We start from the raw sequence: 142,976 nt of genomic DNA on the forward strand, positions 1-142,976 counted from the left end.
GACCTCAATGCTCGTTATAAGGGTGAATAGGTGGAGTTCAACATACTGTAGGTGCTTGGGTATTAAAATTCATTCTCAAAAGTCCAGGGTAAAATCCGAGGAGTTAGTGGTTGAAAGATCCTTAAAACTTGATGCCCTAAACCTTAATTGGTTGGGAGTCATCGATGGACCCCCGTTACATGGACAATTTAGAAAAGAATACCTTTAAGCCTTGTACTCCTACGATGAAAAAAATTGTGAAACAAAATGGTGCGTTCTTAGCCTATTGAATTTGGTCAGTTTGCTAAGTGTTGAAAAATAGCTAGGTTGGGGGAAGAGATTAGTTTAGCATACTATATTCGGAAACTATCAACTAACACTTAGATTTTTGTGGAAGAGTAAGGTTTGGTCCTTGGGAAGTGGAAATGATTTTAAAGCTTCAATTTGCATAATGCATTCTCTTTATGAATTGTGATTAGCAAAGTATTTGATAATTCTTGTTGAAATTTGAGTTTATATTTCTTTAATGTTCTATGTGAAAGTTTGATCATCATGCCACTTAAAATTTTTTGAAGTGATCAGCATGATCTTGTAAAGTATATTACTATTTAGTTTTCTTTTTCTCTCCTTTATTGCTAAGGGACTAGCAATATGTCGGTTGGAGGGAGTGATTACTACTCAAAAAGTGTTATTTTGTAGCTTGTAATTAACCCTTTTAAACACTTTTGAGTAGTAGTTATTACCTTTTAACTCAATTAGCATATTAAGGACCTTTGCAATCATTTCTAATCAAATTGTGTAAGTTTTGATGCTTTTTATAGTAATTTGATTACCAAAGCAATCTAAGATTGAGGAAAGTTCTATGGAATCCATGGCAAAGCAAATGGAAGCTCATTAACATGAAGAACCTAAGCTTTGAAGCTTTATAGTCCTTTGTTATATGCAAATCATGAATGCAAGGAGGGAAAGCAAAGAGAAAAATCTAACATGAAGAATTCAAGAGGACAGCCACTGTTGGACACTTTTGGAGCACTTCCTGGAGCTCAATTGATGTATACCATATGTCGTTTCGAAGCTCGGGAAGTCAAAAATCCAATGCTTCAAACGGTGCATGATTTGGAGTTGAAACGAAGAAGTTATGGTTGTTTGAAGACAACCGCATCAAGCTGTGCGAAATTTCGCAGCTACGAAATGAGCTGCGAAAATTTGGCAGCCCAAAGCCCATTTCGCAGCTGCGAAATGAGCTGCGAAATGAAATCCACTTGCGAAATTTTGCAAGGTGTTTTGAAGCTGCGAAACCACCTCCAAGCACACGTGTGCCACTACGCAAGTTAAAACTCCATCTTCGCAACTGCGAACCACGTTGCGAAATCACCTCCAAACTGCGATTCAAGTTGCAAATCATCTCCAAGTTGTGAAATCACCTCCAAGTTGCGAAATCACAAATTCAACTTACAAAATCAAAGTTCAAACTTGCAAAATGGATAATTCAACATGTGAATCACCTTGCGAAATCCACCTGTGCAATCTCAGATATTTGCTACCGACTCAGTTAGATTTTTTCTCAAGATATTTTGTGTAAATTTCTATTTTCTCCTTGTAATCAGTCAAAGATGTTATTGGGATATTTCTTAGAAAATATCTTCTCTATATATATCTTTGAACCAATGTAAAGAAGAGGAATCCATCATATAATCGACGATAGTAAGAAATATATTTTACAGAGCACTTGCTCTGTTTTTCCTTCATATTTTTGTTTTCTCATTATTTTTATTTCTAGCAAATCAAACTCTGAGGATGTTTCTTCAAAGGATAAGTGGCTAGGTTTTTTTTCTCTTGGAGCTAAGGTAGCTGGGTAAGGTGCCGAGTGCAAAAATTGGAAGTTTTGTTGTTTTAGCTTTTAATGAAGAAAAAGTGTGACCCGTTAATGGTTTTTATGTTTTTAGTTAACTTAAAACGCCTTTAAATCACCTGGGCCAACACTTGGTAAGACAAGTGATCTCCGTCAATTGAGATGCACTAGTTTACCTCTTGCGAGCCTTTGGGAGGTGGTTCAAAGGTAGGATTTTCTAGAATAGCCAACACTTGGTAAACTTTTGGACTCCAAGGAGACATCCATTAGTTATCTCTTGCAAGCTTTTGACGGGTAATACAAGGTTAAAGATCATCTTGAATGGCCAATACTAGGTGAGAGGTATGAACCCTTGCAAGATGCATCAGTGAGAGGGATTTAGTGGTTGAACTCATTAAGGGGAAGCATCTGTACCACACCGGTTCGGGAAATAACTATATGTTAAATCCCCAATGCGAGGAAAAGAAACAAGTGACCGGAACTCTCTTTTTGTATTAGAAACCTGAGCCTAGTGATCTGAAACTCCAAGAAACGCTTTTCTTTGTAAGTAATTTCGGTTATTTTATTATTGGTTAGTTTAAAACCAAACATTTTTCACTCAAACATCTTTATGTTTTCTTTTAGAGCTAACCTTGAAATGAAAAAGCACCAATTCAGCTTTGAATTAATATCAATTGTGAAGTAAAAACTCATCTCAGTGAACGACCCTAGAGCCACTATGCTATGCTAGCTGAGGCTATTCTAATACATGGTGTAATAGGTTATAAATTTTGTTGATTACTCCCGTCTAAGGACCACAATCAAGGAATACCAGCTGGACACGAATCAAATGGCACCGTTGTCAAGGACCATTGAGAGGACATGAATCAGCTGATACACCATTTGGGAACGAATCAACTACACAACCAAAGTTTCATACGTAAGAAACATTTGGTTGTTTTCCAAGTAAAAATTGTGAAGAGGAGTATTCAATGTAACCTATAGGTTGAAAATGAACTAAAATTGCAATATGCATAATAACATATCCCTAAGTAGAAGTGGGTAATATGGTTTTCATGAACAAAAAAAGACAATTAGAGTAAAATGAGTGCATAAGGCAAAGAAGAATGCAAAAAGGGAAATAGAGAGATACAAAACAAGATTGTTAGCTAAGGGCTACAAGCAACAACAAGACATCGATTATGATGAGATATTTGTTCTTGTTACACATTTAGAAACTATAAGATTAATCATTTCTTTGGCCACTCAAAATAATTGAAAGATTTTTCAAACAGACATAAAATCTGATTTTATTTTTTATTTTATTTATTTTAGTTTTTTTTTTTATATATATATAAATGGGCATTTTGAGGAAGAAGTGTATGTGGAACAACCTATTGGTTGTTTAGTGAAAGAGCATGAAAACAAATTTCTAAAATAAAAAAGAACCTTGTATAGTCTAAAACAAGCACCAAGAATATGAAATAGTAGAATTGACAAATATTTTGAAGATAATAATTTAATTAAATGCCTTGATGAACATACTTTCTACGTAAAGGTGATATGTTACTTGTTTGCTTTTATGTGGATGATTGTATCTTCACAAAACAATCTAACCATGTTTGATGAGTTCAAATAAGTAATGGCTCAAGAGTTTGAGATGACCAACGTGGTCTCATGTCATACTATCTTGACATAGAAATGAAACAAACCAAAAATGATATTTTTATTTCTCAAGAAGGCCACACACACAAAAAAAAAGAAAGTTTGATATGAATATGTGTAATCCAATGAACACACCAATAGAATGTGGAGTTAAATTATCAAGATATAAAGAAAGAGAAAAGAGAGACCTAATACAATACAAAAGTTTAGTTGAAAGTCTATATTATTTTACTTGTATAAGGTTATATATTCTTTTTGGAGTTGAACTTATTGATTGTTGGAAACACCAATGGTGACTGACATGAAGATTATTAAGCGAATTCTTTGTTATATCAAAGATACAATTGATTATGGTTTATATTATTCACCTTCTAACAATTTTAAACTTGTTGAATATAGTGATAATGATTGAGGCAGAGATTTGAATGATCAAAAGAACACCCTTGGCTTTGTGTTTTTATGGGAGATACCGCATTCAGTTGGACCTGAAAAAACAACCTATCATGACACTCTCAACTTGTGAAGAGGAATTTGTTTCGACAACATCATGTATATCATGCAATTTGGCTTAAAATTTTGTTAAAAGAACTTAATTTGCCATAAAAGAAACCAACAAAGATTCATGTGGACAACAAATCAATGACTGCATTATAAAAAAAATCCAAATTTTCATGATTGAAGCAAGTACACCAATTTAGTATATCATTTTATTATAGAATGCATTATAAAGAAAAATGTGCAATTAACTTTTGTAAAACTTCAAGATCACACGGATATTTTCACCAAGACTCTTAGGTTTAAAGATTTTAGAAGGTTGAGGATGCTACTTAGAGTCAAAAATCAAGTTTAAGGAGACATATTAGAAAGTGAACTCAATTTAGGAACTTTCAAAAGATTACAATTACATTTAGTTTTTAAAAAGTTAAGGAGAATATTTTATTTTTGAATAGTTATTTTAATATCTATTTTTGAGTTATCAAATCCTAGACAATTTTTATATTTATTATTAGGAATTTCTATTTTATTACATGTGAGTGTATATAAATAAAAAATTATGTAATATTTGAATAAGAAAGAGTGATGAAATATAATAAAGTTTAGTTTTTCTAATTTTATTTTCTTTTTTTTTTGTAATTGTGTGTATTTTTCTTTCAACCTTATTACTCCAACAAATTAATAAAAACTTTATGTTAGCCCAAGGATTCTCCTAATTGTATTTTGATGATAATAAATTATAGTCAAGTTGTTAATCATTTCAAGTGAGTAGAGACTTGGAGGGATTGTGTAAGAGTCCATTAAAGTCGAAATCCAAGTGTAAAAGAGTTGAAAGTTTGATTGAAACTTCAAGTATAGTGGAACCCTTATTCGATTAAGAGCTTAAAAAGAAAAGACGTAGGCAAGAAATGTTGAACCAATATAAAATTTGCTTGAATTTATTATATTTAAAGAAAAAAAATTAAAACCCAATTCACCTAATGCTTAGGTGTTTTTCCTAATTAAGTTTAACCTTTATTTTCTCACTTTCGAATACTCAATAAGAAATATCCGGAAAAGATTAACACTCAATTTTCAATCCTGGAGCAATGGGCATAATTGAATCAATGCTGGCATGAGTTTTTTCGGTGCAACCATAATTATTTTTACTAGTCATAAATTCGTAGATATGTACAACCCTTAAATATGTGAAACTTCGTCTCCATTTGGGTGGTAATAGAATTTGGGAAAATATGAAGAAACAAGTATTACATGTAGCTAGGAAGCAAGTGACCATCTAACAGCTTCTGCTAAAAACTGATGTATTGGTTAGATCCTATAATTGTTTGACCATGCTATCTTATTCCGACACAAAATTTGGTATTAATTAGATTTACAAATTTTTCCTTCAGTATTTTGGGCTAGGTTATGACGATATATATGAGCGAAATATCATATATTATATTATGGAATATTAGCATGCCGACCTGGGTAAGGGATGAACCATATGTTCTTTCACACGCTTTTCATTTGATTCAAATCTCTGAAGTTGGTTTGAAAATTAGGAAAAAAAACTGTCTCAGCTAAATTCCAAAGCAAGAATAGTCCAAAAAGGCAAAGTAGAGGAAGAAAACGTTCCCCGTAAAGATGGAGAATTTAATTTCCAAACTGCAGAATAAACGCTTTAGTTGAATTCGAGATGGTGACAAATATTCGACTAAAAATTTGAATTTAGACTTGCCGCTTCAATCAAGCCGCAATGAGTTTGGATGAAGATAACAAGCATTTATAACCAATATTGTTTTTTCATGCTTGGGGTTGTGATTGGTGTGAATGGATGGATGTTGGGCGATGGTGTGAATTTGTTGATAGTCGACAAGTAGCAAAAATATTTCCATCTTCAACTCAGCAGACCTTCTGGAAAATGGCCTGTTTCATCCAAACTCAATCTTCTAGAAATGGGTCACCCCCTCCCACCCATCGCCTTCAAAGCAAAAAAATTTAGACTCTTGCTAAGAAAGATCAGCTACCCATTTTAATGGAGTCAAAATTTTAAATTTGTAGGTACAAGCAGGCCACTAGCTAAAATATTTTCAGAAACCAAGTCTGTCACAGGTGATGATCTTCCTTCATCCAAACAACCCCCAAGATATTGGAGCATGTTAGCTCTTCCATAAAAAGAATATTAAAATTAAGTAGAAGATGAAACAACAGAACCACCCAATATGGTAACAAATTAATATTGAAAGGACACCACTAAAATGCTAGGGTTATGAATCAAAACAGCACCCAAAGGGCAGAACCTTGAGTAACAAGACACATGCAGGATGCCATAATCCATATCCAACCCTCTTGGATTTCCCTGTGTCCCCTCCTTCCACAGAAAAATAAAGTCAGTCAGGTGGTTGTTCGTAAAGTTAGAAAGTAAAGAGCTGTGGTGCCATTGTGCCAGATTTTCTAGCTTCCTTCACCGACCACTTAATCCAAAGGTGCATGGCCCGGTCCCCATTTAGTTTTGCAGACCTAGTTTAGTCACTGTCACTGTGTCACCTACAATTATTATCTTTTTTTTTCTTCTCAATCTCCCCCTCCTGTGTCAATGGAACCCAAAGCCACTTTAGAGGGGAAGAGAGAGATGAAAAGAGATAATCTCTTTTTCACTGTTTTTCATATAGTGCTCTTCACGCCTGTTTCAAAGTTTTCATATTGAACGGACAGATGGAGTCATACTGCCGTTCCTTCAGAATGAGAATACAGATGAATTAGTCAACCACGTGTCGCATGTGACATGGGTAGGGCTCACCAATCGACAAGCTGCACCCATCCACATGATCCATCGATTCCAATGGCAAGTTTCATCTTGGAAGAGTACTAATAATGCTGAACTCGTCTGACCAGAAATGTTCCTACTAACCGCATCCTAATCATATTACTATATTTGTAGAAAGGGGATTTTGACAAAAAAAAAAAGAAGTTAAAAAATTAGTTGCTTCCAGAAAGATAGTATTATGTTTGCTTTAATGATGATCTTATCGGTTTAGATATGTTGTTCAAATAAAATTTTATTTCTAATAATCGCCCGTTACCAAAGTTTCAGATTTTGAATCAAATTAATATATAATTTAACATGGTATTAAAGTCTTATATTATCGTGGATCATACTTCAATTAAATTGGCATTAGGATTGTAACCTCGGTGAACATAAATAAATGTTTCTTCTCTAATTTTATTTGAGGTTCTTAATTACTACTCAACATGTTTAATCAACATATTTAAGAGGCATGTGAAAAATGAACAAAGCCTCAGTGTGCAAAAGGTAAAAATGCAAATGATTGTTATAGGAATAAAAAATAAATTTTCACATGAGAGAGAAAAAATGGAAATCAACAGCAGCCGACTAAAAATTTTGTCAGATTTTGAGGAGAAAGGCAATTCTAAATAATGTGTGTGAACCAATTTTCTTGAGTTCCCATATCAGACACAATATGAAATGGCTGCATTTATTAAAGTTCAGGAAAAAATGAGGCTGAAGTTCTCCCCCCCATCACCCATCTAAATCTGAATCTGGACCAGTCAAAGATTTCGCCATACTTCAATTAAGACCATAATAATTCGTGGACAATAAGCATTGATTAAACCATGTTTATGACACTAATAATTAAATTTTAAACTTAATTAGGTTATTGAAGCCGAAATTTGAACAGTTTTTCTTATTCAGTACAAACAAGTCAAAAAGGGTCCATGCAACCCCACAATGGATAGCTCAGCGGCCCCACCTACATATCAAATCACCCAACTTTTATCAACGGCTTGTAATTAAGTGATTCTGCTTTAAAAACCTTTGGCTGTGGCTCGGCTTATAAAAGCCTGGATCATTATCACCATACTTGTGTGAAAGTATGATTATCCATTTCTGTTGAGGAATGAATTCATTTCTACATTGATGGAGAGCAATCCTAGTTCATCTAGAACTGATAGAAAAACTATAGAGAGGAATAGGAGAAATCACATGAAGTCCCTCTACTCCAAGCTCAATTCTCTTGTACCCCATCAAACCTCAAGGGTCTCTTTCTTTATCTCTTCTCTCTCTCTCTCTCTCTCTCTCTCTCTCTGAGATACAGACACTGAATATACATGCATACTGATTATATATTGATGAGGATTTTTGTTGAGGTTGCAGGAAGCCATCACACTGCCTGATCAACTGGATGAAGCAGCAAACTACATAAAGAGATTACAGGAAAAATTGGAGAAAATGAAGGAGAGGAAGGACAACTTAATGGGATTTGAAAGGCCGAACACAAGTCCTAACAGTGGAGCCATGGTGGGATTAAAACCACCACAGATTGATATTCATGAAAAGGGTTCTGCTCTGGAGGTAGTTCTGATAACTGGGTTGGATTTCCAGTTCATGTTCAATGAGACCATTCGTGTGCTTCATGAAGAAGGTGCTGAGATCGTCAATGCCAGTTTTTCTGTTGTTGATGATACAGTTTTCCACACAATACATGCACAGGTGGGCTAAAATTGTTTTCCCAGTCACATATATTCATGTTGTGATAATTAAATTTAGTTTGATGGAAAGTATAGAAGAACTAATATTTTTTCAATATTTAAATGTTGTAGGTTGAAGGGCCTGTACTGGGTCATGGAGCTGCAAGGATATCCGAGAGACTAAAGAAGTTTGTTTTCTAAGTTAATATGTTTCTGTTTGAAGCATAATGTTGCGTCTTAATGGACGAAAAAAATAAGACCTCCTTGAATGTGCTTGCCCAGTTGTTTTAAAAACCACTTTTATGGATGTTCTGTGGTGATTTAAGAATTTTAGTTGCTGATAAAATATGTAGTTAGCATTTGAATGTCAGCTATAGATTTCAGAAAATGCCCATGTTGATCACAGGCTCAAAATTGCAGCAGGCTCACATTTTCTCTTTGGACGGCATTTATTAGATGAATTTGTTGAACTGCCAATTTTCCTACTAGTTTAAGATTGCAGGATTTGGATTCACTATACACATTATGTTCCATATCATACCATGTGAAGAGAGGGGGCTCAAATCCATGACCTCCCACCAAATCAAACTTTGATATCATGTTGAACTACCAATTTTCTTAAAAAAAATAAATGATTTGGGTTCACTATATATACATATCATGCTCCTTAACAAAATCTGCTATTGAATTTTCATTTTATGTTAACAAATGATAGATCAAATAGCATATATGAAGTGACCACTGCATGAGGATCCAGAATGATATATGACCAAAATGATCAGCATGAATCACACTAAATATATTATTTTGGTAAGAGGTATAAATAGCCTGCAGTCTGATATACCATGGTCTGTCCAATGTTGTGATTCAGGCTTCCAGCATTCAGTTTCTTGGTGTTTTGGCAGACAGAGGATTTCCTAAATGCTGCCTTGCATACCAATCTGGAATATTCCAGTTTAAAAATGTTTGTTGCTCTACTTGTTGTCTGGTTTTGTCCCAACTCAACATGGATGCTAGCTGCTAATCTAGGATTCTAGATCCTGGTTTGGCTTTCCAAAATGATCTTATATATCTTCTCCTATCAATAGGACAGCCCTATATGTCCAGTAGCATTGTATATATGGGAAATGTGTGGATGCATGAGTGCTTGCAGCTTCAGAAACGTCATGAAAATGGTGAAAATGTCTTAATTTACATATTGGTGGTAGCATTTAGATTTGAATATTTGGAAGACAGATGTGTTTACAATATCATCATATTCATAGTGTATGATCACTGCATTGGTTCAAAGTGCACGTTGTCCATCTGTTTTGATTATGCTTCCCAACTCAATGGATATATGTTAATGTTAATTTAGATTCAGGTTTGGTTGTCGTTAATTAATTTAGATCAGAGTTTTGTTTTGGGCATCCATGGATATATGTTGATGCATGGTACAGTTTCAGAAATGTAACTCAGATGTATTTCATCATGAAAGTGGTGATGACATTTAAATTTCATCATGAATGGGTTATTTTAATGATCGAATTGATCTATTTGTCTAGGGTTTGATTTCTGATTAATTATCTTAAATTAACTAGCTAGATTAATATAAAGTGGACTCTACTGAGGATGATAGGGAAATGTTTAGCTGCATGTATAAGTGCAGTTTCAGAAATGTATGTGAGATGGACTTCATGAAAATGGTAAAGTGCTTTTGTGTGTAGCTTAATTGGTGAAGGATGAAGAGTGAGTGGCGTGAGGAAAAAGAGATGTAAATATCTGAATCTTGATCAGACTGTATGGTTAAGTAGATGATGAGTGCTCTTTTGGAACTATAAGCTCATTAAGTTTTCTTTTCTTAATGAATCAAAATATGATGACATTAAGTTAGATTTATTTTGAATAATGCAATACTTATTTCCTCTTGTAACCTTATGCTACTGAATAATACAACTTAGAGGTCAAAGCTCATAATGATCAAAGATATGCAACCAATTAGATATAGATTTGTTCAATCTCTCAAAGCAACAATTTTAGGGCTAAAACTTTAGGAGTATCGGGTTAATGAACCAGGCCTAATTAAATTAAACTAGTTTTGAAAATCACTCACCCCCTTCAGACCTAAAGCAACAGCTCAAAATCGACCTGGCCAATTTACATGTCCCAACCCAAAACCAATAAATATGAGGTCTACCATCCACTCGATTCCTTTCAATTTAATATATTAAAATCTTTGTACAATTTCAATTTAATAAACCTAGAATGTGGTCCACGGTTATGCTATGAATTCATGAAAGGAAGTGTGTTTGGAAGTAAAGAAAAAAAAAAGAGAAAGCAATGGAATCAAGAAATAGACATTGATTTGATAAACCCATTTTTTGTTTAGCTTTTGTATAAAGTTGGAATCTTACACATTGAAAAACTAAACTAAATACTATTGTATATATATGCACTCAATTTTAATGCTAATTGATCTAACAAAAGTCATTAAAACACTAACAGATTTCTAACTAAATGAAGTTTCAAGAAGTATTGATATGGCAAAAGCTTTTGGAACTGCTTACATGGCTGAAACTATTAGCTAGACATAGCTAAGATTGCCTTCACATGCCCCTTCAAGCAAAATGGGGGATTCCTTCAATTTGAGTTTGGCCTTGAGCTTTAAGAACCAAGTGATTGAGAGTGGTTTTGTAAAGAAATCTACTCCTCAATCAACTCGAGGCGTAAATTGTATATCTAACTCCTCTTGAATTACTTCATCATGAACAAAATGCATATGAATTTCAGTATGCTTAGTTCTATAATGATAAACAAGATAGGCAACTAGTGAAGTTGCACTTTGGTTATCGCACTAGATAATCAATTTAATCCTCAATTGAAGTTTCTCAACTTTGTCAACAAGGACTTGAGCCAAATTAACCCATCTGCTACATGAGCTAAAACCCAATATTCTAATTTTGAGTAGGACTGAGCAATAATATTTTGTTTCTTTGAACTCTATGAGATAAGATTACCTTCTAGATACATGCACTAATGACTTGTTGATCTTCTATCATCCGAACAACTAGCTTAATTTGCATCTATGAATCCCATGAGATTCAAAGATTTGTTTGACTAAAAATGCAAACTATGAGTGATTGTTCCTTTCAAATAGTGTAGCACCCTTTTACAAGCCTTCCAATATATCTCCATTGGACTTTGCAACAACAAACTTAGCTTGCCAAACACATATGAGATATCAAGTCTTGTGATAGTAACATATTGTAAGGCTCCAACTATACTTCTATATAATATTGGATTGTCCATAGGATCACCATCTTATTTAAAGAGTCTTTTTTCAAAAATGGCTAGTATTGGTAAAGGCTTTGTTGCATCCATGTTTATCTTCTAGAGCAAGTCGGTAACATACTTAGATCGAGTTAAAAAGAAACCTATTTGATCTCTAAAAGCTTCAATTCTTAAGAAGAAATGTAAAGAACCAATATCTTTTAGAAAAAAAAAAACTATTATTAAGGTCATAAACTAATTTTGAAATTATTGTACTACTATTTCTAGTAATGAAGATGTTGTCCACATATACAATTAACATCTACTCTTTTGGACTTGTATAGGAATAAAGATACACCAAACTTTGAGTTTTGAAAGCCCCACTATGATAATGCATTTTTTAAGTTTATCAAGTCAAGCCTTTAGGGACTATTTGAAGCCATACAAAGTTTTCCTTAGTTTGCAAATATAATTGGGCTTGGTAGGAAGAATGAAACCTTCTGGTTGACAAACAAATATCATAAGGTAAATTAGGTGAGGTATGAATATTTGAGATTGCTTTAGGGGTTTGAGTTAGTTGTAGTAAATGATGAACAGATGGTGAGAACCAAATGGGATGTTAAAAGCAATTGATAACAGAGAATGATTGGATTGAAATGAATTAAAATTCACTACATTATTGGAAAGTTGTACTATACTTGGCTTCATCATGTCTCTCACTATAGCTACATTACCAAAACAAAAAGATGTAGACAATGATATGGAGACTTTTGAAAAGATACTATGTAAGAATTATTAGATGTGGGACCAAATAAGTTAGAATAAGGGAATTTGAACTCATCGAACACTACATTTTAAGATATGTAGACTTTATCAAAAGGATGTAGATAGAGGTAGCCTTTATAAGTTGAATTGTAGCCCAAAAAAGCCATTTGGAAGAACAAAATTGCAACTTATGAGATTTGTAAGGTCTCAAATTTGGAAAACAAGCACATCCAAATATTTTGAGGAGGAGTTAATCTCATGTATGACCAAATAACTTCTAGAATGGTGAAATATTGGAAAAAAAAAAAAAGTGGAGTTTGTTAATTAAGTAAACAAAGGCTAAAAATGCTCCCACCACTAGGAGAGTGGCATAAATGCTTGAGCTAATAAGGTAAAGCCAAGTTCTATAATGTGATGATTTTTTCTCTCTGTTTTACCATTTTGTTGAAGTGTAAAGACAAGAATGGTGAAACTGTATCCCATTTTAAGCCAATTTTTTTTTTAATATGTATGTGTTCTCTACCCTAATCTATTTTAATACATTAGATGGGCATAAATATTTTTTCAATCAAAAGTTTGAATTGTTTAAAGATTGAAATAGACTTCAAATTTGAGTTTGAGAGCATAAATCCTTGTGTACCTAGTATAATTGTCCAAGAAGTCTATGTAGTACCTATAACCAGCAATGGAATTTACAAGTGGTTCTCCCTATATATCTGAGTGAATAAGCTTAAGAGGGGCAATAGTTTTGATTTCTGAACTTGGAAAGAGTAGCACATGACTCTTGCCATATTGGCAAGCTGAACAAAAATTTGGAGTTTTATTTATTGAAGAACTACAAACTTTTTAACGCTTGACTTGGAATTCTATCAGAAGGATGACCAAGCTTTCTACGTCATACATTTGAATTGAAATTGGAAATTGTCATTGAACAACAAACTGAATTACAAGGTTTATTGGTATGAGAATTGTTAATAGACTTGGTTGAGGTTTGACATGTAGTTGTAACAAACTGAATTACAAGGTTCACTTTGAGATGTAGTTGTAGGTTGAGGTTTACTCAACATGCATATATATACCATTTTTAAGTCTCCCTCGTAGCAACACATTCCTTGTAGTTTTGTCCTTTACAAGGCAAAAGTTATAGTAGAATTCTACAAATATATAAATGTCAAAAGTAAGTTTGGATATGTTGACTAAGTTTTTGGTAATAAGGGTAATGAATTAGAGCTAGGTATTGACAGATATAAGTATTGATTTAAGCCAAAATATGTGCTCCAATAACATATAAATAATATGATTTATGCATTATAAATGACTCGAATCATTCAACTTAACTCAAATTGATACTAAGACTCTAGTTATAGATCTAACTTTTATTTTGAGCTTATTGCAAGTTCAAGAGATGAAAAGAATGTCATTTTCAATTAAGGTAGAGGAAATAGTAAAAAATCAACAAATGAGAAATTTGAGATTTATGAAGAATAAGGAGATCTAAGTAAGGACAAAACAATTGGATCATGGGCATAAAAGATAAGCAACATATATTATTAGGAAGAGAATTAGAGAGCAAACAACTATGGGAAAGAAAGTTTAAAGCAAATGCATCAAGCTTAAAATCGAATTTGGAACACAAACTTAGCGCTAAGATATACCCTGACTTTAAAGTGAATTTTGGAGCATTTCCCATAATATTTTTAGGTCATCTAACATATAATTTTGAAGCTCAAGAAGTCATCAATCCAATGTTTCAAACGATTCATGAATCAAAGCTTAAACAAAGAAGATAAAAGCAATTGAATCAAACTACATATGAATATGTGAAATGCATAAAAGAGCCAACTTTTGTAGGAGTTGAGAAACTTATAAGAATTATTTTCATATAAGCATGCGAATTTTCCTACGACCATGCCAAAACCACTAGAATTATGTTGAAGTGTCGCCAACCATTTTCATTTCACATGATCATGTGAAATTGGTGATTCTCGTGTGAAATTTAAGATTTTATTGTTGTATGTCTTTTTTAGGGTTAGGCTATATATATGTGCTTTATTTTAAGGTTTAAAAGGGAAGATGAAATGGAAAATGAGATATTGAACTCCTGTTTTTAAATTATTTAATAAAGCTTTAGTTTTCTTTATTTTATTTTATTTTCCATCTTTCTATTCTATTTTCTTGCCAACTAAACATGGGTTGTTAGGAGAAATCCTCCACCATATTTGGCTAACTTGATGAATTTGGTGAAGCCAACATAAAGGTGAAGAATTCAAAGAAGGAAAAATTTTGATTAAGTTTCTTTATGTTTTCATATTTGAATTGATAAGAATAAATCATTAGTGTTAGCTCACCTCTGATAAAGTATAGAGGATTCTTATCAAGATACTGGTAATTCTTGGAAAGATTTTGATCACTAATTCACTTAATTTGATCTTACTGTTAAGAAATCTAAGGGTCAAATCTATAAGATGGATATAAGCTTTTGATAGAAAAAAACTAAAAACCAAAATTAACCTTCATATTTAATTGGTTTAAGAGATCCATGTTTCAAAAATAAAATCTAAGTTTTAGATTCGATATTAACCTTAGGATTCAATCTGATCTTAGATTAACTTTAATCATAAATCCTAGATTTTACAATTATATTTCTTTACGAATTTAATTTTGAATTGTTAAACTCTCTTGGACATTTTCTTTTATTTTATTCGTGTTATTCAATATTTTAGGAAATTTTATCTATATTTTATTATTATTTATTTAAATTAGGTTATATTACCTTCAATAAATAATTAATCCTTTTAACCTAAAAATAATTGAACACATTAGTGCTAATCCTAAAGGACGTCAACCTGAAATACTACAAAGTCATGAAAACTCTACCTCTAGTTTTTCTTGATCAAAGTTGTCATGAATTTAGGATTTAGTATTTTATTACGACAGAAGTGTGTGGTCAAGTGTCTTATGTGTGTGATATTAAGACTCTTACCATTCTCAATCATCAGCTCCTAGCAACCTTTATAAGGTGTTTTTATGGTAAAATTATTCATCTCAATTGTGACATTATTTGTAGCTCCACTCAACATACCAACTGGAGTCAATCACTACCTCTAATGTGACTGTATAGATTATTATCATATAGTCGTCATTAATATTGATAAGAGGTGAGATAGGCTAAAAATTCTCATCCATTCTATGCAAACAATTGAGGGCTACATACATGACCTTATTTCTCACAAATTTGACAAACATGTTTATTGTTATTACTACAACCAAGAAATCCTCTATCCATTCCTCTGTCTCAGGCTCGAGGGTAAAGTTGTCTTTTCTATGACCATGTTTTCCTCATTGGCAGATATATGGTGTGAAGTTGTTGCATTCAATTTCTCAATTATACTTTCTTAATTTAGTAGTAAAGCATGAATTTCCTTGAGAGAAAGATGATTGACACTACTGCTAGTTGTAATATTGCAAACAATTGGATCATGCTCTTATCCAAACCCCACAAAGATATACAACCAAATTTTCTTCACTAACAAAATAGTTAGCCATGGCACAATGATTTGCAATATTTTCCATTTTTGTAAAATGATTACTCATAGATCTTTTTTATTATTATTATTGATTACAATTGCATCTTTAGTTGTAGTAATTTTGCCTTTGATCTTGAGGCAAAGAGATGCTCCAGAGCTATCCATAGTTCATATGAACAACTTGGCTTAGAATCACATTCGACAAAGATGAAAGTAACCAACTCAACAATAATTGATCTTTTTTGTGACATTACTCAAACTCGGGATTGATACTTCTAATAATGTTTCCATTTTCATCTTGAGACTCCAAAAATTTTTGTGGATATGGATTTGTGCCAATCAAGTAGCCTCCAATGTCATAGCCTTGAACAACAGGCAATACTTGAGATTTCCATAGGAGAAAATTATCACGATCGAGTTTGATTGAGAATGTTGTGTTAAGTATGATTGTAAATGGAGAACATGGACTTGTTTTTTGCAATGAGTTCAGATTTGAAGCAGCAAAGAGAAAATGTGAGCTCTTATACGATGAAAGAAATGTGTTTAGAAGTCCAGAAAAAGGAGAAAACAAAGGTGCATGTGTTGTTGTCTAAGAAGAATACTTAAAATTGCAACGTGTTAAGATATTAGTGAGGCAAAAGGGAGCATAAATGCGAGGCCTTGGGCCATTCTGGTTTAGTTGAGGTTGATGCAGCCCACCAGAATGGCCCAATATGCTAGGCCCAAGAGCAAAAAGGGTAATAGTGATCCAACATGCAGGCCCATTAAGGGATGCTAAAAGCCCACAATTCATAATGACATTTTATTCAGGGATGCTAAAAGCCCATTAAGGCCCATTACTGCTTTTATTCCTCTCCTCCGAGATTTTTTTAGCATTCAGGGACTAAATTATATAGACTCTATTTGGAAATTTTTCTTAAAAATAATTTTCTACTTTCTAAAATAAAAAATAAAAAATAATTTAGGAAATATTATTGATAAACTTGAAGACATTTTTTTGAAAAGAGATTATTTTTAGAAACAAATTTTAAGTAATTTTAATAAAATATTTTTAAGTAATAATTAAAAATATGAAAAATATTTTGAAGACTTTTATATTATATATAAATATATAGTACTTTTATTAAAAATAAGTCAAAAAACTATTTTTATATTTAAATTTTTAAATAAGATTATTTTAAAAATAATTGAAAATTGTTTTTAAAATTATTCTAAAAAATATCGTTTGATAATCTTTTAATTCCTATTATTGATGATTTTTTATAAAGAAAATTAAGGATATAAATATGAAAATAAGGTTCTATGTGTAATTTTAATATATAAAAATTATTATTATTTAATTATTAAAGTAAATAAGCGCATGTAGTACTGCAATTGGATCAAAACCGTGAGACTTATAAGTTATAACTAGGGTTTTCTGCTCATTCGGAATTTCACTGCAAAACCCTAAATCACAATGGTCGGCGGCTTCGAGGTGGGTGCTGTTCCCTTCAACCCCGACGGATGGGGGCCGCCGGAATCAGCCTCTCCTCATCTTCCCAACCACCCCATCAACGTCCCCTTTGCCCCCTTCTCCCGCTCGGATAAGCTTGGCCGCATCGCTGACTGGACTCGCACCTACAACAACCCATCTCGCAATCCTCTCCGCAACCCCTCCGATTCCGTTTTCGACTTCACTGGCGATGATTCTTTCGGCGCGGGCATCGCGGCTGACGAGGACTCCTCCTTCCGCCTCGTCGACGGAAAGCCTCCTCCGCGCCCCAAGTTCGGCCCCAAGTGGCGCTTCCAGCAGCAGCGACAGCTTCCCCAGCGTCGCGACGAGGAAGTTGAGGCACGGAAGCGCGAAGCCGAGAAGGAGCGGGCTCGCCGGGACCGCCTCTATAACCTCAACCGCTCTGGGGGTAACAACCAGCGACGCGAAGCGGCGGTATTCAAATCGTCGGTGGATATTCAGCCTGAATGGAACATGCTGGATCAGATCCCTTTTTCGACCTTTTCGAAGCTCTCGTTCTCTGTGCCTGAGCCGGAGGATCTTCTTCTCTGTGGAGCATTGGAGTTCTATGATCGATCTTACGATCGTGTTACTCCGAAAAATGAGCGCCGGCTTGAGCGTTTCAAGAACCGGAATTTCTTCAAGGTTACCACCACTGATGATCCGGTGATTCGCCGACTTGCCAATGAGGATAAAGCAACCGTCTTTGCCACTGATTCAATACTTTCAACCTTAATGTGCGCCCCCAGATCGGTTTATTCTTGGGATATTGTGATTCAGCGAGTTGGGAATAAGTTGTTCTTTGACAAGAGAGACGGGTCCCAGCTCGATTTGCTTTCCGTACACGAGACCTCTCAGGAGCCCCTACCGGAGGCCAAGGAAGATATCAATTCTGCTTATTCTCTGAGTGTGGAGGCTGCATATATTAATCAGAATTTCTCGCAGCAGGTTTTGATTAGAGATGGGAATAAGGTGACTTTCGAAGAACCAAACCCGTTTGCTAATGAGGGTGAAGAGGTTGCTTCGGTTGCCTATAGGTATAGGCGGTGGAAGCTTGATGATGATATGTATCTTGTTGCTCGGTGTGAGGTTCAGAGTGTTGTTGAGGTTAATAAGCAGAGGTCATTCTTAACCCTGAATGCTCTTAATGAATTTGATCCCAAGTATTCCGGTGTTGATTGGAGGCAGAAGTTGGAGACCCAGAGGGGTGCTGTTTTGGCTACTGAGTTGAAGAACAACGCCAATAAGTTGGCTAAGTGGACTGCACAAGCGCTGTTGGCAAGTGCGGATTTGATGAAGTTGGGGTATGTGTCCAGGGTTCACCCCCGTGATCATTTTAACCATGTGATACTGGCTGTTGTTGGATATAAGCCTAGGGAGTTTGCAGCCCAAATTAACTTGAATACTACAAATATGTGGGGCATAATAAAGTCTATTGTAGACTTGTGCATGAAATTGAACGAGGGGAAATATGTTCTAGTGAAGGATCCATCCAAGCCACAAGTGAGGATTTACGAGGTTCCTGCTGATGCATTCGAGAATGATTATGTGGAAGAGCCCTTGCCAGAGGATGAACAAGTGCAACCTCCTGCGGAGGAGGCAAATGGTGGGGAGGCAAATGCAGCCATTACTGATGTTGAAGAGAAGGAAGTTACTGCTGAAGCTTAAAGGGTAATAATTTTCAATCCAACGAAATAGCCTTTGTGTATTGGAATTCCTTTTCTCATTTTTGTTATCAAGTCTTTCTGTTATTTAGATACTGTTTGATTGCCCTGGCGCAGCAAGACCCTTATGACCCTTGTGAAAACAAATGCCGGGTTTTTGTTTTTTTTGGTCATATGATTATAAACTGAAAGTGGATGAAAAGTAAACTACCATTTGGTATGCTAGTGGATAGTTGTATGCTTGATTTTAATAATATTCTAAATGTCATTTTAAACAGAGTATATATTAAAGGTGCTGAACAGAGGGGGTGCCCTTATGTACATAGGTTGTATACAAAAGGCTTCAAAAAAAAAAAAAAAAGGCACACCAAAATGCATTTAGGCAGGACAGCCTTCATCAAGATCTATCTAACCACAACTAAGGTCATCTAAGAATCCCAAAATTGTGTAATTCTTCAGTCGCAACAACATGGTGGACCACTCCAATAGAGATTTAATAAAGTTTTCCTTAAACCTTTGATCTGACTGGTCTTCTTCATTGAAAATCCTTCTATTACCCCTTTTTCCACAATCGCGAGAACAAGCATCGAGGACCCAAACGCCAAACCTTCCTTGCCTACTTTTAATACTATTCTAAATGTTTTGAAAACCTGGGATCCTTTTTTGTTTTTACCTGCTATAAACTCTGGGATATTGGGCACTTCTATGATAGTGATACTTGAATTAGTTTTGCCCAGCTATGATGCTTCATCTCTAGGTGTACAAAGCATAGTATCCAACTGCAAACTAGTATGTTGGTGATTTTTGTTAGAAAACCCATCTTTTGCATATATTTTCACGATTATGTATATCAAACTATATATTTGTGTACTTGGTATTTCTGTATAATTACAGAAATATATTAAATGTGATTGCTTAAGAGTCATGGCAAGGGTTGCTGGGATTTGGTTGAGGTTAATTGCACCACAATTGAGGTACAAAACCCGGAGTGGAATTCGGCTCGGGCTGAGCCCCAAGATTTCAGGGGTGAGAAGGAGATAAATTGGGAGGAAAGTAGTCAGGCCAAATTTAGTAAGTTTTTGGGATTTCCAACAAAAAGCCTGGAAAATGAAATCTTGGGTTTTTTTATCAAGATTAGGAAAAGGCGGGAAAGGATACACAACAAAGGTATGTTGGAGAAATCGAAATTTGAAAGGGAGCTCAAGAGGCTAGAGTGTTCAATCAATTATGAGGGGGAAATTAAGAAGAAATGTCATCTTAAGGGTAGAGGGGGTCAACTAACGATTGGATAATGAATCTCAAACTATTGAGTTGGAATGTGAGGGGTGCGAATGACAACTCTTAAATGAAAATAATCAAGTCTTTTGTTTGAAAACAGAAGGTGGACTTGCTTTGTATCCAGGAGACAAAAATCCAATTAATGTTTGAAGGGGTGGTGAAAAGTTTAGGGGCGGGGAGATTCTTAGATTGGAGAGCTTTAGAAGCTTCTGGATCGGCAAGAGGTGTTTTGATTTGTTGGGACAAAAGGTCTCTGGAAATATTGGATTGGGAGGAGGGCCAGTTCTCAATCTCCTATAAATTCAGAAATGTTGAAAATGGGGTAGTTTGGGTGTTTACGGGAGTCTATGACCTTTTCACCAAAGAGGATAGGGAGAGCCTGTGGGATGAATTTGGGGCAATTAGAGGAATTTGGGGCAATTAGAGGAATTTGGGGAGAACCCTGGTGTGTAGGGGGAGATTTTAATATTTATTCTATCCCAAGGGAAAAGGAGTAGACAAGGGAGGATTACCTCAGCTATGAGGAGGTTTGCTCAGGTTATAGATGACCTTGAATTTGTTGACCTCCCTCTGCAAGGAGGATCATTTACTTGGAGTGGAGGTCTTTATAATCAAGCTTGGGCCAGGTTGGACAGATTCCTTGTGTCTCCCAGCTGGCTTGATCAGTTCAGTGATGTGATCCAAAAAAGATTGCCTCGACCCATCTCGGATCACTTTCCTATTCTAATTGAGGGGGGGGGGGGGTGGCATAAGAAGAGGTCCTTCACCATTTAGGTTCGAAAATATGTGGCTTAAAGTGGAAGGGTTTAAAGACCTCATACGGAGCTGGTGGTAGGGGATGTCGGTCAATGGAAGGGCTAGCTATAAGCTGGCTACAAAATTAAAGGTGATTAAACAGAATTTAAAAATCTGGAATAGGGATGTGTTTAGGAGTTTGGAAAGTAATAAATTTGCAGCTCTACAACAAGTGAAATATTGGGATCAGGTGGAAAGTGAGAGGAGATTGACAGAGGAGAAAATTTCTATTAAAAAAGAAGCCAAAGAGGGATATGCTAAGTGGGTAAACCTGGAGGAAATACACTGGAGACAATTATCAAGGGAGTTATGGCTAAGGGAAGGGGATAGAAACATGGGTTATTTTCATCGTATGACAACTGCACACCGGAGGAGGAACTCCATGGACAGAATAAAAATTAATGGGATATGGTTGTCAGAGGAGCAAGAAGTAAGGACAGGGATTGCAGACGCCTTTAAACAGTTGCTAACGAAAGACTCGGAGTGGAAGGCGGATATAGGGGGGCTAAATTTGAACCAGATCAGTCAGCAAGAAGCGGAAACCCTGGAGTTTCCCTTCTTGGAGGATGAAGTTCATTCGACCCTAATGGACATGAATGGGGACAAGGCTCCAGGTCCGGATGGCTTCACTGTGGCATTTTGGCAATGCTGCTGGGAGTTCGTGAAAGAGGAGGTTTTAGAGATGTTTAAAGAGTTCCATGAGCAAAATTCTTTCCTCAAGAGCCCCAACAACACGTTTCTGGTCCTCTTACCAAAAAAAGGAGGGGTGGAGGAGCTGGGGGATTTCAAACCTATCTGTCTTTTGGGGGGGCTGTACAAATTATTGGCCAAGGTGCTGGCCAATAGGATTAAAAAAGTGATTGGCAAAGTGGCTTCCTTGAATCAGAATGCATTCGTCGTGGGTAGGCAAATTTTGGACGCCTCTTTAATTGCAAATGGGGTGCTTGATTCTCGGCAAAAAAGGGGAGAGAAAGACCTTATTTGTAAATTAGACATTGAGAAGGCGTATGACAGCGTTAATTGACATTTCTTGATGAGGGTATTGCAAAAAATGGGGTTCAGGTCTAAGTGGAGGGACTGGATGTAGAGTTGTATCCAACTGCTAAGTTTTCAGTTCTGGTAAATGGAGTGCTTGCTAGGTTTTTCTCTAGCTCAAAGGGGCTATGTCAAGGTAACCCCCTATCCCCATACTTGTTCATCATGGGAATGGAAGTGTTGAGTGTTCTTATTAGGAGGGCTGTGGAAGGGGGTTTCATTTCTGGGTGCAATATCTGGCAGGGTAGTGGGTTGGTTGCCAATATTTCTCACCTTCTCTTTGCCGATGACACAATAGTGTTTTGTGAGGCAGTGGTAGGAGATTGACCATGTGAAAAGGAAAATGTCTGCTAAGAGAGGAGGCAGATGTTGGTTTGCTGTAGAATCAAAGTCTTATGAAATCACGGCAGAGGTGGCTGGGGAGAGACTTAAGGGTATTATTGTGGAAAGAAGCAGAGGTTTTACCTCATGGATTAGATTTGGAAGCCTCAGCTTGTGTTGCTTATTGGAAGGAGTGGAGGCTTGTTGCAGGGGTGTGTTTATGCAAGGTCATGTTAAAAGTTGGGAAGATGGAGGAAGAAGGTATAAGTTGGAGATCCGTGCAAACGAGGCTGGTAGGTATATTTTATGCTCTGTGGTTGACTCGGAGTTAAAGAGATTTTGTTTAGTGTTTCCAAAAGGAAAAGGTGTATTGGGAGGGTGGGTCTTGTTGGCCAAAAAACTTCGCTTTCTTGGAGTTGCGTCTTGGGAGAAGTCCAAAGGAATTGCTGCATTTTATGGGAAAGGGTGTATAAATGGGGAATCTGTGAGGAAAGACAAAAAATCCTATGCTGAAGCGGTGAATGCAAGAGGGAAAAAGCTAGGAGAGGCAGTGTGGCTTCAACTAGGGGAGGACGAAGTGTCAAATGAAAGGAAATTTCTGGGACGGTGTCTGGTGGGAAGATGGGGACAACCCTCAATGATGGAACCAGATATGCAAGCTTTCGAAAGTTGGGGGAGATCGGTGTGGAATACTAAAGGAGGGGTGAAGTTTTCGAGGTTGGGAGGCTCTCTGTTGTTAATAGAATTTGAGACTAAAGAAGAGGCAGAAAAGGTGTTGTTAAGAGGACACCGGTGGTTTAAGGAATCATTCTTGAACTTGGAAAGGTGGGACCCAAAGGTGGAGTGTTCTCATAATGGCGAGAGGGATAAGAGTATTTGGGTAAGAGTTGTGGGAATGCCATTGCATTTTTGGAGTCAGGAGATTCTCAGAAAAATCGGTGACGCTTGTGGGGGGTTCTTCGCGGTGGACGAAGACACTGCAAAATTTAAGGAATTGAAATGGGCCAGACTACTAGTGAGATCGGAAGGCTTAGAGTGGCCGAGTTCGCTGCAAGTGGTAGTCGGGTCCATTTGTTATTCAATACAGCTATGGTGGGAGGTGAAACCAGGGTTGACGGCAGTGATTCCGGCGACCAAAAACGAGATGGGCAACGAGCGAGAGGTTAGGGATGAAGGAGAAGGAGACTCACGCGCTGGTTTCAAAATGACGAAGGTACGGACGCATGGAGAACCTGCAAAAGTGGACGTGCCGTGTGAAAGTGGTGAAGGGGGATGCAGCAAGGCAGCCGTGATCTCTGCAGCGATGTCGGAAAAAGCAGCAGATGGTGTCGGGTCCTCAAATGGCCAGCAAATAGCGTGGGGGAAGAAAACTGTTCGCGGGCCTGGGAATAGCTTTTCGCTGGGCCAGCAAATGGGGGTGGACTTGGGGCGAAGGCCCGCAGGGAAGGGCCAAGTGACTGAAGGCCAAAATGACTTAATGGGAATGGGCCGGCCCAAGTCTTCACTCTATAAAGAAACTGAAACGGAGTTGGCCCGATCCAGAGAGGCTAGGGCTCCCGACAGGGAAATGGGCGGCAGTGGAGAGCTTGAGGGGGAAATGATAGCCTCTCAGATGGGGTCGCGATCACCGGCCGTCAATATCACAGAGTTCACCAACGAAGCCTTGCGGGAGGAGGCGTCCAGGTACTCAGATCACTTTTATCGTTCTTTGTCTTTGTTGGGGAAGCGGGAAAAATCTCTTTCTTCTACTCCTTCTGTTCGACGCGGGGAAAGCGTAGCCATGGCTGGGGTAATAAATCACAGTAGTAGCTCGGATGAAGTTGGGGGAGAAGTTATGGGCCCCTTAAGAATGATATGGGCGGATGGGAGGGAGGCCGAGGTATTGGAAATTGCGGGGATGGAAGCCGGGGTCTTCGGAGAGAAATCAGAGGGGGTTACGGATAGGACCATTCATGAGGATATGGAGGAGAGGGAAGAAGAGGAGGAACCTTGTTGGCAATCCAGCAGTTTGGCTAAGTTTAGCCGCTATATTGGAATGCCGACGGAGGGATTTGAAGGGGAAATCCTGTTATTACTAAAAAGAATGAAAGAAAGGAAGATTCACAAAGGACAAGTGGATGGTAGAAAAAAGAAAAAGCTGAAGTCTTCAAAATTTGAAAGAGAATTGAGGAAATTGGAATGGATAGTGAACTATATTGGAGAAGGAGGAGGAGAAGAAGGGGAAAGCACGTGCAGGTCTAAATGAGGTTCCGGATGCTCACTTGGAATGTAAGAGGGGCCAATAATTGTGACAAGAGGAAGGTTATAAAAGCATTGATAAAGAAGCAGAAGGTGGACCTGGTTTGCCTTCAGGAAACTAAGATTCAAGACATGTCAAAGGGGATTATCAGGAGCCTAGGGGTGGGAAGATATCTTGAATGGGGGGCAGTGGACTCAAGAGGGGCAGCTGGTGGTATAGTGGTGTTTTGGGACAACAGGGTATTGGATTTGGTTGATATTCAAAGAGGGGTGTTTTCCATTTCCTGTATTTTCAAGAACAGTGAGGACGGATTCATGTGGATGTTCACAGGGGTATATGGCCCAACATTGAGGAGAGAAAGGGAGAGTTTTTGGGAGGAGTTGGGGGCCATTAAGGGGCTCTGGAATGGGCCATGGTGTGCTGCAGGGGACTTTAATGCCATCCTAAGTCCTGAAGAGCGCGACAGAGGGGGGAGAATGAATTCGAACATGAGAAGGTTCTTAGAAATCATTGAAGACTTAGAGTTAAAGGACGTGCCTTTAGTTGGGGGCCCTTTTACGTGGAACGGAGGGGTGAATAATCAGACATTTTCAAGGCTGGATAGGTTCTTGTTTAATGAGGGTTGGGACAACCACTTTGGTGACGTGAGGCAGTGTGTCCTTCCAAGGCCAGTCTCTGATCATTTCCCCATTCTGCTGGATGTAGGGGGTGGGAGAAGAGGCCCTTCCCCTTTTAGATTTGAAAACATGTGGTTGAAAGTGGAAGGTGTTAAGGAGCTTATGAAGTCTTGGTGGGAGGGGGTTAGTTTCAATGGATCAGCAAGCTTTATTATGGCTGAAAAAATAAAAGTTCTGAAGGTTAAGCTGAAGGAGTGGAATAGAGACTCATTTGGCAGGATTGAGCTCAGAAAAAATGCTGCTTTGGAACAGGTACAGATCTGGGATGCAAGGGAGAAAATTAGCAGACTGAACTTGGAAGAGCTGGAAGCTAGGAAAGAAGCGAGGGAAGACTATAAAAAATGGGTCTTACTTGAAGAAATCAGTTGGAGGCAAAAATCTAGGGAAGTGTGGCTGAGAGAGGGGGATAGAAATACGGGTTACTTCCACAAAATGGCTAATGCCCACAGGAGGAGGAATAACGTGGACAGAATCAAGATTAATGGAGCTTGGTGCATAGAGGAGAATGAGATTAGGGAAGGGATTGGCAATGCTTTTAAGGTAATGCTGTCCAGTTCGGGGGATTGGCGTCCTTCTATATCCGGGCTGCAGTTAGAGACTTTGGATCAGTTGGATGCTAACACTTTGGAGAGCCCGTTCACGGAAGAGGAGGTGTTCAATGCATTGTTAAGTTGTAATGGGGATAAAGCTCCGGGGCCAGATGGACTTTCTATGGCTTTTTGGCAATTTGCTTGGGATTTCGTGAAGGCGGATATGTTGTGTTTTTTCAAGGAATTCTATGAAAATGGAAAGTTTGTTAAGAGCCTAAATGCAACTTTTTTTGTCTTAATTCCAAAAAAAGTAGGAGCTGAAGATTTGGGGGATTTTAGGCCTATAAGCTTGGTGGGAAGCTTGTATAAGTGGTTGGCCAAGGTCTTAGCCAATAGGCTAAAAAAGGTGGTTGGAAAGGTGATTTCCAAGGCCCAAGGGGCGTTTGTGGAAGGAAGACAAATCCTAGATGCAGTGTTGATAGCCAATGAAGCCATTGATTCGACTTTAAAAAATAATGAGAGTGCCATCTTGTGCAAGTTGGACATAGAGAAGGCCTATGATAATGTGGATTGGACATTTATTCTCACAGTTATGCAGAAAATGGGGTTTGGGGAGAAATGGATCAGGTGGATAAAATGGTGCATCTCCACTGCAAGTTTTTCTGTGTTGGTCAATGGAACCCCTACAGGATTTTTCCAAAGCTCAAAGGGATTGAGGCAGGGTGATCCCCTTTCCCCTTATTTATTTGTCATAGCAATGGAGGTCTTTAGTGCTTTTCTCCAAAGGGCTGTAGAGGGAGGCTATTTATCGGGGTGCAGGGTCAAGGGGAGGAGTGAAGAAGGGGCCCTTATATCCCATTTATTGTTCGCCGATGATACTCTGGTATTTTGTAAGCCGTCTCAAGACCACTTGACTCATCTTAGTTGGTTGCTTATGTGGTTTGAGGCCGCTTCGGGGTTGAGGATAAATTTGGACAAAAGTGAACTCATTCCAGTCGGAAGGGTAGAGAATATGGATGACCTCGCTTGGGAGTTTGGTTGCAAAGTGGGTAGCTTGCCGTCCACATATTTGGGGATGCCCTTGGGGGCTTCATTCAAATCAACATCAGTTTGGGATGGAGTGGAGGATCGATTCCGTAAAAGGCTAGGAATGTGGAAAAGACAATACTTATCCAAGGGAGGGAGGGCAACTTTAATTCGAAGCACGTTATCGAACCTACCAATCTATCTTATGTCTTTGTTGTGTTTACCGAGTGTAGTCAGACGGAGACTAGAAAAGATTCAAAGGGATTTCCTTTGGGGTGGGGGGAATTTGGAGCGAAAGCCTCATCTTGTAAGATGGGAAGTGGTGTGCTTAAGTAAGAAGAAAGGGGGCTTAGGGGTAAAAAACCTATCAATTCTCAACAAGGCTCTTCTTGCTAAATGGAATTGGCGGTTCGCTAATGAAAGAGAAGCTTTATGGAATCAAGTGATTAGAGGGAAATATGGAGAAGAGAGAGGGGGTTGGTCCTCTCGGGAAGTGAGAGAGGCTCATGGCTTGGGGTTGTGGAAAGGGATACGGATGAACTGGGAATTAGTGAGCAATAGGTTGGTCTTCATTGTTGGTAATGGAAGGAGGGTGAGGTTTTGGAGGGATAAATGGTGTGGGGATTCTCCTTTGTGTTCGTCTTTCCCGTCTCTATTTGCTTTGACTAATGATAAGGAAGAAAGTGTGGCAAATGTTTGGGATTCTTTGGCGGAGGGGGGTTGGGGGGGATGGAATCCTTGCTTTGTAAGAGCTTTCAATGATTGGGAGGTAGAGGAAGCGTCAAGTTTTATGGAGCGGTTACATCATAGCAGAGTTATTGAGGATGTGGAGGACAGGGTATCCTGGACTGAAACTAAGAGTGGGAAATTCTCGGTTAAATCTTTATACTTGGTTATTGAGGCGGGGGGTTCGGCTCGGTTTCCTTCAAGCCTTATTTGGAATGCGAATGTGCAGCCTAAGATTAGTTTTTTTGCATGGGAGGCTACATGGGGCAAAGCACTAACCTTGGACAAGATACAAAAAAGAGGATGGGCTTTGGCAAATAGATGTTTTTTGTGTCTTGAGAATGAGGAGACCATAGACCATCTCCTTCTTCATTGCTCAAGAACAAGGGTCTTATGGGATCTTCTTTTTACTATTTTGGGGGTATCTTGGGTGTTGCCTTGTTCTGTTAAGGAAACCCTTCTAAGCTGGCATGGTTCTTTTGTGGGCAAAAAGCGTAAGAAGGTGTGGAGAGCGGCTCCTCTGCACATTTTTTGGACGGTTTGGAAGGCGAGGAATTGTTTGGCTTTCAAGGATGATATGGTGTCAATTCAAAGATTGAAATACTCCTTTATTTTTTCTCTTTGGGCTGAAACAAAATTGTTTATAATTGATTGCCCCTTAACTATAGCTAATTTTATTGATTGGATGGGCGCTAATTAGGATTGTATGTTGGGACTTTATGTTCTTTTAGCCTTTTCTTGATGAAGGGTGTATAGGTTTGTATATCTTGAGTCGCCTTCTTGGTGTCTCTTTTTTAATAGAATACCTCTTACCTATCAAAAAAAAAAAAAATAGTGTTTTGTGAGGCAAAGAAGGAACATCTAACCTACTTGAGCTAGATTTTATGTTGGTTTGAAACTGTTTTAGGGTTAAGGATTAATCTGGCTAAAAGTGAAATTATCCCAGTAGGGGAGGTGGAAGAGATACTTGAGATGGCTATGGAGCTTGGATGCAAGGTAGGTCAGTTACCATCAGGCTACTTGGGGCTGCCCTTTGGGGCGCCCAATAAGGCCTCTTTTGTGTGGGATGGAGTGGAAGAGAGGATGAGGTGGAAACTTGCCCTTTGGAAACGACAATATATCTCCAAAGGTGGAAGAATCACCCTCATAAATAGTACGTTGGCTAGTATGCCTTTGTATCAATTGTCCCTTTTTTGTATGCCTAAAATAGTGGCAAGAAGGCTAGAAAAGTTGCAAAGAGACTTCTTGTGGGGAGGGGGAAATATGGAAAGAAAAGCTCATTTAGTCCATAGGGAGTTGGTGTGTGCGGGTAAGGAGAAGGGGGGGCTGGGCTTGAGAAAGCTAGTCCCCTTGAACAAAGCCTTGTTTGGAAAATGGGTTTGGAGATTCGCTCGGGCCAAGGATGAGCTGTGGAAGCAAGTGCTTACAGCGAAATATGGGCAAGAAGAACTTGGGTGGAGGACTAAGAAGGCAAATGGGGCGTTTGGTGTAGGGGTTTGGAAGGAAATTCTGAAGGAATCTGATTGGTGCTGGGATAATATGGCTTTCAATGTGGAAAAAGGCACCAGAATTAGATTCTGGACTGATCCTTGGTGTGGTGATGTGGAGTTGTCCCTAAGGTTCCCTCAGCTCTATGTCGTGGCTGCCCATAGGAACGCCACAATGGGAGAAATATGGGACCAGAATCCTGGTCAAGGAGGCTGGAATTTAAGGTTTTTCAGAGACTTCAACAATTGGGAGTTGGACTTGGTAGGTGAATTACTCCAAGCCTTAAGGGGCCAAAGGATTACCTTGGAGGAAGACTCGGTCTTTTGGAAGGGAGGAAAAAACAGGCAATTTGGTGTTAAGAATGCGTACAGCTTGCTGATCAGCCCCATTGTCTCTGTTTTCCCCAAAAATGGCATTTAGGTGGATAGAGTTCCAACTAAATTAGCGTTCTTTGCGTGAGAAACCACATGGGGGAAGGTTCTTACCCTTGATAGACTTCAAAAGAGAGGGTGGCAGCTTCCTAATCGATGCTTTTTATGTGGTAGCAAAGAGGAAAATGTAAATCATTTGCTCATACATTGTATAGTGGTCAGAGTGCTGTGGGAGATTGTCCTTGGTTTGTTCAGTGCCTAGTGGGTTATTCCAGAAATTGTAAAGGAGGTACTACTTAGCTGAAAGGGCTCGTTTGTAGGTAAAAAGAGGAAAAAAATATGGAGATCCATTCCGTTATTTATTTTTTGGACGGTTTGGAAAGAGAGGAATAGATTAGCTTTTGGGGAGGGGGGGGGGGGGGGGGAAGTTAGCTATACAGAAACTTAAGAATTCTTTTGTTTGTAATGTGTGGGGCTGGGTAAAATTGTATAGTGGAGCAGAGTCGTGCTCCTTTATAGGATTCTTGGAGTGGTTAGCCTCCATTTAAGGGTTGGTGAGTTTTTTGTCTCTTTTTGGTTGTGAGGCCTTTGCCGCCTTGTATACTCCCTGTATGCTATGCGGCTTTTATTGCCTTGTGTTAATATATTCGTGTTTGCTTATAAAAAAAAAAAGTCATCAAGTACAAAAGTAAAAAAGGATAGCATTGGTCACATCCCAATGCCCATAATTTTTTTTCTTTTTATGGTTATAATTAAATCTTAATCTAAGCAAGTGGAGCATTAAACCAATACACTGCAGTTTTTGAAGATTGGATAAGATTAGATTTGATTAACTGTTTGTGCTACCAGAGGATTTGTGTGTGGGCACATGACCTAATCAAATCCTTGAGATTTCAACTACATACCCGAAGTTGAATTTTGTATTGCTCACTGGCACAATCAATCACAAAATTTCATTACGAAATTAGGATGATTTAATACAATGCATTTACTTATTTACGATCTGTATTAAAATTAAGATGTGAATTTATTTAAGTTATTTGGGATTCTTCTAAAAGATTTTTGGAGTAACGTGTAATATATATATTTCATAGCCAAGTAAATTGTAAAGTACACGACAGTTGATTTGAATGTTGCTCCATGTTATATGTCATATGCATATGTAAGAATGTTTATGGGTCAGCTAGTGACCCCTCTTTTTGGTTTTGTCGTGGGGGATGGGAAGAATGTGAGTTTTTGGAAAGATAAGTGGTGTGGAACCACCCCTTTTTTTGAGGCTTTCCCTTCATTATTTTCTTTAACAACGTCAAAAGAGGTTTGGGTAAATGAAGTTTGGACAACCGAGGGGGAAAGGGGGAGAAATTGGACTCCTCGTTTCAATAGGCCTTTTAATAATTGGGAGATGGAAGAAGTGGGAAGATTGCTTTGTTGCTTGGATGGGAAGATGGTTAGGGTGGATGAGGAGGATAGGGTGAGGTGGATGGATTCAAAGGATGGGGCTTTTTCGGTAAAATCGTTGTATAGGGCTTTGCAGCCGGTGTCTATTGCTTCATTCCCTATGAAGATTATTTGGAATTCTTATGTGCGGCTCAAGATAAGTTTCTTCGCATGGGAGGCTTCTTGGGGAAGAGTTCTAACCTTGGACCGTTTACAAAGGAGGGGTTGGGCTTTGGCAAATAGGTGTTTTCTATGCTAAACGTGTGGGGAGTCAATTGATCACCTCTCCTTCATTGTGAAAGAACAAGGGAAGTGTGGACGTTGTTCCTCTCTTTTTTTGGAGTTTCTTGGGTCTTTCCTTATTCGGTAAAGGAAACCCTTTTAGGATGGAGGGGCTCTTTTGTGGGCAAGAAGAGGAAGGTGGCGTGGCAATTGAGACTGTTATGCTTGTTTTGGGTCATTTGGAAGGCTAGGAATACAATTGCTTTTAAGGACGGTGTACTGTCCATTCAAAAGTTGAAAGTTTCTTTTGTGTATTTTCTTTGGTTGGAAACCAAATTGTAGATAAAAGATGGTCCTTCGACCTTAATAGATTTTATAGATTGGGTGAGTTTGCGATAAGGGAGAAAGTTTTTTTATGTTTTCCTTGCTGTTTGGGTCCTTTTGTAAGGGGGTGAGTTTGTTTATACTGTAATTCTGTGAGTCGCTTCTTTAGCGCCTCTTTGCTATACAATTTTCTGCTTATTGATCAAAAAGAAAGAAAGAATGTTTGTGGGTCAGTTTATTGGATTTTCATTTAAGCTTTCTAGACTGATGCTTTATGCTATCGCCATACAAGTACATGCATTGTGGTCGGTTTGTTGGATTTTCCTTTGAATTGCCTATATATGTTTGTTGTTTTCATTCTCCATGATGCAACAGTTGAACTGCTATCAATAATGAAATAGGAAACTGTAAAATGCATTTCAAGCATGTACATTTCTGTGTGTATGTCGGTTTGTTAGATTTTCATTGGAATCTCTAAATATGTTTCCTTCCTTCAGTTCTATAGTGCCCATGCTACTGATTCCAACTGATGTCCAAGATGAATTGGAAACCATAAAATTCATTTTCGTATGTATTTTTTCTGTCTCTGTAGGTTAGCGTGTTGGATTCAAAATGGGTTTTCTTCCTTTGGTTTTCTAGTGTCCAACTGCTAGATATATTGAATTAGAAATCATAAAAACACATTTCAAAAGATTATGCGATTACATGAAAATTAGCAAATGCTGCATGGATGGGGAACACGTCTCAAACTTTTGGATATGGGTGAATGCAACCCAGAGTATCACTGGATATGTATCTGATGAATAAGTTAAATCTATTTTAGTTTGAATGATACCTAAGTTGATGATAGGGATCTCTTTTCTTCAATAGCCCCATCACTCATTGTATTTGTTGATTCCCTCTTTTCTTCAAAGAAGCATTGCTGTCATTGATTTTAACAGGGATTGATGTTATGCATTACTGATCCCATTTCCATTAAAATTTGGATAATAATTACTGCTGTCCATAGTTCTACCTTGGAAAAAGATGCTGCAGTCTGAAGGAAAGGGAAGAAATAAATGAGAAATAGAATATAAAAGCTTTTTACTGATCATTAATCTTAGCTCAATTATTGGATGTACAACTTACTTGGTTTTGATTGGTGGTGGGAGGTGTGATCTCAATAGGTTGGTCAGGTTCTTCTTCTCTCCAGATAACCATTTTTGTGAAAGGCCAAAGTTTTTTATTAATTTAAGCTTTGGTTTTCTTCTTTTTTTCCCACCTTCTTTTCTCCTTGTTTATTTGGGGGACCTTTCGATATTATAGTGACTTCTTGAATGTAACTCAATCCCTATATGCTTGTCAGAAAATGAACCAGCAACAATTTATATGTTTCATTGACAAGCTGATGTGCAAATCGACTAGTTTGAGGTTAGATGAGGTGCATTTAGGGTTGGGTATGGTGGGGGAGTGTGATGTGGTGGTTTGCTCAGCTCATTGACCTGAAAACACTTTGGTGGAAATGAAGTTTTTGATTGTTTCACTCTTTTTGGCCCCTAGATTGGAAAGCTAGGTTGTTTAAATAAGAGCAGTAATTGCATTAATTTCAGGGAATGAGATAATTGGGAAATCATGATGCTGTATTTGGATTTTAAATGAACAATAGAAAGTGTGACATTTAAGGCTAGACCTTTTATTTAGATTAATGTTTTTTTGATAGGCAGGTTTAGATTTAATGTTTTAACCGGTGGACATGCTCTGATTGAAATATAAACCCAGTGTCAGGCGCCATGCATGCATGTGATAGTACTGTGCATGTTTGAACTTTGCTTGAAAATAGTATATGCTCTTTTTTTTTTGTCCTGAATAGACTAGTTTAGTTTACTTGAATTAATCATCACAAATGGGTTACTGCAAAAAATCATGGCTATCTTTACAGATCTTGAGACGGTGGGGTTTGCATGCCTAAATGTCTGTTGAAACTAATAAAAACAGTTATAGTCACTTTCATGATAGTATGTTAGGAGTATGGAGGTGCACTTTACTTCCATGAATTTATGAAGGGATGCACTGGGTGGGAAATAATGCAAAGACCAAAGAATTGCCTTTATTTTGTCTTTAATTCAAGTGTCACATTCCTAACAGAAACATAAATAATTCATCTCTTGAACTCACAGGATAATTTCATCAGAAGTCTAACATTCTGAACGGCACAATATGTTCTATGTGTGATAGTTACTTTGACTAGCTTCTCCAGTCCTCTTTTGAGCATTTTTACAGAGCATGCATATTAGTTTATTGCATTTTTTGTGTATACTTTTTAAATGTTCTATTTGGTCAATTTTTGTTATGGTGTTGACTGAAATTTTAATCTTAAATTTCCAGGATATGGATTGAAAAAGAGCTAGCTATGGAGGGAGACATTTAAAACTCAAGTTCCCTGTTGAGGAGTGCTAAATTTAATCTGAAATTTTGTTTTAAGCTATTGTCTTATTTCAACAAGCACCATTTTCTCCTTGCAGTTTTACTTGGATGGTGGAGGATGATTGTTGAGAATTAGATTGGAGAATTTTGTTTTAACAATCCATTAAAGTTTAATTTTGATTTTATGAGGACTTGCAAGTTTAGTGGGCTAGGCTTGACCCATATGAAGTTTACTTGGTATTTTTGAAGTGTACTTGGAATTGGGGGTGCAACTTGGACAATCATTTTTAATATTTGATTGGGTTTGGGTTAAGTTTTTTAATCCAAATTTAATTTGGATTGGGTTTGAAACAAACTTTGGACTGTGGGAGCTTTAAAAAAAAAGAGGTTGGGTTGGGTTTGGGCTGAGTAACTTGGGTTGGGATAGGTTAGATTTGGATTGATTATTTTTTAATTCAGGTTGGGTTGAGTTGAATTTGGATTAATTATGCTTAATTTGAGTTGGGTTTAAATCAATGTCTTTGCAGTAGGCATGAGCTGTAGTGCTATTTGTATGAGTAACATTTGTGGCTATCTGGCCAAGTCTCTAAAAATGAAGTTAGCATGCAATTTGTGGAAGAAAGGACTGTCAAGAATTTAGACTTGGTGTGTGAAAGGGTGGAGAATGTGAACAGGATGTGGTGGATGTGTGACCAGAATGTGAACACCATTGGGCATATGCTGTTCAATCGATTTTATAAAGGGAAAATCCAAAATCCATCTGTTGGGGTATATGCATGTGATATGAGGATCTAGCTTGCTCACTACTCCATGAATTTTTTATTTTTTATTTTTTGGGTTACTGCAAGCAGCGCTGATCCAATTGTCAAAACTGCTTTAGCAAGGCCATTTCAATTTCACCCCCAACACTTTGCCCCATGCCCCACTCATAAATACTCTATTCCTTTAAGCCTTTCATACCTGTTTCCTACTAAAACTTCGATTAAGTTAGTTCAGGAGGGTATTTCTCATGACCATTTTCAATTTAATTCTCTTATAGGACCGTTCTACTTTCTAGTGGGTAAAATGTCATAATTCTAATTCAAATTCAAATTCAAATTCCAGTAGGGAACTGTTTCCTTACTCCCCACTTTTTCGGTTGGAGTGACTTGAGTTGCAACATGCTTCACCAGTCAGTGCTGTCACACTGATGACATATGAGGTTTCTGGAATTAACTCCACCGCTCGCTCTCCCTTTTCCATTTTTGAATTTTCTTTCTGGCAGAGATCGCTGTTGAGTAAAGTAGTTTTCTTTTTTACTTGATTTTGTCCAAATGCGAGGAAGCTATCTCACCTGATTTTAGAGCAGAATTCAAAGTCGCGCTCACAAATGCTTAATTAAATTAGTAAATTAGGCAAGGGAGAGGTGAATCCAGAGGATTGATCCGATGAAATAATAAAATGGCTAGGCGATGAGTGAAGTCAATGACTGAATTAACCCGATCCACGAGGCAAAATCATAAGATCAACCTTAATCAATGCCCATACTGTTTTAATATAGAGGATCATAGCTGGCTCCACATGCCACAACTTTAGGGGAATTGAAGGGTCCTCTCCTCTCTTCTACCACGTGGGCTTTTATTGGTTTATCATCATTCTTGCCCCTTCCCATCATCCCAACGTCTCATCCATTCCATTTCTTAAATCACAGCCGTTGGATTTTTTTTAATATAAATTACCAATGGCCTTTTTTGACCGCTTTTGTGGGCATCCAACGTTCCCACTCTCAAAATCTTTCACAATCACGCCTCACGCTTCAGTTTTTGGTAAATTTTGCTTATATATCTCTTTACTTTGTCATAATAGCATTTATACCCTCCTATTTTTAAGGTTTTACAGTTTCGAACAGAAGTCGTAAGGGTTAATACAATATATTGGCGTTATTTTGGGATATTGTCACGCCTAGGGTTTCAAGTATTACACCACTAAATTGATAAAGCTTAAAGCAACAGGCACAGAAAAAAACAAACCTTTTATGCATGAAAAATAATAATAAATAATATTTATTTTGGCTAAAGTTGAGCCGTATTTCAAGGACATTCAAGATGGGACTGACCGGGGAGGAAAACTTGGCCTAAAAAACCCATAGGGTACTACTCTACAACTAAATAAAGGACAAAGTCCCTGACTCCCTATTGCTTGCGATGGACTCATCCAGCAAGGACTGGGTTTAGAATTAAGGTTTAAAACTGGACAACAAAATTAGATTTGGTGTTAAAGCAAGGAATGCATTGGAAACTTCCATTAAAAAGCATTGCAATATGTGCAAAATTCCAAATCCAAAGGCTACTTGCCCCCATGCATGTGAAGCCGTGCACCACTTGTCTATCTCCTGCACCGCTACTACACCCTAAAGCATTTTTTTTAAAAGCAACCCCAAAAATTGTTTTTTATATTTCAAAATTACCTCCTCTCCTCTCCTCTCCTCTCCGGTTTTCTTTCTAGTCTCTGCTTGTGTGGTAGAAGCCCCAGCTGGAGTGGGTGTCCACCATTTTAAAACTCGCTCTTTATCAGAGAATCCTGCCCCTAACTCCTATAAATTCAATCCTTTTGCTAGCTCACTTCGCTGTGTCCTGAGAAGAGACAAAGATGAAGTGTTTTGTGGTGTCTCTGCTCTTGCTGAGCTGCTTCACCACTGTTTTTGGTGAAGAGGCTGAGGCTATCATCGATGGTGCGCTTCCACCGCACCACCGTGGTGGCTCTTACCCCCCGGTAGAAGCCCCCGCTCCCAGTCACCACCACCACCACCACCACCACCATCACCATCACCAACCCCCTACTCACCCTCCTGTTCACCCTCCCACTCGCCCACCAACTCATCTTCCTCCCACTCACCCACCGCATCACCCTCCCGCTCATTATCCTCCCAGCCCCCCTCCGATGCACCCACCAGTTCATGTTCCAAGCCACCCTCCAACTCACCCACCAGTTCATGTCCCTAGCCACCCACCAGTTCATCCTCCTATGCACCCTCCAACTCGCCCACCAGTTCATGCTCCTGGCCATCCCCCCGCACACCCGCCAATTCATTTCCCCCCTAGGAGTCTTGTGGCTGTGCAAGGTGTTGTTTACTGCAAGGCCTGCAAGTATAGAGGGATTGATACCCTTTTGGGAGCTTCACCACTTTTGGGTTCGTTTTAATATCTCAAACTCATACTATCCTATGCATTTTTACTCATTTCAGTTCAGATCTGAACCTTATTCACCACTTAAAACCTCTCTGCTTTTAGGGTTTTATCTCGAATATGTGCTTACATGTTTGAATGGATCGATGGATGGATGCATGCATGCATAGCATGCATATTTCCAAGCATATGCACACACATAAGCTTTCGTCCTTTTTTCTAGCTGCTGACACTATGCTTTGTGATTGTCATGAAAACAGGTGCCACTGTGAAACTACAATGCAACAACACCAAGTACCCACTCGTCGTACTAGGCAAAACAGACAAAAATGGCTACTTCTTCATCCAAGCCCCAAAGAAGATAACCACGTTTGGAGCCCACAAGTGCAAGGTGTCTCTAGTTTCATCATCCTCGCCTACATGCAACCTAGCAACTGATCTTCACTTCGGATTGAAGGGTGCGATTCTGAGGCCCGAGAAGCCACCTGCTGGGCTCCCACCCCCTCCATATGTTACCTTCTCGGTCGGACCATTTGCCTTTGAGCCTGCCAAAAAAGTCGAGTGCCCCCGCTGATCATCTGAAGTCTTGTCTTCACTTTGTGCTACAGCTTTCTAGGATTTCGTAGTGCCGTAAATTTGGGTTTCCCCACTGCATGCGTTGTATTGTACTGTAGAGGTTTGCGTGACAATAAATCTTATCTCTCTACATGTTATATCAATAAATAAATTATCTTTCTTCTTTTTAATCTTTTCCTGTTTTCTTTCTTCAAAGCAAATTAACGGTCAAAAAAACAACTGTGTCACTTATGGCAGACATGACATGGAAACACTTTTTTTTCCTGGGGAAAAACGCTAGAGTTTGTAGCCAAACAGTGCATTGGCTGGTGAGTTTTGAAATTTAATTTGAACTGGAAATGTACTGCCACCGATTTGTGAACTGTGCTTCATTGCCTTCATCCACGTCTTTCTCTCTCTTTCAACTTTAAAAATTTGAACTTAAAAAAAAAAAAGTAACATTTCTTATGCTATGTTATTAACGTACGATATTTTCTCTGTCATTAACGAAGGATATTTAAAAATTAACTCAAAATTTAAATATTTATAGTTGTTATCATTTTTATTAGAACATAAATAAAATGACATAAAAAGTATTTATAAGATAGAGTCTATTATTTAGAAGTCAATTTTTTTAAATATATTATAAAATTTGATTGTAAAAATTATTATAACTCATTTTCAATCAAATTTTTATAGGAACTATACTCCAGTCTCTTTTTATATATTAAAAATAAAAATCTAATATATCTGATTCATGAAATATATAAAGAAAAAATAATAAAATATAGAAGAAAAAAATAGATTAGTTAATCAATTATTTTTCTATATTATTTTAAATTTTTATTTCTTTTAAATTACATAATTTTTTAATAAATTTTAATTATATTTCATTTTCTTTCACATTTTGTATAATAAAATTAAACATTAAAAAATAATTTCTCAATATTTGTTTTTCTGTTCTTAGTTTTTCTCATGAATCGAACAAAATATTAAGATTTGAAATGAAATTCCAAGAAATGAAAGGTTACTCCTTGACCCACTAAATGTTCTAATTTGAAATGAAAATAGAAAAGAAATGATACCCATTGACCGACTAAAGCGAAAAAGACCTCCGATGTTCACCTTATCACCCTCGCATCCATCATCAGACTACCAGAAAGCCCCCTGGCCCAGATTGGTTGTCGTGGACAATGGCCAAAGCCCATTAGGGTCTGTTCAAGACTTCAAGTATGGTCTGATACAAGTTCCATTGCAGAAATTCAGTGGTATGCAACAAAACCAGGTCCTCCAAGAACAGTACAGAGACAATAGTTTTCACCCGTAAAATAATTTCAAACACTGGTTATGTCCAAACGGAAGCCTAACTAAGCTCAATCGTCCTCTCGAGTCTTCACCTTCTTTCACCAAAATTCAAGAAAAGAAGATCACCGGAAACTTCATCAAAAGGGAAACCAAGAAACTGGTCGAAGACACAGGAAAAAGAAAGACATGCAATGCTAATGGTACGAGCAATTTGATTGAAATAATGAGAGTGTTGGCCACAAAAATTTCTCCACCGAAAGTGCTTTTTTTTTCACTTGTACAATTGGCATCATGAAAGGGCCAAGTGAGGAAACTGAGCACGAGAGAGAGAGAGAGAGAGAGAGATGTAAAAGCAAGGCACATGTTTAATTCACTTCTTGAAAAGCCCCTTTGATGAAACATCACTTTTTCCCTCTCATCATTTTTATCGACACATCTTTGAACTTCTTCCCAAGATAAAAGAATCCACGTACAAAATTATCTGCTGGGGTGAATTAATAGTTGAAGTAATTTACTTCAATTTTTTAGTTACTCGAATTTTAATAATGGCACTGATTCCAACAATGAATATAGTTGACATTAAGGACGCATAACAACATTGGATGAAAGGAGAAAAATCAACCATAGAGTCTTCTAAAAATTCTATGGATGTAAGTAAACTAAGATTAACGGGTCAAATTTAAGCAATCGCAAATTTCTAACATATCTACTTCATCGTAAATTAAATGACCTATTATTAAAAAAACAAGTATATTATTGCGATAGATTTAAGCATGCAAATCAACCAACATACTTTGTTATAAAAGCGATTTATCTATAAAAAAAAATTAAATAACCTTTTGCTATTGGTTTTCTTAATGAAAATAATTATTCAATAAAATAGTGTTATTATAATAGATACTAGTCAATACAAATAGCAATATACATAATTGTATTGAAAATAATTTATTTGTCATGAGTATGATTTTTTTTATAATGGTTATATATATAATATGGAGATGGATAAGATAATATAATGATGATTTTTTTTTTAACTCTATACAATATTAATAAATACCAATTTATATGAGAATATATTTTTTGATCATAACATTTTTAATATTTCAATATTTTTATTATTTTCATAACAACTTTTTTTTATCCATTTTTAGAAGAAATTATTTAAAATATTAATGTATTCTAAAATATTTTTAAAATTTAATTGTCTTGTTGTATGATATTGATAATATATTTTATTTATATTTTAATCATAATTTGATAAATAAAAAAATATGGGTTTTTTTTTATAATTTCTCATATGATAGTTTTGTAGAGAAAAATCCATGATTTTTAAAAATGTCATATCTTTAAGAGAAAAAAAACTCATAATTTTTGCCAAATAATAATAATAATAGCAATAATAATAATAAAATTGATTTAAAATTTTCTTATATTTTTTTTTAAAATAGATGTTGTATCATTTTTTTAAACTTTTCATAATTTACTATCGTAAGATATTAATTATCACTTAATAGTTAATGGCGAACCTATATTATTTTTATCATAATATTTTTTAAATTGTAGATATTTTATCATTTCTCTTCCAATATTTATTTTTATAGAAAAATCATAAAATATTATTAATATAACATTCAAATATATCATAATTTTGTATGATCTAATTCAGTTAAAAGTTTCATAAATTTTTATAATACAATACTAATTAAATTTGATTTTTAATTTCTATTTCTACTTGTATATTTTAAGAACAATGAAATATTTATAATTCTTTCTTGTCCTTTCTATAATTTCTTATTATATTGTAAATAAGTGTGAATTTAGAAACCCAAATATTCTTATGTGAGATATCACATATGTGCATTTTATATTCCCTGTCTAATGAAATTTGTATTTTTTTTTAATTATTGGACAATATTTTACCTTTTAATCATATTTTCTTAATGGTTAATGAGAATAACATTTTCAACAAATTTAGGGGTTCCATTTTGATTGGTGGCTTGATATATTGTATGTATTAGTTAGCCCTACCCTTTTTTTTTTGGTCCTTTTCTTTGTCCTAATGTCTTGCCTCTTTAGTTTTTTAAAGTTTTTATTTAAAAATTACATTTTTTTTTTGTTGCTAATTTTTTTTTCTTTTTTTCTTTTTTGGTTACTCAGATTGAGTTTGGTAATCTAAGAAGTGTTATCGAATTAAGAAATTTTCAACCAATTCTCCTCCATATATTATTAAACTTTTATTATTTACCAATAAGTTGTTGGTGTACAATTTGCATTAGTTAGCACTAATCTTTTTTTTCTATTGTTTCCTTTTTGTTGAAAAAGATTTCAATGCTTAAAGACATAGCTCCTTCGCTCTTTCACTTAGATTTGTTTCGGTTATTAATTTAGTAGAAATATTAGTTAATTGATTTTAGTTTAACTATGATCTTGATTATAAGCTTTTAACTTCTCTTTAAGGAATTAGAGAAATGAGTTCGAGTATAATTGTAAAAAAATAAAAATAAAACTCAATTTGATAATGAAATATACATAGATTAAAATTGGTTATGTATAGTTTGAACTTCGAATAATATTTGTGCTATAATTTTTTTTATTAGTAAAAAACAACTTGTAACACAAATATTTATGTTACAAGAGTATAAAAAAGATTTAGTTTAGTTCAAATGAAATATTTAATTATTTATATAATTACATAAATTAAATTATTTTGTTTGGTTGGAAAAATGTATTTTATTTAACTCTTATTGTATTATGATATTTTAATAACTTATTTGTTAGTTTTATTTTATTTCTTTTAAACCGATGATAAGATTTTAATTAATATTACAAGTGTTACATAAAAAGATATGTAATCAAGAAAGAAGATTTACAGAAGAATATATAAATGTAGCATTTAAGGTTTAGGTTTTGATTCTTAAAACTTTGTGGATTGAATGAACATTTTTGTGGTGGAGGAATAATTATTAAAATTTATACTAGTTTTCAAAGATGTTATTTAAATATTTAAACATATTTTATATTTGTGTATAGATAAATTTAAATTCTTATTATGTTCAACTATCGAGGGTTGGGGTGTCGAGGATTACATATGTAGTCCACACAATTTGTGCCAAAATTTTATCATCCAAGTTTTAATGATAACAATGATTCAAATAATGGATATAGTTAAACATCAAGTACACACAATAACATTGATTTTATATGGATAAACCATTGATAGAGTCTGTTAGAAACTAAGTGAGTGTAAAAAACCATAGGCCGATGTAATGAAATAAGTTGTACATAGTATTAACTGACCTGATGTGGCTACTCCCAAGGATCCAATATCAATCAACACCTAAACAACCTTCCATGTCCACAATTAGCAACACATGTTCCTTAGTGGATGCCTCAACCTTCTATTAAGGCTAGCAAATCGTTGTACCTTCTATTTTGTCAAAAATTCTTTCAATATTGGTTTTGAAAACTCTAAGAGATGGGGAACCAAGGTAGAGACATGACTATCTTATTGCACATGTTTTCCAACTTTAGAAAATTCTATTTTTACATCAAAACCCTAAGAGAATATTTTAGAGGAATTTTTTAAAATTAAAATTACCAAAATACCATTTAAAAACGCAAGAATCCGGGTATACCCTGCTCCTAAGGATCTAATTTCAATCAACATCTAAATAACCCTTCACATCCTCGATGTAGCACCACATATTTCTTAGCAAATGTCTCAAACTTCTATCTAGATTAGTAGATTGTTATATCTTCCTTTTTATCAAAACTTCTTTTAAGATTACTCTTAAAAAATTTGATTGAAGGAAAATTAGGAAAATGAGATGACTATCTTTTTGTACTTGTTTTTCAATTTTAGAAAATTCTATTTTTACATCAAAACCCAAGGAGAATATTTTAAAGAGATTTTTTAAAATTAAAATTACCAAAATACCACTTAAAATTTTTGAAAGGAGAACCAAGGTAAAGAGATTACTATCTTCTTGTACTTATTTTTCAACTTTAAAAAAATTCTATTTTTACATCAAAATCCTAGGAGAATATTTTAAAAGAATTTTTAAAAATTAAAATTACCAAAACACCACTCAAATTGGGGTAATAACATGTGAACGACTATATGAGACATTTGAATGCCCACTAACATGACGTTTGATCATTTATAGACATTTAAACGCCCCAAACATGATGTTCAAACATTCAAATTTCAATTTGCATACTTGACTCAATTTTTCGATAGTCCTTCCAAAATTTTACCTAATGCACATGTAATAATCCTTTCTTATTCTCTAATACATTCAATGTATATATAGCTTGAATATGAATCAACTCTGAATTAGCTCAAACTCGATTCCAACCCATAAAATCCTCTACGTCCAATTTAATATTATAATAGAATAAAATTGTCAAACTAATATAATGCATCAACAATAATATTTATCAACCCAAATGAAAGAGCCTTGCTAAGGTAAGTAAATATACTATTCAAAAGAAAAAGAATGTGGGATATTTAATGGACAATGAAAGCAGCTTTAGAAATTAATGGTACAAGGAAAATATCTTTTGTCTAATTAAAAAAGACAAAAACAACCATAAATAAGTTCAAGATACGTTCAATTCATGGGGCAATTTTCACTAGCCATCAAAAGACAATCAATTGTAAGGAGCATAGCATGTCAAAGCAAAAGGCCCAAATAAGCTTACCATTCAAGTCCCGCCATGTAGTCCAAAAATCCAGAAAAAATTGACCCAAACTCAAAGATCCGCACAGGATTTCCTGGAAGCACACAGCATACATACACGAGAAAAACCATTAGCTGGGACTTGTCTGCTGGCTTCTGGTCTAAGAAAATTGCAACAAGTCATAATGTGGACCTTTTTTTATATCCACGGGAAGCTTCGTAGAAGTCATACCCAATTCATAAATATCATCCTCACCATTCCCATCAATTGATATCCCATTTTGCCATGAGAATTTTATTTCTTGATATTTTTTTCCCCACGATTTCTAATTCATGGTAGTTGCCTTGAGTGGCGGCATCTAGGGTTTTTCAATAAAGTTGGAGTCCATCTCATTATATCATCACTTGGACTTGGACCTGAAAAAACTTACACAATATTATAACAATAACAACAACAATAATAATAATAATGATAATAATACATGTTTTGATCCTTAGATCATCATTTTTGTTCCCGGAGAAGTGTAGGACTTGATGAAATGTGGTCCCTTCCCCCTTCTACTTTCCACAGCATTTGCTTTCATTTTAGAAATGAGAATTTGATTCACCTCTCATTTTCACTTTTTTTTTTCCCCCTTAGAAAGATCCCATTTAGTGTCAATTTGAAAGTGGGCATATATCAATATGCATGTTTGACTTGTGGGAAAGCTGTATGGTGCACTAATCAAGATTGCATCTCTCATCTCTCACCTCTCTAAATTGGTATAGTTCAAAAGGCTTGCCATTTAGCCTTAGCCTTTTTTCTCTCCACTTCAAAAAGAACGACTATAAAAGGACACCCCCACCCCCATTTTAGTACAAATTCTAAATACTTGTCCTACTCTCTCAGTGCATCCTTCGATTTTAAAAGCATACCTTTACTGGGATTAATGGAATTTATGCGTGAAATACAATCTCTTGTTGGAAAAATAGATGATGCAATCCTGCATATGTTGAATTAGTAGTTGAAAAATATGTAGGAGAAGGGGTAAAGTTCTTGTGGGTGACTGACTTACAACCCATTGCTTCGATTTGGTCCATCAAACTATAATGAGTTTGAGATGGTATCATTTTATTGAAGTAGGAGTGATCTTAAAACTTAAACTTTTTGTATGATAACATGGCATTTAAAATATGAGATGAAGTTGTAGAGATTGAAAATGGGTGACATAAGAAACAAGGGCATATGATATTATGGCAGAGTCAGCCAAGATGAAGGGCCCTTCTAGTCAATGCCAAACATTGAACTCTTTTTGACTATTTCCTCACTCCCACACCCACACCTCCCTTCTCATCTGGTCTTATATTCCAAACAGCACCAATGGCATGTTACCACTTGGGGCTGTTACATCTTACTCTTTCTACCACGCGCTTGTGTGGGGAGTGGGATACTGTCATGGGTTTTACACATCAGCTGACAGGTCCACTCTGGTTTTTTAGCCATTGGAGGGTGTTGGGCACGCTCTAGGGAGGGAAGTGGAGTGGTCCAAACTCCAAAGTACCCCCACCAAAACATTTCTTACCAAACCAAAAGAAAGTAACAAAAGACTCGATGGGTGCCAAAGTCTCATCCTATTCTCTCATCAAAGCCTCTCTCTTTCTTCTTCTTCTTCTTCTCTTCAACTTTTTTTCTTTTTTCTCTCTGGGAGCCTCGGAGACAGACAGACCCATCAATGGAAAACTCGCCAAAACCTCTGGAAGGGCAGAACCCAAGTCTCATACCATCTCCAAACAGCCACAGCACCAACAGTAGCAGCAGCAGTAGCAGCAACAGCAATGGACTCCACCACCCGCCAACTCCCAAACCTATTACCCGATCCGAATCGAATCCTTACCCGACAACCTTCGTTCAAGCAGACACCTCCTCCTTCAAGCAAGTGGTCCAAATGCTCACCGGATCCTCTGAGACAGCCAAACAGGCCTCGGCTTCCAAACCAGTCTCCGATCCGAGGACCCATATTCCTCCCATCAAAACGGGGGCCAAGAAGCAACCAGGGTTCAAGCTCTACGAGAGGAGGAACAGCCTCAAGAACCTCAAGCTCAGTCCTCTCATACCTGGGTTTGTTCAGAACAATTCTGGATTTTCTCCGCGGAAGCCCGAGATACTCTCTCCTAGCATGCTTGATTTTCCGGCTCTGGTTTTAAGTCCGGTGACGCCGTTGATACCTGACCCGTTTAATAGATCTCCCATGAATTCTTGTAGTTCTTCTGCTTCTGCTAATGCAAATTTGGATTCTGAAGCTGAGGAGAAGGCGATCGCAGAGAAAGGCTTTTTCTTGCATCCATCGCCGGCGACGACCCCGAGGGACTCCGAGCCTCGGCTTTTGTCTCTGTTTCCGGTGACTTCCCCCAGAGTTCCAGGTTCTTCGACTTCTTCTTGAATAATTTTTACGCTGATTTTATGTAAGAATATAATATTGGCATTCACGAGGAAAATGATCAATTTGTAATGGGATATTTGGAGAGAATTGTAAAATTTGATCTCTGTTTCTTTTTTTTCCTTGGGTTATGTTTGGTTGCCGAGAAAAATCTGATGAAAAAAGAAAAGAAAAAGAAATTTTTTTGTGTCTTATTAATTACTTGTGTTGTATGCCATGTTGTTTTCTGGTCAATGAAAAGCTCAATTATTTATTTGGACCAATTCAATGGCATCCTTTTGCTTCTTCTCCTTCTTTCTCCCTTCACTAAATTTCCAAATAATGGAAGATTAAATTCAAAATCTTGCCCTTCTATTTTTGGTCTTATTTATCAATTATCATAGAGTGGTTCGATCCATGAGGAGGAAGCTGAAAATCCCGAGAGGTGTGTTCCCTTATTTTATTTTATTTTTCAAATTTTCACGAACTACTATGCATATATATATATATATATAAATATATGAGAAATGAGAATTCTCTCTCTCAATCAATGAGTGAATGAGTGAGATCCAATTCAGTTGCATTTACTTTACAGAATTAATAAGCTTTGTAAGAAGTGCATATGAATTGGGGAAAGTGTGTAGCAGTGGGCAAAGCAACTGAGCTAAGCTAGCTGTGGAAGAAAGAAAGAGAGAAAGAGTAGATAAATGGGCAAGGAATCTTGACCCTTTTGTTGTCTTTCTGATTGATGAAAGGGCCTGTGGGAAAAGATGCCCAAGGCAGGCAGGGCATTCTATGTGCTTGACTTGTAAGCACTCTCCACCCCTTTTTTTTTATCTTAATCATTCATACTTTGTACCTTTATCTCTATGCTATTGGGTTGTACTACTGTTTCTCAACTTTTTAAGGGCATGCTGTGGATCTATCATCATTAATGAAAAATAAGCTTCTACCTATTAGTGTCATTATCCCATTTAAGGTCTTTTTCTACTATCAAGCAAGATAGCCTCTTGGATATTATTGTCTATGAGATGAGATTTTTTTTCTCCATATTAAGAGAACGTTCTTTGGGATTCGGGTTTCTATTGCAAGCTTGAATTGCTTTTTGTACCATTACCATTATGGTATTAGGCTTGTACAGGCAGGTTCACTGAGCCTTTAAAATCAAGAGCATGTCCATCTTGGAGATGAAACTGACTCACTGAGCCATTTGACTCTTCCATTTGAGATCTTTCTATATAGTCAGGCAAGAATTTGGGGATGACTTGGTTTGATGTACTGTATGTAGCCTTGACCCAATTGGAGGAAAATCTTAACAGGAGGAGGAAGTTGTTTAATTGAGATCCATAAAAATTGGGGATGACCCATTTGGGTTTTCAGGGTTCTCCCATTAATACAAGGTTGAATTGATGTAAAGGTTATCATGCAAAGGTGGTTGTTCTTTCTATGAATCCAAAACTCTTTTTAGAGGTCGCCGTTTGACTGAAAAGAGACCAAACTGTAATCAATGGGAACATGAGAAAGTGAAGGTGGGAGTGGGGGGGGAAGTGGGACTTGTGATGATGGAAGAAAAGAAAAGCAAAAGAAAGAAAGAAAGAGAGAGAGAGTGAGTGATGAAAATAGGAAAGCCAGAAAACATGGTGGGGGTTTCCTCTTGTGCTTTGTTTGCTTGTTTGTCTTGTTCTTTTGTGTGGGTATGGTTCCTGTGGACTTCGGACCCCCTATAAGTTGGTGGGGCATTAATTGGAAATTTGAAAGTCTCATGTGCAACTGTTTGGACACCCTTTGCCTAGCCCTCTTTGCTTGCCAATCATCACTCCATCTTCTCCCTTCCCCTTTAATGCTAAGATCATCTGTCTTTGTTTCACTAACTCTTTCACCGGGATGAATAAGTGGTTGCCATGCATTTATTACCTCATGTTGCAGAAAAAAAAACTCATGGATCCAATCTCAAGTGATAACAAGTTGTCATCTAAGGTGTTACAAGTTGATGGCAATTAAAGAAAAAAAGAGTTAATGATGTGAAATTTAGATTGTATTCATTCACGAATGATGTATTTATAGAGCTAATTAGGAGCAGTGTTATGTTATATCTTATCATTCAGCTTTGCCATCTTAATTTTTCAGTCACCATGACAAAACATTCTAACCAGTAAAGAGGTACACAGCGAATTTGGTCTCTGGCCCCCTGGGTGGGTCGTTGTTACCTGTTAGAAATTGAGAGGCTTGGCAAAAGGCAAGATTTGAAAAAGGACTTCCAAGTTTTTTCCAACCAATTTTATTTGATTTTTCTCAGTGTGGGGAGGGGTTTCCTGATTTCTCATTGGAAGCATTCTGCCAGAGTGTATGGGTCAACGGTTGGCATCATATTCAAAAAAGCATAGACAAATTTAATTCAACCATGGGACCTGCCAACGCCTGTGAGCCATGAGTCTCAAAGTGTTGGGGATGGTTGCACTCAGACTTAAAAAACACTAGTTTGTGTTTGGTCCAATCTCTAAAGGTTATGGGAGCTGCATTAACATACAAACATAAAGCATCATGGTGGAGGGTTAATGGAAAAGTGGGCTACACGGCTACACCACTGATTGATGTGTTAAAAAGAGAGATTCTTGTGCCAAATTGATATTGATATTGATGTCAGCAACAACATCCAAAGATGAAGGGAACTACTGACCTTCACTTTCACTCACAATTTATAATTTGGGGATATATTCCCACCCTCAGATTCCCTTTCATCCAAACTTTGTACAACTCTTACTCATCTTTCTAAATAGTAACCATGAAATAGAGAATAAAAATGACATCAATTTTATTATCATTTATTAATGTGTTGGAGGACTTTTTAAAAAAAGGAATATGAAAATCATAACTCATCTTCATTAGGATTTTAATTCATTTCGGTTATGTTTAGATCTCGGAAAATAATAAGAAAAGAAAAAAAATACAAAAGAAAACGATGTTTTCATGTTTGATTGTCTTATAAAAAATATTAAATTAAATTAAAAACCAGTTAAAAGCTTATGTATTTTTAAATTATTTAATATTTATATTAATAAGTTAAAATAAATAAAATGAATTTAAAGTAATAGATAAAAATAATTTATCAATTTTTAATCTATTTTTATCTTCTTTTACTTTTCCTTTTGAATTTTCTTTCCCTCAAAATTTTCGAATCTTTATATATATGATAACATGATTTACCTTCATTCTAATCTTATTTACCAAACGCACCCCTTGTTCTCTAGCCCATAACCTTTTCGATGATTAAAATCTAGTCTAGCATACCCTCTTTATAGTTGTAGCCAAGGTATTTGAAATTAAAGGATGGCTGTGGCCTAAAAGTTCTTTCCACCAAGTAAAGAAACTGAATGCTTTGGCCAAATCCTTTCAAAAAGTACATTTAATTTTCTACATTTATCTTTCTCACATGTGAGAGAAGAATTTGAAAGATACTCAAATTGTTTATATTTAATTTTTTTTTTTAGAATTATACATGTGATATGTTTTAAAATCATGAGAATTCTTTTTAACTTAAAGCAAATAATATTTATTAATAATATTTACGTAACTGAGTACTTGTTTTTTAAAAGAGTTTGTTTTGAGTTTTTGAAAGGAAAAAAAAAAAATTCAAGCTTCTGAATCAATTAAGGACAAATAAAATATACTCTGCGACTCCCAACTGTGAAAAATTAATATTGAACCAACTAAAAAACGTACCAATTCGCAGGACCTCACCACTTGTGTGTCAAAATTATAATAACTTCTGTTATTAATTATGTTAATATAGTTTTCCAGGCATTCACTGTATATCCTGATCAAACAAAAGCGACAAAGACAGAAGCTGCTATTTGAGGTGGTCACGGTGTCATCCAGCATTGTACCATGTCTGCACCTTTAGGGAACAGTTGTTAAAGATGATGTTGTAAAGTACATGTGCCTGTGTTCATGACTTGATCCTATCCTACGCAATTTGCTACTAAAAGATAAAAGAAATCAATGTAACTGGCTCTACATGTAACAGTTTAATAAGGAAAACAATGGAAATCCAGGTATGGGAGAAGGTTTATTTTTGTGGATTTTTGTTTTAATTTTTTCAGAAACATGATTGATATATATAACCATTTTAGGAATGCTTTATGGGATTCTTGTTCCCTTATTAATTGTACTCTTTCAAATTATTACACCCAGTAGCAGAGAAGTAGATGGGAGGAGGAAGAAGACATAGGGGAGGTTCATGCATGCATGCATGCAAGCAAGCAACCATAGAAACCCTAGCTATCTGCTGAGATTTTTTTTTTTTTTTCTCATAAAATAATACATATTATAATGGGAATAATGTTGGGGAGAAAACACCACATCATGTAAGATTAAAAGGAGTGAGATTGAAAAGATTCATACATACTGATCAATAATGGACATTATCTGGTTCTTCTTCTTCTTCTATTTTCTTTTTTTTTTTTTTGGCCTCTCTTCTTCTGTGGACTTATTAATTTCTTCAGTCTGTGAACCTGTGACACTTTGTGATGACACTGCAACCACGTCTGTAAGGATTAGCCCTTCCACCTCTCCTACAGTTGTAGTATGAGCGGCCACGACGGTTGCATGGTACTTGGTTCCTCCTCAGGGCTCCATAGCTGATGTACCTTCTGCGTTGGGCCAGTGATCGTCGGTTAGTCTCCGAATCCATCATCATCTCGTCGTCTTCATTGATACAATCACCGACTGCACCGTCGCAGGGAGCGAAGCCATCGGTGGCATTCACTTGGGTGCCATCAACCAACTGGATTTGGCTATCATCCCAACTATCATCTGCAAAGGAAAATGACTCCACCACCAGGGCAAAGCCCAGGAGGAGGAAGATGAACCCAAGTCGGAGACCCATTTGGGGTTCCAAGAAAGCAATAAGTCGGAAGGGAGACAGAGGCTTAATTGCTTCTGTTGACGCTTATTCTCTACCCTTCCTTCCTGCTAATGGAGAAACAAGGTAGGAAAAGGTGGTAGGAAGATAAGTTTACTGGTATAAAAGGCAGTTGGTAGAGCTAGAAATTTGGAGAATATGATGTGTCATTGTCTTTTTGTGATTTAACCTTAATTTGGGGCGTCCGTTTATTACTCATTTCTAGTGGATTTTGTTCATTAAGGGATGTTTGTTGGGGTTTGTGTGATTAGCAGAACTTGGCTAAGGATGATGGAAAGTTTCTAACCGCCAATGTACCTGTAATTAGAATCTTAAACCAAATCAAAATTGTCATACATGCTCGTATTCCCATGGGTGCAGCTCCAACCTCGTTACACTGGACCACCTTGCGGTTTGAGTGTGTTCTTGGGCAAACTCAAGTCTCAAATCCTAACACACGTAGACATGGTTGTTTAATACTTACAAATTCGATTGAAAGATACGAAATCAAACTTTATAACATCTCTAAGAATTTGACCTCTAAATGATTTACTCTATATTACAAATTATAAATATTTAAATTATGAGATAACTTTCAAATATTCTCCGTTAATAACATAATATAAACAATCTATTATATTATTTTTATATTACCTTTAATCTCTAAACTTAAGAATCTATTATTCTTGTCAGCTAACTTATCATCTCTTAAAACCATACAATCCATTTAGCATTGAAATACCAACTTCACACTTACATTATTAAAGTTCTGTATAAATAGCTAAAAATAATGTTCTAATGCCCTTGCCGTTTTCTTCTTGGTACAGACCTAATAACAATGGTTTCCAAAATTTGTTTAAAAACAATATATACTAAATTTTATTAATTTATATTTTGTGTTATATGATTAAAAGAAATAAAACAAGCATACATTCCAACTTGTAAAAAATATGAAATATACACTTTTTGGACAAATTTTTTTATTATTAATTTTTTTATCTTTACTGCGAATTCAATTGTGTGCAATTGTGTGCGTCTCTTTGTCACAAATATTTCTTATATTTTTAAGAGTCTGTGTTGGGCTGTTAGTCTCCAATAGCTTTCCTTTGGGCTAGAACATGGCATGGGAGCTACGCTTGAGGGTTGGGTCCATGGGGGTACGGAATTCAATTCCTTCGAAGTCTAGCCTTTTGCATTTGGCCCAATTTTTATACCTGTAGATGGAGAGCTCAAAGCCCAAACTTATAAATTCATATTTGTTTTGTTACTTAATTTTAAATGAAACTTTAACATTTAATAGTGTTAAATATTAGGTTATTTGTTTTTATAGTATTTTATTTATATTAAGTATTAAAAAGTAAAAAAAAAAAAAAAAAATCAATACGTTATTTTTTCTATTTAGAAAAAAGTTACATATTTTAACTTTTTTTATTCAGTAAAAAGTTTATGATAAGTCATAAAAAAATAAAAAAAATAAACAACTCAAATTATAAAAACAAATTACCTTCAGTAAAAAGTCAAAAAAACAAACATCACCTAACTTAATCATACATTAATTCTCATGTTTTGATTGATATTTTATAACAGTTTCATTCGATCAAATATGACGATATCGACTCCGCTTTCAAAATAGCTTTTGTGGAGCGAAAAAAAGGTTGGACCAACCAACGTATGAATAGCATGATCAAGCATTACATTATCACTTTCTTGCCCCATGGGAAGACAATTTCCATAGAAAGTTGGAAAAAAAAAGACCAACATTTCAAAATGTCGAAAGATATTTTTTCATCCTTTGAATTTGGCACGTACCAAGGAGAAGGATTACCCCTAAAATGCCCCAACCAACCATGCCTTTTGCCCTCATAATTAATGAGCTGGGCCCATAAGCTCCCCAAAATTAACGTCCAGGGCCCCCCTCCAAATGTGCAATTCAAATAATGTCTACAAAATAGTAGAAACTAGAAAATATCTCCCCCTCGACGGACTCATTCCCATGAGAAAAGACCCACAATAAGGGCACCCCCACCTTTCATGTTTCGCCTTAAGATCATAATCACCATTTCCCACCTACCCACATTTGAAGATAAATCACTCGATCATACGGCTGTCGGGGTGCAGAGTCACCCTGACACCCTGTCCACGTGTTGCAAATGTGGAAAATTGAGGAGCTTTGAATATAGCCCAAAACGGATCAATCACCAACCTAACATCATCTCCAGAGACCCGTCTCAGTTTCCTTGGACTTTCCTCTGGATTTTTTATTGAATGTGCTCAGATGGAGGGCCAGGATGTAGCCCTTGACTCTTTGTTGTGATCCTGGCCGTAACAAGAGTGTTTGTAATTGACCCAAGTGGCCATCCATCATGTACGACAACATTATCCGTAGAAGCTTCCCTTGTCTTATCCGTGACTAACAACATTGATCGACCCCTCCACCACCCACCATCTACTCACCAAGTCCCCATACATTCTTGGCCCATTTTCCTCTGGTACATATCCACCCAACTCTATGTAGAAAAAGTGGAACCAAATTTGACTTGATACTTGATTTGATTCATGTCTAATACAATAATTAAACACAAAGTAATTAATGTATCTTTGAGTATAAGTTTATCCATATTCCACATTTGGCAACTTCATGTCTATTTTAATAAAAGGGAGCATAGTCCATCTTGGGGTCTGTTTGGGAAAACCTTTTGTTTGTAAAGTTTTATTGATAAAAATATTAAAATTGGACAACATCTTTTATAAAAAGCTTTTCATCCTTACACCTTCCAAACCACCCCAAAGAAAAATACAAGAAACATCTTTTATGAAAACATCTCATTAGCTCACAATTCTATGTCCCTATCCGACTTGCAATATTAGCCATAGGCCCATAACAATATATTATGAAATTTAAATTGTTGGATAATGGTAGAAATATATCACATCATATATAAATAAATAAGATTGAATACAAATATATCCAACTCAAAGGAAATGAGGGATTGAGGGGTTTTTTTTTTTTTTAATATTATTAAAATATAGGTATTTAAAAAATAAATATAAAAATATGATATATTTTATCATTTCTTTTGCATTAAAGTTGGTTTTCCAAAAGAGGAAAAAAAAAGATGATTTTATTTTTTCTATTGAATTGGTCTTTTTAAAAATAAATTGTCCTTTTACCTTTAAATTATATTTGGCTTTTAAAAAATATGAAGGGAAGGAAAAAAATGTTAAAAAAAATAATTTCTTAAGATTAGTTTTGAGAAATATAAAAGAAAATAAAATATAATTAAAATTAATTAAAAATTTATATATTTTAAATTATTTAATTATCATAAAAAAAAAGTAAAATGAGAAAAAATATATATAAAAATGTGTTATTAACTTTGAATCTAATTTTTTATTTTTAAATTTTCAGACGAAACATGCACCGTTTTTCCAAAAGACGGGTTTACTATATTTGACTTATCTTTTAAAAAGACTTATTCTAAACTTATACAGTATATTTGAAATTTAAGACTGCGACGGATTTAGAATTATTTTTGGAAATGAGATATTCAACGATGAGGACAAATCAAATAAACCCACTAGAAAAGCTACATTGGAATTGTTTCATTTTATGACCTGTTATGACATCAAACCTTAGATGAAGGGTGATGAAGAGGCGGCACAACTTAAAACGGTGCACGTAAAAGCACTAGATGCAGCCGAAATCTGGATGGAGCTGGCTTGCATTGCAAGGGATCTTCCTTCAAATTTCCCTTGATAAAAGTCAGGGGAACTGATGACGATGATGACCCGCTTTAATTTATTCCTGCTTTTTTAATATAATATAATAAAAAAATTAAGGAAAATAAATAAGAGGGTAAAATAGTCCTAAATCGAATCATAATCCGCCACCTTTTACTTTGTCCGTTTCGCAACAGAGCAGTTGAGTTGTCTCATTTCTTCTTGCAGCTTCCCTTCCCCGCGCTTCTCTCTCTAAAACTCTCTCTCTTTCTCTCTCATCGTCTACTTCTGCAATTGGCCTGTTTAGGGTTTTGGAGTTCAGGTGCTGCTTCAATCATTTGGAGTGACTTTGATGGGGTTTTCTTGTTGACTGTTATCCTTTTCTTTTTTCTTTTCTTTATTTTTTTTTATTTTTTTTATTTTTTTTTAAAATTGTGTTCTTCAGTTATACTTTTTGATTTTTCTTCCCTTCTCTGGACTATGTTTCTCTCTTTGTGGTTTTTGAGGTTAGAAAGACTTTGCTTGGCGATACCTTGTTGTTTAATTTGACGTGGGTGTTGTTTCATTGTTGTTATTTGTCGTTAATTTTGTGATTTTTTTGTCTTTACTTTATTATTATTCTTATTTTTAATTTTTTCTATATGGGTACTGGAGAATTATGTCCCGGTGAGGTTTTGATCCACTGATTCTCTGTTACAAGTTGTGGGTGTCTAATGAATTGGGCATTCAGACCACTACTGTACTTGTCCTAGGCATTTATGTTTTGCAGTTCTAATAATGTTTGTGAAAGGAGCTCATCTCTCTCATATAATGATTTGATTGCTATAGAAATAGTTGGAGTTTTTTTTTCTAACTGAACTGAAAATTTTACAGTATGCTCGTTTTCTCTTGGGATTGGTTTGTGATATTTTTCAAGTTGAGACTGTTTCCATAAATAGGGTTTCCTAGTCTGAGGTTACTGAGTGAATTGATAAGTATGATTAGGTGCCCTGAATCTCAGGAAAACCTTCTCAAGGGATGTCCTGAGCTATTGTGATCCACAGGTGAATATACTCTCTCTTAAGGTTCCAAATTTTCTCAAACCAGTATTTTGTGTCAGCATCTGCTAAATGTTCTCTAAGAGTTGTAAAAGTCATTCTTTTTTGTTGCAGAGGGCATTTTTTATGAGTGCAATTTTGTTTCTAATGCCCTTTGAGTTGAGTCCATCCTGTGTTATGCATAGGGTTGTGTTCAGGCTTTCAGGACATTTCATCAATTATCATTTGTATTTTTTTGTTATCTTTTTTTGGCATTATTCCACTTTTTCAAAATGGCACCATGTTGGTTCTTAATGACTCCAAGAGAAAGACACAAATCCCATGGAGATCAAATTGATACAATTTCATTTCCTTGAGATTGCCAGGTCCCCATCACAACACTTTCATGAGGATGTAGGAAAAAATGAGATTACTTCTATAATTTGGGATTTGAAACATGCTACATAATTTTATCCTTCTCTGGATGGGATTTTTATGACTCCCAAACCTTCTCCTCATGACTCCAACATGATACCCATGAATGTAGGTTTTTGCGGTTGTTGTTTGTTATCCTCCTTATAATTTACTTCTCTTTGTTTTCTATCTTCATGCCTCTTATAGTAATGTTTTTGCCAGGATTAGAGTGCACATTGGCTGTCGATCCAAAACATACTCTGAAATTCTTGACTACATGTATTTTCCAGGTTTTTATTTGTTTTATCCCCTCATTTTGATGGATGCATCATCAACTAACAGGTCTGCTATATTATGAATATACACCGTTTGTGTTCCACAATGAGAAGATAGGGTATCATTGAACCAGTTCTTCCTTTGTAAACATGGGTACTGATTCACTCATCCCCCTTAAAGATCAGAAAGGAAAACAGAGTTTTTTCACAGAGGTATCTTCTGGAGCTGCATTTGCATTTAAATTTTCACATAGATTGGGAAAGTCTTTTGTACCATTTTCTCAGAGTAACATTCTTGACTTTCTGCAAATGTGTTTTCAGGTCGTTAATACAGAAAAACAGTTGTGGGCATTAATCCATTCCAAAGGTTTATTGCATTCTGAAACTCAAGACTTGTACCAAAAGGTTCGTTCTAGTTATGTGAAAATCATCCTGAATGAACAAGAAACAGAACAACCTCAAGATATTGAATATTCTTTGTGGAAGCTTCACTATAAGCATATTGATGAGTTTCGTAAAAGAATACGCCAAAGTTCTGCTAATGGAGAGAGCAAGAAATCCACAATGCCTCAGAATGTTGCTAATACACAGAACAGCAATGATAAATATTTAGAAGGATTTAAATTGTTTCTGTTGGAAGCTACTGAATTTTACCAAGACTTGATCAAGAAAATAAGAAGATGTAATGGGCTTCCAGAGGAACCATTGTTCTATAGAAAGTCTGGGATCTATGGTTCTGTTCTACCAACAAAAATGCATGATTGCCAATTTTCATGCCATCGTTTTTTTGTTTGTCTTGGGGATCTTGCTAGATACAGAGAGCGTTATGAAAAACCTGATGTTCAGAGTCGCAACTGGTCAGTTGCTGCTACCTATTACTTAGAAGCAACAATGATTTGGCCAGATAGTGGAAACCCCCAAAATCAGGTATTTAGGGCACTTTTTCTAAATTTTAAATTTTATCATTTCTTGATCACCCTTGGATCTTGACATTTGCCGATTCTTGAGAAACAAATTATTCTATTTTGGAGATTATGTATGTAACTAACTGTGCTCGTTTTCATTTGTATCATATGAAGTATGTCTACATGATTCCAAGCACTATTCTATTTTGGAGATTATGTATGTAACTAACTGTGCTCGTTTTCATTTGTAGTTGGCTGTATTGGCAACATATGTTGGTGATGAGTTCCTTGCTCTGTACCACTGTGTAAGAAGTTTAGCTGTTAAAGAACCTTTTCCCGATGCCTGGAAGAACCTCATTGTACTGTTTGAAGAGGTAATAATTTCTAATGTCAATGTTTTGTTGCTTATAATTGTTAGATTTTTCAGATTCATGTTGATTTTTGCTGTGTATCTTGGGGTCCTGAACTGCTTCCTATGCTCTTACAGAACCGGTTATCCAATCTGCAGTCCCTTTCAAAGGAGGCCCACTTTGATTTCTTAAAACCATCTGAGTCCTTTGAGATGATCCAATCACAATCAAGTGATGGTTCCTCAAATTGCAGTATATCAAGTTCCACTGAAGAAGTCCATTCTGTGGAAACTGATTTATGGTCCCTTATTATTAGAATGATAAGTTTTTTCTTCATAAAATCCAGGTACTTATTCCAGAAGATTTTATTTCTATACCATCTTAACTTCTATTATGATACCTTACTTTGATTATAAGTTTTGCCCCCTGTTTGTTGCAAGAACGCTTCACATATGCTGGTTGATCTGGTCCTATACTGTCAATTCCAGTCATCTACTCTTGTTCACACTCAAAATTCATGTTTTTGTAACTTTGTCTAATTTTTATTGCAGTATGCTAGCATAGATGTACCTACCTTAAAATTTTTTAACTATCTCACATTTTTCAATTTTTTTTCTTAATTCATATTGCACACAACACAAAATTTTCTAACTAAATGCTTTGTAAACTTGGCACATGGCAATATTGAAGGGAATTAAACCGAATTCCTAACCTGTGAGAAACAAAAATAGAGAAAACACACGCCAAAGAAAAACAATCACACGCACAAGACAGTATTTACGTGGTTCGGCAATTTGCCTACATCCACGGAGTTGCAAGGATATCACTATTATCAGGGAAAAATACAAAATACAACCACGACGGCTACAATATTTTCTCTCTATATATAACACGACAATCACACCACACTAAAAGGCCCTAATTACAAAAGGTGGTTCCACAATGGGCTAGACGGGCCCAACAAGCCTCAGTAAATCTCTCATTAAAAAGCCATGCAATATTATTCGGGTCCGGTCGCCAAACCGGATCAAACAAAACTAGACTCCACAAAGCTTGACAAATCTCCCACTTGGAGACTAGTTCAATCACCAACATCAGACCGCTATCCTCCAAGAAACAATCCCTTATCCCTGCAACTCATCCTCCTGTCCTCAAGCTAGAAGACCAATTGAAGTTGTGCACAGCTTCAACTTCTCAATAGTGACACCCTTAGTCAACATGTCTGTCGGGTTCTTAGATCCACAAATCTTCTCAAGTATTACCAGTTTATTTTCAACAAGGTAACGGATAAAGTGGTATTTTGTTTGTATATGCTTCGACTTTGAATGAAAAGCCGAATTTTTTGCAAGAAAAATTGCACTCTGACTGTCACTGTGTAGAATGCCCATCTTTTGCTTCTTACCCAATTCATCTAAGAAACCATGTAGTCAAATCATCTCCTTTCTAGCTTCAGTTGCTATAACATACTCAACTTCTGTAGTAGAATGATATAACTGTACCACCTAGAGTAAAAACAAACTCAATAGTACTCTTTCTACTATCAATATCACCAGCAAAATCAGCATCTACATAACCCTGCAGTTTCAAACTTGCACCTGTGAAGCAAAGACATGTATCTAATGAACCCTTCAGATATCTTAAAATCCACTTGACTGCCTCCCAATGCTGCTTTCCAGGCCTACTCATGAATCGGCTCACAACTCCCACTGCATAGGCAATGTCTGGCCTTGTACACACCATAGCATATATCAAGCTGCCAATAGCTGAGGCATAGGGCACCTTGCTCATATGGTCCCTTTCTTCTTCTGTCTTCAGTGACTGTTTTTTGCTTAGTTTGAAATGACTACCCAATGGTGTGCTCATTGGTTTAGCTTCATTCCTGTTGAATCTGTTGAGAACTTTCTTCACATACTCTAACTGTGAAAGCTTCAATGTACCATTAGCCTTGTCTCTAATGATTCTCATACCAAGGATTTGCTTTGCAGCTCCCAAATCCTTCATTGCAAACTATTTGGATAATTGCTTATTCAGATTATTAATCTTCTCAATGTCAGACTCTGCAATAAGCATATCATCCACATACAACAGTAATATGATGTAAGAATTGTCAAAAGACTTAACATAGTAACAGTGATCAACTTCACATCTCTTGAACCCAATTCTATGCATAAAACTGTCAAACTTCTTGTACCACTGTCTAGGGGCTTGTTTAAAGTCATACAAGCTCTTTCTCAGTTTGCAGACTAGATTCTCTTGTTCCTGAACAATGAACCCTTTTGGTTGAATCATGTAAAGGTCTTCCTCCAAGTCACCATGAAGGAATGTTGTCTTCACATCTAACTGCTCAAGATGATAGTTTTCTGCAACCACCATTCCCAGTACAAGTCTGATTGTTGACATCTTCACAACTAGAGAAAATATCTCTGTGTAGTCAATGCCCTCCTTCTATTGGAACCCTTTAACAACTAATCTGGTCTTGTAACGTTTGCTACCATCATGCGCATTCTTTATTCTGTATACCCACTTGTTGTGCAAAACCTTCTTTCCTACTGGCAATTCAGTCAGCTCCCATGTCTGATTCCCCAACAAGGAATCCATCTCATCCTTCATGACTAACTCCCACTTGCTTGAATTCTCATCTTGCAAGGCTTCATCATAACACTCTGGCTCACCACCATCAGTCAACAGGAGATAATTTAAAACAAGTGAATAACGTTGCGGAGGTCTAATGTTCCTGGAAGATCTGCGAACTTCAGCTACAGGTGTACATAGATCTACCTATGAATTTACATTCTCCTTATCTTCTTCACCCCCTTTTTGGACAGTACTTTCAGTCAATTCATCTAAGTTGACAAACTCAAATTTTTTTTGATCTATCTCTGTAACATCTGACACTACAGTTGACCTGTCCTTGTACATAACCTGTTCATTAAATATCACATTTTTACTTCTGATGATTTTCCTGTTTTGTTCATCCCAAAACCTATAGCCAAATTTCTCATCACCATAGCCAATGAAAAAACATATTTTTGACTTTGCATCAAGTTTACTACGAGCATCAGAATCAATATGAACATAAGAAACACAACCAAAAACTTTTAAATGTGAAAACTTCACCTCTTTACCGCTCCAAACCTCCTCAGGAAGTCTGAACTCCATGGAAACTGATGGTCCTTGGTTTATCAGGTAAGCTGCAGTGCTAACATCATCAGTCCAAAAATTTTTTGGTAGTCCAGCATGCAACCTCATACTTCTAGCACGCTCATTGAGAGTTCTGTTCATGCGCTCAGCCACACCATTCTGCTGTGGTGTCCCAGGAATGGTCTTCTCCATCCCAATTCCCTATGCAACGCAATGCTCACTGAACCCTCCATCTATGTACTCTCCTCCATTATCTGACCTCAAACATTTTACTTTTAAACCTGTTTTTGTCTCAACCATGACCTTCCATTTCATAAAAGTTTCAAATACATCATATTTATTTTTCAGAAAATAAACTCATACCTTTCTGCTTGAGTCATCAATAAAAGTGATGTAGTATCTTGAACCACCAAGGGATGCAACTGGAGAAGGCCCCCACAAATCAATGTGTACTAGTTCCAATTTTTCAACCTTCGATGTCCTGCCAGTTTTAAAAAAACTCACATTTTTTTACTTTCCTAAGATGCAACTTTCACACATGTCAAAATCAATGGACTTCAATTCTGGTAGTTTTCCTTTTGATAACAACATCTTCATCTCTTTCTCATTCATGTGACCAAGTCTGCGATGCCATAGGCTTGTATCAGTACTTGCATCAGCAACTGCAATTGTGTCTCTTGGACCTGAGGTTATATACAGAGTACCGATCTTCTTTCCACGAGCCAATACCCTAACTCCCTTTGTAACCTTCCAAGTACCACCAACAAATAGTATTGCATGTCCTTCATCATCAAGTTTTCCAACAGAAATTAGATTCCTCCTCAGGTCAGGAATATGTCGAACCTTCTCCAGTAACCAAACAAACTCATTAGGCAACGATATTCGGACGTCTCCCAGACCCACAACATCCAAGGCTGAACCATCAGCCAAATACACCTTTACCAAAATCACCTGCAACATAATTTTGTATAATTTCTCGGTGTGGAGTGGTATGAAACAAAGCTCTTGAATCCAAAACTCAATCATCAAATGGACTGTCTACTGCAAGAAGTAATGCATCCTGTACCTCTTTTGTTACAGCATTAGCAGAATCATTTTCATTCTTCTTCTTAGGACTTTTGCATTGCCTTCTAAAGTGACTTGTTTTCCCACAGTTCCAGCATTGTACTTGTTGGCCTGATCTAGATTTGCTTCTGTTGCGATTAGAATTTCTGGATTTTGATCTACCCTGATTTGAATTTTTGTCATTACCTCTGCCTCTTGTCTTAAAGTTTTGGGCAGAACCAGATCCTGAGGTTTCGCCTGCATCTCTTCGGCGAATCTCCTCAGCCAGAATTAAATCTCGTATGTCATTGTACTTGAGCTTTTCCTTTCCCGTAGAATTGCTTACTGCCATCCTCATTGCCTCCCAACTGTTTGGCAAAAAAGCCAAGACGATCAGAGCACGAATCTCATCATCAAAATCAATTTATACAGATGACAATTGATTTGTGATTGTATTAAATTCATTTAGATGTTGTGCTACTGATGCATTCTCTGCCATCTTCAAATTGAACAATTTCTTCATCAGATGCACCTTATTGTTTGCGGACGACTTTTCATACATACCGGACAAAGCCTTCATCAGATCTGTTATGGTCTTCTCCTTTACAACATTGTGTGCAACAGACCTAGACAGGGTTAACCTAATAACTCCTAGAACCTGTCTGTCAAAAAGCACTCATTCCTCAACCTTCATACTCTCAGGTTTTGTCCCCAAAAGAGGCAGATGTAATTTCCTCCCATAGAGATAATCTTCAATCTGCATCCTCCAATACGCAAAGTCTGTGCCATCAAACTTTTCTATTCCAGACGCCTTTCCTGCTTCCTCTGTCATTGCTCCCACTCAAACCTAACCCTAGGCTCTGATACCAATTAAAGGGAATTAAACCGAATTCCCAACCTATGAGAAACAAAAATAGAGAAAATACACGCCAAAGAAAAACAATCACGCGCACAAGACAGTATTTACGTGGTTCGGCAATTTGCCTACATCCACGGAGTTGCAGGGATATCATTATTATCAAGGAAGAATACAGAGTACAACCACGGCGGCTACAATATTTTCTCTCTATATATAACACGACAACCACACCACACTAAAAAACCCTAATTACAAAAGGTGGTTCCACAATGGGCTAGACGGGCCCAACAAGCCTCAGTAAATCTCCCATTAAAAAGTCATGCAATATTATTCGGGGCAGGTCGCCAAACCGGATCAAACAAAACTAGACTCCACGAAGCCCGACAAATATATGATCTCTTATTATTAGGCATGGGTCTGGAACTTCGGAAATACACATGTATATAATGCCATGTCGCTACAAAAATTATAAGATAGTGTCTTTGGTTAATATGGTTTTATTATTATAATGCAAAATGAGGGCATTTTGTCACTAAAGCAATATTTAGACATAAGATCAAAGGTTGTACTTAAGTTCTTTTATTGAGGTGATTGATTGTAGGGATACAACAAATCTCACTCAATTCCATGTAGTTAGACAATTGATTTGCTTCATAATGTAGACATGACTAAAATCATTCTAAGACTGTGAGGAAGCCATATACAGCAAGTGTGAAATTTAGTCTTCTGTATTCTTGGTGTTGCCAATTCCATATTTGTAGATCAGATGCTGGATTATTTAATGTCCGTAGTCAAAATTTTCTTTGTTCTGACCCCTGCTGCACATTTTTGGTGTAATGCAGTTTGGAGGATTTCCCTTCCACTTTTGCATCCACTATGAAAGAGTTGAAAAGGTTGATGGCACTGGATAATACAAAATTAAAAGCCACATTGGAGTCATATCAGCGTACAGATGCTGGGAGAACAGGTCCTTTTCGAGCCATCCAAGTTGTTTCTGTGCTCATCTTCATCATTGAAAACCTAACTAACAGCCCAGAACAAAAGGATCCAAAAACCAAAAATGATATGCAGCAACCTGCCTTGACACGGTTGGCATTGGCTGCTACATTCATTTGCATGGGTTGTTTTACTGATAGATGTTTGACGGGAAACCCTGTCAATGATTGCCCCATTTTACCGGCTGTGCTTGTATTTGTGGAGTGGCTGGTGGCCGTCCTTGATAAAGAGGAAATATTTGGAGCTGATGAAAAAAGCGAAAGTGCCATTTCGTACTTTTTTGGTGCATTTGTTGAGCTTCTGAATCAGCTTGATGATAAAAGGGGTAATGTTGAGTCTCCAGATTCTACTGCTCTGTGGGAAGACTATGAGCTGCGTGGCTTTGCACCAGTTGTTCATGCACATGAGTCATTAGATTTTGGTGCACATTGGGGAAACTTAAACAGTTATGAGAGTAGAAATGAATGTCGTGGTCAACGAATCACTCATGCAGCAATTAAGATTGCAAACGGATCCAGTGATTCTCGGAAGTGGATCATCTATGATGAGGTGGAAAGAAAATTCTACACCGCGGAGTCAAAAAAATCGCCCAATAGCAGAGGATCAGAATTGGTGGAGCCTTGCTCTGCTGTTGAAGTAGAACTGCCCTGTCAGCCTATTTGTGAAATCAACAAAGAATGCGAGCAACAGATACTTGGGGAAAATCAGAGCAGCCCTCAAGTGCATAGCAAATCTGTTGCTGTTGAAGAGGAAGAAGTTATTCTCTTCAAACCTATAACCAGATATAATTCAGCACCAGTTTGTACTTCTAGTACCGAAAATGATCTAATGTTTCCAGAAGACATAGGGGACCAAGCAGAACCTTCTGATGAATGTCTGCGCCGTGCCTCATCACTACTTATAGCACAGAACGAGGCTTATGGTGATCCTTTGACTTCCACTTCCACCATCACTAATTTCAGAAGCAAGAAGTCATTCGAGCCATTGGAGGCTCTTATCAAAGAATCAGTGGTATGCCCATTTTCAGAAGGCCCTGTCTTTGCCAGGCCTCCCTCGCTTAGTTCTTGGGTCCTCAATAGAGGAAGTTTGAGCACTGAAAGAGAGAAAGGGACAAGTAATTTTAACAAGCATGGATTAGAGCCTGTTGAGGAAACTGTTGAGGAAACACTTTCTGCATCATTTATTGGTCTCTCCATGGATGAAACAAAGAATTCTGTCACTGCTTCTGAGCATGTCTCTCCAACCTTGCATTACTCTTCCCCTCCGTATATAGCTCCAATGCCGTCTGCCCCATTATTACCTGACGATGCTGTCTGGTTTAGTGGTGTCCCATCTAGTTTTCCTGAATGCAAGAGCCCAGGGGTCATTAACGAGACCGGTGACTTCATGGGTGCATCACCGCTAAGTGGGTACTCAAATTGGACTGCTACTCATGGGCCAGTTGATTACACTCCTAGTATTCCAGGCCTCATTTATGGACACTCACCATTACTTGGTGCGAGAAGCTCTCCTGAATGGTTTCACCACTACAACTACAACCAAAATTTTGAGCAGGCCAATATTCATATGCGGCCAGTTCAGTTCTCTGCAGCTGGGAACCTTGGGGACTTCCATGGTTATGATGCTTCCAGGTTTGATCTTTTTGATAGATGGGGAAACCCGTTGGCTTCCAACCCATTGATATACTTGGAGAGCCCACCATTGCATCCTGGGTCAACGCTTGTTTACGGTGTAGATGAACAAAGGAGAGAGAAGCTCTTTCATGGTTACCAAAGACCATTTCCATACGGGTATGGTGCTGCCACTGACCTAAGAGACGAACAGCAGCAGCTTCTGCAATATCTTAAAGAAAAAGAATTGCGACTGCCTCAGGATCCACAAGTGAGAGGTCCTACTTACATGGGGAATTGATATGAGAAAGGTTCGGTTATCAAAATCAAATGTTACGAGCACACATGTACATATGTTTGATCATGCCCTCTTGAGAGAAAAATTATGCTGTTCATAATTATATGGATTTTCTTGTGAAAGCCCAAACGTGCTCTTTCTGATCTGGTATGGATCTTGTTCCCCTCTTAAATCAGAATGTAATGTATTGCAGAGCAGGCTTAGCCTCATCTAGAAATGCTGATGGGTCGCCCCCCTCCTGTTTTCTTTTGGCATTTCAGCTACCTTGATTACAGGTAACAGGGTTTTAGAAAACTAGGCATTGTAGGTTTTCACTGAGTTGTGCCACTGTGAATTAAATTTTAGTAATGGCGTTAGGGGAAATACGTATCCACATTTGATCACCTCATTTATTTGTTAGTTTCTCAAGAGACCATTTTATTTTTTATTTTCCCTTTGTTCCTTCACCCTGGGATCCTATAAGAATGACGGTAGATAAATACCATCTATTTATTATTTATTACATCAATATTACAACATCATACTTTTAATCCATCTATATCTTACTATTGATAATATCTTGAATTTACCCGATGTTAGTTGGTGTCGATCAATGATTTAAAAACCGGATCGGACCAATCGGTTCAATCGGTCAAACTGTCGATCGGACCCAGGTCCGGTTCGGTTCAACTTTTGAGTCGGAAAGGGCTTCAGACCGGCATTGAACTGGACGAATCGATGGTTGAACCAACAAATCAGACGAAACCAAAACGATTCAGTTCAATTGAGAATTTGGGTTTTTGGGGAGGTCAGCACTGAGGCTTGGATCCCATGGAGAGTCCTAAAGACTTGACCATGGAAGTTCCTCGGTTATAAAATAAATAAATAAATGGATTATATTGAATTGGGTATAAATTGATTGTTAACTCGTAATCCATTTAATCCATTAACACAATTATAACGCATTATAGTATTTAAATATATATATATATTATTGTTTCAACTTTCCAATTTTAATTTTTTAAAACTTAAAATTAATGGGATCATTTGATTTTAATAATAATCTTTATAATGAAATATATAAATTTTTATTTAGTTATCTAATTTTTTTAATTTTATGATAATTATAATTTGTAAAGATATAAAATTGGTAAACAAATTAGATGGATTGGGCAATCAAACCCAAACACTAAGTCCAGCTGCTGTTACAAATCTAATAAAAAAATCCATTTGGAAACCGAGTCCTATTTCCAATATAGGCCCGACCCAACGCAATTTCTGTCTCGCGCAGCCGCTCACTCACCGTAGGTGAAGAATCTGCAACCCTAGATCAAAGACGAAGAAAATGGAAAACAAACAGTCTGGGCAAAAAGATATATCACCAGCAGAAGCAGTTCTTCTCGGAGCCCTAAGTCCTGGAGTCAACGTCCGTAATTCCTCAGCTGAATCTATGATTGGAATTTTTTTCTTTTCCTGTAATTTTCTTTAAAAAGTTGTGATATGTTGATGTTTAAATTTCAGGGTCCAACATGGACTACGCTAAAAACAACGTTTTTGATGCTGGGTCTGAGTCTGGCTGTTATGCTTGGTTTAGCATTCTCTTCTAGTGATTCCGCTTTAACACTTCATGTGATTTTCCTTGTTCTCATCACAGCGAGCCTCTTCTTGCTTCTTAGCTGGTACATTAACTCTTCCTCACATTCTGTGATTTTCGACTTATTTCTTTGCATACTTGTCAAATTGAACTTCGTTTATTCTATATAGACTACCTCTGGATGAATTGTTGTTTCTGGTGATGGTAGAAGAGGTTCTGTTCATGCATAGAAATTTGGAATTGGAACTCAATTGGGAATTTGGTTTGGAAAATATCGACTTAGTATAATGAGAAATTTGAGAATGAATTTCAGGAGAGAAATCAATGCTTGTGAGAAAAAAGAGAAAGAAATGTTCTAGATCACAGTGATGTGCAACAATTTGGAAATCCTCACTGTATTTCTGGCTCATATGCAATTCAGGAATAACTTGGGAAAGGTTGAAATATAATGTATATCTTTGCTACTTGAATAAATGGGGATAAGTTGGATAATTTAAGCATTTTGTTTTTAAATTTTTTACAAACAAAAATTCTTGAAATTATTTTGTTTTAACTTTAGAATAACATTGTGTGGTCTTATGTTTTGGGTTTTGTTTTGTTTGAAATTGGCTATGGCAAGGTATCATGATGCTATTCTGCTAATGTGGGTCTGGCTGTCCTTTCTCATATCCTTCTGTGCAGTTGTGTTTCTATACTTCCCTTTTGGCATATTTGATTCACGGCTGTTAGATTCAGGTGTATAATTGTTTCCATAAAGGAAATCTCAGATAGTTGGGATGAGCACTGCTGATTCTGATTTTGCATCTGAGGTTTTATTTTCTAGAAGATGTGGATTTAATCAGACTTAAGTTAGTTTATGCTTATATCTCTGTGGTATGTTGTGGCTATGCTTGAGTTTCTGCAGAACTGCTGTTGGTGAAACAGGATATATGTTCAGGAATTGATTTCATTATGGGGAATATGCATGTCTTTGTTGTAAATGTTACTTACCCAAATCTACGTAACAGTGACACTTACACATGTTTCAATATGAGGTATGCTATGTTTGGTTTCTAGAAAATTCAAGAGAAAATGTGAGGGAAAGAATTTAAAAAGGAAAGTAGAAGGAAAAAAAAAGTAAAGAAAAATAAAAAATAAATTTTAAGTCAATAAATTATTTTTATATGTTCTTTCAAACTCATTTCACTTATTTTATTTCTTTTATGTAAACATTAAATAATTTAAAAATTCATAAGTTTGTAACTAATTTTAATTCTATTTTATTTTCATCTATATTTTCTATTATACAACCAAACATAAAAAAATAATTTTTCTTAGCTTTTTTCTTTTTATTTCCTCAATACTTTCCTAGAAACAAACATAACGGTAGTGTCTGACATAGCAAAAGTTTAAACTATGGAATTATTCTGTCAAATGCATGGTTGGAAGTGTTGGCTGAGACTGGTGTGATATGAATGAGTCTTATCCATCTCGGCCATGGCCCCAATGAGTCTGAAACATGAGTGGCTCACGAGATGACCTGCAGTTTCCATAGTGTGACTCTGCTTCAATGAAATGGGAGAAAAAAACCAGAGACTAACTTGGATATGAATCTAGGCTAACTCACAAAACTACTTGGAATCACAACAATGCAACTTTGAGCCAATTAAAATTGTTGGGAAAAAAAAAAAGAACAAGAAGAGAAAATCTTTGCATTTCTCATAAATTCCTCACATCAGTCAAGAAAAAAATGTCTTGATTCATGACTTGCAACAAGAAATTCAAAATAACTTATTTTCAAACTATTATTGACTTGTTATTAATCACATGTTTATCATTATTTTCATTTTTATTTTTAAAAAATAAAAAATAATGCTTATTTAGCTAGCCTTAATTTCATTATGTTTTTTAATTCTTATTACTATCATGATTCATAAACTAATTCACTTGCATGCTCTTATAACTATTTAAACAATATTACATGTGAAAGATGTTTTTTAAATTAGTTTGTTCAATCTATCCAATTATAATCATCTTTTTTTTTGAAAATTTTCATTATTGTTTAGTTTTTATTTTTATTTTTTTGAGCTTTTTAACTTGCATGTTGTGTGTATTCCCAGGCATGCATCCAAGATGCTTAGCTTGATCCGCATCCAAGATGCTTAGCTTGATCTGCATCTAAGATGCTAAGATTGATTTGCATTGGGACATGCTATACGACGACTTTGAACTATGGTCAAATTGGTGCCTAAAACATATCTAATGTGTACATATGTTTGGAGTTGAACAAGGTAAAAATGAAAAGGCAGAAGTTCTATTTTGACATAAACCCTACTTGAAAGAAGTTGCTTACTTCCTAGTAAAGGCTGGCACCCTGTTTCTGGATACTTGGTTGCTACTTCCCTTTGTACGATATTGTCATATAGCAGATTACTTCAATAACTGTAGTTGTTTAAAAAGGAAAGTGATGGTAGCTTTCAGAAACCATTTCATACAACTACTTTTTCGGAATACTAAAGTCATCCTTAATTGAGTTCTTAATTTAGATGCTGTTGGAAAGAATCTTTAGTGAAGCTGAATGCTTCTGGGAACTGGAACCATGACACAATCAAATTTTTCATGAATTTATATATTTAGATCTTATTGAGATTGTCCTTTAAACAATAGATTTTCTTCTATTGCATGCTTTCATCTCCAAGCAATGCTGCAATAGAAACATTATAAGCAGAGAGGTGAATATTAAGTTTGATATCTTGCATGATAACTTTCATGAGTATTCAGTCAAAGCTTACGGCAATTATTATGTTTTCTGTTTGTGGCATTCATATTGTGCTCAAAATGATTTGTTACTAACTAGAGCTGTTACGGGATATACTTGGAAGAAGAGGCCATTACCAATCTGGTGGTTACTTTGGGATTGCCCTGCTTAGGTCATTTGAACTCATAGGTTAACCATTTAATTTTGGAGGCCAAGAGATTAGATCATGATGTAGATGGCTAACAAAAGTTAATTTCTCTTGAATCTAGTAAGCAATGTCTCTTACGTGGTTGTGGACATTTAGATGTTTTATGTGGGGCATCTGATTTCTTCCATTATTACCTTTATGCTGGGAAATTGGGGTTCATTTTATTTTTGAAAACAATTTCAATGAACAGAATGAAATCCAAAGTCATATATTTGGATGCTTCCTTAAGCATTGAATTTGCCTGCAGGTTTCTTTCACAGACTGGTCTGGTTTCAGTTGAACATCAAATGCAGGAGATGGGCTTGGCACCAAAAGATAGCATAAGCAAAAAGGACACGTGAAGACTCACTTTCTTGTAGTTAAGGCATCAACATGTTTCAAAGGAAGACATCTAAGAGCACATTTTATAACAGCTTGATTTAAAATACAGGTACAATCTGTGATGCATTCCCCAGAAGAGAAAGAGAAGAAAAGAAGGATAACAATGCTCAAATCAAACTATTTTCCCTCTCCCATTATTTCATGGGAAAATCTTTTCTGAAACGGTTGCATCTTTTACTCACCCTTTTCTTCCTTCTTTGGCTTCCCCTTCTTGGGCATGAGAAAACAGAAACATGAGCAGCATGGGCACTGAAACAAGAGCTTCATTCCTTTCGCCTGCTTGTGATGTCAAGTGCCTGAAAACCAGTATGTATAGAGAACTGCTGTTGATTTTCTCATATTTATTTATCTTCAGATTCCATTCCCATCACTTTAGGATAAGAAGATGCCTAGCTTCTCCATTTCTATGATCAAGGCCACTGGGCTGATAAAGGTTCACTTTGTGGGTTATTTTGATACCTTTTATTAAAAAAGAGAGGATCCTCTTTTATGTTCTCCTCTCCGTAGGAGGAATTCTAGGTTGTCAAGCAACAAAGAGCGGATGGGTTAGATTCCAAGGGGTCAAATATTTTGGCTTCACAAACTTATTGCTTAATCCAGGAGATGTTTAGAAATGATCTGCTCTTTGTGGAGGCAAAGCTTATAATGTCATGATTGGCGAAGAATGAATTCTTATCTTTTACAGGTTGAGTAAGCAAAAGCTTTATCATGTGATAATATTACATGTCCTGGTTAAACACCTTGGCTAAACTAAGCTAAGAATCTGGGCATCGGTGTGCAGGCAAGCAAATATGCTTTCGGGGTGGCTGCATATATGCTGTATTCATCCAGATGGTACTAAACATCCTCAGGGAAGAATAAATGGATGCATATCTTGATCAAGCAACAGAAACAGACACTGCATTAGGCCTAAAGGCCTGCTTTAGGGGAGTGAAAGTTTATTTACAGTTGTGGATGTTATTAAGGCATGAACATCAATTGATTTTAGATAAAGCAGAGGAAATATGGAAGTGACAGAGGTCAAATGGGCAGCAGAATCGGATCCATCTAGGACACGTTTCAGAATGATGCCCTAGGGTTTAGCTTAGGTTGACCTACCTTTAGGTGGGTTGAACTAAAATTAATCAAATAATAAATAATTAATTACATTTTGCATCAGCAAAGTGGATCGTCTCCTCGTCCACCTTGAGAATTTCTTGGTGTGTTCTTTTCCTGAAAATGACCTTTAGAGCAATATTAAACTGACATGATTCTGATCCCTTCTTCTATGTTTGGCGACTAAGAAAAATGCAGCAACATGTAAACTAAGAGCTTGAGGATTTGCAAGGGAAAATCTGTTTAAAAAGAAAATGAAAATGATGCATAAAAATAGCATGTTTTCAGACTCTTTTGGATAATTATGATGCATTAATAATTTTTAAATTTTATTTTTTATTTTTTTATAAATATGAAGCATGTTTGGTAATTCCAATTTATTTTTATTTATAAAAATTTAAAATAAACTTTATTTAATAATTACAGATCAAATAGAAAAAGATTTCGAATTATTCTTTCCTTATTTCTCAACTAGTTTACATAATTTTTCAATTTTCATGGGTGAAACATCAGTATTGTTGACTTTGTAAGGGATAATGAGATAAAATGATTTCAAATTTCAACCATAAAAGCAAAAATTGAAAAATAAAAGTAGAGAGGTAGTTGTTTGATAGTGATTTAAAAAAATGTTTTTATCATTTTTAACAAGTAAATAATAAAAAATTTTAAGTGTTAAAAATGTTGGAAATATTTTTTAAAATCACCGTTTTTAATTATTATTATATTTATGAAATGATTATTTTAAGATTTATCATTTATTTAGAGTATCTATTATAAATAATTTTTTTCATAATAATTTAATTAATGAAAAGTAGATTGTAATTAAAAGTTTAAAACTACTATAAAATTCGACAATTAAAATCCATTTATATATTTATATAATACTCATTTTTAAATATGACACTAAGACTCCGTTTCACAATTATTTTAAGACCCATTTTTACTTTAAAAAGTGTTTTAGAAAAAAACAAAACTTAACAAATTTTAGAAAATACTTTTAAAATTTTGAAAAATAATTTGTAATAATATTTGATAGATGATTATCATAAAAACACTTCCATTCAAAACACTTAATATAAACATTACAGGTTTGTAAAGGAAGAAATCTTTTTGAAAATGACTTATTTTTTAATCACTTCTATGATACCTATTTTTTTTCTTTAAATAAACCATATATGAATGACACTAAATATATGATAACAACAAAAATATTAATTTCAAATAATATATAGAAAAAGCATCATTACCCATAATAATTAAAAATTTTATATGGTATATAAAAAGGACATGGGCCCACATATTTTATAAAAGAAAAGGTAACATGAATTATAATCTAAAATGTGTTTAAATTCATTATCTTACCAAAATCTGATCAAATCAAGGAGGAAAAAAAGGTGTTTTTACAGTATTTTTAAACATTCCATATCATTAAATATTTGATTTTTTGGTTCCAAAATAATAGAAAAAAACATTATTAAAATTTATACTATACCATATCCTAAATCCTAGATATCTTGGTGGGCTGTCATTAATTGAAATTTGATGAACTTTCCTCAAATGTACACGTGTAGAAATTTATAGAAATGAACTATCATAATTATAGTGACGTGGAATTAATTTTTTTTTTTGTACTGGCCCACAATTTTATCTAAAATAAGAATATTTTTAAAATTATTGTAATTTTTCTAAACTTGATTGGGTGCAAAAAGAAAACTAATGTTTTATTTTTAAATAATTATTGTTTTTTATTTTATTTTGTATAAGCATTTTTTTTAATTAAAGAAGGGATTTTTTTTCCTTTGATAAAATGAGGGTCTGTTTGGATCAACCTGTGAAATTTTAATTTATTGTCTTAAAGAGATAAAAAAATATATATATATTTATTAAAAACTGACACGTGACAAACATGCTGAAATCTAACGGATGCACATTTCGACTAGAAGACAAAAATACCCTTATTCAGTGACATGGTAGGAGATGATTGGCCAGATGATTAGTTGACTGGCGATAGACACGAAGAAGACCGAGAAGAAATATTTTTTTCTTCGGTTCGTACACCCACACCGTACCATCCGGTGCACCCTCTTTTTTTTATTTTTTTTTATTTTATATAATTTAATTATTTGGATAAGAAGTATAAAACGCTTCATACACACTCTCTCTCTAACTCGACTTTCTCTCTCTAAATCTACAGAAAAAGCCAATTTTGTTTGTTTGTCCCTAGTTCTCCTTTTCTCTTTTGCATGGCACCGTCACTTCCCGCCTGGCACTCTCAGGTAACGCCTCCTCTCTCTGTATTGCCATCTGTTCTTCAAAAACCCCAAGTTTTCCATTTTCATTTCTTTTACTCGTTGGTATTCGTCTGGGATTTTTCCCTTGTTTTTCTTGTCAATTGCTCCCTCTTCAACTCACTCTGTTGTTGCTCTGATTGGTTTTTATTTATTTATTTTCCTTTTAGGAGATTGTGAATTGAAGGTGGTCTGTTTGGGAGGTGGTCACTGATCATGGCTCCAGGTGACGAGTGGGATGCTGAAAAGATGTGAGTTTTGTGCTTCATTAATTATTGTTCTCTCCACTCTTCACTCTTCACGTTGATATAGAAAAGGGTTTATGCGTTTTCACTGTTTGTTTGATTTGGGATTTACAGGCTTCAAGTTTACATTCTTGATTATATGAAGAAAAAGAATATGCACACCGCTGCTGATGTATTCGCCACTGAAGCAAACGTTGGCTCCAATCCTATTGGTATGTGTTCTTTGCTAAAAGATCTTTGTTTTGTTTTGGAGTTCTTCTCTAATAGATGAGTGTACTGATTTTAGTGGTGATTGATGAATTTTTCTGTGTTTGTGTCACCAAATTTTCTTTTCAATAATTGTCTAAGGGTTTTTTTTTTTTTTTTTTCTGAATTTTGTTGTTAATATCATTGATTAATTCTTGTTTTGTCTAATTTAAGTGGTGATTTGAGATGTCTTCTTGATGCGTTTCCATCATTAAAATTTTCATTTCAAAATTTTAAAGTTTTATTACTCAATTTTGTTTTAATATTCTTGATTACATGCCTGTATTTTCTTTCCTTCATAACAGAATCATGTTTTTGTTTTTTTTAGTCTCTTATTTGATGTTTTATTGCTTAGTTTCTGCTCTGCATATTGAGTGTCATTTCACTCTATTGCCATAGCATGTTTGTTTGTTGATTTGAAATCTGGGGTTTTTGTTTCAGCAATTGAGTCTGCAGGGGGCTTCTTAGCTGAATGGTGGTCAATATTTTACGACGTGTTTGCCTCTAGGCAAGCATTGGGTGAGCAAGGGACAAGTCAGCAAGAAGCCAGGGGAGATGGTTCCAGCCTGGTGATAATTTGATGAATTTTGAGGTTCTTATGTACTGTTTAGGTTGTGAAATTATGTTTGAAGTATTGTTTGTTTGCTTACCAGGAGATACAAACAACTGAAAATGAACTACAAAGTCTCCATCCTCTGGTGCCAAATTTTGAGATGAATCAGCAAACTCCTGGGCTGTTTACTAATCTGGAGAACATGCTTGGGCAACAATCATCTTCTTTATCAGCTGCAAAAATGTATGATGAAGGCATCCTGTTAGAGATTATGATCCCCATTTACAATTCCTTGATTTTAATAAATGAATCTCTTCAAGTCAGTCGCCATCTGTTTGATGTATTCCTTGTGTATTTCTTTGTCGTATCAAGAATGGAATCATTGGCAATTATCACATTTATTTTGTGTATTTTTTCTTTTCAATGAAGGAGGGCTTCTATGTCACTTGCCTGCTTCGGTTTCAAAAGGAGAGATTTTCAACACTTGCCTTTTCATAAGAGAATTGCATTGCATATGTTTATCATTGTCATTTCAGTGATTGGGTTCCTAATCATCTTATTTGATGTTTGTCCATGTACCACAGGCACCGGCAACAACAAATTGCTAGGCAGACTCAACAACGGGTTCGGAGGGTATGGTTTAAACCTATCTAAACACACTTTTTTTGAGGAATATTAAATTTCTACAATCACATTAAGGATTAAAATTTCTTCATTGCAGGATAATAGACAAGGGATTAATATGGGAAGGGCTACATCTATGGATCCAAATCTCTATGGAGTACCAAGAGCAGCAATCCCAAGGGCTGGGCCTCTTGATTCGGGTTTGTTTGTATTTTATTTTTAGGCTTTTGAATTTTATCTCTTGGAACTTGGTGCTCAACTAATTGCCCTTGATGATAGTTTAACAAGGTATTTGGCAGTATGAATTTGGATAAATTAGGCAATATCGGTAGTTTGTTTTTATGCTTTGTTATGTTAATACAGGAAGTGTCTAAATAGGATGTGTCTTCCTGCATCTTTTATTGGCTTATTGTTGCAAGTAGATGACCTCCAGCTGCAGCTGTTACTGCTTGAATTTGACTGATCAAATTTTAAAGCAACACATTGCCTATTTGTGTTCCTTTTGTTCGTTTGTTGGTTTTTCTTTTCCCTGTTTTCTGGGAGCGTTTAAGACAGGGAGCATAGTTAATTACCACTATTTTTCTTAGACTCTAAACCCCAAATCCCATGGCACAAAGGGGCTCTTGTTTTTGGAGTTGCAATTTTCTTTTGAAGACACATTTACAGAGGGTCGCACCCTGCTTTGTTGTGTTTTTGGCCACAGAAGAATTGTGTCAGGTTGGAAATGTTTATAAACCCTTTAGCCAAGCCCAGAAGAAACAAAGTGAAAAAATTGTAGAAGGGATACGTTTAGCCAGCCCAAATAGTTAAGGGAAGATCCAATTACATTTGTTATGTATCCTCATTTATGGATATGTTGCAGTGGTTTGAACTTCAAGCATTTTTCAATTTATTTGTTGGTATAACATAACCAGCAAATAGTTGACATTTTAATCAGCAAAACCATGGACATGTTTTTGTAGTGTTGGATAGTATATGACATGTGCTTGCCAATCTCTCTACTAGCTGGTGTCTTCAACACATTCTTATTTCTGGTTTTGCCCCCAACATCGTGAACCTCGGGTTCAAGAACAAATTTACCCTTTTTCTTTAGTTTGATTATGTTTCTAAAACTTTTTCATGAGTTGGTTTGCACATATTCACATAGGCATGGTAAAAGCATATCATGATTATGGTGTGGGAAATGAAAGCATATTAAAAAAGAGAGGACATGCAAAATGACACATCCACATGATTCAAAACTGGATAAGAGAGAGACAAGTCTCTTACTACAACCAGTTTACTTCAAGGGTCAGACTCTTATATGCTTTCATTGTGGTTAAGGATGAAAATTACTCAGTGAGTTCCTAGAGTTTGGGAAAGTTCATCTTCACTCCCTAAAACTTAGAACCTTATGCCATAAACTTTTAGGAAGGGTTTTAGATGACTCCCTTTTCAGGTTCAGTGTGTGACTCTTCTTACATATGTACATGTAGAACTTAGCTAAACATTTATATGATATCAAAAGTTTATATTAGGAACTCTTATCTCCTTTTTGATCATCTAGCCAATCTTCTTGTTGGCATCAGTCTTTTTTTGCCCCTTACAAACACTACCTAGGGATGTTTTCTTTACAAACTTGGAAAATTTGATTGAGAAAATGTTCAAATTTATTAAGTGTTGAAAACCAAATAGATAGGTTTTCTGAATCGATTAATTTTTGGAATGCTATTAAATACTGCAGATATTTTATGGTTGAATTAGCTGAAAGCTTCTAACATTGAAAGGTATGGCTGAGAGAAGGGGACAAAGTCCATACATAGAACAAAAGTTTAAAAGTAGTCCTAGTAGATGTTTTTTTTTTTTTTTTTTCTCTATGCATTTGATTTTGTTGTTTTCCAAAGATTTGTGGACAGAAACATGGGGGTAATGAATTTTTAGATCATACTGATTGTTCTTATGTTATTCGTAGACTTCAAAAGTTGTGAAGTGTCCACGACAGAATAGACTTTGGAAGGACCTGCTATCAGATATGTACCTAGCAAGCAAGTGTGGAAAAGGAAGGGATGATACTTTCCTAATTTGATCAAATTTCCACAGGATACTTTGTATTCTAGTCTGTTGTTATGCGAGTATTTAAATGAGTGAAGTTTCATTGTGGGACAAACTATACTCCATAAACTCTTCATTTCACTTTGGCGTGTAGAAAAGTAACTTTGTTGATTTAAGCATTGTATCAATTTATGGATGGATGACCAATTGAACAGCTGAGTCAAGCCCACTTCTCTTCTCAAATTTTATCCTCCCTTTTTTTCCTGTCTTTCCTAATCCGGAGTAGAATGAGTGATGACCAAAACATTGGCTGTCGAAATGGATCCTTCACCTAGATGTATACCAGAATCTGATCTGAATCATACACACACACACACACACATACCCATGTTCCTTTAGATTTACTCATAATATATGCACGAAAACTAAAAAACTACAAGCTAAATCTTAATTTTGATAAATTTCCCAACCATGAAAGTAAGATTACATAAAGAAAACATGAAAGCATACTATGAACATTAGAATATAAAGAGGCCCTTGAACGGAAACTAGATTTAAATTTTCAAAATGTCAAGGAAAAATTTAAAAATATCATTAAAAAAATGGAAAGTATGTAAGAGTGACTAGTTGCCAATTAAAATCACATATTTCGGGAAAATTCTTAATAGAGATAATATCATAAAAACGTGATGACATACAAAATAAGAAAAACATCTAAAATTTCCATAGTACTTTATCATGACCTTTTATTATTTAAGGCTACCTCAAACCTATAAAACAAATATCCAAATTGACCATGTGCCATGTTTAGGTGAGGCAAATAATTGATCATTGCATATGCATGGGCAATAAATAAATAGCGAGGCTTGAACTCATGCCTTCTAAGAACTAGAGCTTCAGTAGCGGATGTTAAACTACTAATTACCCCAACAACTTAAATTTATTATGAGAATGCACCAAAATTATATTTCAAACTAACTTTCTTGTGTTGTGCCATAGGGAAAAAAGTTTTGTATAATCAATTTAGTTAAGAATTGTATGAGCAGACACTTCAAGTTTTTTGGCTAAGTGATGCACCAAATGCAATGTCTTTAAACATATGATGAAATTGTGCAATTGATATTTTGAATGCGACTTAGTTCTAACCACTAGTTCTTTGAAACCTAATTGTAGGATCTCTAGAGCATAGTTGAAGCACAACACCCTTAAGGCACTTACGTTATTGAAAAGTCGCACCTCATCTATTTTTGTTTGACTTCAGGAAAAATGACGTTGTCTCATGCAAGACAATAAATTTTAATTTGCCTGATTTTTTTTTTTTCAAAAAAAGCAAAGAAAGAAATCCTTATGCCAAATTGCCAATCCTCTCATGGAGTAGCTCAATGGTGGTGCCCTTTAGCAATGAAGTAGAGGTCTTGAGTTCAAGTCTCCTTTGTTTTTAAGTGGTGTAGGATAGAGTGGTGGACCCATATCACTTAGGGTTTGTTTTGCTAGTTGTTAGGATAAATGCCTTGTTGTATTGTAGTAAAAAATGTCAACACCTAAAAAGTGCTTATATTTTCTAACCTTTTTTTGAGTTTTTTAACACCCAAACAATGAATTATAGAAAAATTTTCTTCACTTTCTTTTTTTGACAATTTTATTCTCAATTTTTTTTTTTCATTTATAGTGAAATTTTATGGTATTGTATCATTTTGTGTTGGATGCCTTTTCTCAATGGTTGGAATCTTGGATTTTTTGCTACTTGTATTGAAATTTTGGATCATATTCGGTGATATATGAGCATATTACAAATATTTGCATGTCCATGTTTAAATTATTTTATGTAATTGAACATGCTCTCCAAGTTGCACCTTGGTTTGTTCAAGTGCATGCCTTCTTTCACCTTTGCCTAGGCTCCAAAGAACCTTTGGATCTTAGATGCACCTTACACAATTTTTAAAATATGATCTAGAGTGTTGTAGAAGTTTTGGAAAGCATTTTAATTCATCAACATAATTCGTTGTGGATTTTGTTGTACCCACTAAGTTATACACATTTTTCAGTCCTAAAATCTGTATGCCATTTAAGTCCAAAATGACAAATTTTGTTACCTTGATTTCGATGTATACCTTATGGAGAGACTGGGGAGGTTGTATATGCATTTTGGTGTTGTTTTTTTTTTTAATTAGCATTCTTATTCCTGATTTTTATCTTTGCAGAGATGAATGAAGGAGTTAATCCAATGCCACTGAAAGGACAAATGTCATCTGTAAGTGGAATAATAAGTATTGACTTAGATTCTGTTTCTGTATTTGCAGATTTTCTCTTTTCTGGTTTATATAGTGTCCAGTGCAGTATTGATGTAAATACCAAATCCATCTAATTGATTTCATTGCAGGGAGCTGACCAATTTCCCTCTGGTTTTGTTCATCAGGGACTAACCCCAATGTTGCAGCTACCAATTCAAAAACCACAGTTTCAACTGCCAAGAGCACAATATCAGCAAGATCCCTCAATCCAAATCCTGCCGCACACAACAGTCATGCTGGTATCCTCTTACTCAGACTTGGATGCTTCCTAAGAGAAACTTAAATGGGAAGGGTGAGGTTTATAGTGCCTAATCAAGTATTGATTCTAGTTTTAAATTAATTTACTTGATTACTTTGCAGGGAGTGGACCAGCTTCCTTCTGGTTTGGGCATTCAGGGACTAAACCCAATGTTTCAGTTACCAAAGCTACAATCACAGTTTCAATTGCCAAGAGCACAACATCAACAAGGGCCCTCAATTCAAGTATTGTCACATACATCAGTGACTCTGGTATTGTCCTACCCAAACTTGGATGCTTCCTAGGAGTGACTTAAAGGATGTGATCTCTTTGCAGGGAGCTGACCAAATTCCCTCTAGTTTGAGTCATCAAGGACTAAAGTCAATGTTGCAGCCACCAAAGCTTCAGCCACAGTTTCAAGCACTAAGAGCACAACATCGACAAGAGTCCTCAACTCAACTATTGTCACACACTCCAACCACATTGGTATCCTCTTACTTAAACTTGATACTTCCCAAGAGCTACTTAAATGGGAAGCATGATTTGTGATGCCGGTCCAGTATCAATGCAAATGCTAAATTAATTTACTTGATTTCTTTGCAGGGAGTTGACCAAGTTCCCTCTGGTTTGGGTAATCAGGTACTAAACTCTTTGCAATCTCCAAAACATCAATCACAGTTTCAAGTGCCAAGAGCACAACATCAACAAGAGCCCTCAACTCAATTATTGTCAAACACACCAGCCATTCTGGTATCTTCTTACCAAATTCATATTCATCCTAGGAGTGTCTTAAATGGGAGGATGGGGTTCATACTGTCCAGTTCAGTATCAATTTGAATGCCAAATTAATCTACTTGATTTCTTTGCAGGGAGTCGACCAAATTCCCTCTAGTTTGGGAAATCAAGGACTAAACCCAACGCAAGGGCCAAATCCCCAGCAACAGTATAGTATGTCAATAGCACTAGAGCCAAATCCTCAGCAACAGTTTAAGGTACCAACTGCTCTGCATCAACAAGATCTTTTAAATTAAATATTGTCTGCACCATCCACACAGTCATCCAGTTTGGTAGGAGGATCTACCAAACACTACCGCTATGTTTGTTTCTAGGAAGGTATTGGGGAAAAAAAAAGAAAAAATATAAGAATATTAATTTTTTATGTTTGGTTTTACCATAGAAAATATAAATGAAAATAAAATAAAATTAAAATTAGTTACAAACTTATTAATTTTTAAATTATTTAATGTTTACATAGAAGAAATAAAATAAGTGAAATGAGTTAGAAAAAACTTTTTAAAGAAACGGGCCTAAACCCACCGCTTGTTTGCAACCCCCCCTCAGGCCCAAAATCATATTGGGCCTCCACTGAGCCCAAACTCGCTTCATTGGGCCCAACCCTCAACTCTTAGCTCTCTTTACAACCCACTAAAGAACTTTTTAAAATCCTCATTCACTGTAACTCCGTGAAGAAAAGTTGTATCCTCGTCCACAACAATAAAACCTCCACAACCATCAGCTATCTTTTTGAACACCTCTTTACTCCACATGTGAAGAGAAAGACCCACCACTCTCACCCAAGCCTCCTTAATGCCAACACCTTGCCCAAAACACCCCACCTCCGGATTCCATCTTGTTAGATGCAAAACATTCTCCTTGAGTCTTCTTTTTCCTCTAACCAAAAACCTTTTAGCTTCACTCAAAGACTTAAAACTCAAACAGCAAAAGCCTTCTACCCAGATAAGTCACTCTCAATCTCCCCTTTAACAACCAGAGGTGGCTCGCCCAACTCCTCACTAAATCCAAATCAGGGACATGAACAGTATCTACTTCCCACCAGCCCACTAAACACCGATCCAATTGATTCTTCCTAACTAGCAATTCTCTTTCTCCCAACTCCACCTAACCTCTCTGGCCTCGGTTTTGCCATTTCCGCCTGTGTCTTTGTCAACAATCCTTTCCTCAGTCTCTGAACCTCTTGAGTCCAAAAACTTGATCAAAGAAACAACTCCATGATCACGCAGCTTCTCCGCCAAGGTATTCCAGCCTCTTAACAAACCCCTTCCTTCTGGGAAGATCACACAGTACCTCTTGGACTCAATGTCGCAAATTGAATAGAGAAGAAACCTTCCCGCCTCATTCTATCGACGTTCTAATCTATATATCCTCTTCCCTCCTCCCAATCAAGAACCTACCTTCTGTTTCCATTATCCCTAAAGTCATCCTGTTTGAAATCAAATATTGTCTGCACCATCCATAAAGTCATCCTGTTTGGTAGGAGGATCTACCAAACACTACCGCTATGTTTGTTTCTAGGAAGGTATTGGGAAAAAAAAAAGAAAAAATATAAGAAAATTATTTTTTTATATTTGATTTTATCATAAAAAATATAAATGAAAATAAAATAAAATTAAAATTAGTTACAAACTTATGAATTTTTAAATTATTTAATGTTTACATAGAATAAATAAAATAAGTGAAATGAGTTAGAAAGAACTTTTTAACGGGCCCTAAACTCCCCCCCACCCCTTCCGTCTAAGCTCAGGCCCAAAATCATATTGGGCCTCTACTGAGCCCAAACTCGCTTCATTGGGCCCAACCCTCAACTCTTAGCTCTCTTTACAACCCACTAAAGAACTTTTTAAAATCCTCATTCACTGTAACTCCGTGAAGAAAAGTTGTATCCTCGTCCACAACAATAAAACCTCCACAACCATGAGCTATCTTTTTGAACACCTCTTTACTCCACATGTGAAGAGAAAGACCCACCACTCTCACCCAAGCCTCCTTAATGCCAACACCTTGCCCAAAACACCCCACCTCCGGATTCCATCTTGTTAGATGCAAAACATTCTCCTTGAGTCTTCTTTTTCCTCTACCCAAAACCCTTTTAGCTTCACTCAAAGACTTAAAACTCAAACAGCAAAAGCCTTCTACCCAGATAAGTCACTCTCAATCTCCCCTTTAACAACCAGAGGTGGCTCGCCCAACTCCTCACTAAATCCAAATCAGGGACATGAACAGTATCTACTTCCCACCAGCCCACTAAACACCGATCCAATTGATTCTTCCTAACTAGCAATTCTCTTTCTCCCAACTCCACCTAACCTCTCTGGCCTCGGTTTTGCCATTTCCGCCTGTGTCTTTGTCAACAATCCTTTCCTCAGTCTCTGAACCTCTTGAGTCCAAAAACCTGATCAAAGAAACAACTCCATGATCACGTAGCTTCTCCGCCAGGGTATTCCAGCCTCTTAACAAACCCCTTCCTTCTGGGAAGATCACACAGTACCTCTTGGACTCAATGTCGCAAACTGAATAGAGAATAAACCTTCCCGCCTCATTCTATCGACGTTCCAATCTATATTTCCTCTTCCCTCCTCCCAATCAAGAACCTACCTTCTGTTTCCATTATCCCTAAAGTCATCCTGTTTGAAATCAAATATTGTCTGCACCATCCATAAAGTCATCCTGTTTGGTAGGAGGATCTACCAAACACTACCGCTATGTTTGTTTCTAGGAAGGTATTGGGAAAAAAAAAAAGAAAAAATATAAGAAAATTATTTTTTTATATTTGATTTTATCATAAAAAATATAAATGAAAATAAAATAAAATTAAAATTAGTTACAAACTTATGAATTTTTAAATTATTTAATGTTTACATAGAATAAATAAAATAAGTGAAATGAGTTAGAAAGAACTTTTTAACGGGCCCTAAACTCCCCCCCACCCCTTCCGTCTAAGCTCAGGCCCAAAATCATATTGGGCCTCTACTGAGCCCAAACTCGCTTCATTGGGCCCAACCCTCAACTCTTAGCTCTCTTTACAACCCACTAAAGAACTTTTTAAAATCCTCATTCACTGTAACTCCGTGAAGAAAAGTTGTATCCTCGTCCACAACAATAAAACCTCCACAACCATGAGCTATCTTTTTGAACACCTCTTTACTCCACATGTGAAGAGAAAGACCCACCACTCTCACCCAAGCCTCCTTAATGCCAACACCTTGCCCAAAACACCCCACCTCCGGATTCCATCTTGTTAGATGCAAAACATTCTCCTTGAGTCTTCTTTTTCCTCTAACCAAAACCCTTTTAGCTTCACTCAAAGACTTAAAACTCAAACAGCAAAAGCCTTCTACCCAGATAAGTCACTCTCAATCTCCCCTTTAACAACCAGAGGTGGCTCGCCCAACTCCTCACTAAATCCAAATCAGGGACATGAATAGTATCTACTTCCCACCAGCCCACTAAACACCGATCCAATTGATTCTTCCTAACTAGCAATTCTCTTTCTCCCAACTCCACCTAACCTCTCTGGCCTCGGTTTTGCCATTTCCGCCTGTGTCTTTGTCAACAATCCTTTCCTCAGTCTCTGAACCTCTTGAGTCGAAAAACCTGATCAAAGAAACAACTCCATGATCACGCAGCTTCTCCGCCAGGGTATTCCAGCCTCTTAACAAACCCCTTCCTTCTGGGAAGATCACACAGTACCTCTTGGACTCAATGTCGCAAACTGAACAGAGAAGAAACCTTCCCGCCTCATTCTATCGACGTTCCAATCTATATTTCCTCCTCCCTCCTCCCAATCAAGAACCTACCTTCTGTTTCCATTATCCCTAAAGTCATCCTGTTTGAAATCAAATATTGTCTGCACCATCCATAAAGTCATCCTGTTTGGTAGGAGGATCTACCAAACACTACCGCTATGTTTGTTTCTAGGAAGGTATTGGGAAAAAAAAAGAAAAAATATAAGAAAATTATTTTTTTATATTTGATTTTATCATAAAAAATATAAATGAAAATAGAATAAAATTAAAATTAGTTACAAACTTATGAATTTTTAAATTATTTAATGTTTACATAGAATAAATAAAATAAGTGAAATGAGTTAGAAAGAACTTTTTAACGGGCCCTAAACTCCCCCCCCCCTTCCGTCTAAGCTCAGGCCCAAAATCATATTGGGCCTCCACTGATCCCAAACTCGCTTCATTGGGCCCAACCCTCAACTCTTAGCTCTCTTTACAACCCATTAAAGAACTTTTTAAAATCCTCATTCACTGTAACTCCGTGAAGAAAAGTTGTATCCTCGTCCACAACAATAAAACCTCCACAACCATCAGCTATCTTTTTGAACACCTCTTTACTCCACATGTGAAGAGAGGAAGACCCACCACTCTCACCCAAGCCTCCTTAATGCCAACACCTTGCCCAAAACACCCCACCTTCGGATTCCATCTTGTAAGATGCAAAACATTCTCCTTAAGTCTTCTTTTTCCTCTAACCAAAACCCTTTTAGCGTCACTCAAAGACTTAAACTCAAATAGCAAAAGCCTTCTACCCAGATAAGCCACTCTCAATCTCCCCTTTAACAACCAGAGGTGGCTCACCCAACTCCTCACTAAATCCAAATCAGGGACATGAACAGAATCTACTTCCCACCAGCCCACTAAACACCGGTCCAATTGATTCTTCCTAACTGGCAATTCTCTTTCTCTCAACTCCACCCAAACTGAATCACCTAACCTCTCTGGCCTCAGTTTTTCCATTTTCGCATATGTCTTTGTCAGCAATCCTTTTTGCCCAGGAGGAGTCTCTGAACCTCTTGAGTCCAAAAACCTGACCAAAGAAACAACTCCAAGATCACGCAGCTTCTCCGCCAGGGTATTCCAGCCTCTTAACAAACCCCTTCCTTTTGGGAAGATCACACAGTACCTCTTGGACTCAATGTCGCAAAATTGAACCGAGAAGAAACCTTCCCGCCTCATTCTATCGACGTTCCCAACCTATATTTCCTCCTCCCTCCTCCCTCCTCCCAATCAAGAACCCACCTTCTGTTTCCATTATCCCTACAACAAGCTTCAACACCATCTAGCAAATGACTTAAACTAACTTCCCCAAACCTAATCCAAGAAGTGGTTCCTCTACGTCTCTCCCAGATACGCCCCTTCAGCTTTCCCTCTACCACCTCAACCTGCAACTCAAAAGACTTGGACTCAACACCAAACCAACTTCTTCCACCCCTAGAAACTTCACTTATCTTTAACATAACAACCACCAAAATGATATTGTCAGTAATGATTATATAAGATATTTCATAGTTTGATAAATTTAATCATCATTACCATCTAAAAGATTGCACCACTGCAGCAAATTCCTAGCATCTGCTTCTGAGTTCCAAGCCATCTCTCAAAATTACAGGATCTCTTTCATAGACTCCATACCAAGAATTCCTTTTCATCACAAAATAAGTTTTAGAAATATAATGAGTACATATAAAAAAGGCCTGCATAGATGAAAGAAGAACATTTCATGATTAACTCTTCACTTTGAGCAGCAATGTCTTGCTTACAGTTCTTGTAGAGAACACGATTCATTGTTTTCAACCAAAAAGAGAAGGAAAAAGGAAAAAAAAAAAAAACCTCTGAAGGTATAAGAATAGTGTATGTTGAAAGGAAGGACAAAAAGGAGGGGTAGTACGGAATGACGTGATGGCCTATTTTTTTTCCTGAAAATTTGGTCTTCAATGAAGTAGAATGGCGAAACAGGGTTGTTGTGACTACCTTAATTATCTGGTGTGAGGCTTTGTTGAATTGAGTCTGTTTAAATAAATATCTATATGAAAGACTGATAGATTCATTATCTAGGACTGTGTTTTTAGAATCTCTTTTTATAATGGTTCTGATGTTACAGGTATTATTGACTTCTTACTTTCTTTCCTCGTTTTCCTTTTTTTTTTTTTTTAATAAAATTATTTACTATGATAACCAAAATTGAAAAAGTTAGTTTCTTTTCCATTCAGTTTTACATGCACACCAATTCTCAGATTTCTTGTAAATATTTTCATCAGACTTATATATCTCTAAGTCTTTGTTCTCCTTTTTTGTCGATGAATTGATTGGCAATATCCCAGACAATGATCCAAATGGGAGATACCGCAGAGCAACAACAACATGATCAGGCACAAAAGCAGCAGTCAGAAGAGGTTGGCTGGGATATTTCGCCTTATTAAGCCCCATTTTCTTTTCTAGGGAAGTTAAGGCCAGGAGCTTTCCCCACCTGGTGGAATGTTTAGATTTTGCATGTTCTTTTCTGGCATATGCTCTGTTCTAATATTACCTGTTCTGCACCAGAGTGGCAGAAAGAGAAAGAGTTTATCCAATTCAGGATCTGGAGACAATATTTTGGTAGGGCCTACCTATCAGGAGAAAATGCATGGTTTGATTTAGAGATTGTACTGTCATGTTTGTTGTTTATGTTTCTCACCTATGCACTCTTCTAGTCTTCGGCAATAATTTCTTCTGATTGTTACCTTTTTATGGTATCTCCCACTCTAGGCATGCAACACTGCAGAGAAGGAGAAGCCTATTGATGAGAATGTTGAATCTTATTTATCCCCTGATGATGTCAATGCTAATACTGTGCCTATCCCCTTCAGCATTTTGAAACGAGATTCTTCAGATTGCACAACCAATGAAGACACAGGTAACCTTTTTTAGCTGCCATGGAAGAATACACATTACTCCTCAAGTGGTACTTAGTCAGCGAGCATGATTTACATCAATACTTAGCACAAGTTAATGTTTTAGAAGGACTAGGTAGGGTCAGGCTGGAAGCCTTAGAACCTTGAAACTTGGTAGCCTAAATCTTGCCTTTCATCACTTTTTTTTTTCTTTTTTTTTTCCTTGGTGTAGAAGAGTAGTAAAGATCTTTAGGACCCGAAGATTATCGGTGGTTACAGTTCTACACACATACACATTTGTAGTTTTATATCTGTTTTTACCCACTGCTCCTTACCCACTCCAACCAATGTTTCATCAGCTTGCTACTCGTCATCTCTGAATATGTCTTATCCAAATTGATGCTCTATTCTTTTATCACATGTCTAGGATACTCACTTCTAGTTCCGGATTTGTTTATTCTTTTACATGAAGACAAATATTAGATAAGCATAATATGTCAATCAATCCCCTTTATTTGTCAAGAACTTCTAGATGAAGACATGCATATACTTAGCAAAGAGCGAGAGCACAAAAGATCCAGAAGTACAATACAAAAGTAGGTTGGCAAATTAAGAAGAGAATTTGTGTATGTGCATGCTATCATATGGAGTATGAACCACCCATTGAAAAAAAGAATGTATTAGCTAATATTTTATTAATAATAGGATCATGTGGATTTTCCTTTGTTTTCCCTGTTCTTCTTGTTTTAAAATGGCAGATGATTTCTGCTACCATTCAGTAGTCATTTTCTAAAAACTTAATTACAATATGTGTCTCTCATCCCTTCAAACTTTCAAGGGGATCTTTTAATATGTATTGAACACCATAAATCTTAAAAACCATGTATATGTTATCAGTAATAACATTCATGTTTGTTAAAATGAAATAAAAGATATTAATCTCATCTCATGATTATAATGTAACATGTTCAATTCTTATACTAAGACATGTCTCAAAGTGTCTGGGTTGTGTCTTGTAAGGACCTTCTTGCACTGAGGATTGAACCTCTAAGCCCTAAGGTTTCCATCTGTTCTTTGTGGGAGCAGTGCCAAACAAAGATGCATTGGAAGAAAATTCAAGTAATTGATTAAGCAGCAGATGGCCTATACAACTTGTTTCTTAGTTTCCATAGGAAGTGGAGATGGTCCTACCAGATTAAACATGACTGGTAGCAGAAGGGGGTAATGCTCTGTTGGCAGTAAATTGTTCTGAGTTCCATTGGTATTCTAACATCATGATTGATCACCTCTGGTAGGCTTCACTTTTAAAGAGGTTGGTCGCCTCCAAGCAAGCAAAGGCAAAGTTCTCTGCTGCCACTTCTCATCAGATGGGAAGATGTTAGTTAGTTCTGGACATGATAAGAAGGTGGCCTAATGCTTTCAATCTTCAAAGTTTGTTTAGCTTTTTCTCAGTCAGTTTTGAAGGTCTTATCCATGAACACAGAGGTCATTCAATTTTTGCTGGCAGGTTATGATTTGGAGCATGGAAACATATGATTATGTTTGTACAACAGAAGAGCATTCTCTTCTCATTACAGATGTCCGATTTAAACCAAATTCAGCTCTTTTTGCAACATCTTCATTTGACAGAAGTGTTCAGATATGGGATGCAGACAAAGTAAATATTACATTTTTCTCTTGTTCTTTTTCCCTATGTAAGAAATCTCAAAAATCCTAGTTTCTGCAGTGGATCTTACATTTTTTTTTTCTTTCTTCCTTTTCTATAGCCTCTAGCTGATGCTTTAGTCTCATTATGGTCAATAAATGTTCACACCTTATTTGTATAAAATTCTATTCATTTATGTTGGAGAGCATGATATTTGGTTATTTAACACAGTATCAAAGCCTCTTTTGGTGAGAGGTCAAATGTTTGAACCTCAACACCACGTGCTTATTTCCCCAATTTATTAAGCCCATGTGTAAGCCCAAAAATGGAAGCTACACATGGAGGAGGGCATTGGAGAGCATAATATGCATTGTGGGTTCAAATCCTACAAGTTTAAGCTTTTAGGAAAATTGGTTATCTAATAGCCTAGTTTATAGTGTGGGCTCAAATCCTAACAGTTAAAGCTTTTAGGAAATTTGGTAAACTAAGATGGCATCAGAGCAATGGTTAACTAAGGCCTCAAGCTTGAGTCTCTCCAAGGAAGAGTATTAGTAGTCTATTATATATTGTAAGTCCAAATCCTAATAACAAACTTTTAAGCAAGTTGGTAGCTTAACAAATTATTTCTCCAGGGCCTGGTATGCTTAAACTCATAGGGAAGTTGGTAGCGTAACATATTATTTATCTGGTAATTGTGAATTGACACAATTGTGTGTGTGTGTATAAGAAAAAATTTAGCAAACAGTAATATATTAAAGTTCAAATTGCTCATAAAATATTACATAATTCTTGGCCCTATTTAGGCCTTATTTATCTTTTTGTAACTTCTAATTACCGTTAGCACAGTTCAATATAAAAATGTGTTTCAGTTATTTTGGGCAAATTCCTAGACTCTAATGTGCTTAGGAAGGCATAACTGCATGGTAATATGAAATGCTGCCTTTTTTATCCCTTTCATCCATCATTTGGTTGTTTCCCTTTTTTATATGTGCTCTCTTTCTCCTTCTCTCAGCTGGTAAGTATAATGCTTATGTTTTTCGTGTCATGATTTTATAGCCAAGCAACGCACTAGTCAAGCTTCATGGTCATGCCGAACAGGTAACATCAGTGGATTTCCACCCAAGAAAGTTGGACCTCCTCTGCTCATGTGACAGTAACAATGAGATCCGACTGTGGAATGTGAGCCAGCAAGTTTGCACACACACCACTAAGGTCAGATGCTGCGATATTTAACGATTATGGATTCCGTAGCTATATCACTGATTTACCAAAGTCAAATTAGCAGGAGTGCAGTTTCTCTGTTTATTTGTTAGAAGGAAACACTACATTATTTCAGACTTATTTACTGTCAATTTTGCTTCCACAAACCATATCTCTAGCATTGTGAAAATGGATCCTAAATCATATTGATAAAGACCATCCTGGACATTTGTGCTTAAACAGAGGGCTTTTTAAGTTGATGAGTGTCAGCATGGTTCTTAAAATTGGCTCTATTGTCTTCCCGATATATTGATGGCCTATATATCCTTGGTGACCAGTCATGATTTAAATCACGTATTTTGTAGATAAATACATGTTCATTAAACCTCTTGGAATCATACCAGGTGCAACTCATTGAATCGTTGCCCAATACATTGGTGCTCGTATTGCAATCGTTCAACTCCAAAGATGATGTTTATCAAATATTTTCTACAGGTTCCATCTATCAGTTGCTCATCTTGATTCCTGTTTGATTGACATCAGGGAGCTACTAAACAAGTTAGATTCCAGCCTCGAGTTGGGAAGCTTTTAGCTACAGCTGTAGGAAATGGCATCAATATAATTGATGTTGAGACCGATACCCTTCAAGCCCACTTAAAGGTATGCTAGTGGTTTACTTCTGCACCATAGATATTATTGTCGACTGTTTACTTGCACAACTAGAGTCTACTCTTTTCATATTATTTACCAGATTGGATGTTCTAATTTAATCTAATTCCTTATTATATAAATTTCAGGGACATACTAAAGATGTTCGTGCAATATGTTGGGATACAAGTGGAAAATATGTCGCCTCCATTAGTGAAGACAGTGCACGAGTTTGGTCACCCACGTTGAGTGGAAAGTGCATACATGAACTGCTTTCTAATGGAAACAATTTCCAATCATGCACATTTCATCCTGGATACTCACAACTCTTGGCTATTGGCGGTTACCAGGTAAATTATCATGAATCACTGTTTGTGATTTTGTAAGGTCTGCCCATATCTTTTATATGCATTTGGAATTGAGGTTGCATTATTAGTGGGATGGCACAACCTATTAATTCAAAATTTTCCTTTTCTAAGGCATCATTTAGCCTGATGGTCTAAATCATAAGCGGCTAAGTTTTCATCACTACAAAGCATCATTTTTAAGCTGCAAAATATTTGGCCAACAAGGCTTTTTTAACGTTCTGTCACATTGTCCTAGCAATCACATGATCAAGGATATTTTACCCTCTTTGTTTTCCAAAGCTGGTAAAGTTATCACATTGAGTTTCAAAAGGGTCATCACATCCCAAGTCCACCCAACAAAAGTGTGTTTGTGACTACTAATTTGCTGTTCTCTTTTTCCAACAGTGCAAAGTTTTATTTCATGGTATTTTATATTATTGGTCTTACAGATAGAGCTAACCATTTGGTTTTTACTGCAGACCCTTGAACTGTGGAATCCGACTGAGAGCAACAAAACAATATCAGTTCCAGCACACATGGGGTTGATTGCTGCATTGGCAGATTCACCTCAGGCTGAAGTCATTGCATCAGCAAGCCATGACCAGTGTGTGAAGTTATGGAAATGAGACCTCTCCTTCCATGTTAATGGTGGTGAATGTGCACCCATGGGTGTTTATGTGTATGTGATATGTACGTTATGGAAATGTTTCTTCTCTATATGTGTCCGCACATGCGCTTCCATGTGTATGATGCATCTTCTGTGCATGTATGTTGTATGTGCATGCGCTTGGCATGCATGTAAAATATGGGGTGTCCATTTGAGAACAGGGCTTAACTCATGGGGTTTGGGATGAAGGCAAAGCTGGAGATGATGTCAAGAGAAAAATCACCAGGAATAAGTCTGGATAAAGATATGGCTTCCTTTTTATAGAGGAAATAGATATACATAGACTTTAGTCCTCAAATCTTTATCAGGTTCTACTTTTGTTATATAGAACACATGTGTACATATGAATTCAGATACCTAACTTTTGCTGTTAGATACACATCTTGGGAAATAAAATAACAGCATAGAAACTGCTTTGTTGGTTTGGAACTTATAGTTTTGGATTTGGGTTGTTTTATGGTGATATAGTCCCTATTCTTGAAGACAATGTCTTGAAAAGTGAAGCCACTTTCCTTCACTTCAGAAGATTACTGATTGGCACAAAATCAATTCATTTCATCTAAGCATAATCATGCCAATCTGCATTCATTTAGGTACAAAAATAAATAAATAAATAAATAAAATCATTTTATTGTCACAAGGCGCTTTGACATGTTTTATACAAGTTTTGTGGTGATACTAAGCAAAAAGGTGGCACAAAAGAAGCAGAAACCCCTTCCTTCCGCTACTTTTTGGCTGTGGAAATTGTAACTCCGCTGCTTATAGGTAGCGAATATTGGTCCCTAGAACCATTCCACTACTTTTACTTCATGCAATTACTCTCTTTTTCCAACCATGAACTGAGGATCAGCAAACAAGCCCCATGAAAAACAACCGCTCGGAGTCCCTTGCCGAGTACTAACATAGAGGTTCTTGCGCTTTGGAACTCTGACCATTTGGACACAACAAATATGAAATACCCAACTCTCCGCATTGACAGTAGCATAGGGAAATTTATTACCATCTACAAGCTATTACATTTGCCAAATGATTTTCCCCCGGGAGTTCCTTGTTTGTTGCTTACCCTGGTTTTGGTGAAGTTGATAAAGCCGTTAGGCATGGTGGCTGAATAATTAATCGAGTTCAGTTCATTTTTCAGTGTGATGCCAATTAAACACACTATTTTGGTGAATGTAATGTGTATACCTTGCTGAAATCAACTGAATGAATGGATAACCAAATACCAAGGCCTAATACCTTGCTGAACCTAGATTGGTGTGACAGTTTCTGGTGGAAGTTGCTGAAGGAGTTGTTTAAGGCATGAAGATTCATTCTTAGGTGCCATATGCAAAACCTTATATTCTGGGTTGATAAGAAATCTAACCATAAACCATTTGGTGATTCTGCCTAAATGTGAAGAAAGACAAAATAGTAAACTCACAAGAAGAAAATCTTACAAAAATATTCTCAGTGCCCCCACAAGGGGGTTAAAACTCAGAGAAAGAACAGAATTGAATTGAGAACTTCAACATGGAGCAGGCAGGAAAAGAGTTTCATGGAAAAACTACCCATGTACCCCAATCCAAACAGATAGAAGTATAGCAAGCGATAATGTTTGTAAGAAAGAAATTATCATTTCTTGAAAAAAATCACAAGTACCTGCTACCAATGAGAACAACAATATTACATCTTGGTTGCTGAGACAAAAAAAAACTTGCACCAGAAAGTCTCTTGTATTAAATGTAACTCAAACAAATGGCTTCTACTTGTCTCATCACTTCCAGAGTTCCTCCATAGGGATCCCACGCTCACGAGCAACATCACTGAATTGCCTCATTTTCTGCACAGCAACAACTGTGGCTCTGGCGTTGTTGAGGGCATTTTTACTCCTTATTTGTTTTCCCAAAGCATTCTCAACACCTGCCATTTCTAGAACAATCCTGACAGCGCCTCCAGCAATGACCCCAGTTCCAGGAGAAGCCGGTCTAAGCATCACCTTTGCTGCCCCGTAATCTCCATCAGCTCTGCCATATTGTTTCTCAAAAAAAATTAACAAAACAGATGGCATGAGAATACAGTGTCTATAAAATATTCAAACTGAGTTTTTATCTCCTGTTTATACACATAATGGCTCTAGATGTCATATGTAGGTTTCCGGCATAATCACAAGTAATCTGACAGGAGAATAATTGGGAAGGACTCTGACCTCTGTTATATGCAGAATCTAGAATTTTTTACTTATAGTCATGCCTGGTTAAGCAATATTTGAATTAAAAGTCATGCAGTTTTTGCTTCCGAGAAGTGGAGCAGCAAAGGTTTCAATATGCTCCAGTGAATGATCAATACACCAAATACAACACAAAATTCTCAATCAAAACCAACACCAAACTTCCCTCCACTACACCTAGCCTAAAAATGGAAAAAGAAGAAAGATATGACTTTGTTTATTTCAATTGGTGGGAATCTAATCATTTCAATATGATTAGACGTGCAAAATGATAATACACTTTTCTACTCAATCCATAGCTATGTTTTACCATTCTATACTCACATATTTTTTCTTTTCTTACTCAGACCATATATGAAATATATATCAACTAATGATCTTATATCATAGACACAAAGTTTTCCTCACAATGAACCCCTTCTTAATATAGTTATTGAATTGAATAGAGGCTCCAAATTAGTAACATCAATTGGGATTACTTGGCGGTTTCTGTGCCCTCGGGCAGTTTTAATGTCATTGCTTATCAAAAAGAAAAAAAAAGGGAACTCTGGATAACTTGAGATCTGTTATAAGTGAGACTATGGTCAAAATCAACTAGTCAGACACCAATTCCTTAAACTGATATGAAACGTTATGTGGGGCCTGCATCCTAGGGGCTGTTTCACAATAAAATTTTGCAACTTGGTTTGCTTACCATATCAGATGGTAAAGAATGTGGTGTTTTTATTTTTATATTTTGTTTTTTTTATTAATATGACAGATTAAATGAGCCCCAAAAATCAAGTCTCTATGGTTATTAACAAGCAATAGAGCAGTAGTTCCCGTCCTAAAAGAGAGGTGTTAGGTATAGATATTTTATGGGGTCTAGAGGAGAAGAATTAAAATTATTTGTTTATCAGATGTAATAAGATAAAACTAGTTAGTTAGGGAGAAAACTAAACCTAGATGTCCCATCCTGGGAGGAATTGAGATATCACTGAGCAGCTCAACAGGTTAGGGGAACATCCCATAAAAAATTAGAATAACCATTTGACAGTTTTTTTATAATTGAGAAATCAACTAAACTGTGTATTAATTATGTTGAGTTTACAATTACTCTGAAAGATAGATCACATTCAGGGTAAAAGAAAGGAATTGATTAAGCATATTAGGTGGCAACCTCCATTAATTCAGTGGATGAAGTTGAATTCTGATGGGTATAGAAAGGATTCTCAGTTCAGGAGTTACAGGTATCATAATTTGTGGTGATAATAGGAATTAGTATAGTGAAATCTTATCGGTACCCTTTGGAACTTGAAGCAGTGGCCTTTCAGAGTGATTTGCTCATGGAAAAAGGATGGGATATTAAAAAATCTTGAACAGAAGCTCCTTTACCACCATTCTCATTTTGATCCCTATGGAAGAATTTAGCAGCATCATATACAGAGCACTGGAATCAGGGTTTAAGGTTTTTGGATGGATGGATGGACGGGGTTGAGGGAGAGGTTATTTCTTGTCTTTAACAAGCTGATATAATTTGTTTTTTTTCCTTTTTGTCAAGGGAGTTCAATACAAGTATTTTCAGTGTGTTCCTAGTTCGAGGCAACTTCAGGGTTTGATGATTAACTTGAAGAAAAGTGAGATTATTCCAATCAATGTGCAAAGATTTTCTTCTGTTCTTAATTGTAAGGTGGGTTCTTTACCCTCTACTCATCTGGGCCTCCTTAGGTGCCAGGCTCCCAGAAAAGCAAAGACAATAAATATAGTAATCAGATACTAAGAGGGTTGAAGGGTGGCTGTCTAGCTGGAAGAGACAATACTTATCAAAAGAGGGTAAAGTTTCTTTGATTCTAAGCACATTAGTCAGTACAACTTATTATGTGTACTTTTGTCATTTCAGGGTCAGTTATGAGGAAAACTTGAAAATTTTGAGATCAAACATTTACAGGAAGGGTTGGAGAGGAGAAAAGAGATTACCACCTGATAAAAAAAGAGCAGGCTATATTGGCATCTAGAAATTTGGGGGGGATGCCAGCTCTATTGGGCAACTAGCTTTGGAAAGTTACTGCTAAGAGAGATTGTTGCTGGAGGAAAGTAGTGTGTGTTTAATATGGGAAAGGAGTGGGAGGTTGGTGCTCCGAGTTGGTGAAAAGTTCCTGATTATGGAATGGAAATGGCATTACATGGGGAGACCTTCAACACAGCAGGTTCAAGATGGGTAATGGAAACAGATTTCCTTTTGGCTTGATATTTAGAGTGGGGAAGGACCACTCATAAGGAGATTCCTGAAATTATTCAAGATTACAACTAATAAGGATACCAGGTTGGTAATTATTGGTGTTTCAAGGGTTTGGTGGATATTGGAATCTGAGATATATTAGAGATTTTCAGGATTGGAGCTAGGTGACATGATGCCTAACTGAATTACATTCCAGCACTGAATGTAAGGGTGGATGCTTTGTTATGGAGTTTCTGGGTTTAATCCTTCATAAGGAGAAAGTGATAGGGTAGGGAATGAATGTCCTGCCAAAGAGATCTGCAGTCCTAAGGCTCCTACAGAGGTATTAATCTTGTGTGGCAGCCACTCAGACTACAATTTTAACTACCAGCCGGTTAGCAAGGAGAGGGCAAATAGTCCAAACTGGTGTTGCATGCCTGGCTCACACAGTGACTCATGGTCCATGTTTCCTCTATGGAGCAGTTATCTAGGCTATCTCAAAACCTTAAAGCAAGATTAGGAGAGGGGGGTGTCTCAACTTAGCAAGTTGCCCAAAGGAAAGACACCAATGTGGCAAGCTGCCATTATGAGCATTTCTGGGGGGTGGTTGAATGCCTTGGATTACCCAATACTAGTTGTGGTGGATGTGGTAAGCACCCCTGAGGTTTGGGTCTCCATGGAGAGTCTAAAGGGCTCAGCATGGAAGGTTCCTTGGTTATCAATACATACATAAGAAATTTAGAAGGTCTAGAAGTTCTAGATTGGAAGCATAATGAGATGGTTTTGTGCTTCCTTTTCTTAGGCATTAGCATGGAATGTAGAGCTTAGGAGCTCTTCTTGAATTTCATTCAAGATTTGCATGGGGCTTGAATTGCAGTTCCTCGTTTGGGGTGTTCTCGTTATTTTTTCTAGGCAAGCATTCTCATTATATTTTATCTCACTTTTGGTTGTGCCACTTTCTGCATTTTCAGTGATGCTATTAAAATCTTCTGAAAACATTCGTTGCTTACACAACTGAGTGTAGTACTGTCTGGGACTTGATACTATGACCTTTCAGACTGCCCAGTAATCTAGCCTGTCACCAGGCCAAATCCCAAAAAAAAATGAAATACAATAAATTCTATCTATGTCCACTTTACTTGGTTCAAACTAAATTTAGCATATATCACTGCAAGAAGAAATCATAACCAAGTATAAGGCACTGTTGACATATTACCAACTCTCTGCCAAGAACACAGGAGACTTAAATGAACCAGGAGAAAATAAAGTCTGGAAGGCATCATTGGTAATATGGCATCTAAAAATTTTCTACAAACCTGAATCTTCTTCTATCAAATCATTGCTAAAAATTATCAAGGTCAATTACTTAAGACACTCACATACATTTTCAGGAGTAGTTGAAATACCCTCAAATTTCAGATGTAAATTGGATACTCCCTATAGCTTGGCAAATAGACTTACAACAAGACTTTAAGTTTTAGACACGAAAACACTGGACCCTATACGGTTTGTCATAATGTTACTTAAACAACAACAACATTTTTCCAATTATAAAAAAACATTTCTTGTTATTTCGTTTTAAACTAAAAGGATTAACCTTCAACAATTATAAAAGAAGAGATACACCCATTAACACAATCAATCTGTGCTAGGAACTAGATTAACATTTACAAAACATATATAACACAGCCACAGTATGGGGGGTACCGTGTCCATAATATGGATGGGTTTACTCAAGTGTCTATCCAAAACCTCAAGGCGTATCTAAGTAAATAGCCCCCTATTATCATTCACAGGAACCAGGATTAAATAAATTTGCACATTCAGTGTATGATTTTACATCTAACATCCAGAATTAACATTCTTATGATTGAAATTGAAAGGAACACTCCAATCAAAAAAAAAAAAAAAAAATTGAAAGGAACACCACAACCATTGGAACTTGTATATAAAAAGGTCCATTAAAAAATTTTGAAAAATAGAATTTTGTACTCTGGAAATCTCATTGAAATTGTCATAAGTCTTGAGTAGGACAACTGTTAAACTCAGCCGTTCAAATGTCAAGTGAATTGCTAAATGGTTCAACCTCAATTCCATTCCAATAATCTATTTCCAAATTAACTTAACTTCTACATGCCAACATATAACCCCACTTGGTTGCTGAGAAACTTAAGGAAAAAAAGGCCTTATGTTTCAGATTCACCTAAAGAAAAATTAAATAACCAACTCAATCAATTCCTATGCTAATCTTTTTCCAGGTCAAAATTTTCATTTTCTTAGAAACTAAACTAAACAGCACAAAATATAAAACACCAAATTTCTTTTCCACATTTGTCTCAGCAGCCAAAGGGAGGGCAAAACAAAAGCATTCATAATTCCAACATTAAATCAACCAAAAGCACAGAGCAAAAGATACAATACCTATGCGGGAACGTCAAGTACTTAGTCATGGGTACCGTAATTATATTCCGGCGAGCATTGGTGGCCGATTTCTGAACCGCCGCTATAACCTCTTTAGCTTTGCCAACACCGACACCCACTTGGCCCTGCTTATCACCCACAACAACAACAGCCCTAAAATGCAATTGCTTCCCACCCTTCACCACCTTGGTGACCCTTCTCACCTGAACCACCCGTTCTTCGAACCCATCTCGCACCTTCTCTTTCTTCACTTTGGAGCCAAACCCTGTTGATTTTTTCATTTTAGAGTCCATCACAAAGGGGTCATTGCCCAACAAGCTGACTCCACTGTATGCGGGGCCGTAGATTTCTTCGTAAGCGGCGGCAATTTCGTCCTCGGTTTCCATAGGGCCATCGTCAAAGGAGGGAGGTGGGACGAAGCCTTCTGGGGGTGGGGTGGGTTCGAAAACGACTTCTTCCTGGAGGCTGGGGTCTTCGAAGAAAGTGGTTTCGGAGTCGGCGGCTTTAAGTTTGGTGGTGGATGTGAGTTTAAAGGGGAAGACAGGAAAAGGTTTCGAGGCTTTGGATTTGGGAGTGAGGTTGTTAGGAAGTGGGTGTTGGTTGAGGACAGAGAATCGAGTTGTACGGATGGATAGTGAGGAAAATGAGGAGAGAGAGGTTGCAGAGAAGGCCATCGCCGTGAATAGGAGGAAGAAGAAGAAGATCAGTCATCAGTGGACTGCGAAGTGGGGGTCTTATCCCAATTCCCAATTGCCAGATGGACCATGGATCCATTGTTCCTACAACATGGGCCTGATGGGTTGGGTCCTATTCGAACAATTTTGGACCTCCACGTTCTCTCAACAATTTGGGCCTGTCAGGTCGCGTTCCTCTTTCCTAATTTATCCGAGAGTTGAACCACGTTGCTCTAATTTCGCGGGTCTTCCCCTCTCATATTTATCTGATTATCTCAGTTTGAGGAAACGACGTCGTTCTCGTTAATGCTACACTGCCTCTCAAATCTCAAGTGCCTGCACGTGTCAATTCTGAGCGATAGCGCAACTGCATCCGGATGGGTATCACTACCGGTAAAAAGAACACGTGTTTACTAGAGGAGTACACGTGGCATCAACAGTTCCACGTGTCAGACAATAACGCCGCCACCGTCTTCATCTCTTTCACCTTATAACATGAAAATAGTAAGAATGCAGGGAGAAGCCAAAACAGAGAGAGTTAGGAAAAAGGAAAGCAATCAGAGTGAAGTGGAATGGCAACCATGTTTATAGCCAGAAATACCATGCTCAACCTCTCTAGAGAATTCCCTCGAAACCGTTCAATTGCTCTTAGATCTCCTCGCAAGGTCTCAAGGGTCTGCTTCACCTCTGCTTCCAAATCTTCTGAGGTATACACACCTGCACTTCTGTCATTGTTTATTGGTTCAAGGGTTTTATAGACTTCTTTCTGGAAGTAATTTTCTCCCACTCGTTTTTCGGTTTTCAGGGTAGAAATGCAGCAGAGGAAGCAAGAGAAAACGGTTCTAACATGGAAGGTCGAGCGTCGGAAATGACCGAGAAAGCAAAAGAAAAGACGAGAGAAAGCATGGACAGAACAAAAGAACAAGCGGAAGAAGTGAAAGACAGAGCAAAACAACGTGCGGAGGACATGGCAGAGAAGGCCAAAGAAGGAACCTATAAAGCAACGGAAACAGCGGAAGAGGCGAAGGAGAAAGCGAAAGAACGTACGCGTGAGATGAAGGAGAAGACGAGCGACATGGCGGAATCCGCAGCGGATAGGGCCAAAGAAGGAACGGACAAAGCAACCGAAACAGCGGAGCAGGCAAAGGAGAGCGCGAAAGAACGCGCACGAGAGGCGAAGGAGAAGACGAGCGACATGGCGGCATCGGCGGCGGATAAGGCCAAACAAGGAGCCTCTAAAGCAACCGAAACAGTGGGGGCGGTGGTGGATAAAGCAAAGGAAGGAAAGAGCAAGGCGGCGGAGACGGCGCAGAATATAGGGGAGAAAGCGAAGCAGACGGTGCAGGGGGCATGGGGAGCAGCAAAGGAGACAACCCAGAAGATCAAAGAGACTGTGGTTGGCAAGTCGGAGGACAAGGGCAAGTCCGCAGAGGACTATGTGGAAGATTTGAGGAGGCCCGACGACAAGGACAAATCAAAATAGGGCCTTCTAATTTTAATTTGCACATCACACTGCGACTGATTTATGCCCCCTGCGATGCATAAGAGCTTATTACTGTTAATGGCGTTGTTATGGTTTGAATCTAGACTATATATTATGACTTTGCTTCAGCCTATGTTTGTTTCTTGAAAAATGTCAAAAATTCTTTTTTTGTCCCTAAAAAAGTTTAGGAAAAAAGTGGAACTTTTTTGGTTATGAGTGGAAAAGTTAAAAGGGAAAAAAAATGTAAATAAAATTAATTGGAAAAACATAATCATGTTACACAATTTTTTTTTGGTTCTCGTACCTAAATAATTTATCATATTTATCATAATAATTGAGTGATTTTACTTGACATGTGCTATGAAACTAATTTCTTAATGTCATAACAGACTCAAAAGGAGATGAATAAAATAAGTCTTTACAAATCTAAAAACATTTCATCCATAAGTTTTTCATTATTCATAAATTTTAATATTAAAACTTCAAGTATAATTGCCAAAATAAAAATAATTTCCCTTATAAGCTAAGCATAAAAAAAAGTTTATTTAATTATTACATTTAATTGACAATCAAAGCTTGAGTCTTTTTAGATAAGTAAAGAAAGTTCGAGCTATATTCACATCACCAATAAAAATTTAATATGTTTTCACATAAAATATATCATTCATACCTCTAATCTTAGTAATTTCTTCGAACAACTAATTTTCTATATAATTTTAAAAGGTTATTTCTATCGAGAGTCACAACAATTACATTCATTTTGACTCTAATTAACCTTAATTTTTTATTTATAATGTTGACTTTAGTATAAAAAATAATGGATACATCTGAGAAAGACGTTTTAGTCATCATTTCCTTTTCAACAAAAACAAATGTTTTAACTCTAATATCATGTTATGATGGTTCTAAAAGAATTGTATCAATTCACATTGAAATTTTGTTTTCAAGTCCAACAAAGTTTTTTATTTATTTATAATGTTGACTTTAGTATAAAAAATGATGGATACATCTGAGAAAGACGTTTTAGTCATCGTTTCCTTTTCAACAAAAACAAATGTTTTAACTCTAATCTCATGTTATGATGGTTCTAAAAGAATTGTATCAATTCACATTGAAATTTTGTTCTCAAGTCCAACAAAGGTTTTTTTTATTTATAATGTTGACTTTAGTATAAAAAATGATGGATACATCTGAGAAAGACTTTTTAGTCATCGTTTCCTTTTCAACAAAAACAAATGTTTTAACTCTAATCTCATGTTATGATGGTTCTAAAAGAATTATATCAATTCACATTGAAATTTTGTTCTCAAGTCCAACAAAGTTTTTTTTTTTTTTTCTTGTACCTGCAACAAGACATACTATTGGTTAATCCTTTCCAAGGAGAATAGATAACTTATTATAATTTCTAATGAGTTGAGTTAAGATTTTTTGGATGTGTTTATTAATATCATACAAAACAAATATTAACAAAATTAAAGTTCAATTTTGATGTCCATATAGAAACTTATAACTTTACATTATATACTAATTTTTTTATTCCAATAACTCAAAAATCAACAATAGGCGAAAGGAAGAATAATAATTATTAACTCACCTTAGTGTAACTCATTTTTCACTATATTTACAATAAACAGTTTTTTTCCCTCAAAAGCAACCCAACAATTGCATCAATTGTGAATGCAAAATTATCAATGTTATTGTATCTTTCAATACTTTTAATTATAGGAGTCATGTTTCTAAGTACAATCATCTTTCTTAATATTAAATATAGAAAGCTAAATAAGAAAAGAACCATATACTTACAGAATCTATAAACCTAATCTCTCCATATATTCATGGCTACTTTCTCTCTTGAGATTTCCCTACTTGTATTTTTCAATTAAACTCGAGATCATTGATTCAAACTACATTCTTATACTAAAAAGCACTTCGTCGACCTTTGTTGTTAGTCTTTCATTTGGAAAAACACTCATGTGATAATTATGAAGAATACAATATGCTAATATCATATCAGCTTGTGTGTTAGTAAGGTATTGTGGCTCTATCCCACAAGCTATTATTGGAAACCTTTTTTTCAAAACACCAATGCCTTTTCAATTGCATTTCTTAAAGACCAATGTTGAATGTTGAAAACCTCTCAAGCATGTTTTGGTCAATGAACAATATTACTCTTTTAAATGGTAATAAATGTTTCTATATGAGGTAAGAAATTTAGTTTTTAGTTGAAAACCCACATCAACCAAATAATATGTAGCTAAGAATAATAGATAAAGCATGTTTCTTATTAGTCATGGTCACTTGAAATAATAAGTTATGTTATTATCAAATCACTATTAATAACCAACTTATGGAATAATCAATCTATCAAATTATCTTATTAGTGCATTATCTAGGATTCTTCTGTTTGATGCAGATCCTTCCCAACAAGGTGAAATATATCTGAACTTCATGTCAAAGGAACATCTTACTAAAACATTTTATTTTGGATCATACTTTCACCTTCAATATCTTTGTGAAACATCATTTAACACTTTCATACAAAAATGTGACCCATTAATCGCACCTATATAACACTATACGGAAACAAAATCATTAATTTATTTTAAGATATAAATAATATTCCAATGATGTTTACTAGTGAAGAAAGTGTACACCTTAAATTAGGATCAAAATTTCATATTATCCTTGATTTCTTTAGGGCACTTCAATCCATTGGATTGCTTTAAGAAGATATTATCTAAAAGTATTATAACTCTAAGAACTTGATGAAAATGATGACTAACAATTTCATTAGAATGTTAAAAATAAAATTTTATAATTCTATTCCTTAAATTATGACCAACAATGTGAAGGAATTTAGCAATTTGTTCTTCTACATTACTATGTACACTGTTTCTAAGAGGACTTGTTCCTCAAAAAATGTTTACTAGTCTTGTGAATGCACCCTTTACCATGCATAGTTGGTTATGAAAATCTTGATGTCCTTGCTATAAGTCTTTCCATTAAAGCATGTTGCTCATAATCTCTTTTATCGAAGATTGATCTCTCCAAATAATTTGAGTTATAATAAACTAAAACAAGAACTATTGCATATTCAACACATAGCTACACAAGTTGTAATTCATATTCAAAGCCTTTGCCACTCTTCTTTACAAGTCTTCATAGCAAAATAACAATCTAAATTATTTTAGTTATTACACAAGCAAGTACAATTGTAAAAATATAATTAAACTACAAAATCAATCTATTCATCCATTATAAATTTTCCCATAAAATGGACTTTCCATAAACCAATTTGAGGTATGAATGCTACAAAGGGAAGAGAACTAAAGTGGACTCAATAACCAAGAATTACTCTTAGCTTCTATATATAACAATGCAATAGCTATGTGTTTAATTATAAACACATAACCACATAACCAAAACGTATCACAAAATGGAGAGAAAAGAGTTAATTAGGATATTCCTTTTGAAAATGAATAGCTAGTGGGGCCATAGTAATGAGAATATTACTAATTAAGTTGTAGAACATTTAGGATGATTTCTCCTCAAATTTTTATAGTATCCAAACAAAAAATAAAATAAAATAAATAGCTCCTCTGCTCTTGTGACAATGGACTTTCGTACTTATTACAAATGCAAATATAAAGTAGACATAAAATATGAATATAAAATGGTACCAAATCTTGTACGGTCTTATAGTGAAAAAGACAAATGGTAGGTAGTTCTTACTTATCACATGGGTAACAATGATGACTTCAATTGCATGTCATGAGGTTGTTCAGGGAGGCTTCACTGCCAAGGACAAGGTTTCTGAATTGGAGGATGTACAGATTTTTGAATTGGGTGCTTGCATCAAAGACTTGTACTCACTCGGCAAAGGTAACAATTGGATCAGTTCAATAAAGGTGGTTATGAGTGGGTGGTTTGAATTGGACTTCATTGCCGAACCATTTTCTAAAGGAATTGGACTCTCTTATAGGAAGTTGGCCACGCAGGTGAAACTGTGATCAAGGTAACAACAGTGGAATGTTCTCTCACTATTTATGTATATGTTGGGCATATTTTTGCTAAACATAGTTTCAATTAGTAGTACTAAATAAATATTATGCTCGCTAGAAATATCACATTTGGCACCCTAATTCACTTTTGTTATTGTTGTTTAAAAAATGTACAAATGATTTGAAGAATCTAGAATGTTAGGGTCGATGCCTAAACTCAATGTAAAATATAAAGGAAAACACACATAAATGCAGTTATTATTGGTAACCGTTTCATGGAAGTACTTCAAGATATATAGATAAAATCTAGGACGGAACTAGGCATTGCCTAGTAAGAGCATACTAGGACGGAACTAGGCATTGCCTAGTAAGAGCATATGCCCCCTTGAAATTTTGAAAAAAAATGTTGCTTAAACTGAATGTAAAACATAGAGGAAAACATACATAAATGTAGTTATTATTGGTAGCCGTTTTGTCGAAGTACTTCAAGATATATATAGATAGAATATAGGAGGGAGTTAGGCATTGCCTAGCAAGAACATATGCCTCCTTGAAATTTAAAAAAAAAATATTGGGATTAGTGAGATTTGATCCTTAACTTGGGCAGTGTCTAACAAGGGCACATGCCCATTGAAATTTTTTTAAAAATGTGAAATTTGATCCTTAACCTCAAATTTTTGAAGGGCTTAATTACCTACCATTAGGCTATGCAAGTTCTTTAATGATATTTTGCCCCCCTAAAATAAGTTCTATATTTTGCCCCCATCAACCTATTTTTTGGCTTCGCCAATGAATAGAATTATTAGGTTGGTATACCCTATTGTTGCCTTCCTTTTGGCTAATTACTCTCCGCTAAAAACTTTTTCTTTTCTTTTTGGTTATTTATTGAAATTTAAAATTATAAAATCTGGCTGTGTGACTCAAACAAAATGAATTACCTCTCATGGGTCTTGTCTACATTAGTGAACAATAGACAAAAGGAGAAAGGGAACTTTGAAAGCTCTTAAATTAGTGAACAATGACCATTACCAACTAAGAAGCAAACCCAATTTGAGTATGATTTTATCATGCATTGATGGTCAAAGAACCCTTTTCTTTCTTGGAATCCTTTTTGTTATTCAACCGGTATCCATCTACAAACACCATTCTATATAAATGTTGTATAAAGTGGGTTTATGCAACACAAGACCTTGTTAATGCGAGTACTCACTAAAATATTACCAATTTTATAGGCTCACAAGCTAATACAAAAAAGTAATGATGTTTCCAATAATAAATACAACAAAATTTCATAGATGTATTCTTCATTAACAACCCTATGTCAATACACCTGCATCAAAACTGTAAACAGACCCTTAAAAATCAAAGAATTTTTAAGATTAATTAGCTAAATTAAATAATATGAAAAAACCAAAAAAATTTTAAAATGCAAACATAAGAGAAATATCGGAATTCATTTACAAAGAGTAGTATCAAATTTCTATATCTACAAAATTTAGGTTTCTAGATTTCTAAGAAGGAGAAAAAAATTAGTGGTCCTTGAGAAAGACCTAGATATATAAAATATTAGGGTGTAAGGTTTAAGAGAGGAGTTTAATTTATATTTGATTTGAAGACATGGAAACGAACATATTCGTTGGATTTGTAGAAAGTATTTCATTCATGGGAACTTGTGTACTCGAAGAAAATAAGTTATCAAAGACCCTAGAAGATGGTTTGAGTGATGGCGGGTCATCGGTTGTCAGAGGCCTCCTTGATGAAGAGGAGATTAGGTGAATATGAGATTCGATGAAGAAGATATGCGAGCCCTTTAAATTTTCTCCCAACCTTTCCCTATTTTCTTTAGTATTTTCCTTTTTATTTTTTTCCATCTTACTTTTCATATCATGCAAATATTGCAACATAAAAGTAATAAATTAAAATAAATATTTTTTTCACAATTGGTTATATCTTCTTTCTCCCTTACTTTTTTTTTTCTTATACCCATCAACTTAACTACTCAATATCAATAAAAATAAACATATCACTTTAATAAATTAAGAAAAATTTTAAGTTAACATCATCAAATAACTTTAATATTTAAAGTAAGTATTAAGTAATAAGTTTCAAATGAACATTCTAAGTTAACTTAAAATCATCTTAAACTATCGAACGTTAAAGTTTTACTAAATATCCTCTAAACAATATTAAAAAGAAGTTGTAGATTGTGCGGATAGAGATATAAACTCAAAAAATAAAAGAAGTGGAGGGAAAAAAATAGCGATTTTGCAAATATATACCTAGATAGGATTTAAGTGAATTGAAAAGTAAATTAGTTGGAGGGGATGAAAACGTTGAGTAAATCTTGAAGGCTTAATGGCAAAAAGAAGATGCCATCATGTATATTCTATTTTAAGATTCTCATCTTTATGGATTTTTTATTTTTAATGTTACCATCATATCATTCCCCAACAATTTTATTTTATTTTTTTAACTTCAATAATTCTTTATTTCTCTAAATCCTTATTCACTTATAAATATTAAAGTTTTTTTCAGTTTTGACAAATGCCCAAATGGAATGTCTTGAACTTAGGGAGCCCTATTTAAGGATGACAATGAGACGAGTTTTTTCGGATACCTGCCCCGCCCCGTCCCTAATGGGACGGGACTTAATTTTAATAAACGGGTTTAGGACGGATATGCGATTTTTTTTAAAAAACTAAGGGCGGGTTCAGGTATTGTCCCATCCTGTCCCATCCCGACCCGCCCCGATTATATATAAAATTAATTTTAAAATTAAAATTAATTTAAAATTTAAAATTTTATTTTACTATTTTTAATATATAGATAATAATAATTTTTTTTCGTAAAATAAGTTATAAATAATATAATAATTTTATTATTTATAAAATATATTTATTTTAATATAATTAAAAAATAATTTTTAATAAAACTATATATATATATATATATATATATATAATAAAATAAATAAATATATATATAATAAAATAAAAAAGTTAATGGGACGAAAATGAGAATTATTTTTAATAAATAGGCGGGGTAGAGATGGGACGAGCTCTCCCCAACCCGCCCCATTCCTAGCCCTGTTTTCATTATAAAGGCATGTGTTCGAATGCAAGGCCAAGTACTGAAGTACATCCAAGCTTCCAAACGAAGCAGTACCTAGGGGTCTGGCTGGCCCAGGCCTGCCTCTAGACTTGGGCTAGGCAGGCTCAAGAGGCCAGACTCATGTACCCAACACAAGATATATATGTATATATATATATAATATATTATCTACATAAATTAATGATTTCCTAATGTGAAACTAAATTCATATGCATTTAATTTTAATCCGATTTGTAACTATCTGTTTCGTGTTATGTGATGTGAATTCTGTTTGGGCTAATCCCGCTTTAAATAGGTACACATATCCGACAGGCTAAACTGTAATTAATACGGTACACCGCTTGGGTGGGCGTGATTGGACCGGATGATGGAATGCCAAAATCAGAGCGGTAGATGTACTTGATATCAAGGTAACATAAATCTGTAACCCTAGGAGCGGGGGAGGACCGGAGGAGAGACATGGAAGAGACGGTGGGGGAAATAAACGGGTAATAGTGATGATGGAGAGGAAGTAGTAGTGTGGTAGCGGGTACGGTAAAGGGAAGTAGCATGAGGCATGATGGACCACAAGTACAGAGTATTGTAGCCCTCCCCTCCCAGGCTCCCCTCACCCCAGAATAGAGAATAGAGAACAGAGAGAATGGGGGTTGGCAAAGGGGGTGGGGGCAAGTGTGGGAGCAGTTGGGCGAGTTGCAAAGCCTTAACGGACAGCAGCGTCACCCTCACACCATCTCTCTGCGCTCTCCCCTCTCTTCCGTTACGTGGTTGGACTTTGGAGGCACGTGCCACTTCCCCCTCTCTACATTTCTCTCCCTCTTTTCCTTCCACAACCCAACAAATTTTTTTTTGTTTCTTTTTTTCAAGACTTCATTTGGGCACCCAAACTGTGGCAATCGAACGGTCGGAATTGCCCTTCACATTTAGCTCGATTCACATCTTTAATGAGTCAACTCAACAACTGCTTCGGGGCATTCTTTAAAAGCTCACTTTAAAATTCCCTGTTCATACGAAAATTTTCTTTTAGTTTGACTAATAATGTAAAGAGAATCTCATTCTTTATTAATTAAAAGATTGTATTACATGTATAGTATGTAAAATGTTAATTAAGATATGGTGTTATATTATCATCATTTTTTATCGAGGTATATATCTTATTTAAATAACAAAATTATAAGATGAAAGTTTTGGGTTTACTTATAGACATCAAAATTTTTAGTGAATTATCATTATTAAATTGGTCTTTAAAATAGTCATTTTTTAATTCAATAAAATTTGGGTTCGATGATTGATGAGTCACGAAAAAATAGAAAATGTTTCATAAAACTTCTTATAAAATAACTCTACATGAGAAATTAGACTTAACAAAAAAAACATGTTTTATAAAATTCTCCTACAAATTTAAGAAATAACAAAAATATTACATGCATAATATTTACCTTTTAATATATTCACTCGGAAACAAGTCATTTGTAATTATTTATTAATCTCTAAAATAAAATAAAAAATAGTTTTGATAAAAATTTTATTTTGCATTTTTTTCTATAACTCTACTAAAATAATTTTCATAAAAATAGATCTTTGTTATAACTAGTAAAGAACTTTGTTAGTGGCATGATATTTTGCTTATTTCTACTTTAATTTCCTTCTTGCCCTTTTCGCTATTTTACATGGGTTTGATCAATTTGGTTGATGGGTCATGTTCAAATGTGTAAAAACTCAATGAGAACAATGAATAAATTATTATTTTTAATTAATATTTAAGTTTTTTCATTTATTAATTCATGAAATCCTTTTTTTACTTTCGTTCCATCACCTCTTATCACATAGTAAAATGATAAAATTGATGGTGTTAAATGCTAGAAAAGGTGATAGATATTTTACCACTGGTGCCACCAATATTTTACATTAATTTATGTACGAAAGGATTTTAAAGATTTATTTACTCCACTAAAAGTAGAGAATAAGGCCATTTTCTTCTTAACCCAAATCCAATCCAATATTTGGGTGAATTTGAACAAACATTTTCATTACTTATATTGAGTTTGGGTTATGCCTAGGTCAAAGTTCAAATAACTTGAGCCTAACTCAAACCCAATTTAATATTTGTATAATATCTATAATGTTAATCATATGATAATATTTGTTGTCATTTTAGTTAAATTATATATATATATATATATAAATTTATTTTACTTTTCTATTATAATTTTTTTATTTAAAAAAATGATATTGAAGTTATTTATTTATTTATTATTATTATTATTATCTTCAACTTTTGTGTCCTTTATCATTTAAATTTTAGTATAAATGAATATAGAAAATTTTAAAAATCATGTATAGATTTTGAATCATATAACTCAATTAACCTGACTAATCAAGTGTAACCCAATCAACCTGAGTTTAACCCGATTAACCTAAATCTAACTCAATCTTCCTATTTTCAACCATAATTTTAAAAAATAAGGTTAAATTGGACTTGAGTTAAGTACCTCAGATTAAACATCGAGTTGGATTAAATTTGATTTGATTATTTCTTAATTTAGGTTGAGTTTGGATTAGTGATCAATCTAACCAACCCTTGCAAATTGTAACCCTAATAATATGTTTAATTATATATTAAAAATGCCTTGAAAATTTTCCAATTCACAAGAGAGAGAAAGAAAGGAAGTGAATATTGCATCCTTCTTCCAAATATCATGTTCATTTCAATAAAGTTTTTTTAAGGTTTCTAAAAAGTTCTATTATCTTGTAATAGTTTTAGGTGTTTAAATTTAATTTTTTTTTATATTTCGATTTTATATATTTATACTTAAATCTCGTCTTTATATTTTCTAAATTTGGTCATATACATTAAAGATTTGGATTGAAAGTTAAAAAAAAATTATGATTTTTAAATAGAAGAATATTTTATACTCTAAATGACAATATTTTCATCATAAATGTGATGAGAAAATAAGAGTAGATTAAAATTTATGGGCACATTAAATGGAGCTTTAATACAAACAGACAAGCCTGACACCCAAATTGAAATAGAAGGTGAATTGAAGGAAATTGGGAGAGTGAAGAAAAATAAAGGGTTCAAAATTCAAAAGGGGACAAGGGGGTGTTACAGCTACAGTTACAACCAGGCTTAATCTGGCACAGCCTGGCTGGCGCATAGGATGATAGGAGCGAGTTGGGTGTGAGAAACGAGTGCAGAGGGGGGCAGGATGGTCCTTTCGGAAAAAACGGACGTTGGCGATATCAAGGAAGGGGCGGCCAAATGGCAGAAATGATGTCAGGAGAAGAGAGGAGAAGAGAAAGAAATAATAGAATAGAAGACTCAGGAGAGAGAGACATGAAAGTGGGATGAGAGAAGAGAGAGAGGACAAACAGAGAGAGGGGGAAAGGGTATTGCTGAGGTCTGACACAGCCACCACCACCCATTGACGACCGCCACGCCACCCTCTTGGGCCGCGCTGCCGCCGCCGCTGAATTCAGCATCTCCCTGTTGGTCCTTCACTTTTGCTCCTTCGTTTTTCTTTCCCCTCCCTTCCCCCTCTTCTTCTTCTTCTTCTTCTTCTTCTTCTTCTTCTTCTTTTCAATTTTCTGTTTCTGTTGGTGATTCTTTGGAATGATGATATGATCAGTCGAATCGTGTGAATTCCGAAGTGGGGTGGGTGAATTGATTGGTGTATTGGCTATTTCACGTATAGGAGGGGTCGTCTGGGTCGTCTGACGGAAGAAATGAACTGGGGTTTCAGTTGTTTATTCTCCCATTATCCTCTGGGTTGGTGAGATGGGACGGAACCTAAACAAGCCCATTTCTTTATGGTCACTGTACTTTCACTGAACTGGTTTCCCCGAAATCTCTTCCCCGGATTGAGACCTCTCCTTTGTGGACTTTGTCTACGTGCAATAACCCGTACACCTCCTCTCCCTCTTTCCCTTATGAAGTTGCAGAAGAATTAAATAAATAAATAAGCAGGTGAGATTTTTTTTTTTCTTTTTTTGTTTTCCCTCTCCTATTCCCCAACCTGCTCTTAAATCCTTAATAGAGCGGAGAGGATGTAGGGAGTGGTGCTGAAGATCTGAAGAGATTGTGTTTAGATTGAGAAATATTTGCTTCTTAATTTTGGTTTGCTTGTTTTCAGAGTGGAAACCTGGTTTTGTGGTGTGGGTAGGTGGGAGCGAATCTGCATGCACAAGGTAACCATCGCCGTTGTTTTCGACCCTGTGTCCATTCTCCAAACCTAGAGAGGGACACGTTGGTCCCAGACGCAAACCAAAAACTGAAACGCCTCGCAATTCAGTAGTTTTCAGAACCTGCATGCACCATTATAAAGGGTAGAAGAGGTGAAGAAACCCAAACTAGAAACAAGATAGACCAGTTCGAGAGAGGGAGAGAGATGCAGCAAGATAGAGATAAAGGAGGAGGATTGGAAGACGTGGATCCTCCAGATCGGCGATTGAAGCCAGCGCAATCCGAGAATCAACAGCAGCAGCTACCTCAGAAATGTCCTCGATGTGATTCTATCAACACCAAGTTCTGCTATTACAACAATTACAGCCTTTCTCAGCCTCGCTACTTCTGCAAAACTTGTCGAAGGTACTGGACTCAAGGTGGAACTCTAAGGAACGTCCCCGTCGGCGGTGGTTGCCGGAAGACTAAGCGCAAACCATCCGCTTCTGGCGACAATTCGCGCTCTCAGTTACCAACCCAACAACAGCAACAAAATTTAGCCGCACCGCCGCCAAACATCATATCTACAAATTCTGGTGTAGCCGTGGGGCCAGCTCTGAGGATTGCAGAACCAGCCAACTTATCTCCGGCACCAGCACCTGCATCTGCACCGACGCTTTCTTCTGTCAACCCTTACTATCCTGCTGGGGCTTTCTTATCCTCTTTACCAGCGATGCGTCCTCTCAACCAGCCACAGCCACAGCCCTTCAATCAACCAGTCAACGTGGGTCGCGATTTTGGAGGTTCTAATTTGGCTATTTTACAGGGATTCAATGTTCCTTCTTTGGGCTCACAACAGCAGCAGCGTCAGCAGGCAGAATTCTACCAGATGGGTAATAGAGACAGGAACATAGAAAGCTTGTATGGTTCTGGAGAAGACTTGATTCAATCAAGCAGGCCTACTGGACATCAGAATAATTGGCATCAGACTTTCATCAACCCTACCGCTCCAGACTCCAACCTTTGGAGTATCGGCGGTAGCAGCAACAACAACAGCAACGCCGCTAGCTCGTCCTTCAATCAAAATCACTGGGCTGATCTGCAGGGATATGGCCCTCCTCCATGATATTCTTCAGCCTTGTCAATCTCTCGAGCTCTAGCTAGCCAACAGACAGCATAATTTTCTGGACTTTTTTCTTCTTCTTTTTTTTACACACATAACTATTGAGTACCTGCACCTTTACCTGGTTTGCTTGATTACACAGGGTGGCATAGGGTTTGATCTGGTTGATAAAGCAGCGTGAATTTGAGAGGTTTCTGTTATGTGGGTATTCATGTAAATGGGGGAATAGCGGCAACACCCTTTGTTCTTATCTTCTTATAGAGATTTTATGTGTTGTGTTAGGTTGTTTTGAACTTTTGATTAAAGTTATATGTTTGAGCTTTTGTTTGGTTTGCTTTAATTCATCTTTACTGCTTTAGAGCATAGTTGTATATTTATATCCCAGTTAAGCAATAGCTTTACTTTGTGGCTAAATTAGGGTTTATGGCGTGCAAAAAGTTACAAGAACTGGGAATAGGTGAAGAGGATGCATGGATAGGCGAGCTTTTGTCCTTGTAGAGTTGATGGCTAGACAAGATGGTTCGTTTTTATGCATGTGGGTTTCAATTCTGCTGTCCATTTAATTGCTGCTTTACACCATCACTTTACCGCTTACTCTCTCTCTCAAAAGTCCAAACACATCTCTGGGGAAGTGCAGTCAGGATCGGATGGCTATAAATCCATGCATGCATTGGTCTCACTGGATACATCAATCAAAACACGTCTTTCATTTGGATGTCCATGTTCTCCTTTATGACCGAGGCTGCGGTCGTGCTGGATCAAAGTCATCAAACCACCATATGTACAGCTTAATGCTCTGCATGTAATTTTTTCACTCATCACCTTGTAGCATATCTATTAACAGTGCTTCTGCTCAAGATAGTAGTCACCCTACAACTACCAATCGCTATATAAACTATGAATTAGCGTAAAGTTTTATAGTACTAATTATATGGGGGGGGGGGGGGGGGGGGGGGGGGACCTACACCATCTTTGATGGTTAATTCTTGTGTATAAAGTTGACTATAATCGAAAAAGAATGGCTCGAGCGTGCCTATGGAGGTTGCTGTTTCCGAGCAAAGCATATCTTTGGCCTGCCATAATTAAATCTCTTTCCAGAGAATAAGAACAGTACATCTCAAATGCCTCATCACCACCCTTTGCCGTACATCGAACAGCCAAAATTTTCTTTTTCAAAATTTTATTTTCCTAACTCACAAAGAAGGGAAAGGGTAACTAAGTAGCTCATACCATATACTTACTAAGATTTGGCCACTAGTGATTAATTAGTATCGGGATATATAGTTTGGGATGGAGGAAGGAGATAAGGAAGAAGAGAGGGAAGTGCGCTGAAGCTACTAGAGCACATAATTTCACATGGTTTAAGGGAGAGTATTGCTTTTGATCACAGTGGATTGACTAGTTGTAATTCCATTCCTTTTGCAGACAAACAAACACAAACTTCAATCCAACATAGGGTTCGTGTTATGAATCCTGAGACCTCAGTGATAGGTAGAAACATAAATCAAATTCAAGAAAACTGTCTAATAAATCCTCATGACCTGAACCAGGAGGTGGAGCCCCTGATAGACCGATATATTGCCTGTTCCTAACTCTTGTGCTTCAACCTATTTTTTAAATGCTGTTTCCAATAGGCACGAGCCACTCCCCCTCACTGCAGAGAGCATGCATGTGTAACCATTATAGTGGGCTACATGATCAATATCTCCTTCTTTATGCAACTTGAATTCTGCAAATGGGAATCACCTTTAAAGTAATCAAACCGTTAAAGCTGCTAATCTAATCTTTAATTACTCAAAAGAATAAATAACTAAAGCTGAGATTTTTAAGGTTGACAAGCAAGTAAAAACTAAACTGTATATAGTTAAAGAGAGAGAGAGAGAGAGAGAGAGAGAGAGAGAGAGAGAGAGAGAGAGTGAGGGGGGGCTAGGTTCTTCTTTAGAATCTTTTAATATATCAATTGAGTGGGGGCTCGTGAGATAGCAGTGTCCAAAGGACAAAAGCATCATGAGTGGGCGTCCATGTGTGGGGAACCCTTTCACTTCATCTTTTTCCCCTTCTCACTAGTTTATCCTGAGAGTCATTTTAAACTTTTGAATGGTTTGGTGACAAATGCATGGAGGAAGACTCCAGTGTCTAGCTTTAACACCACATCTACATATACATGATGTAGAGGTATGGGACCCTCCTTCCTTCATAATATCATGAAAAAGCATCATTACAGGCTCCACATATTCCATCAGACGTCGCATCGGTATGGGACTAGATGGCCCCCATCGCACCATCATTTGGTCAGCTGGTCTTCCATTTGAAACCCACCTCCCACTCTGCTAATTGGCGTTTCTGCGTGCTTTTGATTCATCAGTTTTTTCTCTAGTGGCGTGGGCCGGCCTTCTGTTAATTATCAAAACATGATTGTGACATCACTCTGAGGAGGGATGTCGGACCAAATAAGTGGAACGATTTATCATTTTGCATTGCTTCTTCCTCTGCATTCATACTTTCATTATGAGACATGTTTCATCACACTATTTCAAAACTTTGCATATCAACTAAAATAAAGCATGACCAATTTTAGTCTGAATGGGGTTGTACAATATTTTATTGATCTCAAAGAAAACAAAAACTACTCTTGAATATTTCCAACACCTTTCTGATTTGCTTTTCCAAATAATCTTTCCAAGCGTACAGTTTTAACGTTATTTTTTGTAAAAAGATCATATATAGAGATTGATTGCATGATTAGAGCTAGGGGTATATTTTTTTAGGTAGATGAGGTAAGAGGTCAATTTAAACCCAATCCATCAAACTGGCCATTCACAAGGTTCAATTTAATCCAACTCTAGGTTGGGTCGTACAAGTTAGCTCAATGATTGCTTGGAATATTTTAAGCTTTTAAATCAAAATCCAACAAAAAAAAAAAATCAACGAATGGGCAAAAACCTAGAATTGGAAAACTCACCATGTACACTGAAGTCGCACACTGCCAGAGGACGTAGCTCTTGGCCCCTCATGTTCTGTGGTTTTGTTTTCCTACTAGTCACACCTTTCTGCATAACAGTACAAACCAAAAATGCCATCAATTTCTCAGAAATTCAAAAAAAAAAAAAAGAAAAAGGGAAAAAAAAAAAAAAACAGTAGTCGTCCATTGGCTTCTTGCATGCAAATGCCGACACTGCCCCTGCATGCCATGATGTGAAGTGTAAGAGGCGTACATGCTTCAGGAAGAAGCTGCTGTTTTTCATAATTATTTCAAAACGGGGTTGACTAGATGTCCATTGGGCTAACTCAGGCACCTACCCATCCTTTTCCTCTGAAATTAAAAGGTTCCAAAGGTTGCTTAGGAGCCAAGGGTTGACGCCAATTATTTTATATAGATAGGAGCAAAGACCCTCAGCCATGATACATTCTTGCCTTGGTCGTTATTCTCAATTTTTATTTTTTTTCATTTTTTGGCGTGGGAAAGGTACTAGATGTCATAACAGTTTAATATTTTATTCTCGTTCAACTGCTCATGTTTGGTCATTTGGTCATACCATTCTTATATTGGCATACTTGTCTTCTTCTGACTGGCTCCTTTGGAATGATTTGGTAAGGTTGGCTAGGTCATACTACGACTCCATCTCAAGGTTATAATGGATTTGGTGGTTTCAATTCAACTTTTAATAATGTACGTAACTTCGATTATTTCTTAAGTGACTACCACTTCTAGAAGTCCTCTTTAAGTTGGTTTTGTTCTTTGACCTAATAATTTGCTGTCATCTTTAAAGGCCTAAATCTTATGCTATGCATGGTGGAAAGATTTCAGTTTTTCACCAACTCGCTGGAAGATGCGGAAATTTCTGAATCCCTCTCAACATGGATTAGAAAAAAGGATGGTAGACTACCTAACGCCAAACAAATCGATTTTAGAATAAAGTATCAAAGTCTTCATCAACGGTAAATAAGCACATTTCTCACACGTTGATAAGTCAGTTTTCATCTTGTAAAGAAGACAAAATTTTAGCAGATGAAAGTGTTGCTGAAGGATGTTCACCAACCACATACTATGATCACGATAAAAAGGATGTTGAAAGAGGAAAAAAAATTAAATTCTGCAAGATGAAGTTAACTGGAAAGAACAGGTTCTTTCTCCCCCTTTCTTGGAATTGTTCGTTTCATATTATTAGTACAAAAGCGTTACAGGCATCTCGGACGCTGGGAAACGTCACCGTTTTCTCATTTATAAATGGTTTCTAAATTAAAGAATAAAACATAATTTCTTTAGTATTTTCTAAAAATAATGTTATTTGATAATTTATTTTTGAAAGCACTTTTAATGAAAAAAAAACAGAGAATTTGTTTAGAGAATTATTTTTAGAAATATTTTTTTATTTAATTTCTTAATTCTTTTGTAAATTCTATTTATATAACATTAATTAAATTTAATTCAAGATTTATTAAAAATAAAAATGGTTTTATAATTATAAATAAATTATAAAATAAGTATTTTTTTTATTAAATTATAAATACTAATATTATAATAAGATCATAGATTATGTATTTTTATTAAAAAAATGTTATTTTAGTATCTATTATAAAAAAAGCATGGATATTAAAATTTTATTTAAAAATGAATAAATAATAATAACAGTTAATAAATTTTATAAAAAATATATTTAGAAGCAAACAAAGGAAACAATAAGTGTTGTTAGTGTTTATTCTATAAATTTTACAACTAGAAAAATTTGTATCTAAATAGTTTATTAAATCAAAATAAGTGTACTTAGATTACCGTTGGACTTAATCAATATGATTGCTTGGTTTAAGTCTAATGAAAAAAAATTAAGTTTTGATGATGCTCATCTCTAATTCATCCTGCATACACTTTGAACTCAAGACAGAAAAGAGAAATGTCTACATTATTTATTTTAAAACCATTATCCATTAAAAATTCTCTCTATCTTTCATATCATGCCCAAGTTCTTGATTTAAAATGTAAGTTGTTGTTCTTAATTTAATAACATAATTTAGAATATCAATAATTTTAAAATTGGAAAATTATTCCACATAAACTTTCGCCATCACAAAACCATTTAAAAGAACACATTTGTATCCATTTGATATAATGCAAAATCTTAGTATACAAAGGCTTATAATATCTCATTAATTACTTCTAATCTAGCAACGAAAACAAAGGTTTCCACATCACCTATTCCTTTTTTTTTTATATTAAAACATTAGGTTACAAATTTAGATTTATTTCTAACAATAACAATGTTTTTATCTTTTTTATTTCTAAGCCAATTATCAATTGTGTTAGTATATTAAGCCATGTAATTTAAATTGTCGATTTTTTTTTTATTCATTTTGGTATAAGACTTGGCTAAATTATGTATGTTACTCTCCATTGAAGACTCAAGATTACTATATAATCAATCGAAATGATTTAGGTTAGTATAAAAAGTTTCGGGAAATATTAATAGGATTTATATATAGTATGTTAGCCCAAGGGTTCTCCTAATCAAGTTTTGATGATAACAAACTATGGTTAAGTGACTAATTTGTTTAATGGTTAAGAATCTCAGGTATAAACTCGAAAATTCATCAAAAGATCAAATGGATATAAGATCGAGACGCTTGGAAGACTTGTGATCATAGGAAACTAATGTAAGATGAATGCATGAGTGCACTTAGGATTTTCATACATTTCATGCAACTTAGAAAACTCGGTTTATTCTTTAAAACTTTGATTTCATTAAAACCCGAATTTTTAACTAATGTACCTTAGGCAAAATGTTTTATAATTAGCTTAATAATTCACCTAAAGACCTTGCCTAAGTGTTAGAAAAGAAAAGAATTAAAAAAAATAGGTTTTCAGGGCCAAAAAGGCTCAACCGGTCGAGGTTATGACCAACCGACTCAACCGGTCGAGGTTATGGTCAACCGGCTCAACCGGTTGTGCTCGTCCGGTCGAGGGAGGCAAAAAAGTTTATCTCTCTCCCAGTAGCCTTCTCTTCCCGGTCGAGGGGATTCTCTTCTCGGTAGAGGTCCGGTTAAGGCAACGGTAACCTATCATGCATTAAATGCTCCAACGGCTAGTGAACCGGTCGACCCCTAACTCAACCGGACGAGGTTACCTTTTGCTATTTTTGACTCCCAAGCTTAGAAACCTATAAATTGAGATCTCCACTTCATTTATTGATAAGAGAACATTTGCATTCAATAGTCTACCTACCTGTTCTTGATCAAAAAGCTCTCATTTCTTTCATAGTGCATTAAATCACCACTTGCATATCCTTTAGTGCACTCTTGTGTGTCATCCTAGCTTTGTCTTGTATTTGAGCTATCCTTATGCTAGGTTGAGGGATCATTTCTTGTAAAAATCTGAGTGTCAAAGCCTTCAAGAGGTTTGAATCTTGAAGAGATTGTGTAAGAGTCCATTAGAATCGAAATCCAAGTGTAAGAAGATTGAAAGTTTAGTTAAAACTTCAAGTTAGTGGAACACTCACTCGATTAGGAGGTTAAGGAGAGTGGACGTAGGCAAGGAAGTGCCGAACCATTATAAACCCGAGTTTGAATTCTCTAAACTCTATCTCTTTACTTTTACTTATATCGTGTTTGAATTTGTTGTAATTGAAAAGATTTTTAAAAACCCAATTCAACCCCCTCCCCTTTTGAGTGTTTTTCTTAATTAAGCATAACCTTTGTTTTCTCATAGTAGATGGAAGGTTTTTTTATAAAAAAAATTGAGCAAAAATGTTGTAAAATTCTAATTTTATGTATAATTAGATTAATTTTACAATTGTAATTGGATTCATTTTTGTAATTGCAATTGGATCAATTTTACAATTGAAATTGGATTTATTTTAAAATTGTAATTAGATTTATTTTAAAAATGCTAATTTTTTAATCCAATTTTGAAGTTGTTGTTTTAGAAGTTTAGGAGGTTGACTTATAATAATTTACCCAAATCACAAAATTAGTTCATAGATAGATACATTGGCTAGGCCACTTCAATGATAAAAATCCCAGATTGTGTTATCTTTCATACTTTGTTGATTAAGATGAGAATCATTCCTCTTTAATGTTATTTAATTGATAGAGAAGATGATCTCAATGCTTTTAAAATTGGACTAATCATTAAATAAAAAACCTATTAGGGTCATTGTTTACTCACTCAGGATAATAACATGCTTTATAAATAAATAATTTATATATTATTGAAATTAAACATAATGATAATTAAAAATATATAATTTAAAATTAATTTTTTATTTTTTTATATTATCAAATTATGATAAGATAAATACAAATATATTGATATTATTATTTTTAATTTTATTGAATAAAACATATATAATATTTAAGTGTGAAAATATATTCAACATAGAAGCAAAAGTTATATATCCTATTATTTTTTATTATATGATCGTTTTAGTATCTTGCTCATATGACTCAAAGTGACCACCAACCCAAATAATTGCTTGATGACATCTTAGATCGTAAGTGCATGCAATATGGTAGCTAAAAGATTATGCATATATCCAATTGGTAGCATATAATTTGTATGCAAATCTTTCCTTGGAGCTTAAAAAAATGATTTTGTGGGAAAAAACATATGAATCACTCTACTTAAACCTATGTTTGTAGGTGACTAATGGAGTATTTGTAAGGTTTTATGCAACATAACAAGAAAGGAAATTCATCATTTAGACCTAGGAGGTAAGCAAGAAAAAGATCAAATGAAAGGACAATAATTGGAAGATGGAAATGAAAATTTGGACTTAGTATTGAAATGTAAGACCCATTTTGAACTAGAATCAACAAGGCTTGATGATATATTGAGAAGATCAATAACAAAAGACTTTTCCAAAATCAAATTGATACATAGCATGTGTATTGATTTGTGGTAATATGATGGGGTTTCTCAATATTCAAACTAATAATAAGAGATTTTACTGAAATTAGCCGATATGGGAATCAATACCAAGATTGACATTGCATTCATCTGTCAAAATGGATTTTGACACTAAAACCAAATCAATAAAGAATGAATTTGTTATTTCCCTTTGTCAAAATTAAGATTTGTGGTATCGAAATTTCAATATACCGAGTTGAGATATTTGCAGTTTTTATTGAACTTTTAATTCTAGGAATGTAATTATTTATTTTTTATTTTCTTCTAAGATGTTTTAAAATTCTTTTAGATGAATTGACATGAAGAGATCTTCCCACTTGGATTTTGATGCATATAAATAGATTTAATTGGAATTTTTCCTTCTTATTCTTTACTTTCTCTTTTATCCCTCTATTTTTTGCTCCTTTCTTGGCTATTAAACAAGGTGATGAAGCCAATTCTCACCATATTTAGTTGCTAAACTCTTTCTCATTTGGAGGAGGATTGCTTTAGCTGAAGATCAACATTAGAGTGTGTAACGATCCGCTCTCAACTATATAGATATTGTTCATTTTGGAATCAAAAGGGTCTCACAACTTTAAAACGCGTGTACGGAGTTAAGAGAATCTCATGCTTATATAGCGCCAGAAACTCTAATGTGGGATGTTACAAACACCCTCCCCCCTCCATGCAAACACAACGTCCTCGTTGTGTCCCACAGGATTGTAGAGCAAAATAGACAAACACCCTTATGGGACCAAACAAATCCCACACCGAGGTCGGGGATCGGCTTTGATACCATTTGTAACGACTCGTTCACAACCGTCTAGATATTGTCCGTTTTGGGTCAAAGAGACCCTCACGGCTTTAAAACGCGTCTACATGATTAAGAGAAGTCCATACTTATATAGCTTAGAAACTTTCCCTCATATCCTATGTGGGATATCATAGAGTGCATCAATTCTCAAGAATAATTTAGTTCTTATTGTAAGATGCATGATTCTCTCATCTATGGCTAAAGATTTCTTGAAATCTCTCTTGAATTTGATATATTTGATGTTTTATAGATACTTTGAATGCTTTCTTTTTTGTTAGATTCACTATGGATCATTTAGAACTCTTATGTGTGAAAAATAAATCTAAAAATGATCTAGGTTTTTCAATTTAGTAGAGATTTAGAATTCTAAAAGTGCAACTAAATTGTTGTTTGAGATTAATCCTATTCAATGTGTAGATTTGATCCAAAACCTGTATCTATCTAGATGACCTTTTATTCTTTAGTTATTTGTTTGTTTTTCATAGTCATTATCATAGTTCTCAATTCAATTACATATAATTCATCACCATGAATGCTTCATCTTCATCTTAATTCAAATTTTAGTCATTTAAATTTCATATTTTCATCAATTTTAATTAATATTAATTTTCAATCCATATAGACACAACCGAACACTATACTAGCTACTCATTTATTTTTCAAATTCATTTTGGCTTGGGGAACAAATAAAGACAAATTCAAAATAGTTGTTGCCATTTTTTTCATACAAATTAATCACTTTTAAAACCAAAAATTAGCACTAACAAGAAACTAAAACCCAACATACATGACATGCATTTCCATAGGCCATGTTCAATATGAAACACATGCATGCAAGCACATCCACTTAAAGATCTCTGATGATTAAGACAAATCATTTTATTTTCATAAAATATGGTATCCTACAATTTTTATTAAATTGCCCAAATTCATGAACCGCTATGAATACACTTATCAAGTCATAAGAATCTCATGGTTTGTGTCCTCTATGTATTCACATACATCAATACAATGTGCTCGATTAGGATGAATGCTTATAAAGACAATGCATAAATAAATTATACATCCATTAAATATGCATAAGAAAGTTAAACTAAATAATCAATCGCATTTATTATGTTTCAAATGTCTTTGCTTTGCAAAACTAATTCCAATAACTAGGTTTTTTTCTACGCCTAAAGATAGAATTTTTATACTAAATCTTATACCAACACCAAAACTAACAAGATAGGAACAGTTAACCACAGGAAAAATAATTGACCAAAAGTATAAGTCAACTCATCAAAGATTCTCTCAAGAATAGCTTACTGTATACTAGAATTATGTATAGTATTAATATAACAAATTAAAGGCTTTTTGTTAAATTAATTAAGAGAAACCAAATTAAAACTACTACTCAACATTGATCAAGCCACATTACTTTGGTCAATGCCCTAAACAAGGAAAGTCTTTGGGAGGCAATGCACTGCATACGATTTTATAACACTCTAATTGTAATCCCCATACCATGCAACTTTATAACACTAATTTGAGACAAAATATGCGTTCTAATGACATATGATTTGATTTATGTTATAAATATAAAAGGCTCAAATTACCTAGCTTAACTCAAGACCCTAGTTCTGGACTAACATGCACTTTGAACTTAATTTCAAGTTTAAAGGAGGAAAAGAATGCAAGTTTGTAAGAGTCAATTTTGATCAAGGAAGAGAAAATGGGTTAAATATGTATGAATGAGATACTTGGTACTTGTTGATTATGAGGATACCTAAGCAAGGAAAAACAAGTCATGGACATGAAAGATAAGTAACAAATGTTATGAAGAGACTTAAAAGAGCAAACAAACATGATAAAGAGGGTTCTATACTATAACTTGAAGTTTAACATGGGAATTAGAATTCAAAATCTACAAGCAACACATACTTTCACTTTGAGGTGAATTATGGAGGGCTTCTTAAGATTTTTGAATCTTGAGAAGACGAGTTGTTTTTCAAAAGGTCCATGAATCGGACCTAAAATGATGAGGAAGTTATGACTAATTGAAGTTAATTGTACAGAATAACTAATAATTTTGAAAACAAAATTTTGAATTCAAAAATGAAACTTGTGAATTTGAATCAAATTCAAATTTTTCCCAAATTCAAATTCATCTACTACCCAAGGGAAGAAACCAACTTCTAATTGGATCCAATTCAAATTTGCACTCTAATTCGAATTTGGTCACTACCAGTTCAATCTCGAGCCTCTTCCACTTTGAATTTAGCATTTTTTTAGCACCTCAATTAACTCAGGATGGGCTTAGATAATTCAAAAATCATAATTTTTTTATTATTTTGGAATATTTTATGTTATTTTTTAAATAAGCAACTAATTAGAAAGTGTCACATGTATTTTTTAGGGTTAGGCTATATATATATATATAGGGTTTAGCAAAATATATATGAAACATAGGGAAAAAGATTGAATGATTTGATTATGTTTTCAAATTTAAATTCGTAAGATTAAATCATTTATGGTAGTTAGCCCTAGATAAGGTACAAAAGATTCCTAGTGATTCTTAGAAAAACTTTGATTATTAGTTACTTCAATTTGATCCAACTGTTAACAAATCTATATGATGAATGTAGGTTTTTTTATTGAATAGAACTTAAAACCAAAATTAACTATCATATTGAATTGGTTTAAGAGATTAAGTTCAAAAATAAAAGTCTAAATTCTGAACGCAATACTAATCTCAAAATCTAATTTGATTTGGATTGACTTTGATCCTATATCCTTAGATTTTATAATATTCTCCTTCTCTAAAGATTCAACACTAGATTATTAAACTCTTTGGTCATTTTCTTTTCTTTTATTTATTTAATTAAATAATTTAAGAAATATTTATTTATTTAAATTATGGTTTCATTAACTTTAGTAAATAATTAGTCATTTTAATCTAAAAATAATTAAAGACTTTAGAATTGATCATAGAGGATGACAACTTGAGATACTACGTAGTTATGATAATTCTATTTTTGTTTTTTCTTGGTAAAAGTTATCATGTATTGATAATGAAAGTCAAAATTCTTGAAGACCATTGTCTTTTCTTTTTTTTTTTTTTCTTTTTTTTTCTCACACATAATTCCCTATTTCTCTGGTGTAAATTATACGTTAGTTCCTATTTTTCCTCCTAACATCAACCTTTTCTCACCATTAAATCTAATTCAAATGAACAATGAAAACTAACTAATCAATTGATTTTTCTTTATGTCCCATCAAAACCAAAATTTTAACCTAATTCAACAATACTAAAATAACTTTTGTCTGATCAAAAGTTGACTTTTAACAAAAGTTAGATGGTCTAGCAGTTTTATATATTGTCCACTAAGATGACATATTTTTAGTAAGTTGGGCTTGAATAAGAACAAAAAATGAGTGTGATCAAGTTAAAATTAATTGTCAATTCATGATAAAATGTAATTGATGATGAGTTCAAATTAGAAAGAACCATTTAATTTAAAACAATCAAATTTTGAAAGAAGATTAATATAAAAAAAACTCTTAGAATTAGGAATTTTTAGAAAACAATATCTATGATGAATAGATGTTGAAATTTACTTTTCATCAAGTTAGATTGAAAATATAAATTCTCATCTAAACTTATTTTTTTATTTAGCTTTAAATCTAAATCCAATTTTTCTTCAAATTTAGTGATTTAATATAAAATATCAATTTAAATTATACATTCAATTCATCTAAAATCATCCTATAATGATTTGTACAATGAAACAATTTAATCTCATTAAATCTAGTTTTACGAATTTAATGAATTTATCCGGTTTATATGATATAATTATTCAAGATGATTTAAAGAGAATTTCAATCAATCAATCAATTATATCAAAATACTTTGTCAAATCAAGCTTCATTTTCATAAATCACCAAAATTTTTGTCTCTAGATCCTCATTCCTTTTTTTAAAAAAAAAGATCTAGCAACTCATGTTTAAAGATTTTGTCTCATAAGACATGTTTGGTTAGTAAGAAAATGAGAGATAATGAAATAAAATAAAATTTTCTATTAAGAAAGAGAGAAAAAGTCTCTACAAAAATCCTAAAATCTTAAAGTTCCAAAAAGATCTTTTACAAGATTTTAATTAAAAAATCACAAAAGAATTAACATTTTCGCACGAACATTTGAACCACTCTCTAGGCCAGTTGTCATGTCTATGTGAAATTTTGCACATTCATACAAATTCACTCCTTAGCTTGTTGTAGCTTCATCTCTTTTGTCTCAATTCGCACTATCATGCCAAATTTCACCATGATGGTGTGAAAGTGTTTCATCTTGATTATTAAGTTCTTTCCAACATTCCTTCAAGCTCTTTCCTTCCATACCCTCAAATCTCATGCTTCATGATCTCTAAATTCTAACAAAGACAACCACCATTTTTTATTACAATTTTGGCTTATCATCATCCTTTATTATCTTCAAGTACATCTATCTCTTTTGTTACTCAATTCATCAACAATCACACCTTGAAATCATTTCAAAACTTACAAAAATTGTTAATAATTTTTACAAGAGTAATAATGTCAATCGAGTATTTTAGTCATAGTTACTATTCAAATATATGTAATAATTATTATTTAAAATATGTTATTTTTAAATAATAATCTCAAAATATTCTCTCTTTTTATAATAACTTTTACTGTAGTAATTAAGTATCCTTATTGCCAACAACAATTTTCATTTAATTTTTCTAAATTTCAGACAACTCCCATGATTTACGTGACCTTGTTAAATAACCAGGTTATTGCCCCCTTAATCCTTGGTCGGCCTACGTTAGTGTCTTTTTTTCCTTTGTCTAACTCATCTTCTTTACTTCCCACGTCACAAATTATTCGCTTTAAAATTCTAACACGCATTGTCACCTCTGCCTATGGCCTCACGTCATCTCTTCTTTCTTTCCTTGGGCCTGCCGCGGGTGGCTCAAACTGGGGCCAATACGTGCAAATTCACATTAAAAACTTGAGTTGCATTTGGCTAATGTTTTTCGGAATAGTTTTAATTTTCATCTCCAAGAAATGAAAATTAAGAAAAATTTGAAAGTAGATTATTTTATGCTACTATAATTCCATTCAAAACTGTTAGATCTGCAAAAACAACTTTTTGTCATTTCCTACAAATGGATCATCATCAGAAAATCTTTAGAAAATCGGGTTGGAAAGCAGCCCACCAAGCACGTCACAGACTTACTGTACAAACAAGCCCTACTTGGCCTATATCGAAGGCCCCTCAAAAAAGAACAAATTGGAATTGGACAAAAATCAAAATATGGCCGAAATCCATAAGTTATTTTAAAGGCCAACTTTCAAGGCTAGAAAACAGGAGCAGAAATGCCCAATTTCCCCACTACACAGCTGTTTTGGGCGTTATGTGGAATGTTGTATGCGCGATGGAGAATCATCCTTTATCATCAAAACCTATAAATCTGTCTCATGTTAAGTAAAGAAAATGCTTTGTAAAGTCAATTTCCACATGGGAATAAATAAATGGAAAACAGGCTTGAGTTATCTCAGCATCAAGTGGGCAGTTAATTATTTCTATCCATCGGGTTGAATATGTTCAACTGTCAGTGACTAGAGCTCAGTGATATTATATATGGGCATCTATCCACTGCCAATTCCAATGCCCGTATGTTAATTAACATTACTTTTTAATTAATAATAAGACAGACTGAAGGAGGATCTCTGTTGTTTGATATAAAGCCTCTCGAAAGAGATGACAAAATAGGATAGTTAAAGTGGTTAGTACAATGTGAGGTTAGGGTGACTTTAAGATGATAAAGGCAAATCAAAGAAATCTCCCAATTTTTTATAGTATGATATCAGCCAGATTTAGTTTTAGAATTTGTGCTCAAGACGACGCAGTGGTTCTTGGGATACTCACTGTTCCGTTGTTGTTGTTGTTGTTATATTTTCTTGATTTGTTGTCACAATAAATGGAAAAAGAAAATTTGTGTTTAGGAGTATGATATGTAATATTGAACCCAAATAGCTTGTAAGAAAATTGATAGTTATCAGAGTTTGGCTTGACGGAAGGTCTAATCTTGCAAGAAAATTGACAGTTATTAGAGTTTGGTTTGACAGGAGGTCTTGTGTCGTCCCTTTTCCTTTGTTTCTCCTCCCCGATGGGCAGCTCTTTGACTTGCAGAACCTCCATTTGTTTCTCCTCTCCCCCAAGTTGAAGTTCCATTTGTTACTCCCCTCCCTCACAAAAATCCTAATGTGCACACTAATCAACCTAATCGAGTATTCTTATCAATCTACTGGAAACGTCATCACTTTAATAAAACTGCAACATGCACATCATATATATTCTATTTAGCTCCCAAGACAACTGCCGCATAATTAATGGATTTGCAGGGACAAAAATCTTAATTTTTGTGGAAGGCCTTGGTCCCCACCCACGTTGTATGACCCATTGAACGTTGCATATATGGTCTACGCAGGAGGCTCCACCCCTACTGAAGATTCTCCCTGCAACTCAACTAATGGCTGGGCCACAGGCTCAGTTGTAGTTTTACGAGAACCCAAATTTAGTGCAACAAACAGCATGCAAAATATGGTTGTACGCCCTAATGATATAGTTATGGCCTCCATTTTCATAATGATTTGCAACTTACGAATCATATGAGCAAAGAAGGGAGTCCTCTGACCATATATATCCAATCACTTGTCAGACATGGAAATAGAAGTTACAAGAGTACAATGCAAAAGTGGAAATATGAAGATTAATTCCGGGAGCATATGCCACAAGAGTATCTACCGGGAAAAAAAGAAAAAAAAAAATGGAAAAAGAGTGTACTAGCAAGTGCATTGCAGCAAAGACAACAACTTGAAATCCAAACCATAACTTCGAAACCATTTCATAATAATTTAAACTGGATCTTGTCCTTAAAATTGGCAATCTCAGGCATATATGGGGAGAATGAATACCTGCAGGATAGACAGCATATACTAAATATACATGTCATGACTTGAAACTCACTTTATTTGTCAGTTCTTGCTTGGACCAAGTGATCGAATTTGAATTATCAACACGACACTGTCATCTGTGTGTGTTGCCCTTCTCTTTCTGAGGATGTACGAGAGAATGAACTGTTGCAGACAGCAAGCACACTAAAACTAAAACCAGAGCCATAAACTCAAATCCATTTTAGTTACAGTTATGGGCTGGTTAAAAGGTGTGGACTTAAATTATGAATCCCCCTTCCTCCATGAGCTCATTAAGCTAGCTGTCTTGCAGCACTAATGAGGTAATGCAGTTTCCCTCTTTGTTTAGTGTGAGAATTTCCCAAAACTATATAGGGTCCGTACTAATATAAAACATGGATTGAAGAAAAACAAAATTAACAGCGCATAATTAACGAAGAGCAACCACATGAACTAGAGACCAACGTTGCAATAACAAATCTCCCTCTCCTCTATACCATTATGCCCAACCCCTTTCCCCCCTAAAACCAAAAGAGAAAAAATCTAATCAAAGAAAGTGAAAGGGAAAAAATTATTAGTTCCTCATATATATGATCTTCTTTGAGGACTACAACATATATATCTCCAATAAGCCCCAACACCCCGCCTAGTAACAGATACATTAGAAAGAAAGGCAATGTCATGCATATATACATACAAAAGAGAAAATCAACTTAACAAGGAAGTTGCACCCAAGGATATCCTTTCTTCAAGGAGACCCTTCACACTGTCTAGTTGATAACGATACCTTAGGCCGATGAGACGGAGAGGATCCGAGGTTCCTCTCAGAGCAAATGGGGTTCCTCAACCTTGTTCATAAAAATAACAGGCTGAATTTTGCTGCTGACATGATCGCTCCGATCCAAACTCCTAGCTCCCATCGTTGCTTTAACTCCATATATATGTATTTTTGTTTTTTCCTTTATGAATTCCATCCACTGTGACCATAAAATTCACTACAAACAGAAGTAATCAGCAGAAATCTAAGTAGCTAAAAAGACTCGGACTATTAAAAAAGAGGGAGATGAGAAGAAAAACGATAGCTGGTTGGGCTAGATTAGAGAAGTGACGGAAGACCCCATGTTTGGAAGATCCGACCAGGCGCCGAGACTCGTTAAGTTCCAGTAAAGAGAAGGATCAGAGGAGCCGATTTGCTCGATCTGATTCTGGCAAGGAACACTATTCCACTCCAATGTGTTGTGGCCATGTTCGCTTTTCACTTCTTTCATGGCCATGCTGGTGTTCCCTGATATTTGCAGGTCTTCATAGGGTACTAAGGGCTGAAAATGATTAGCTCCTCGACTTTCTTTTAGATCACCATTCATGAACTTCTGCTGTTGCAGGCTAGAATTGATCAAAGAAGCCATTGTTGGAGTAGTGGTGGAAGATGAAGATCCAAAGATGGAATAGTTTGAGAGAAGTGAGCTTGAAGTAACCAAATCTTGGATTTGTTTAGCTGGATTAAAGCCATTTCGGTAATCATCAGTGCGAGTATCATTGGCTATGATCCCAGAAGAAAATCCTAATCCAAGAGCACCCAATTGAGGCTGGAGATCATACCCAGAAACAGTATCCTCATTGGAGGCTCTAGAATTGAACCTTGGAAATGGAAGATTGAGCTCGGAAGGATTACTAGGTAAGCCATAAAACAAAGGAGTAACATGGTTTGACGAAGCGGATAGGTCGATCTGGGATGGAGGGGGAGGGTTAAGAGCAGCAGTAGGAGCAGAAGAGGGAGCATCAACGGAAGAAGCTGGCCTCTTCACACGCTTGTTCTTCCTGCACCCACCTCCTACAGGAACGTTTCTGAGGGTTCCACCTCTAGTCCAGTAACGCTTACAGGCCTTGCAGAAGTGCCTAGGCTGAGACAAGCTGTAGTTGTTGTAGTAGCAGAACTTGGTATTGGAGGAATCACAACGAGGACACTTGAGGGCTTGCTGCTCTTGGCCTGGTTTCTCCATAACCCTACCCGTTGAAGCCATCAACCCCTTATCATCTATCTGATTCTACACCCAAAGAGAAAAAGGAAAAAGAAAGAGTTCAAAGTGGCGTTTTAGGGTAAAATAACAACACAGCATCCATATTCTCTTCCAATAGCTAACATACAAAAATGGGGTCATGTTTTGTCTAATAATTGAGAAAGAGAAAGAGAGATGAACCTCTGGCCAATCGTTTGTAGTTGATGAGATGACCACCATCTTCTCACAGTTACCCAACATTTCCTTTCTCAAAGGAATCGTTGAAACAAAGAGTAAACAGACAAAGAGCAGGTGGCGACTTGAGCCTTCCTTGATGGGTTTCAATATATTTAAGACCCCTTTTGTTAATTAACAACGCAAAATTAACCCATTAAACTATTTAATTTCACGTGATGGGTCTGCCCTAAGATCCAATTTACCATTGCCATTATTCCTTTTCTTCTTCTTTTTTTTTTTTTTAATGAAAAGAACATTCAAAATCCAAGAACAGGAAAGAGAGGTAAAAGAAGAGAGAGAGAGAGCAGCATTGCAGATAAATCTCAGCAGCTTCAAGAAAGAAACATTTCATGACTATACACAACACAGTACTCCACATCACTACGTAACATTCCTTTGTTTGAGGGAATCCCTAGAGCTCAATGCCCGAGGCAGCGCCCACTGCAAATCCCACTTCCCACTTTATTTATTTCTTATCATTGTTGTGTATTATTTATCTACGGTTTCACTATTAATTTCCTGAAAAATAATTACTAGGAAGAAAGACATCTATCTGTGTGGTGCACCATAGAAGCAACACTTCCCTCGATATATATCTTGATCTAATGGCGCAGGTATCTCAATTTGAACTTGATGGGCTAGCTTTCCTCGAGATGGGTGTGGAGCTTTGACACTGTTGAGGGCGTAGAATAGTCATGGGACACGAATTTTCGAGTCCATCCAAGGGTGAGGAGATGGTAGTACTGAGGAGGGAACTGTTGATTTCGTAGTGAAAATTCCAAGGGAAAGGGACAAGAGGGGCCATGTGGGCATGTACATCCCGGGTCTCAAACATGGGAAGACCACGCTTTATTCGCGAGGGGCTCATGCTGTGTGGTTCCTTCTTCTTTTTATCTCACTCCTCCGTTGGGTTTGGAGAAAAAAAAACCGTTAATATGGTGTCAGAGGGGAATTGAGATGGAGGCACAAGAGCCCAGACCCATGTGGTGGCAGCTCAGCTTCATAAGAGTAAAAAAGCAAAGTATGGTTTAGGGAACAAACGGATTTTGTAGTCTCCCAAGGGATCTTCTCATCTGCCTCTACATATCCCATCATTATTCCTTGCAGTCTTCCCCTTATTAAACTTTGTTCTTTGCTAATTTCAATAATATTGCCATTTTGGTCTTCGCATCAACTACACATGTTATTCTTCTTTTGAACTTTGTGTAGGGCTGTGAATGATTTGGGGTTTGAATGTGGACAACACTGACCTGGTTTCCATGAAAATTAATCGAGTTGATGGCTTTTATTTACAAATACATGGGATCTGTTTCAATGCACGTCTACTACTGGAATAGTATATCCCACTTATTATTGATCATCAGGATTATCTCACACGGCCTTGCATGTTTATAATGTGAATTCAAATCATCACAACACATTTGGGAAAAGAAACATGATGTACTTCTCCTGTGGCTATTTATTTTAGTAGTTCCTGTTAAGCCTAATTCAATATAATACAAATTACCATAATGGTTTTTTTTTAATGTCTTTGTGCCGTGGGTTGACCTGTGTCCATTAGCCACTGATATAGACATGCCTCCACTAAGACAGATGGGGAGTATGGACGGTAATTGGACAAGTTGAGTGTGTACGAGTTAAGATGATTCATGGCTATCACTCTGGCCTACCATCGGTATTGAAGCTCCCATATCATGACCCCCATCGATTGAGATGGGCAGAAGCATACACAAAAATCCTATGAACTTCATTATGCATAATTATTAGTGCTCTATAACATATGGTAATATCCCACTTACTGTAAAATATATGATTGGAAAAAGTACCACGAATGTAATGATCAAAAAACAACAAAATAAGAAAGAGAAAAAAAGGGAAAATGCATGAAAAAGGAGTCACTAGAGACAAGTTGGTTAGTGAAACCCTTGATTGATGTTGGATCGTATTTGCTTTGCTGTAGGGACATGCATATTCACCAACACTGGTAGGTAAATTGCTAACTCTGAAAATGGTTGAATGCTCTAAATAATCATTCTTGCACTACTCCCACCGTTGAAGAAGCCCTTGATCAACTAGTTGGCACATGACCCAAATGATTTTTTTTCTTTCTTTATTTTAGAAAAAAATTCTAAAAAAATTATGGGACCCTTTTTTTCTTCCATAAAATACTGTTAGCCTAGAGGGTCGGGTCAGGTGTGAAAGGATGAAGTTTGGAAGGAATTGGAAACAAGAGGGTGAAGTGAATGGAAATAGGGGAAAGTTGTGTGTGAAATTGTGAATAATGTTTGATGGAAAGATAAGAGGTTGGTAGTGGGGAAGAAGCAAAGGACGGGAGAATGGTAGTAGTGAATAAAGGGAAGCGGGGGAGAGGGAGAGGAGGTGGGTCCTCATCACCACCCACACTGGGGTCACTCACCACCCCCCACCACTACCAGACAAGAGATTCCAATTTGGCAAATATGAAAGAAACCCAACGCGCACGTTAAAGGAAAATGTTGTTGTGTGAGAAGGAGAGAGAGAGAGAGAGAGAAAGAGAGAGAGAGAGAGAGAGAGATGGGATTGGGGGACCAAAGCATCAAATCCCAAGCCAACTGTACCCATCAAAGGCTGACCACATTGCACCCCAAACAATGTGCAGACAAAGATCTCGCACTCCATTTTGTTCGGTTTTCCCTCTTTAATTTCCCCCACTTAATCATCTGAGGCCCTTATCTTTGTAAAACTATGGTATTTCCCTCTTACTAAAACCTCCTTGCCCTGTAGCAACAAGGCCACTTTTGACATTTTCTCATTAATTTGGTTGGTAAAGGTAAGGTACCCTAGTGAACACAGAGGTGCTTTCAATATTTGCTTCAATTCTCTCTTTTAAAATAATCTAGAGAAAATGGGAATAGATTCTTTTTTTAATACCATTTGTGACTCATCTATCATGTACGTTCACTGTACTTTTGTCCAATAGATTAAAGCATTATGGATGGTGATCCTTGTTTTTTCTAGCTTAGCTCATACCACACATGCATATGCTCGGTGATAACCCAAGAAAGGCACGTTTCATGAGCCAAAAGAAAGAAAAAAAAAAAAAAGGAAGGTAGGAGGAATCACTACCATTCAGACTATCCAACAAGCTCTGGACAAAGCAGTTTTTTGTCATTGGCACCATAGTTTGGCTCTTTTCAAGTCAATCCTCTTATCGGAAAATGAGAGGAAGGTGAATCAATGTTTTATGAAACCCCTTTTAGTGAAGCATGCAAAAAGAGAGAAAAAAAAGAAAAAAAAGAATTCTTTTCCTCAAGTTGTTGGAGAAAGCCAAACTTAATTGGGAAAGGGGCCCGAAAGAACAGCGATCATGGAAAATTCATGTGACTAGTACTGCAGTCTGATCATATACATGGTCCTTAGAAAGAAAAATCAGCCACAACTCAAGTCCCTTCACATAAGGTTAGAAGGCATGGACTGTTGCCTATGGAAGTTTCAGGTGCCGACTGTCCTGTGGGGCCTTCAGAATGTTGGGGCAACAATCAGTGTTATTTTAATAGGGTGCCCTAACACATTCCTTGACAGATGGGAGAGGCCTTTGGAATGTTTAGGGTACAATCTCAGTGTTTTTTATAATGAAGGTGCCCTAACACGGTTCCACTATCGTCCAAATGTTGGTAGACTTAGGATAGAAATTAATAAGGTGAGTGAGATGTTGAGAATCTCCCACTTTAATGATATTTGCATATTATAGTCTGAGGGTCATTCTCTCCTAAGCTGTCAACAGGTCACCTTAATCATAGTATAGAATATATATATATAAATCTCACCTTTGTATAATTATGTTCATCCATATTGATTTGCTTACATCATTCAAATTCTCTTCATCACTTGTATTCTTTTGTCTTCCAAAGTGGTTAAACATGATCATGAATGATCAAAATATGATCATTTCATTTGGTTTATAATTAATTAGTCATTTTAATATTGAAGAGTATTTTGTTTAAATTGAAAAGGACTGCAACTGAAGCTTGTTTGTCAAACAAAAGTCCAACTCCTCCTCCTATGTTTTGTTGTTCTATGGGAAATGACCAAAAAAGGGAGAAAAAAGGAACCTATAGAATTAGTTAAACTCCTTAGTTTTAGTTTGGTAGCTGTTTTCAAAAATAGTTTTGAAAACTAGAAATGATTATAACTTGTTTTTAATATTTTTTAAATGTATCTTAAAAATAATTTTCATATCTAATACTTTATTTTTAATTATTCTTCATTTTTATATAACCATTTTTTTTAAACAACTTTCAGAAAACATTAGAAAACAACTAAAAGATGTTTTTTTAAAAACAAAATTCTTATTTTTAATAATAAAAAATAGAAAATAGTTTATGATTATCAAACATGTTTTTTTTTGTTTTTTTTGTTTTGAAAAATAGAAAATTATTTTTAAAAATAATTATCAAACTAATCCTTAATTTTTATAAAGAATCAAGATACAAGAAAAAGGGAAATGTGATGAAAAAAAAGGGTATAATTAAAGAATGGGGAAAAGAAAAATATATTGGAGTAAAGCTTATATATACTTGACTTTCATTTGGGTTTTTTTTTTTTCTTCTTCTTTTCCATTTTCTTATCATTTTCCTTTCTGTTGATGAAGAAATGGGCACAATCCAAGGATGGATGATAGATTTGCCTGATTTGAATGATCACCATAATTATATATGGAAAACCTCAATCCAAGAGATATATATCCAATGATGACATGTTTTTTGCAGGCAATGCAATGCAAGTGGCGGTTGGTCACTACAAAATGTTGGAGAATGCAATATCAAAGGGGAGGTACCAAACCCTAAGCATTAGGTGCAATTCCATCTATTACATCTCTACGTGACTAGCCTCATTGGACCACTGATTCACATCTTAGGTGATATAATTATAGTTCGTTAGAGTCAAATCCCATTAATTTTGTTTAACTTCAATTACTCTCCCACAAAAGCCACTAATCATGGCCACTATCCGGCCCCTATTTATGGGGCCACACTTTTGTGTATTATTTGTGACAGCACTGGATCCATGGGTGTCCTCCCTGTGACCACTGTTGGTCACAGTAACTGATGGGTTAGGCTGCATTCAGCGGATGGCTCAGCTTTTTTTTCTTCTAATCCCTCTTTTTTTTCCCTAATTTCTGTTGTTCATGACCATGTCGGTTTGGTTGGGCTTGTGAGCCCGTTTCTACTAAGTCAAGGGCCCAGGAAGCGATAGCGATATTGGGCTTCAGGCCCGAGTTGCATCTAGGCTTCAGTTTGGACTGGTTTTGCCTTTTGGGTTAGTGTTCATCAAACAATTTCTGATGACCGATTCAGAATGCTTGGGTCTGGCACCATCATTTTTTATTATCATAAAATTGTTGGGGCAAATGAGAGTGAAGTTTTTTGGTGATTCTCCACATGGCATGTAAATATTCTTTTGTAAAAGCTGAGGGTAAATGGACTAAGGTTATGTTTGGTTTAAGAAAATTTGGGGGGAAATGCAAGGGAAAGAAAATATAAAGGAAAAATTGAAGAAAATAAAAAAATTAAATTAAAAGTCAATAAATTATTTTTACTTGCTACTTCAAACTGATTTTACTTATTTTAACTCATCGATATAAAGATTAAATAATTTAAAAATACATAAGTTTTTAATCAATTTTAATTATATTTGATTTTCTTTGATATTTTTCATAAAACAACAAAACATAAAAAAATTATTTTCCTTTACATTTTTTTTTCTTTCCTTAGCATTTTTCGGAAGTCAAATATAACATAAGAGACATAAATAATTGAGACAAACTAAAAAAATAAAATAAAAGTTATTATATTATTATTATTATTATTATTATTATTATTCATCTTGGACGTAATTACTTAAAAATAAAAATTAAATCGATCACTCAAATTTAAAATATTATGATAATTTTTAGAAACTAAATCAAATTTGGTTTGGAATTCCAAGTGACATCCTCTTAACCTTCTAAAATCTTTAAATTTGAAAAATTTTGTAATCAACAATTTGAACTTAAGACCTTACAAATTTTAATTTCAATTTCTTTTTAATAATATACTTATTAATAAAATAATATCTTATATTAGTATGCTTGTTTCGATCATCAAAAATTAGTTTTTTTATAATGCAATCATTGATTTGTTGTTCACATAGATATCTGTCAATTCTTTTTTATTATGGTAAATTTTGAGTCAAATTGCATAACATATACATGATGTTACTTCATAGGTTGATTCTTTGATGTCCAAGTAAATACAATATATATATATATATATATATATATAAAAAGTGCTTTTTCAATCATCCAAGTCTGCTCTCTAATCACCATTATTATACACAACATGCTTAATGTAAGACCTCACACTTCTTAGTGAATTACCTCAACCTTGTGTCAAGACTAGCAGACGAGTGCAGCTTCAATCGGTGTTGAAAATTCTTCAAAGGTTGGAGAGATAGAGTGCTATGATAAAGTAAAGACAACTCACGTGCATAGGTTTTTAACCTTAAAACTTTAGGTTTTTATAGCAGCACCGTATAAGGATATTCGAAGTAGATTTTCAAATTAGGTTTATAAAAAATTCCTCAAAAAACGTGAAAGACAAGTTTTAAAAACAAAAGAAACCAACCAATACGATTGAACATCAGGTGAAGGTACGAACATAATAACCAAAAAAGGAACAATCTTCTTCTCTTGAGCGGTTGAGTGATGTGCCATCATAGTTTCCAACAAAGCCAAGCCCCTTATAACAGGTTTCAATAAAACCCAAACTGAAGCGGCCCCTTCATAAACCATATATATATGAGCCCAACTCGGCTTCAAAACCAGGCAAGCTGTGCCAAGTGGGAAAGTTGGGCCTTAACTTGCCACCCTTTATAGAGGTAGCTGGCTGCTATGAGGCGCACCTAATCAGTTCCCTAAGCGTAACCCTCATTTTTCATCTCGATGCATTTTGTCACCAAAATCAACAATGAACACATTAGATTTTATGGTATGGTGAAGCTGCCAATTCACAAGGGAGAGCTCCTGTCAGAATTTGAGGGAATGTCAATCAGCCGGTTACAATGTCAGATCAGTTTCATCATCTGCTGGAGTAATAATTGCGAGAGCTTTTGTTGTCTTTCATTTGAAGCCAAAGGATTCAATAATTATGGTTTTCAAACCAGCAACTCCCGTCATATAAGCTGGTGAAGAAAGCATCTCGCTTCCGCAAAACTCTCTTGTTTTTTCTCGGTAGAAGGCGCTTTCCTCCAATCATTATAACGCACGGACAGGTGTGGCAACTGGCAAGCTGTTTTTGAACATGAGGTAATAAAAAATAAAAAAATACAAAAAACAAAGGTGGGTTAAGACGTCATGTCATCAAAGATAATTTAGAATTCATATTCAGTCCAAACGTGCCAAATAGGCAGAATTGTCTCTACTGTTTATTAAGGGATTTTGGGTATTATTGATGCTCGCAGGCCCAGTTGACCCTTTTCTCTTACCTAACCAGAAAAAGAAAAAAGAGTATATGGCCTCAACCCCCACCGCCATGGTATAAAAAATCCAAATTATCGAATAACAATGACTTGTTCTTAAAAGAGATATATAAATATGATGTGATGCATCTAGGCATAATAATAAAAACTAAACCAACTGATAGGACGACTTCAGGGTTTGTAAGTCTAGGCTCGGAGACACGCAGTTGACAATTGGAAAAGCAACCACAACACATGTTAATTGGCTGTGTCTGCAGGCCAAGGTCCTACATGGACCATTAATATTGTTGTTGCAGAAGAGGGTATCTGCAGCATGAAGCTAATCTTGAAGTGCAGCTCAGAAAAGGAAATGCCCAACTTGTAGTGTAGTGCCTTATGGATGGTTGATGGGTTTTTTTTTGTGCCCAAAAGGAAATATGAATCTGTAACATATGAATTGTTGGATCACCTTCCATGGGTGCGGTTGAACCCACTCCAAAATTTCCATGCCATAGCCATAACAAAGTGCTACAAGATGAAAGGGGACCAACAATAATTCTGACGTATTAGTGTGGTCCAACCATGATGGAAGAAGTGCAGCCCACAAGGAGGACGGGTGGCCACTTAGCTGCAACCCAGTTGGCCAGATTAAATGTATTGCGAACCAAAGAGGAACTAGGGAAAAAAAATTCATGCAAGGACTTACAAAAGTATGGTCGTACAACACGTGTCAATGTGGGATAGGCCAAGCTAGTTATAATTGGACCATATCTATGGTTTTCACCTTTCACTCTTCAATAATACACCAAAATATACAGGAGTAGTCGCTCTCATGAAAAGGACTGCCAACTGTTATGGATATCTCCAAATGGAATCCTCAAAAAATTAGGTGGCACAGGACCTATTTGCCTTTAGTGACCTTACATTTTGAGCAAAATGAGAATGACACACTCATTCCACAATGTTTTTATCGATTTTAGGCCATATTAGATAGGAATCAGACTACATCCACAAAAAATTGGTGGTGCAACAGCCACCATAGGCGAAACACTGAAGAACTGATCAGGAGAGAGTCTAAAGGTGCCTGAATGAATGAGGGTTGGTGGCTGGAAACACTTCCAATCTTGATCTTTTATACTGTGGGGTTCAAAATAGTCATGTGGTGTAATTATGTGATAATAGAGTCAGGTGAAATTAAGATGAGAGTAGAACGGAAAGGTATGAACTGTATTCTTGATATATAGCACTGGGCTGTTGCTGTCCTGTATAACCTTACTATATATAATGTATTGTTGGAGCTCTTCTAGTACTGTTCCCCTTAGCTGAAATGAAAAAAAATGGAGCTTGTGGTCCTCACATATTCTGGTTCTCCTTTTTTCACCTTTTTCTCAAGGTTTATTCTTCTTTTCTTCTTTTTCTTTTCCTTCTTCTTCTCCTCCGCCTAGTTGTCTGCCCCATCTCGATTCCTTTGGTTGCCTTCTCTTCTTCTCAAGTATGGAAATGAGCAAGGCTCAAGGTAAGAGAACCTTGATGGAGGAGGAGGAAGAGGATGATGAAGATACTGTTGGGTTAGGGTTTGGAGAGGATGAGAAGAAGAAGAAAGCAGTGACCCTCACCAACAAGAAAGGATCTGGGGGAGCGGGGTCAACGCCGCCTTCTTGTCAGGTGGATAACTGCACCGCTGACATGTCCGAGGCCAAAAGATACCACAAGCGGCACAGGGTGTGTGAACATCATGCCAAGGCTCCGGTCATTCTCATTGCCGGAATCCAGCAGAGGTTCTGTCAGCAATGCAGCAGGTTAGGAAACCCTAATTTTCCAAAACATTTCTGGTATGTAATAAATATAAGTTTCTCTCTTTCACTTGTCTGAATAAAAATTCTTATGGCTTTCTTTCTAAGATCTACTAGCAGTCTTTTAATTGAACTCATAATTGTCTAGCTACTAAATCTCTTTAGCAAAGCCATGTAACTTCATTGGCCAGGACACTGCTGCTCCAAGTCCAACTAATGCAGTGACTGTAGAATCCTCAAAGTTAAACAAGTACAATTTCAAAGCCTAATCAAGCAAAATTATGCTATATAACAGTAGAGAGATAATTGAAAAATGAGTTGGGGCACTGACCACTGATTTCCTGATCGTCCAATTTCTTTTCCTTATTAAGTAACTCATGCATCTTTGTGCATTACAATAGAACCACAACTAACAGTCTCTTCAAATCTACTCCCAACTATTCCATTTTCCAAATTGGGAGCACACTAGGGCTCATGATCACATTGCACAAAGATAGGAAGGGATGTGTGCTTGATGGAATATCCAGACTCTAAACTCAAATATATGTTGTTGTATACTCCTTACCATGGACTGCAAGAAATGGGAAAATAGGACAATTCTGGAAATCAAACCACGAAAAGGATGATCCATGGTGAAATGTTATGACATATATATATACAATTGTTGAGAGTTCAACTTAGAGAGCAGAGAGAGGCAGATGAGAGTTCTTGTAGATAATAGTTTTTTATGTCATCCTCCTCCTCCATAGTCATGTATATATAATTGTTGAATCACAAAATTTTGATATTTATGTGTTTATTGATCAATGTGATTTACAGTGTGTTTAGTGATGATTTTAAGAATTGTTTCTAACATTTTTTACCACTTGAAAATTTTTATTTTTCAAGCATGAGAAAAATCATAAATGCTTCTTAAAATCATGTCAAACACTCTCTTAAAATGTATTGGACAGTGATTCTTGTATGTATTTCTGATCTTTCTAATACTCTGAAAATCAAAATTTTGAAATATTAGAAATATTAAAAGTGTTTCCTAAAATCACTTTCAAACTACCTCTTATCTGAGTTTCATCATGTAAGGTTATTTCACATCTGATATAGGATCCTATGTAGAACATCATGAAATGACATAGTTTCAACTTTTCACCAGCATTGCACTACTGCAATGATGGAGCCATCAGTGGGTGTTGCACTAGGCGCATGCAGGAGTTCTTATCATGATGGTTTTAGTTTTGTTGCCTTGTTTACTTGTATCACAGCCCTAGTTCTGTATGGATTTCCGTTCTGTTTCTGTCTAGCTAGTTTCTGAAAACTACTAGGAAGAGGATGAGTGAAGGAAAAGAGGAAAGAAAAAGGTAGAATACATAATAAATTTGAATCTAATAAGATTTTCATTTCTATTTTCCTTCACTATTCACTTCTGAATTTGTGTTATTCTTTCTAAGATTTCTGTTTCTTTATGTTGCTGCACATTAGTGAGTCATATTCTTCACTCTGCGACATCAATTTCAGTGGAAGAAGGAAGTCATTTTCCCCTTCACTTCACCTCCGTTCATATCTCTTCACAATGGTGGCTCTGCAGGTTCCATGAGCTATCCGAGTTTGATGACACTAAAAGAAGTTGCCGCAGGCGCTTGGCCGGACACAACGAGCGGCGCCGCAAAAGCTCATCTGAATCTCATGGAGAAGGCTCCAGCTGAAAAGGGAAGACCCCTCATCTAAAGGAAGAGCTAAGTTGCAGCAGGCTTTGGTAAAATGCATTTTCAAAACCGATAAGGTTTAACTATGCTATCTAGTATGCTCTCTATCTCCTGTCAATCTCCGGCTTTCAACTTTGAATGATTATGTAATTAAGAACCAAAAACAAATGACAGCACTGTGGTCATCCATCTCAGTACTGCTGTCTCTGTTGGCATCTGAGTCATCTGTGACTCAAGATTGTATGAATAAATGGTGTGTGGAATAACCCTTTTGAATAATGCTTTTTGTGATGATTTTTATTCGATCTCCACATGCTTTTCTCTTCGTTGGATGATTACTTACCATATGATTCTACTCAGAAAACTCCATCCCAAGGCAGAGATGCGAGAAAGGTCCTCGCATTGTTGACCAAACCCTGTTCAAGGTTCCTATTATTGTTATTTTCAATGAATTTATCAGTTCCCAATTCAACGGGGAATAGGAAGTGATCATGTCTACTTTTTCTGAGAATATCACGTCTTCACTTTTGGTTGATCACTGGCATTTCGAATATATGAATATGTGATAGCTTTAACAGAAAGCTACTAGCTCTAGGGAAGTTCCA

The 142,976-nt window shown here is 35.8% G+C and overlaps 12 protein-coding genes and 1 pseudogene across 27 annotated transcripts; 10 read left to right on the top strand and 3 right to left on the bottom strand.

Annotated features, from left to right (window-relative positions):
* Nucleotides 1-7,812: 7,812 nt before the first annotated feature.
* LOC100852860 (transcription factor bHLH162) lies at nucleotides 7,813-8,831 on the top strand. Its single transcript, XM_059740289.1, has 3 exons — nucleotides 7,813-8,012; nucleotides 8,130-8,465; nucleotides 8,576-8,831. The coding sequence occupies exons 1-3, from the start codon at nucleotides 7,893-7,895 to the stop codon at nucleotides 8,642-8,644; spliced, it is 525 nt and encodes a 174-aa protein (XP_059596272.1). The 5' UTR covers nucleotides 7,813-7,892; the 3' UTR covers nucleotides 8,645-8,831.
* Nucleotides 8,832-17,351: 8,520 nt separating this feature from the next.
* Nucleotides 17,352-34,215, top strand: LOC100260733 (eukaryotic translation initiation factor 3 subunit D). Its single transcript, XM_059739990.1, has 2 exons — nucleotides 17,352-19,147; nucleotides 33,974-34,215. The coding sequence occupies exon 1, from the start codon at nucleotides 17,441-17,443 to the stop codon at nucleotides 19,142-19,144; it is 1,704 nt and encodes a 567-aa protein (XP_059595973.1). The 5' UTR covers nucleotides 17,352-17,440; the 3' UTR covers nucleotides 19,145-19,147; nucleotides 33,974-34,215.
* A 2,064-nt stretch (nucleotides 34,216-36,279) lies between these two features.
* Nucleotides 36,280-37,922, top strand: LOC100260626 (non-classical arabinogalactan protein 31). The gene is made up of 2 exons (XM_002274257.5): nucleotides 36,280-37,181; nucleotides 37,437-37,922. The coding sequence occupies exons 1-2, from the start codon at nucleotides 36,641-36,643 to the stop codon at nucleotides 37,748-37,750; spliced, it is 855 nt and encodes a 284-aa protein (XP_002274293.5). The 5' UTR covers nucleotides 36,280-36,640; the 3' UTR covers nucleotides 37,751-37,922.
* A 7,349-nt stretch (nucleotides 37,923-45,271) lies between these two features.
* LOC100262292 (uncharacterized) lies at nucleotides 45,272-46,333 on the top strand. Its single transcript, XM_019218555.2, has one exon. The coding sequence runs from the start codon at nucleotides 45,431-45,433 to the stop codon at nucleotides 46,136-46,138; it is 708 nt and encodes a 235-aa protein (XP_019074100.2). The 5' UTR covers nucleotides 45,272-45,430; the 3' UTR covers nucleotides 46,139-46,333.
* A 3,914-nt stretch (nucleotides 46,334-50,247) lies between these two features.
* On the bottom strand, nucleotides 50,248-51,096 carry LOC100267454 (protein RALF-like 19). Its single transcript, XM_002280166.5, has one exon. The coding sequence runs from the start codon at nucleotides 50,997-50,999 to the stop codon at nucleotides 50,613-50,615; it is 387 nt and encodes a 128-aa protein (XP_002280202.2). The 5' UTR covers nucleotides 51,000-51,096; the 3' UTR covers nucleotides 50,248-50,612.
* Nucleotides 51,097-54,805: 3,709 nt separating this feature from the next.
* On the top strand, nucleotides 54,806-65,896 carry LOC104878439 (nonsense-mediated mRNA decay factor SMG7-like). 6 transcript variants are annotated; one of them, XM_059739994.1, is made up of 6 exons: nucleotides 54,894-55,056; nucleotides 56,507-56,652; nucleotides 56,761-57,366; nucleotides 57,596-57,718; nucleotides 57,832-58,040; nucleotides 63,581-65,896. In XM_059739994.1, the coding sequence occupies exons 2-6, from the start codon at nucleotides 56,590-56,592 to the stop codon at nucleotides 65,643-65,645; spliced, it is 3,066 nt and encodes a 1,021-aa protein (XP_059595977.1). In that variant the 5' UTR covers nucleotides 54,894-55,056; nucleotides 56,507-56,589; the 3' UTR covers nucleotides 65,646-65,896. The 6 variants fall into 6 exon arrangements, with proteins under 6 accessions (XP_059595974.1, XP_059595977.1, XP_059595980.1 ...); XM_059739997.1 differs by having other exon boundaries at nucleotides 54,896-55,777; XM_059739995.1 differs by having other exon boundaries at nucleotides 54,896-55,091.
* A 900-nt stretch (nucleotides 65,897-66,796) lies between these two features.
* LOC132254419 (uncharacterized LOC116803646) lies at nucleotides 66,797-71,258 on the top strand. Of its 2 annotated transcripts, none has more exons than XM_059739998.1 (3): nucleotides 66,797-67,047; nucleotides 67,143-67,300; nucleotides 70,408-71,258. In XM_059739998.1, the coding sequence occupies exons 1-3, from the start codon at nucleotides 66,967-66,969 to the stop codon at nucleotides 70,499-70,501; spliced, it is 333 nt and encodes a 110-aa protein (XP_059595981.1). In that variant the 5' UTR covers nucleotides 66,797-66,966; the 3' UTR covers nucleotides 70,502-71,258. The 2 variants fall into 2 exon arrangements, with proteins under 2 accessions (XP_059595981.1, XP_059595982.1); XM_059739999.1 differs by having other exon boundaries at nucleotides 66,830-67,047; nucleotides 69,315-70,474.
* A 2,547-nt stretch (nucleotides 71,259-73,805) lies between these two features.
* LOC104878525 (transcriptional corepressor LEUNIG_HOMOLOG) lies at nucleotides 73,806-92,544 on the top strand. Of its 5 annotated transcripts, none has more exons than XM_059740271.1 (22): nucleotides 73,806-73,912; nucleotides 74,095-74,175; nucleotides 74,284-74,381; nucleotides 74,857-74,984; nucleotides 75,069-75,211; nucleotides 75,553-75,601; nucleotides 75,690-75,792; nucleotides 79,825-79,874; nucleotides 80,004-80,153; nucleotides 80,275-80,424; nucleotides 80,489-80,638; nucleotides 80,756-80,902; nucleotides 81,022-81,144; nucleotides 87,060-87,131; nucleotides 87,280-87,333; nucleotides 87,484-87,631; nucleotides 88,904-89,013; nucleotides 89,116-89,265; nucleotides 90,310-90,465; nucleotides 90,997-91,113; nucleotides 91,251-91,451; nucleotides 91,928-92,544. In XM_059740271.1, exons 2-22 carry the CDS (start codon nucleotides 74,141-74,143, stop codon nucleotides 92,072-92,074), a joined length of 2,481 nt encoding a protein of 826 aa, XP_059596254.1. In that variant the 5' UTR covers nucleotides 73,806-73,912; nucleotides 74,095-74,140; the 3' UTR covers nucleotides 92,075-92,544. The 5 variants fall into 5 exon arrangements, with proteins under 5 accessions (XP_059596254.1, XP_059596257.1, XP_059596258.1 ...); XM_059740274.1 differs by having other exon boundaries at nucleotides 80,040-80,153; XM_059740275.1 differs by having other exon boundaries at nucleotides 80,040-80,153; nucleotides 80,275-80,397.
* A 5,890-nt stretch (nucleotides 92,545-98,434) lies between these two features.
* LOC100264070 (ribosomal protein S5 pseudogene) lies at nucleotides 98,435-99,618 on the bottom strand (annotated as a pseudogene). Its single transcript, NR_165661.1, is given in 1 exon segment — nucleotides 98,435-99,618. The product of NR_165661.1 is annotated as a ribosomal protein S5 pseudogene (transcript).
* Nucleotides 99,619-100,122: 504 nt separating this feature from the next.
* LOC104880479 (uncharacterized protein ECU03_1610) lies at nucleotides 100,123-101,224 on the top strand. Its single transcript, XM_010657137.3, has 2 exons — nucleotides 100,123-100,320; nucleotides 100,419-101,224. The coding sequence occupies exons 1-2, from the start codon at nucleotides 100,186-100,188 to the stop codon at nucleotides 101,094-101,096; spliced, it is 813 nt and encodes a 270-aa protein (XP_010655439.2). The 5' UTR covers nucleotides 100,123-100,185; the 3' UTR covers nucleotides 101,097-101,224.
* A 10,187-nt stretch (nucleotides 101,225-111,411) lies between these two features.
* LOC100246919 (dof zinc finger protein DOF5.7) lies at nucleotides 111,412-113,833 on the top strand. 2 transcript variants are annotated; one of them, XM_002274014.5, is made up of 2 exons: nucleotides 111,412-112,175; nucleotides 112,342-113,833. In XM_002274014.5, exon 2 carries the CDS (start codon nucleotides 112,597-112,599, stop codon nucleotides 113,494-113,496), a length of 900 nt encoding a protein of 299 aa, XP_002274050.1. In that variant the 5' UTR covers nucleotides 111,412-112,175; nucleotides 112,342-112,596; the 3' UTR covers nucleotides 113,497-113,833. The 2 variants fall into 2 exon arrangements, with proteins under 2 accessions (XP_002274050.1, XP_019077995.1); XM_019222450.2 differs by having other exon boundaries at nucleotides 111,412-111,697.
* Nucleotides 113,834-129,568: 15,735 nt separating this feature from the next.
* Nucleotides 129,569-131,835, bottom strand: LOC100252054 (dof zinc finger protein DOF1.4). The gene is made up of 2 exons (XM_003632974.4): nucleotides 131,367-131,835; nucleotides 129,569-131,213 (listed from the first exon to the last, which is right to left on the bottom strand). Exons 1-2 carry the CDS (start codon nucleotides 131,424-131,426, stop codon nucleotides 130,260-130,262), a joined length of 1,014 nt encoding a protein of 337 aa, XP_003633022.2. The 5' UTR covers nucleotides 131,427-131,835; the 3' UTR covers nucleotides 129,569-130,259.
* An 8,025-nt stretch (nucleotides 131,836-139,860) lies between these two features.
* LOC100250271 (squamosa promoter-binding protein 1) lies at nucleotides 139,861-142,671 on the top strand. 4 transcript variants are annotated; one of them, XM_059740002.1, is made up of 2 exons: nucleotides 139,861-140,677; nucleotides 142,148-142,671. In XM_059740002.1, the coding sequence occupies exons 1-2, from the start codon at nucleotides 140,373-140,375 to the stop codon at nucleotides 142,260-142,262; spliced, it is 420 nt and encodes a 139-aa protein (XP_059595985.1). In that variant the 5' UTR covers nucleotides 139,861-140,372; the 3' UTR covers nucleotides 142,263-142,671. The 4 variants fall into 4 exon arrangements, with proteins under 4 accessions (XP_059595985.1, XP_010655440.1, XP_010655441.1 ...); XM_010657138.3 differs by having other exon boundaries at nucleotides 139,871-140,710; nucleotides 142,254-142,671; XM_010657139.3 differs by having other exon boundaries at nucleotides 139,871-140,677; nucleotides 142,184-142,671.
* Nucleotides 142,672-142,976: the final 305 nt, after the last annotated feature.

The sequence above is a fragment of the Vitis vinifera genome, chromosome 10 (assembly GCF_030704535.1).
Source record: "Vitis vinifera cultivar Pinot Noir 40024 chromosome 10, ASM3070453v1".
Taxonomy (NCBI): Eukaryota; Viridiplantae; Streptophyta; class Magnoliopsida; order Vitales; family Vitaceae; genus Vitis; species Vitis vinifera.

Bases quoted from the DNA above. Each gene is read 5' to 3' on its own strand.
- LOC100852860 (XM_059740289.1), top strand. From the start codon at position 7,893: ATGGAGAGCAATCCTAGTTCATCTAGAACTGATAGAAAAACTATAGAG. The intron at 8,013-8,129 runs GTCTCTTTCTTT...TTGAGGTTGCAG, and splicing joins TACCCCATCAAACCTCAAGG to GAAGCCATCACACTGCCTGA. The intron at 8,466-8,575 runs GTGGGCTAAAAT...TAAATGTTGTAG, and splicing joins TCCACACAATACATGCACAG to GTTGAAGGGCCTGTACTGGG.
- LOC100260626 (XM_002274257.5), top strand. From the start codon at position 36,641: ATGAAGTGTTTTGTGGTGTCTCTGCTCTTGCTGAGCTGCTTCACCACT. The intron at 37,182-37,436 runs GTTCGTTTTAAT...TCATGAAAACAG, and splicing joins GGGAGCTTCACCACTTTTGG to GTGCCACTGTGAAACTACAA.
- LOC100250271 (XM_010657138.3), top strand. From the start codon at position 140,373: ATGGAAATGAGCAAGGCTCAAGGTAAGAGAACCTTGATGGAGGAGGAG. The intron at 140,711-142,253 runs GTATGTAATAAA...GTGGCTCTGCAG, and splicing joins AATTTTCCAAAACATTTCTG to GTTCCATGAGCTATCCGAGT.
- LOC100260733 (XM_059739990.1), top strand. From the start codon at position 17,441: ATGGTCGGCGGCTTCGAGGTGGGTGCTGTTCCCTTCAACCCCGACGGA.
- LOC132254419 (XM_059739998.1), top strand. From the start codon at position 66,967: ATGGAAAACAAACAGTCTGGGCAAAAAGATATATCACCAGCAGAAGCA. The intron at 67,048-67,142 runs GTCCGTAATTCC...TTTAAATTTCAG, and splicing joins CCCTAAGTCCTGGAGTCAAC to GGTCCAACATGGACTACGCT. The intron at 67,301-70,407 runs GTACATTAACTC...ATTTGCCTGCAG, and splicing joins CTCTTCTTGCTTCTTAGCTG to GTTTCTTTCACAGACTGGTC.
- LOC100252054 (XM_003632974.4), bottom strand. From the start codon at position 131,426: ATGTTGGGTAACTGTGAGAAGATGGTGGTCATCTCATCAACTACAAAC. The intron at 131,214-131,366 runs GTTCATCTCTCT...CTTTGGGTGTAG, and splicing joins CTACAAACGATTGGCCAGAG to AATCAGATAGATGATAAGGG.
- LOC100267454 (XM_002280166.5), bottom strand. From the start codon at position 50,999: ATGGGTCTCCGACTTGGGTTCATCTTCCTCCTCCTGGGCTTTGCCCTG.
- LOC100262292 (XM_019218555.2), top strand. From the start codon at position 45,431: ATGGAAAACTCGCCAAAACCTCTGGAAGGGCAGAACCCAAGTCTCATA.
- LOC104878439 (XM_059739991.1), top strand. From the start codon at position 56,590: ATGGGTACTGATTCACTCATCCCCCTTAAAGATCAGAAAGGAAAACAG. The intron at 56,653-56,760 runs GTATCTTCTGGA...ATGTGTTTTCAG, and splicing joins AACAGAGTTTTTTCACAGAG to GTCGTTAATACAGAAAAACA. The intron at 57,367-57,595 runs GTATTTAGGGCA...TTTCATTTGTAG, and splicing joins GTGGAAACCCCCAAAATCAG to TTGGCTGTATTGGCAACATA.
- LOC100246919 (XM_002274014.5), top strand. From the start codon at position 112,597: ATGCAGCAAGATAGAGATAAAGGAGGAGGATTGGAAGACGTGGATCCT.
- LOC104878525 (XM_059740271.1), top strand. From the start codon at position 74,141: ATGGCTCCAGGTGACGAGTGGGATGCTGAAAAGAT. The intron at 75,793-79,824 runs GTTTGTTTGTAT...TTATCTTTGCAG, and splicing joins GGCTGGGCCTCTTGATTCGG to AGATGAATGAAGGAGTTAAT. The intron at 87,632-88,903 runs GTAACCTTTTTT...CACCTCTGGTAG, and splicing joins CACAACCAATGAAGACACAG to GCTTCACTTTTAAAGAGGTT.
- LOC104880479 (XM_010657137.3), top strand. From the start codon at position 100,186: ATGGCAACCATGTTTATAGCCAGAAATACCATGCTCAACCTCTCTAGA. The intron at 100,321-100,418 runs GTATACACACCT...TTCGGTTTTCAG, and splicing joins CTGCTTCCAAATCTTCTGAG to GGTAGAAATGCAGCAGAGGA.